The 144,179-nt window shown below is 50.6% G+C and overlaps 1 protein-coding gene across 3 annotated transcripts; it reads right to left on the minus strand.

Moving 5' to 3' along the window:
• Window positions 1-13,306: 13,306 nt before the first annotated feature.
• WNT10A (Wnt family member 10A) lies at window positions 13,307-119,456 on the minus strand. Of its 3 annotated transcripts, none has more exons than XM_029605032.1 (4): window positions 118,924-119,456; window positions 83,956-84,218; window positions 63,595-63,968; window positions 13,307-14,688 (listed from the first exon to the last, which is right to left on the minus strand). In XM_029605032.1, the coding sequence occupies exons 1-4, from the start codon at window positions 118,980-118,982 to the stop codon at window positions 14,221-14,223; spliced, it is 1,164 nt and encodes a 387-aa protein (XP_029460892.1). In that variant the 5' UTR covers window positions 118,983-119,456; the 3' UTR covers window positions 13,307-14,220. The 3 variants fall into 3 exon arrangements, with proteins under 3 accessions (XP_029460892.1, XP_029460893.1, XP_029460891.1); XM_029605033.1 differs by lacking the exon at window positions 118,924-119,456 and adding an exon at window positions 87,623-87,713; XM_029605031.1 differs by lacking the exon at window positions 118,924-119,456 and adding an exon at window positions 87,407-87,559.
• Between the last annotated feature and the right edge of the window lie 24,723 nt (window positions 119,457-144,179).

Genomic DNA, 144,179 nt, shown 5'->3' on the forward strand with positions numbered 1-144,179 from the left:
GGATCTTACCTTCCTTCCGGAGGCCGCTGCGAAGCCAGGGCCTCTCCTGTGCACCATCCGGGACTTGCTCCAGGGCCTGGGAGGCCTAGCGGTTCCTGAGGCCTGCCTGTGGCTTGCTTGCCGGCGTTTGGACTTCCTGTTTGGCGACGCCCTTCTCCTAGGGGCCGGCCCGCAGTTCTCTACCCCACTTATAGGGCCAGCGAGGGGTGGTCCTGGCAAACTCCTCCCAGGGAGTTGCCTACAACCTCCAGTATATAAGGACTTTCTTGTCACTTGCAACTTGCCTTTGTATCGGGCTCTACAGTTGTCTGTGACCTTGCTGATCCAGGTTCTCCGTGATCGCCTATGCCTTGATGGGTCCCTGTCCAGTGTCTCTGCCTTGATGTGTTCCTGATGTCCTGATCCAGTTCCGCTTGTTCTGCCCTACGTCCTGTCTGGCTCCTGAGCCTTCTGGCCTGTTGGGCCCTGGAGTGGCCAACAGGTGGGATTCTTCCCTGCGCTCTGGAGCTTCCCTGCCTGCCAGCAGAAGGGGCTTCGGATGTCAGTATCCCAGCATCGGAGTTCCTGCTCGCCTGGATCTTCCCTGTGCTCTCCTGTTCTCAACGTGGTCCGCGACCAGCCTTCCTGGGCTGTGTAGGGCGCGTATGGGACGGGGTGGTCCGCGACTCAGTCCCGTGGGTGGGCTGAGTAGGGCGCCCTCAGGGACAGTGCCCGTGTCTCCTTCCAGCCCTCCTCTCGATGTCTGCACCTGCCTTGTCTACGATGTCTTCAGTGTAAAGGACTCTGTCTGCCCTCGCCTCTGTCCGGCCTGCTGCCCATTGCCGTTCCCAGCAGCAGGTCCGAAAGGGCCGGGAACAGTCGGAGGACCGTTCATCAGTCAACTTCCCAGTGTTGGCTACCATGGGCATGCAGGTCCGGCTGAGGGTCGGACTCCCTGCTTTTGTATCCGCCTGGCTCCCCATGCCTGCTCAGCTCACCTCCCACGGTGTGGCTTTGGGCTCCTCCTTGAGTCCTGCCGTGGCCCAAGGGCTCACCACCCGCCCGAGACGACCGCGCCTGCACGCGCTCGTAACAATAACCGATTCACATTTACCTGTTCTAGACCCCTCATGACCTTAAAGACCTCTATCATATCCCCCCTCAGTCGTCTCTTCTCCAAGCTGAAAAGCCCTAACCTCTTCAGCCTTTCTTCATAGGGGAGCTGTTCCATCCCCTTTATCATTTTGGTTGCCCTTCTCTGTACCTTCTCCATCGCAATTACATCTTTTTTGAGATGCGGCGACCAGAATTGTACACAGTATTCAAGGTGCGGTCTCACCATGGAGCGATACAGAGGCATTATGACATTTTCCGTTTTATTCACCATTCCCTTTCTAATAATTCCCAACATTCTGTTTGCTTTTTTGACTGCCGCAGCACACTGAGCCGACGATTTCAATGTGTTATCCACTATGACGCCTAGATCTCTTTCTTGGGTTGTAGCACCTAATATGGATCCCAACATTGTGTAATTATAGCATGGGTTATTTTTCCCTATATGCATCACCTTGCACTTATCCACATTAAATTTCATCTGCCATTTGGATGCCCAATTTTCCAGTCTCACAAGGTCTTCCTGCAATTTATCACAATCTGCTTGTGATTTAACTACTCTGAACAATTTTGTCATCTGCAAATTTGATTATCTCACTCGTTGTATTTCTTTCCAGATCATTTATAAATATATTGAACAGTAAGGGTCCCAATACAGATCCCTGAGGCACTCCACTGTCCACTCCCTTCCACTGAGAAAATTGCCCATTTAATCCTACTCTCTGTTTCCTGTCTTTTAACCAGTTTGCAATCCACAAAAGGACATCGCCTCCTATCCCATGACTTTTTACTTTTCCTAGAAGCCTCTCATGAGGAACTTTATCAAACACCTTCTGAAAATCCAAGTACACTACATCTACCGGTTCACCTTTATCCACATGTTTATTAACTCCTTCAAAAAAGTGAAGCAGATTTGTTAGGCAAGACTTGCCCTGGGTAAAGCCATGCTGGCTTGGTTCCATTAAACCATGTCTTTCTATATGTTCTGTGATTTTGATGTTTATAACACTTTCCACTATTTTTCCTGGCACTGAAGTATAAGTACTCTGCGTATAAGAGCAAACTTGTATCTAAAACAATGCGTGTAGCGACAAAAGGGGAAATCATAGCATATAACAGAATCTAGGGATCACAGAATATTAACACAAGGGGAACTTTCCTTTGAACATGCTACCAGAATAAGTAAGAAATAAGGAGAAGGATGGGCAGGATATGCGTCACCTTAATAAGAAAACCAGCGAAAGACAACAACAGCAGGAGGAGGAGCACCCTCCAACTCTGAACCTGGCGCCAAGTCAAACTCCACCCCTCACTGCCGTGGGGTACTTCCCCCTTCTCCAGACAAATGCTGAGGATGCTGGCAAGAGGGAATTTTGCCAGCTGCTCCTTGGGCTGAATTGATAATTTTGTGTCCTTGCTGATGTATGTCCAGAAACTGCTGGGGCCGATGAGTTTCAGCCCTCTCACGCAGAGCACTTTCACCTCCGGTACCCCAGGAAACCTCCGTCCTCTCACGCAGAGCACTTTCACCTCCGATACCCCAGGAAACCTCCGTCCTCTCACGCAGAGCACTTTCACCTCCGATACCCCAGAAACCTCCGTCCTCTCACGCAGAGCACTTTCACCTCCGGTACCCCAGGAACCTCCGTCCTCTCACGCAGAGCACTTTCACCTCCGATACCCCAGAAACCTCCGTCCTCTCACGCAGAGCACTTTCACCTCCGGTACCCCAGAAACGTCCGTCCTCTCACGCAGAGCACTTTCACCTCCGGTACCCCGGAAACCTCCGTCCTCTCACGCAGAGCACTTTCACCTCCGGTACCCCAGGAACCTCCGTCCTCTCACGCAGAGCACTTTCACCTCCGGTACCCCAGGAACCTCCGTCCTCTCACGCAGAGCACTTTCACCTCCGGTACCCCAGGAACCTCCGTCCTCTCACGCAGAGCACTTTCACCTCCGGTACCCCAGAAACCTCCGTCCTCTCACGCAGAGCACTTTCACCTCCGGTACCCCAGAAACCTCCGTCCTCTCACGCAGAGCACTTTCACCTCCGGTACCCCAGAAACGTCCGTCCTCTCACGCAGAGCACTTTCACCTCCGGTACCCCAGAAACCTCCGTCCTCTCACGCAGAGCACTTTCACCTCCGGTACCCCAGAAACCTCCGTCCTCTCACGCAGAGCACTTTCACCTCCGGTACCCCAGGAACGTCCATCCTCTCACGCAGAGCACTTTCACCTCCGATACCCCAGAAACGTCCGTCCTCTCACGCAGAGCACTTTCACCTCCGATACCCCAGAAACGTCCGTCCTCTCACGCAGAGCACTTTCACCTCCGATACCCCAGGAACGTCCGTCCTCTCACGCAGAGCACTTTCACCTCCGGTACCCCAGGAACCTCCGTCCTCTCACGCAGAGCACTTTCACCTCCGGTACCCCAGGAACCTCCGTCCTCTCACGCAGAGCACTTTCACCTCCGGTACCCCAGGAAACCTCCCTCCTCTCACGCAGAGCACTTTCACCTCCGGTACCCCAGGAACCTCCGTCCTCTCACGCAGAGCACTTTCACCTCCGATACCCCAGAAACTTTCACCTCCGGTACCCCAGGAACCTCCGTCCTCTCACGCAGAGCACTTTCACCTCCGGTACCCCAGAAACCTCCGTCCTCTCACGCAGAGCACTTTCACCTCCGGTACCCCAGAAACCGTCCGTCCTCTCACGCAGAGAACTTTCACCTCCGGTACCCCAGAAACGTCCGTCCTCTCACGCAGAGCACTTTCACCTCCGGTACCCCAGAAACGTCCGTCCTCTCACGCAGAGCACTTTCACCTCCGGTACCCCAGAAACCTCCGTCCTCTCACGCAGAGAACTTTCACCTCCGGTACCCCAGAAACGTCCGTCCTCTCACGCAGAGCACTTTCACCTCCGGTACCCCAGAAACGTCCGTCCTCTCACGCAGAGCACTTTCACCTCCGGTACCCCAGAAACCTCCGTCCTCTCACGCAGAGCACTTTCACCTCTGATACCCCAGAAACGTCCGTCCTCTCACGCAGAGCACTTTCACCTCCGGTACCCCAGAAACCTCCGTCCTCTCACGCAGAGCACTTTCACCTCCGGATACCCCAGAAACTTCCCTTCTCTCATGCAGGAGGTTCCCCGTCTTCTGAGCTCCATTCTTTTATAGAAGGGAAGGCCTAAACCCATTACTCCATAAAAGTGGTTACTAAACTTTTCTTTCGGAGAAAAAATACTCCACTTTAGGTAAATGTATCATCTCTAGTTGTTAATCTTAAAAATAGTTTCCAAATTATGCCTTAAAGAAATGTCGTCTTCAAGAAGAGTCACATTAAGAGCTTGAAACTTGACATATTTCAATCCTGAATCCTTTGGGGGTGGGAACATTTGGAAAATTTTCTGAGATTTAACTTCCCAGATACAAAAGTGAAATCTGCAGCTCCCCCTGAAAACAGCTTGCAAAGTTATTGCCTTCGGCAGCTGCAGCCAGCTCCGTCCTTTCCTCCTGGACCTGCGGCTCGACACTAAGCCTAAGGCTTCAGCAGATCCTTCCAGGTTTCACCCAGTGGGCTCCTCCTTTCTTTCCGCCAGCTGAACTGGATTCCTGGCAGCAGCACCAGCCTTCATTTGCAGCCACCCAATTATTTTTCCCTCGTTTTAATAGTTCACCCACCCCCCCCTCCCCCTGTTGCTAGTCTGGTTGTTAAGGCCGGGATTCGTGCACCAGGCCTCCCTCAAGAATCCTGTATAATGGGCCCTCAATTCAGCCACCGTGTTTTACCCTCAACAATGACCTCCCCCACCCTAAGAGCTGCGAGGGCTGCCTCTGCAGCATCCCTAGCCTAGGCTGGCCCAGGTTGGGAAAGAACCAGGGACCCTCTGCATGACAGTCCACAGTCCTGGCCCCAGACTCCAACCCCACACCAACCTCACCTTCGACACATCAAGCCAGCAATCCTCATGATCAAAACAAATCAGATAAGCCCGATCTACTCGTCAGAGAGAGGATGACCTACGTCCACAGCCTTACTCAGGGTGGAGGATCTGGTCTTCATCGGAGGAGGAGAAGGAGACAACCATCGCCCACTCCTCAGAGCCCTCCGACAGCAGCCTGAGCAGACCTCCCTTGGTGACCCGTCTGTCCATTGACCCAGATTGCACGGGATCAATTTTCATCTTCCCTGTCATCTCTCTCTCTAAACCCCCTCCCCCATGTATACAGCTTTGTACTGTCTCTTCCTTTTTTTTTTACACTGAAGGAGCAAAACTTATAATTTCTAGAAGACGGGAGGGAGGCTCAGAAGGCACGGAAGGAAACGCTTTTCCATCGAGAGAGTTGTGGACACCTGGGACGGACTCCCAGCCGAGACGATAGGAGTCAAACCAGAGGCAGAATCCGAGCACTCGCGGGGCAGACACAAAGAGACCTTCGTGGCGGAGGGAGGAGAGCACAGATCAGAGCTGTGCCCGCACGGTGAGCGGGCTCAAATGGGCAGGCTGGGGGCACCCACACACGCCCTGATCGGGAAGCTCATCTCTTACCCATGGTGAGGCCAAGGCTGGTCCCAATCCCAGCAGCCTCGGGCCACTCCAACAAACAGGCCTGCCCTGGTCAGCGCCATCTTGTCAGCCCCCCCCCCCCCCCCCCCCCCCAAATAAGGCCTTTAAAACCGAAAAAATATGACAAAGCTGCAAAGCAGAAGGCACAGGTTTGTCAAGAGCTGTAATTACACGGAAATGTTTGTGTAAGAGAGGAACTCATAATAATAACTTTCCCATGCTCTTGGAGGTTTTCTGGCCTCCCCGGGCCGTGGCCTCAGGGGAAGCTGCACCTATTTCTGGTCCCGGGCGCGGGGCAGCAGGCCGACCCCCAGATGTGTCAGCAGACCTCTGGCACTGCCCCGCGGTTTCTCTCGGTCGCCGAGCGGCAGAGTTTGGCTTTTCTCTGCCCGCTGGCCTGGGAGGAGCAGGTGAGCCCAGCACTCGCCTTCGTTGTGTTGAATGTGTGCAAGACACAGAAAAGGGGTGAGACCACCAGCAGGGACTCCCTTCTCGACCCTTAATTCTGCACCCAGGCCCCCTCCCTGGCGCCGCGGAGGGGCTACACAACGCTCCAGGAGCCGAGTCCTTCGGGAGCCCAGATCTTCGGGCAGGCTCCTTCCCAGGTTTTTGGGACCTGCTTAGATGATTACGAAGCTCGGGGATAAAACACGGTAGGAGGGCTGGATTAAGTGTGGGGGTGTTGCCTGCTCCTCTGCCCGGGGATGGTAGAGAATCACTGGGGTGACCCGCACAGAGCCGCAGTCACAGCCCAGGGCAGTACTGGTGTATGAATGCAAAGAAAGCACTGGGATTAACCTGCAGGGAGCGGCCCTTATAACTCTTAACATAGCTGGACGCTGCACTGGGCTTCCAAAACGCCGGGGTAACTTGTACGAAGTGACCAAGGTTACAACCTAAAGATGAGCAGGCATCGGGAGCCCGGATGTTAGTGGCCCCAGCGGTCTTACTAATTTTGTTGGCGGTGTGGGATTATTACAAAACTTGGTAGTAAGACATGGAGTGGGGCCCCGGTGGTGTTCGATTAAATTATTGGCCTTGCAAGAATCCAAGAGGAAAGCGATGAGGCCCACAATGGCCTAGCAGCGGAGGAGGGCAGGGGCCGGCGCTGTGACAGGTGTTGGGGCAGGGCCGGCGCTGTGACGGGTGTTGGGCAGGGGCGGGCGCTGTGACGGGTGTTGGGCAGGGGCCGGCACTGTGAGGGGTGTTGGGCAGAGGCCGGTACTGTGAGGGGTGTTGGGCAGGGGCCGGCACTGTGAGGGGTGTTGGGCAGGGGCCGGCGCTGTGACGGGTGTTGGGCAGGGGCCAGCGCTGTGACGGGTGTTGGGCAGGGGCGGGCGCTGTGACGGGTGTTGGGCAGGGGCCGGCACTGTGAGGGGTGTTGGGCAGGGGCGGGCGCTGTGACGGGTGTTGGGCAGGGGCCGGCACTGTGAGGGGTGTTGGGCAGAGGCCGGCACTGTGACGGGTGTTGGGCAGGGGCGGGCGCTGTGACGGGTGTTGGGCAGGGGCCGGCGCTGTGAGGGGTGTTGGGCAGGGGCCGGCGCTGTGACGGGTGTTGGGCAGGGGCCGGCGCTGTGACGGGTGTTGGGCAGGGGCCGGCGCTGTGACGGGTGTTGGGCAGGGGCCGGCGCTGTGACGGGTGTTGGGCAGGGGCCGGCGCTGTGAGGGGTGTTGGGCAGGGGCCGGTACTGTGAGGGGTGTTGGGCAGGGGCCGGCACTGTGACGGGTGTTGGGCAGGGGCCGGCTCTGTGACGGGTGTTGGGCAGGGGCCGGCACTGTGAGGGGTGTTGGGCAGAGGCCGGTACTGTGAGGGGTGTTGGGCAGGGGCCGGCACTGTGACGGGTGTTGGGCAGGGGCCGGCTCTGTGACGGGTGTTGGGCGTGCATGGGACAGATTTGGAGGGCGGTGCTAGGAAACGTGCTGAGCGAGGGGCGAGCTGGTATCGCTTGCGTGTGGGAATTCGTACGCCCCGCTCTCCAGCGGGCAGACTGGATGGGCCAATTGCTATTTACCCGCTGTCATAGTAGCAGTCGGCCCACTTATCCTACCTGCACCACTGAGGATACATCTCGGCTGCCTGCCACAGTGTGTGTGACCGCCCACAAGTTTTCTCCTTACCCAGGTCCTCCTGTGTACGCCACCAGCTTGAACCACACAAGAGTCCCACCTGGTGCCCTCCAGCACCCGCCTTTCCCCTGCCTAAGCCCAGGGCTCTGTATTTAATTATTATAACCACACTCATTATCGATCGTGAAGAGGGAAGCCTCAGCCAGTCCAAGTCCTGCAGCCTCTCGCACAAGGCAATTACTTACTGTGCAAAGGTCTTGGCCTCTCTGTACTCATCACGCACACTGAGGTTAGGGTTCCTGGGTTTTCAGGAAAACAGAGACACAGGCTCACGGAGCACGACTCACACGCAAGCCCTGAAATGCAGCGGGAAGTCTGCCAGGCTCTAGCTTCACCCTCCTGGTTCTAGATGCTTCCTCCGCTGCTCTACTCAGCTCTTTATTCTGTGTCCCTACCCTCACAAGTCCATGCTCACCGCACATTTACTTAACCAAAATGTTATTGCTTTCAACAAATATTGCAAGCCTTGTGTCCTCAGAGAACTTCAGTGCATCGCCAGCTCCATCAATGTCCGATGCGGGATTGTACGATTCGTCTCCACTGTCCTCCATGGGTCTGCTCCTGCTAACCTCTCTGACCTCCTGCTGCAGCCTCAACACTTTGCTGGAGCCTGGGGAAAAGAGCTTTCTCCTTCCGTGCTTCCTTCTCTCTGCCCTCAGGAGAATCTCCTCTATCTGTATCCACCTAAATCTGTCCTTCTCTCCTCCATTCCCCCCCCCCCCCCAGTAACCTCTGAACCCTTCATCCAGGGGCGGCTCTATAATGAGGCAGCCTCTCTCAGAACGCTGCTGTGGCACCCGCCTCGCACTGACTGCCCCTGCCACAGGGTAAAAACCGGAAATTGTCCGGATTGTCAGGTCCTGCTCTGCCTGTAGATGGCTGCGTGCATGTGAGCAGGGTCGGGGAAATCGGGTAATCGCCCGGGGCACCAACCAATAGGGGCGCTAGTTGCCTCTCTCCAGATTGGATGGCCAAAGAGGAAGCAGGCTGTGGGTCCACCCAGCGGAGTCCAAGCTGCCGGCGGCTGAAGATGTCAGGCACGACACAGGGCCGCTGGTGGAAGCCAAACCACAGGCGGCTGAAGACGCATGGTGTGACTGCAGTGAATTAAATCAGTGATCATCGGGGAGACCAGGAAGTGTGTGTGAGAGCTTGTATGTGTGTGTGGGGGACGGGAGGGACGGGGGACGGACAGCATTGGGAGCTTGAGTGTGGGAGAGCATGTTAGAGTAAGAATTTGCCTGTATGTATGGGAGAACATGTGATAGTAGAAACATATGTGTGTGGGAAAGCATGAGAGAGTGAGCTTCCATGTATGTATGGGAAAGCATGTGAGAGGGAGAGCTTGCGTGTGCATGGGAAAGCATGTGAGACTGAGAGCTTGTGTGTGTGTACGGGAGAGCATGTGAGAGTGAGAGCTTGTATGTGTGTGTAGGAGAGCATGTGAACGTTTTTGTGTGTGTGCGGGAGATCATGTGTATGTAAGAGAGCATATGAGTGAGAGCTTGCTTATGTGAATGAAAGAACTTGTAAGAATGCAAGCTTATGTGTGTGGGAAAGCTTGAGAGAGTGAGAGCTTGTGTGTGTGTGTGTGAGAGAGAGATCATGTGTGAGAGCTTGTGTGTGTGAGAGATCTCTTTCTGTTACTTCACTCTTCTTTCTTTTCTTCTCTTCCTCCCTCCCCCTGCACACACAATGCCTCTCTCTCACAATCTGTCTCATACACCCACACAAGCTCTCACTCACCCTGGATAAAGGAATTAGAAGACCAAAAAGGGGAAAGTGGAAAAAAGAGACCAGGACCAACTGATTGGAAAAATGAGATTACATTACACAGGTTAAAAAAAATGTTGGGTTTTTAGCAATTGTGCTGTGCCAACTTTGGGAATGTGAATGATTGTATTTTGCTTTTTCTTTAAAGTTCCACTTGGGCTTTCTATTTTGGTTTTATGTTGTTTCTAATTTGTTTTCCCTTATTTCTGTATTGGGTAAGGATTAGTCTGTGTTCTGCCTGTGTGTGAGCGAGGTGTGGTTTCTCTGCAGAGATTTGTAGCAGGCCAGGCTGTTCTGTTTAGCCAATAGTTGGTGTATTAGTGTTTCCAGGCTTGGTGTAATAAGTGCATTGCTGCATTTTCCTAGGTAAGGTTGCTGCTGTTTGAATTACTGCTGTGATTTTATGGTAGGGCAAGGTTCTAGATATCTTTTATTTCGCAGGTGTTTGTGTGACTTCACAAAATATTTAGCAGTGGAGGGAGCTTGTTTTGCTGAGATGACATCAAAATTGAAAAAACAATTATATATATATATATATATATATTATTATTTACTTAAATATTTTACATTTTCAATTGTAATGTGAGCCGTCCTAATTCTGCTCTGCATCTATTCTTATGATTATGGGTATTTCTGTTTTATTGTAGTCATGATGATCTCTGCCTTTCTGGAGAGAGGATTCATGAAAGAATACATGAATAGGGATTTTATTAAATGATTGGATCTGATGTTTCTGTTATATGTTCTTTGCTTATTACATGATATTCTACTTGTGTATTTCTAAACCAATAAATATAAAATAAGTTAATATACGTTAATAAGGATTTTTTTTACTGTTGGTAAATGCTTGAAATAAGTGAGTTAAAAATGTTTTAAGTTCAGTCATGTTGCATAACAGCTGTTGCAGACTACTTAGAAATCCATTGTCAGATGCACTCTTAAGTATTATTTATCGATAAGAGTACAACTAGTACTGCCCACCCATGTTAATCTTAAGCCCAGCAAAAAAAAAATCATTTCTGGTTTCTGCACTGGTAAGAGAAAGAGATAGAGAGCCTGCATATGTGTATGAGAAAGAGAGCAAGGCCTGCATGTTTGTGTGAAAGTCTGCATTTGAATATGAGAAAGCACACCTACGTGTGTGTGTGTGTGAGAGAGAGAGCCTTTATATGTAAGAGAGAGAGTCTTCATGTGTATGAGCAAGAGAGAAAGCGAGCTTGCATATGTGTGTGAAAGCCTGCACGTGTATGAGAGAGAAAGCGAGCTTGCATATATGTGTGTGTGAAAGCCTGCATGTGTTTGGGAAAGAGAGAAAGCGAGCATGCATGTGTGTGTGAAAGCCTGCATGTGTTTGGGAAAGAGAGAAAGCGAGCATGCATATGTGTGTGTGAAAGCCTGCATCTGTATGAGAGACAAAGTGAGCTTGCACATGTGTGTGAAAGATTGCATGTATATGAGAAAGAAAGTAGCTTGCATATATGTGTGTGAAAGCCTGCATGTGTATGAGAAAAGAAAGTGAGCTTGCATATGTCTAACTGAAAGCCTGCATCTGTATGAGAGAGAAAGCAAGCTTGCATATATGTGTGTAAAAGCCTGCATCTGTATGAGAGAAAGCGAGCTTGCATATATGTGTGTGAAAGCCTGCATGTATATGAGAGAGAAAGTAGCTTGCATATATGTGTGTGAACGCCTGCATGTGTATGAGAAAAGAAAGTGAGCTTGCATATGTCTAACTGAAAGCCTCAATCTGTATGAGAGAGAAAGCAAGCTTGCATATATGTGTGTAAAAGCCTGCATCTGTATGAGAGAAAGCGAGCTTGCATATATGTGTGTGAAAGCCTGCATGTATATGAGAGAGAAAGTAGCTTGCATATATGTGTGTGAACGCCTGCATGTGTATGAGAAAAGAAAGCGAGCTTGCATGTGAGTGTGAAAGCCTGCAAGTGTATGAGAAAGACAGAAAGTAGCTTGCATATATGTGTGTGAAAGCCTGCATGTATATGAGAAAGAGAGACAGTAGCTTGCATATATGTGTGTGAAAGCCTGCATGTGTATGAGAAAGAAAGCGAGCTTGCATATATGTGTGTGAAAGCCTGCATGTATATGAGAGAGAAAGCGAGCTTGCATATATGTGTGTGAAAGCCTGCATGTATATGAGAGAAAGTAGCTTGCATATGTGTGTGAAAGCCTGTATGTGTATGAGAGAGAGAAAGCGAGCTTGCATGTGAGTGTGAAAGCCTGCATGTGTATGAGAGAAAGCGAGCTTGCATATGTGTGTGAAAGCCTGTATGTGTATGAGAAAGAGAGAAAGCGAGCTTGCATATATGTGTGTGAAAGCCTGCATGTGTATGAGAAAGAAAGTGAGCTTGCATAGAAACATAGAAATGACGGCAGAAGTGAGTGTGAAAGCCTGCATGTGTATGAGAGAGAGAGAAAGCGAGTTTGCATATATGTGTGTGAAAGCCTGTATGTGTATGAGAGAGAGAAAGCGAGCTTGCATGTGAGTGTGAAAGCCTACATGTGTATGAGAGAGAGAAAGCGAGTTTGCATATATGTGTGTGAAAGCCTGTATGTGTATGAGAAAGAGAGAAAGCAAGCCTGCATGTGTATGAGAGAGAAAGCGAGCTTGCATAGAAACATAGAAATGACGGCAGAAGTGAGTGTGAAAGCCTGCATGTGTATAAGAGAGAAAGTGAGCTTGCATATGTGTGTGTGAAAGCCTGCATGTGTATAAGACAGAATTAGTGTGTGTGAGAGAGAATGAAGTGTGTGCAGCTCCCCCCAATCCACAAAAAACTCAGAGTGCCTGGAAATCAAGAGTTCCCAGGTGTGGACAGCAGGGCCTTTTTTATCCTTATTAGTTTTAATTATTGGGTGTTATTTGATGTGTCTGCTGTTTTAAATTATTTTATTGGTGCTTGGGAAATAAAAAAAATGTATATGATTTTCATTAATAGAAGTTATTCTATTTATCAGTAGTTTTAAAATATTCTTTTATTAGTATGGTTTTACTATTATAACTGATGCTTTATGTTTCTTGATTTTATTTGTTTTATGAGGAATGGTGGTTCTGTTTTTCCATTGTTACACACAGAGTCTGGCTTCTTGGGGGTTTCCATTTCAGTTTTTGTCTAATTTGTGCTCCTCTATTCTGTATTTGGTGAAGGTCTGTCTCTGCTCCGTGCGTGTGACCATCGTGTAGTGCCTGCCGTCTCAGCCCTCTCCTCAGGCAGCAGATTGCCATGAGCCACCCCTGCCTTCATCCAACCCCTACACTGCATCCTGACTTCTTCCTGTTTCCTATAGGGAGAGAGCCCGGTTCTGTTCAGGCAGCGCAGAGCTTTGCGATGTCATTGAACAGAGCTGGAGCTGCCTTACCATTGCTCGAGTCTGAGCATTTTTACGGCTGGCGTACCACGGGTTAATGCTTGGGGTCACCAGAGAATTCTGTCCCCCTACCTGGAAAAATCACCTCTAACGTTTAATGCTGTACCGACTCACACAGAAACTCATAGCAGAAGCGCTTATCATGTGCACATCTCTGCATCACTGCTTCATGAGATGTCTGGTTGCGTGCATCCACTGCTTGGTACGTTTTCCTGGATCCGACGTAAAAGCGCGGCCGTGAGGCATCGTTGGCGGGTCTGGCCTGCTGCCTCGGAGGTCGCACTTGTAGCAGGTTTGCTGGAATTTCAGCTGCCTTAACTCATTCCTGAGGAGCACCAACACACCTTTCTTCTCTTTGGTTTTTATTCACAATCAATAAAATAACTTACTGTGCAACAATAAGCAGACACACAATAGTTCTAGATATGTCCATCGCTTGTCTCCTTTCCCCCCCCCCCACATCAAACAACAATCTCATTTATGTTTAATTTATTTGCTTTTATAAAGTTCATTTTTTTTTTCCCAGTCTTGCATTTTTGTCCCCTGGAAAGCTGCATTAAGCATGGGACGGGGGACGAGTCTCTGTCCTCCTGGAGGGGCCCCCGGAGGTGGTGGCCCTTGGCTCATTTCTCCTGGGGCAGTGGAGGTTGCTTTGCTCCGCCCGGAGCTCCCGGTGTTAGCTCCCAGCAGCCTGCGCCCAACCTTGTGTCTGTCCGTCTGTCGGTCACACACCCACACACCCCTCCCTTTAATACTGTCACAGACAACCCAGGAACCACCGGGGCATGGAGGGTGGTTCTGAACGCAGCCCGCTGCCTCGCCACCACCCTGACGACACAGGGCCTCGCTCGTCTCAGGACAAGGCCCCACGTTTGGTGCCGAGGGGGGCACGGAGCGGGCAAGACACAATGCCTCCGAGGAGATGGCACCCGAGGCTGGCAAAAGCTGCCTTCGCTTTCCTCTTCCTGCTTCCTCCCCCAGGTGTGGCTTTCCGGTGCCTTTTATCTGCCCAGCTAGCTCTCTCCATGCCAGCCACGGGTCGGATCACATTCCCTTCCCTTCCTTTTCTTCCTCCGCTCCTGCTTTGGGTTCCCTCTCTCTCTCTCTCTCTGCTCCCCGAAACCCTCTTATTAACGTTTTGGCCTCTTCCCTCCCGGTTTTCCCTGACCCGGCCCGCCCGTTGGCTTGCAGCCTGGGACCCGCCTGGGTGCACCCCCTCAGCACACGCGTCCACACGCACACGCACACGCACTCTCCCGACCGTCCCCGCTACTTGCACACGCTCACCCACTCGGTGCGCCTGCACTCCTCGCACACCACGTAGCAGCACCAGTGGAACTTGCAGTTGCAGCGCTCGCTGCGGCTCTGCCGCAGGATGTTGTGGCCCCTGCCGCAGCACAGGCTCTCGCAGTTGTCCAGGCCGGGGCTGGTCTTGTTGCAGATGCGGCCCTGGGTGCCGGAGGAGTCCACCTGCAGCTCCCGCTCGCAGAAGTCGGGCGACTTCTCGAAGTAGACCAGGTCGCCGCTGCTGGCCCGGCGCCGGTGCGGGACGTGGGGCGGCTCCAGCTGCCCCGTGTTCCTGTTGTGGGCTCTGATGAGCGTGGCCCCGTGGAAGCGGTCCTTCAGCAGGGAGCCCACCACCCGGAACTCGGGGGTCACCTGCCAGCAGGTCTTCAGCTGGCAGCTGCCGGACGTGCCGTGGCACTTGCACTTTGTCCTCATGTTCTCCATCACCACCTGCGAAAGGAGAGCAGAGGAGCAGGTCAATGCTTTCGGCCACGCAGCGACCAAGCCCGTCACCCACCCCTCTCCACCTGCGTACGTTATCTCTGGAGCAGCCGCTTCGCCCAGCCCCTGCCCCCTCGGTCACCTCATCTATTTATCCTATTTCCACAAGCAAGCAACCGTCCTGTAATTGTCCTTAAAATCGTTCTCTCTCTCTTCCTCCAACCGGTCTCCCACTAGGACTTTTATCTGCCCGTTTAGGCTCCCTCTGTCTCTCGCACTGACTGCCCCACTGCAGATACGAGGAACCCGCAGATTCCTTAATCACGCCTAACAGTCCTCGGGCATCCACTCCTGCAAATCCTCTGCACCCTGGGAGGAAAGCTGAGAACTGCCGGATGCTAAATAAACACTGGAAGAGCACCGCAGCTCCCATCAAGAGAGCGCTCGGCTATCCCATCCAGGAACTTACTCCTCCGTTCACTGGCCTGACAGGGAGAGCAGAGACCCTGCCTGGTGTACGGGGCAAGGTCACCGCAATGACTTCTTAAAACTGTTCATTTATTTGTTAAGAAACAGAGAGCAAAGCTGAGAATATCCCAATGACCTTGCATCGCTCCATGGGGTGTGGTCCTGCTCACCGCATCTCAAGAGAGATGGAGCAGAATTAGAAAAAGGTGCAGAGGAGGGCGACCAGGATGATAAAAGGGTGGGAGCTTGGAAGGAGACGGCCGAGAGGGCACATGAGAGACGTTTATAACATTACGAGTGGGGTGGGACAGATAAATAGGGAATAATGGCACCAGGACTGAGGACACTCCTTTGAAACTGGCAGAAGATTTAACACACATTTTTTTTCTTCAATCAATGCCAAATTAAGCCGTGGAACTTGTTGCAGGAGGATGTGGTGAGGGCGAGCAGCATGACTGGGTAAGTAGAGCGATTAGCCAGGTAGGCACGGGCAGCACCACTTCTTATGGAAGGGGACAGCTCTCCCCAGTACCATCTGCTGAGCACCACTGCCAGGTGCTGGGCGGAGTGGGCGTTGGTCGGACCAGGTATGATCTTATCTGTCCCTTAGTCACTCATGCTACCCGTCTGTCTCTCCATCCAGAGCCTGAGCGAGCAGGAGTCTGTTTATGGGAGCTGCTACACTGCAAGCATGTGTGAGGGAGGTAGGACCTTACTGCCCGTACCGGTTGTTAAGCAATTACAAAGAAAATACTATTAAGTCATGCATTTACCACATAATTAGTTTCCATCAATTAACAGCCCAACTGTTTGTGTAAGAAAGGAATGTATTCTCATACTCTGAGATTTCCACGCTTCCTGCTTCATTCTAGACAATTGTACTGGCAGTATCAACACCTTCTGTCACCACTTGATGCAAACACTTCATATCTAAGTAGTGTCAGGAAACTAAACCCACCCAAAGTAATGCCAGATGTGAGAGAGAAGAGTTGTAAAAATTCCCCTATGCACCATCCACAAAAAAAAGACACGCCTTCATCTCAGCTCTTCCCAATCTCTACCATCTGTACCACAGATACAGCAAAGACGCTTATTGTTCCCAGCCCTTCCCAATCTCTCCCATTGTACCACAGATACAGCAAAGACGCTCCTTGTTCCCAGCCCTTCCCAATCTCTCCCATTGTATCACAGATACAGCAAAGACGCTCCTTGTTCCCAGCCCTTCCCAATCTTTCCCATTATACCATAGATACAGCAAAGACGCTTCTTGTTCCCATCCCTTCCCAATCTTTCCCATTGTACCACAGATACAGCAAAGACGCTCCTTGTTTCCAGCCCTTCCCAATCTCTCCCATTGTACCACAGATACAACAAAGACGCTCCTTGTTCCCAACTCTTCCCAATCTTTCCCATTGTACCATAGATACAGCAAAGACATGCCGTCATCTCTGTTCTTCCCAATCTCTACCATCTGTTACCACAGATACAGCAAAGACGCTTATTGTTCCCAGCCCTTCCCAATCTCTCCCATTGTACCATAGATACAGCAAAGATGCTCCTTGTTCTCAGCCCTTCCCAATCTCTCCCATTGTACCATAGATACAGCAAAGATGCTCCTTGTTCCTAGCCCTTCCCAATCTTTCCCATTGTACCATAGATATAGCAAAGACGCTCCTTGTTCCTAGCCCTTCCCAATCTTTCCCATTGTACCATAGATACAGCAAAGACGCTCCTTGTTCCCAGCCCTTCCCAATCTCTCCCATGTACCATAGATACAGCAAAGATGCTCCTTGTTCTCAGCCCTTCCCAATCTTTCCCATTGTACCACAGATACAGCAAAGACGCTCCTTGTTCCCAGCCCTTCCCAATCTCTACCATTGTACCACAGATACAGCAAGACGCTCCTTGTTCCCAGAACGTCCCAATCTCTCCCATTGTACCATAGATACAGCAAAGACGCTCCTTGTTCCCAGCCCTTCCCAATCTCTCCCATTGTACCACAGATACAACAAAGATGCTCCTTGTTCCCAGAACTTCCCAATCTCTACCATTGTACCACAGCTACAGCAAAGACACTCCTCGTTCCCAGTCCTTCCCGATCTCTCCCACTGTACCGGAGATACAGCAAAGACGTTCCTTGTTTCTAGCCCTTTCCAGTCTCTTCCAGAATGCCATGCAAAGCAAAGAGACATGGGGTCCCCCACCTTTCCCCCAGTACAGCTTACATAGCAAAGACACAACTCATCCCCTGCACTTTGCAATTCCCCACAGCACAACACACTCAGCAGACACACCTCATTCCAACCCATCCCAGGCTCCTTCAGCTCACAATGTACATCAAAGGCACACTTCGGTCAGTCCTTCCCAATCTTCCCCCAGGCACCTCATTCCCTGCCCATTCCCATCTCTTCCAGCACACCATACATGGCAAATATACTCTTAACTCCCAGTCGTTCCATATCTCCTCCAAGTCATAGAAAATCATAGGAATACAATATTATAGTGTCCCAACTGCAGAATTCCTGCAGGAGTACAAGCTTTGGGTAGCTTCTTTTGCAAGGAGAAGGTATTTATGACTGTGGTAATCTCCTTAGTATTATCAACCTTGGATTACTGTAGCACCCGTTACAGGGTTACCAGTGAAGCAAATACTTAGTTTAAAGCTCATGCAGAATTATGCAGCAAACTTCATGTTAGAGTAATCAAGAAGATGAAGGGCCTTGGCCTTGTTGTTGAAATCACACTGGCTGACAGTGAAGGCGAGGGTGAGATTTAAGATCTTTGTATTGAGCTTCCCTGCAATGGGGGGGAAATGGTGCTTCACATCTGAAGGAAGCCTTGAGATGATACCGTCCCCCAGCAGGACTGCGGCTCATCTCAGCATTTTCTACCAACCAAAACGGTGTGGCGGGTAGGGTTTAGGAAAAACGCCCTCAAATGCTGCATCCACACCTCTGGAGCTGCTCTTGAATCAACCTCAATTTAGGATGGAAATCGGTTTAAACTGAAAATGAAGGTGTCTAGCTATATGGAGCTGGCTGAGAAAGGAAATCAGGACAGAAACACATTGTTTAGAAAAAAATTAATGAAGTTTTTCGATCCCATCCATGTGATGGAGATTATTTGTCTGCTAGAAGTCTCTCTAGTCTGTCTTGTTTGTGTACATGAATGCTGATCTAGTAAGACTTGTATTGTACTCGTTTCCTTAGCGATAGTTATGGTTCCTTGTAAACCGGGGTGATATGTATACTATACAGGAACCCCGGTATATAAATTCTTTAAATAAATAAATAAATAAAATGTGAATTATGCTATGGTTTGATTATTTTGGAAGCCACTGTGGATAGATTTTTTTTTTTTTAATCTTTATAAGGGTAACAGCAAAGGAGACCACATCTCAAGAAGGATAGGATCAGGATGGAAGTGGTGCAGAAAAGGGAACAGAAGGTGGTATGGGGTCTGCGCCAGAAAGACCTGGAGGACCTGAATATTTACCCTGAAGGGGCGATGGGATACGCGGTCTTTCAGAAACCGGAAAGGAATGAACGGTGCACGGAAATCAAATCTTTTCCATTGTGAAACCGGGTGTCACAATCTGAAGCTCCGAGGGGGGAAGACTCAGGAGCAACGTCTGGAAATATTTCTTTATGGAAAGGGTGGTGGATGCGTGGAGCGCCCTCCTGGCAGAGGTGGTGAAATGAGGACGGGGCTGGCATTCACCCAGAGCGTCCCCAATGGATGAAAGATGGAAGTGAAGGAATAGGGTAGCTGAAGCTTCCTTGTGTGCGTGAGGTAACCTGCCCTAATACGAGACGCCTGGCTCTGGCTGGGCAATCCAGAGGGACCATTCTGATCTTTGTGACATCTCCTATGTCCTCCGTCTCCTACCACTGACTGAGGTCAGAGAGGGGGAGGGGTGGCATGGAAGGGGTCTCCTAAGGGACCGCGTTTAACAGAATGCACGAGCCCGCAGCGGTAAAAGGAGAGTCGGGGCCTGACTCCTTGCATTGCACTGAAGACTGGCCCTAAGGCTTGCTGAGTGGATTTCTGGTTGGAGGGAGCGTGAGCGTTGCAGGCTGGAAGATCTACTTTCAGAGCTGGGAATGGAAACTCATCTGGGCAGAGGTGCAGATGACAGATAGGGGAGCCCCACAGAGCTAAAGAACCCCCCCTGGGGGGGAGCGAACGTTTGCAGGGACGGTGCCTTTTGTGCACCCTGTCCTGTGTTTTGCATTGCTGCATGGGTTGCACTGTTCTCTCCAGGGTGGCAGCCAGGAGGACCCCCAAACAGTCTGTAACTATTGCCCCCATCAGGAAAGAGCCCTAGGGAACGCCCCACTCATCCCAAATGTGTCCCCGGCTACAAGTGCCAGATAAGTGCAAATAAATGGCACTGAGATGCAAGATATTACAGCTGTTTAACTCGAGGGGCAGCTTCCACAGCTCTTCCCCGTTCTTTCAGTGTTTTGCAAGGCCCCCTCAATGTGTCTGTCCCGTCACAGATTTTTGTGTCCTTTCTAAACAGGCACCATTTCCCCTCGAGTCCCAACATTTCAGAGCTTCCTATGCTCTTCCGAGGTGTGAACTGCAGCCGGAAATCTTCTGTAACCCCTGGGAATTAAAGGCCCCGAGTTTGCCGGGGGAGTGGGGTTTCCTCCTTCCCATCAGGTACCGGAGCTGCCGCAGAAGGACAGAACTACCTGAGGAGAGCGGAGGGGCCCCCAGGAGCCGTCCACTGGGGTCCGGCCGGGTTCCTGGTCCCAGCCCGGGCTAGGATGGATGTGAAGGGCTTTACTTACAAAAATGGATGAATCGCCTTCCGGCTTTTGCAATAAAATCTTTCAAGGCGATGCCCAAATTTGCAAACAAAATGCTACAATAAATTCATAAAAACCAAAGTTAACAAAAAAATAATAAAACGCCCCCGCACAGCAACAGGACCGCCCCTTAGTGGGACTCTGCGGGGTGTCTAAGGAAACAATTGTTTTAGGATTTGGCTTTGAACTGTGCTGTACAGGGAGGTGTTTAGGTTTTCCCATGACTAAGTGGGTAGGACGGGGAAGGTATGGGAGGGGATTCTGGCCTGCTGAGAAAAGGAAGAGATGGGTTTGTAATAAGCATAAGGGGACGGGTAGGCGGTGAGGTGGATACAGATGTGCCTAAAAGAGTTTAATACCAAATCTGAGTAAGAAGATTATTACTATTCAAGACATGATTTTGCATTTTCCAGCCGATTTACAGGATAACTTTCAGACAACTCCAGGCAGCCCCATAGATGCGGGTATATGGCTGCACGGAGTTCTACTATAGCATTTTATAAGTTGCATGTATCGGATAGAAGCAGATTTTAAAATACACGTATGTCTGGTTACATGCGAACAGAACAGACAATAAAACAGAGGTCCATGGTGCGACCTCATCCTGAGTACTGTGTGCAGTTCTGGTCACCGCATCTCAAGAAAGATAGAGCAGAATTAGAAAAAGTACAGAGAAGGGCAACCAAAATGATAAAGGGGATGGAAGAATTCCCCTATGTGGAAAGGCTAAAGAGGTTAGGACTCTTCAGCTTGGGGAAGAGACGGCTGAGGGGAGATTATTTATTTTCAGCTTTTTGGCACTTCACAGCAGATTACATTCAGCTATGGTAGGGATTTCCCAGCCCCAGAGGGCTCACAATCTAAAATTATCACTGAGGCAACAGAGAATGAAGTTATTTGCCCAAGGGATTCGAACGCTGGTTCATGGCCTGCTGCTCTTACTCCTCCACTCCACGGAGGCCTATAAAATCATGAGTGGGGCTGGAACGAGTAAACGTGAAATCGGTCGTTTACTCTTTCAAAAAGTACAAAGTCTAGGGAACACGCAATGAAGTCGATAGGCAGCGCATGTGAACAAGCAGCAGAAAAGACTTGTACTCAATGCATAATTAAACTCTGACAAAGCACGGGCGGGGATTTCATTCTCAGATCCCTGTGCACTCTTTACCCCCAGGCACGAGTGTCACAGAGAAATGCACTTCGGGGCCTGAAAGCAGTGCGGAAAGTGCGATAGCTTTACCCTCACGAGCGTGCACGCTAACGATCCCCACTCTCTGAGCTCTGCTGCTTAATTAGTACCACGCCAGGTTTCTGTTTTGCAAAACCGTCCGGGTTAATAGTTTCTATGTAGCATATGAGCCAGCTGGGCCCGGCAAGTCCTGCCAGCACCGCCTCATCCAGCGGCCCCCTCCGTAACTGCCACCGGGACTGGGGTTGGGCTTCATCAGGCGGTGCTTGTAGACTGGGACAATCCTGGCCGTAGATACTCATCTAACCCATGCTGGGTCATTTCTCCTGAGGGTCAGCCCCCCCCCACCAACCAGCACAGCACCTCGTCTTGAGATGATTGCCCGCAGAGTGAACGCAAAGACCGTTCCTTGCACACATCGGCCTTGACCTTCCAGTCGTCAACAGCCCAAGGAAAATGCAATGAAACCTCCCCAACGCGGGCTCGTCAAGGTACAGTGAGATCATGGACCGCGGCAAAGCGATAGCGCCTAACAGTGGCGGGGGCACACCCAACCGATCCTGTGCTGCTGTCTGCAGGGCAGATCCTGGTGGTTATCAACCTCCCCACGCCCCGCAGCCTCAACCCTCGAGAGTCCTCCTTCAGCGCTCAGGCCCCTGCCCTGTGGAATTCTCTCCCTCCCGACCTCTAGGCACAAACTCTTTAAAATTCAGCGTGGTTTTTCAATCACAATTAACATCATAAGAGGCAGGATTTTGTCCTTAGCTTCAGGCATACTGTACTTCAACGAACGTCACTAGAGGCAGCAATTTTTTGTCCCTCTGCTGAGGTAAGAGGATTATTTTGGTTTGATTGCTTTGTTCCTGTGCTGTACTGAAATGTTATTTTGTTTGGATGATACGTGTTTGATTGTACCATAGCCTGGATAACACGTGCCACAGGCGGGATATACAGTTTTAAGAAATGAAATGAAACGAGGTTGGCACAGCACTCCTAAAGGAGAACAGACCACATGGTGACCTCAAAGGAGCAGACCACGTCAGTGAGTCTCTTGCGGGGAGGGTAATGTTATAAGAGCCCACCTGAATTTCCTGGCAAAATGCACGCGATGGTTGCACCAATTTTCAAAGTGGACTTATGCACAGAAGAAAATGATCCTGCCAAATCTACCTGCAAACAATTGCACCTGTTATGTGTGTGGGAAAATATTCCAGGAACATTCGCAGGCATCCTTTGGAGAATGCAAGGGTAGGCGCACACGTGCAACCTCTCCCCAGCTCTGCTCGGTCTGGGGGAGAAGGAAAAGGCGCACGGGGCAGGCCTGTCTCACCTCTGAAAGTCGCTCTCATATTGCTGGGCCCTGTGCTAAACCAGCTAAACTACCCTCGCTCCAGCTGTAAACCTTGGAGCCTCAGCACAAAGCTCCAGCCTGCACCCCTACCGTGCAGCGCTCAGGCCATAAAGTGCAATTGGTTTTGGTGCAGATTATACATTTTGATGATGTTGTTTTGCTCTTGGCCCGCAGATAAAAATCTAAACAAAGAAAGAAAAAAGCCCCGACTCCCTTCAGATCGACGGCAAAGCTTCAGGCTATGATAACCTGTGCCAGGGAACCCAGAGCCACAATGAGTATGCATGAGATGCATTTGTGCATAATGAATCTCCAAAGCATGCGTATTTCTCTCATGCACATTCCCTGTGGATCTCCTGAGAACCCAATGGGCTGTGGGGGTTCCCGGGACAGCTCTTAGGAAACTGGGTGAGAATATATGCAGAGGTCTTGAAACAATCTGGACATTGTGTCCATGTACAGCTGCCAGCTCCAGGTCACTCCTGATAATGGGGGTGTATTGCCATTTCAAAACCTGGTACAGGAACCCCTTTGATTCCCCACTAATATCAATGTCCTTAGTACACAGGAATCTATTTTGGAGTAGGAAGTGATTTGGCATATTCCTGATTTCTGGAGCATGTCTTGCCAGGTTCTCCTGCAGAAGTCATATAGACCCCTAGCAACAAGGTTAGTGCTTCCATTACGCAAACTAGACAGTCGCCTAGACCACCAACATTTTGGCGCCTACAAAATCCCACCCGCCAATGTCAGAGGAGTGCTATACAAGAGTGAATACTGCCAGAGAAAGGAGCCACTGCCACTGGTAGGATAGAGCACTGTGCCGGAACTGGAGAAGGGGGTGAATGGCCAAGATGGCAGCACTCTTGCACCAGTCCTGCCTAGTGATCCTAGAGCGGACAGTCAGTGAGGAGAGGAAGAGCTGCAGACTCGGATGTAGGAGTTTATAAGCTCTCTCCAAGGGGGCCAGGGAGGGAAAGCAAAGCAGAAGCTTTCTACCCCCATATTACTTCCTAGTGTTGAGGATGCGAGCAGAGGAGCAGGAGTTTCCCAAGTGGTAGCTGAGGAAATATTCAAGGAAGAGCAGGACCTGGTCCGTAAAACAAGAGAGTTCCAAGACCCAGGTGTCCAGGAGGGAGCTGGAAACCTGCAGGGTGGCCGACTGTAAGCCTAAGAGAGAAAGAGGAGACACGGACCTTTCCAGCCGGTGGCGCCCGATGTCCGCAAGGTGGTACTCATCGGGAGAAGTTATGCCGAGGTACTAAAGAGCAGGGAAGGAGTCTACCTGCGGAGGTGCAGAGGAAGAGTTGTGAAGAAATAGGACTTTCAGCTCCCAGGCTATCTGAGGAGGACAACAGAAACCCTGTAAGCCAGGCAGCAGAGGGTTTCTAAGCGTTGGATGTACAGATTCCGCAGCTAAAAAATGCACTGTACGTCCAATGTTTCATACTGAAGATCTTAATCTGCAGTAAAAGACTATTTGGAACAACATTCACCTGTGAAAAGAGGGCTTTTTCTGGCTTCCAGAAGTTGTACCTTTAGGGCTCAGTCTCCCCCCTCTTAGTGAGGACGTGTAATGGGAGTTACCCTGATAAAGACCTCATGCCAGCCGCTCGCCATCAATCAATTGCACTGCTCTCTGTGGGGCCAGTTGAACAAGGTGCACTGAAGCTGCCATGGGTTTGTGCATGGATGTTCGTGCATTTTCCCGCGCACGTACATCCATGGGGATGTAATAAGGGTTTTGTGCGCAGGAAAGAGCCTGTACGAATGCACTTATTGATCCGCGGGTTTTCCTGCGCGAGTGCATGCTGACGGCATGCAAAGGAGACGATTAGCTAATCAGAGGCAATGCAGGGAGCCGCGTTAATGCTGGTGTGGGTTTTTTAATGCCATGGTCAGGGCACGCGTTAAGTGACAGTGCCAACTCGGGGGGGGGGTCTATGTCGGTGTCCGAGCGTCCTGAAGACCACCCAGCTGACAGCCTGTCTCGGTGTCCGAGTGGCCCGCTGAGCTAGGCTGCTTTCCTGGGCGCCCGATCGTATAGATTTACAACCCAGTAAGCACTAGCTCAGCGCCTGAGCAGCGAGATTCGCTAGGCGCCTTTCTGGGCATCATAGCGTCCATATTCGCTCCCAATTGAGCACCTATCTCGCAGCTATGCCGGTGTGAATTAGCATCCCTGAAAATATTTGCCCTGTTTTCTACAGCACACTTATTGGAAATATTAAAAATCCTTTCCAGGGTCATACTTTCACTTAACAGGGAGACCCGTTCGCTCGCTCGCATTTATGCGTGGATTATCAGCATGGGTTTTGAGCGCGGATGCGGCCGCTTATTACATGGTTAAGTACGCGCATTTTTCCATATGTGCACGGATTTCTGCGTGCAAATCATTTGCATAATTTATGTTTTTTCCATGCCATGGAAGCGGCAGCTTCGGCCGCTCGCAGTGATCAAAACCCGCGCACAAAATGAGCGCCAGTTTTGCCACGGGTCTCATTACATCGGCCCCTGTGTGCTTTAAGCTCTGACAGCAGCTCTTTCTACAAAGGATATCCCTGACATCCTCAGCACTGACCGCACCAGACTTCACGAGGGCCACGGTGCACGTCATCAAGTTCTAGTACTTACCACCCACATTGAAAATGTTTTTTGGAAGAACCTGGAGACGGCATAGTGCTACTGCGTCTCACTGTGGCACAATGACCGGCTTCTAAAGCTGTCAAAAAGTACTTCCAAGTACTGAAGCACTCCTCTGTAACAGATGGTTGAGAGTCTACCTTGGGCAGGGGATAAGGGCTTGGAGGAGGCAGATCAATGGACGTCCACAGGGCTCAGTGTCAGTCCTAAATCTGTTCAGCTTATGTACAAATGATCTGCCAACAACTTCATCCTGCAAGTTCAACTTGACTTTTGCTGAATCACCCGAGATTCATCTCTTCATTCTTTGGACCCGACCCTGATGGCCCACGCCAAGTCCTGTCAAAAGAACCCTCCCCAGTGTATTTTGACTCTATAACACCAACGCCGAAACAGAACTTGAAAGTACATGAGTGACCAGAGACCAAACCATGATCCTTGCCCAAATTATTTTGCACAAATCTTTCTTTGTATAAAACTTTTGACGGTTCAGGAACCCCTAAAGAAAACAGTAGCAAAGGTCAAATCCTAAAATGAGCTGCTAGACGGCCTGCTTCTTCAACATGGGGAGCTGTCGTTACAGCATTCTGGACCTCAGCTCTCACCCTATTTGTACTCAGCAGCAAAGTACTGCACTCCTGTCTGGCAAATGTCTTCACATACCCATCTGGTTGGCAACCAGCTGAACACAGCCGTGCATGTTATAACTGGAACCCTCCGAGAAATGTCCTTCCCCTGCCTTTCTGTTCTTGCAAATATCACTGATGATACCTGCGAGCTGGCTGAAACCCTCCATGCTGCACCTCGCGTACTGCTCTACACCTAAGGGTCACCGGTCCTCAGGATGCCCCTTATGGAACAATCTATCCAACCAGAATCTGCCTGTAGATATCCTTTGGCTCAAGGAATGGGAATCAAGCAAGTTTCTTGTGTCAAACATCAACTTGCTGGCTTTGAATTAACAGGAGCAAGACAGGACAGGCAAAGGCCAATGCACAGCCAAAGTTCACTGCTGGGGCCTCAGACTCAACCCACTGAAACCCACAAACTACATCTCGTGTTATAGAGAGGGTTCCCTGTACACAGTAAGAGGTGGCGTCACAACTCTGAACTCAGCTAACGAGGAGGCCATTGCTTGGCTTAGCAGATTTGCATTCGCTAGAGATAATAAAAATACTAACAAAATAACCAATTTATAACTTTCCATCCTACGTCCATATCATCCAGCTTGTTTGCCAGTCTTCCATGTGATACAGTGGCTCCCCGTGGACAACAGAACACAATACAAGATTCTTACAACGATCCACAAACCTCTTTACAATGACTCAATTCTTTGGTTCAACGCTCTACTGTGTATTTATAAACTGGGTAGGGTCCCAAGGTTGACGAACCAAAATCTGCTGGAGATGCCATCTTGAATCAAGCAGAGAATGGGCCTTTTGTGGAACTCTCTTCCTGAGCCTGGATGGACCATTTTGGTCTTTTCTGCCGTCATTACTATGTTACTCTTCGTTCCAAAAGCATTAAAAAGGCAATAAAAGCTCATCACGGGGATTTTCTAGTCATCTGGAGCTATGTGCATGCTCTTCATGTTCAAGGTCTGGCTGTTTTTCTTTGGTTTCTTTCTGAATATTTTATATTGTAATGTCTGTTTTAAATATCTTTTTATCCACATATGCATGTCAAGTTTGGAATCCGCCCAGAACAAGTCTGTATGTGTGCGGAATACAAATATTTTTAAATGAAATAAATCAATCGCTGAACACTGCTGCCAGGCCTTACTGAAGTTCATCTCCCCTATCAGCACTCATCGCCCCATTAAAGGACTCCCTCAGGTTTGTCTGACAGGATCTTCCCTTGTTGGCTCCCAGGCTGTTCACGTTTCTTTACCAAAGGGCGGGCGGGAAGGCCAGGCCCTCTGCGCACCACTAAAAGGCGTGAATAAATAGAGTCGGGAGGAAGAGGGGGGGGGGGGTGGCACCCTCGCCTGCTTTTATGGTTAGGATGGGGTAACCCGCACGGGCAGACTGGATGCGCCGTTCTGATCTTTAGCTGCTGACGTTCGCTTGCGCCAAGGCACGCACGTTGTCTGGGATCCTGGAATCCCGCGCTGCCCTTTCCTCCACGCCTTTGCCCGCGTTCGCCCTTTTCCTGCTTTTCTGTGGCCGCAGAATGGGGGAGGATGAAATCCCTAGCCCCTCTGATCCCCTCCCCCCCAAAAAAATTAAGCAAGTTGCCAGACCAGGCCCTCCAAGCTCCCCTACACGCTGAGGTGGTCACTGGGACTGGAAACAATCCCAGATCCCGCTTACCTCTTCCACAGGGGTCCTGGTTAGTAAGATGGATAGAAGGGATGCCCACTCATCTCCTGCCCTTCCGACATCCCTTAGAAATGGCGCGGGTCAGCCCTGAGATTGGCGCCATAGTAAAGTCAAAATGGCACCAATCTCAAGGCCTAGCAGCGCCATTTTGTTCTACAGTCATAGCCCACCCTATGGTACTGGTCTCACAGCCAACTGGCACCAATTGTAAGGGACTCGGAGGGGGGGGGGGGGCAGGAGACAAGTGGGTACCCCTCCTGTCCCTTTTACTAGCCAGGACCCCCAAAGAAAGGGCCCCGGCACTTTCTTCAGGGGGGGTGGAGGAGGCCCCATTTAATGTTGCAGGGTTTTTGGTGCACCAACGACTTTGCCCCTGTGCAGATCCAGTGCCGATGCTCTTCCTGCAGTGTATTGCAGTGCGAGAGGGGGGTGCCGCTTCCCAGAACGGTGCCAGTGGGTGCAGACGAGTCCACGAGGAGCTGAGGAGAGGAGGTGCTCGTTGATTTCTTACATGGAAGAGACACACGCACACCCCTCCAACCCCCAGGTATGCAAACCCGGCTCATTCCAAATCATTTCCTATTCATTTCGGGAGGGTTTCATTCTCGCCTCGTTTCTCTTTGAGATTGGCTGACAGGACCTTTCGCTCTGCTCTGACCGCTCCTGCTCCTTGCCAATGCCGTCCTCTCCCCAGCAGATGCTGACGCCTTAGGTGATCACAGAACAGCGTCGGCCAGGTAGATTAGGGAAAACCGCTGCCGTGCCTGGGAGCGAGGAACAAGAAGCAGACCTGATGATTGGGATCTGCCATGATTAGGGACCCAGACTGGCCACTGCCAGAGACGGGATGCTGGACTCAAGGGACCTTGGGCTGATTCAGCATAGAAACTCTTATGTTCTTATAATTAAACTGTTCAAGACCACACACACACACACACAATCCCACCACAGAACAGGGACAGCAGTGCAGGCTTCACACACCCTCACACTCACTCACACACACACTGCCTCACCATAGAACAAGGCCAGCACCAGCGGCGCAAGCTTCTCTCCCTTAAATTGTGAGGATATATTGCTTCTCAGAACTGATTGCATAAACTGATGCCCAACACTGAGCAGAGTGAAAATTAAGCATTTTTGAGACTGTTTTTCATATTTGTGCAGGTTTTTGACCTCTAAAACCACATTTAAATCGGCATCTATTGTTAGCCTATGCTAGTGCAGCATGCTAAGATGGCTACCGTTAGCGAGTGAGTTAGAAAGGAAGAAGCTCCCCAGAGTTCCTGTCATGGATGGATGTGAGGAAGGAATTATTCAAAATGTGGTGAGAAAGAAAAGTCATCCTCACATCAAACATGCATAGGTGAATTGCAGAGAAAAACATGGAGACACTTTTAAAAAGGACACATTAGGAGTCACCACCCAGGAAAAGGATCTAGGCCTCATTTTGGATAAACCGTGGAAATCTTCTGCTCAGTTTCTTGGCAACAGCCAAGAAAGCAACAGCATGCTCGGGATTATTAGGAAAGGAATGGAGAATAAAACAGAGAATATCATAATGCCTCTGTATCACTCCATGGTGCATCCTCATCTTGTGTTCATATATCATACACAAACAGAATGCTGGGGATTATTAGGAAAGGAATGGAGAATAAAAAAGAGAATATCATAATGTCTCGGTATCACTCCATGGTGCATCCTCATCTTGTGTTCATATATCATACACAAACAGAATGCTGGGGATTATTAGGAAAGGAATGGAGAATAAAACAGAGAATATCATAATGTCTCTGTATCACTCCATGGTGCATCCTCATCTTGTGTTCATATATCATACACAAACAGAATGCTGGGGATTATTAGGAAAGGAATGGAGAATAAAACAGAGAATATCATAATGTCTCTGTATCACTCCATGGTGCATCCTCATCTTGTGTTCATATATCATACACAAACAGAATGCTGGGGATTATTAGGAAAGGAATGGAGAATAAAACAGAGAATATCATAATGTCTCTGTATCACTCCATGGTGCATCCTCATCTTGTGTTCATATATCATACACAAACAGAATGCTGGGGATTATTAGGAAAGGAATGGAGAATAAAACAGAGAATATCATAATGCCTCTGTATCACTCCATGGTGCATCCTCATCTTGTGTTCATATATCATACACAAACAGAATGCTGGGGATTATTAGGAAAGGAATGGAGAATGAAACAGAGAATATCATAATGTCTCTGTATCACTCCATGGTGCATCCTCATCTTGTGTTCATATATCATACACAAACAGAATGCTGGGGATTATTAGGGAAGGAATGGAGAATAAAACAGAGAATATCATAATGTCTCTGTATCACTCCATGGTGCATCCTCATCTTGTGTTCATATATCATACACAAACAGAATGCTGGGGATTATTAGGAAAGGAATGGAGAATAAAACAGAGAATATCATAATGCCTCTGTATCACTCCATGGTGAGACCTCATCTTGTGTTCATATATCATACACAAACAGAATGCTGGGGATTATTAGGAAAGGAATGGAGAATAAAACAGAGAATATCATAATGCCTCTGTATCACTCCATGGTGCATCCTCATCTTGTGTTCATATATCATACACAAACAGAATGCTGGGGATTATTAGGAAAGGAATGGAGAATGAAACAGAGAATATCATAATGCCTCTGTATCACTCCATGGTGCATCCTCATCTTGTGTTCATATATCATACACAAACAGAATGCTGGGGATTATTAGGAAAGGAATGGAGAATAAAACAGAGAATATCCTAATGCCTCTGTATCACTGCATGGTGCATCCTCATCTTGTGTTCATATATCATACACACACAGAATGCTGGGGATTATTAGGAAAGGAATGGAGAATAAAACAGAGAATATCATAATGTCTCTGTATCACTCCATGGTGCATCCTCATCTTGTGTTCATATATCATACACAAACAGAATGCTGGGGATTATTAGGAAAGGAATGGAGAATAAAACAGAGAATATCATAATATCTCTGTATCACTCCATGGTGCATCCTCATCTTGTGTTCATATATCATACACAAACAGAATGCTGGGGATTATTAGGAAAGGAATGGAGAATAAAACAGAGAATATCATAATGTCTCTGTATCTCTCCATGGTGTGACCTCATCTTGTGTTCATATATCATACACAAACAGAATGCTGGGGATTATTAGGAAAGGAATGGAGAATAAAACAGAGAATATCATAATGTCTCTGTATCACTCCATGGTGCATCCTCATCTTGTGTTCATATATCATACACACACAGAATGCACGGGATTATTAGGAAAGGAATGCAGAATAAAACAGAGAATATCATAATGTCTCTGTATCACTCCATGGTGCATCCTCATCTTGTGTTCATATATCAGACACAAACAGAATGCTGGGGATTATTAGGAAAGGAATGGAGAATAAAACAGAGAATATCATAATGTCTCTGTATCTCTCCATGGTGTGACCTCATCTTGTGTTCATATATCATACACAAACAGAATGCTGGGGATTATTAGGAAAGGAATGGAGAATAAAACAGAGAATATCATAATGTCTCTGTATCACTCCATGGTGCATCCTCATCTTGTGTTCATATATCATACACAAACAGAATGCACGGGATTATTAGGAAAGGAATGGAGAATAAAACAGAGAATATCATAATGTCTCTGTATCACTCCATGGTGCATCCTCATCTTGTGTTCATATATCAGACACAAACAGAATGCTGGGGATTATTAGGAAAGGAATGGAGAATAAAACAGAGAATATCATAATGCCTCTGTATCACTCCATGGTGAGACCTCATCTTGTGTTCATATATCATACACAAACAGAATGCTGGGGATTATTAGGAAAGGAATGGAGAATAAAACAGAGAATATCATAATGTCTCTGTATCACTCCATGGTGCGACCACATCTTGTGTTCATATCTCATACACAAACAGAATGCACGGGATTATTAGGAAAGGAATGGAGAATAAAACAGAGAATATCATAATGCCTCTGTATCGCTCCATGGTGCATCCTCATCTTGTGTTCATATATCATACACAAACAGAATGCTGGGGATTATTAGGAAAGGAATGGAGAATAAAACAGAGAATATCATAATGTCTCTGTATCACTCCATGGTGCATCCTCATCTTGTGTTCATATATCATACACAAACAGAATGCTGGGGATTATTAGGAAAGGAATGGAGAATAAAACAGAGAATATCATAATGTCTCTGTATCACTCCATGGTGCATCCTCATCTTGTGTTCATATATCATACACAAACAGAATGCTGGGGATTATTAGGAAAGGAATGGAGAATAAAACAGAGAATATCATAATGTCTCTGTATCTCTCCATGGTGCATCCTCATCTTGTGTTCATATATCATACACAAACAGAATGCTGGGGATTATTAGGAAAGGAATGGAGAATAAAACAGAGAATATCATAATGTCTCTGTATCACTCCATGGTGCATCCTCATCTTGTGTTCATATATCATACACAAACAGAATGCTGGGGATTATTAGGAAAGGAATGGAGAATAAAACAGAGAATATCATAATGTCTCTGTATCTCTCCATGGTGCATCCTCATCTTGTGTTCATATATCATACACAAACAGAATGCTGGGGATTATTAGGAAAGGAATGGAGAATAAAACAGAGAATATCATAATGTCTCTGTATCTCTCCATGGTGCATCCTCATCTTGTGTTCATATATCATACACAAACAGAATGCTGGGGATTATTAGGAAAGGAATGGAGAATAAAACAGAGAATATCATAATGTCTCTGTATCACTCCATGGTGCGACCTCATCTTGTGTTCATATATCATACACAAACAGAATGCATGGGATTATTAGGAAAGGAATGGAGAATAAAACAGAGAATATCATAATGTCTCTGTATCTCTCCATGGTGCATCCTCATCTTGTGTTCATATATCATACACAAACAGAATGCTGGGGATTATTAGGAAAGGAATGGAGAATAAAACAGAGAATATCATAATGTCTCTGTATCACTCCATGGTGCATCCTCATCTTGTGTTCATATATCATACACAAACAGAATGCTGGGGATTATTAGGAAAGGAATGGAGAATAAAACAGAGAATATCATAATGCCTCTCTATCTCTCCATGGTGCAACCTCATCTTAGAGTATTGTGTGCAGCTATGGTCACCACATCTCAAGAAAGATAGAGCAGAATTAGAAAAGGTACAGAGAAGGGCGACCAAAATGATAAAGGGGATGGAACAGCTCCCCTATGAGGAAAGGCTAAAGAGGTTAGGACTCTTCAGCTTGCAGACGAGACGGCTGAGGGGAGATATGAGAGAGGCCTATAAAATAATGAGTGGCGTGGAAAGAGTAACATCAATGGCTTGTTTACTCTTTCAAATAGTACAAAGATCAGGGGTCACACAATGAAGTTACTAAGTGATACATTTAAAACTAATAAGACAAAATATTTTTTTTACTCAGTGCATAATTAAGTTCTGGAATTCATTGCCGGAGGATGTGGTAAACGAAGTTAGTGGAGTTAGGTTTAAAAAAAGTTTGGACAATTTCTTGGAGGAAAGGTCCCTAGACTGCGTAAGCAGCATGGGATCTGTCGACTATTTGGGATGCTGCCAAGTTTTTGTTTTATGATTTTGTTTTAACTGTATTGTGAATGAATTTTATGTTCTGTAATTCTAAGTAAAATTGTTTACATCGCTTTAGGCGAATCCTACTTGGCTTGGAAAGAGATTTATAAATGCTATGAAATAAATAAAAAATAAAATACTTGTGATCTATTTTAACCACTGTTAGAAACAGGAAATTGGGCTTGGTAGAGCCTTAGTCTGAGCTAGTAAGGCAGTTCTTATGTAGCAGGAGTGTGCAAAGATTGCTATGTGCTCTTCAAGAGTCAAGCCCCTAGGTTGGAATACTCTATCCATGTGATATATTCCTTCACACAGATATACAAGCCTACAAAGGCTTCATTTTCTTTCACGACTGCTAGTTGAACCCTATAGACTGGTACAACTGTTCCTTTGTTACTTGCACACTCTCAACTCTGATACCAAATTAATTTTGTTCTATAGACTGGCACACCTATGTTACCTGCACAGACCCCTCTGACACCAGATTAATGTTGCTCTATAGACTGGTACACCTGTCCCTCTGTTACCTGCACAGTCCCCTCTGACACCAGATTAGTTTTGCTCTATAGACTGGTACACCTGTCCCTCTGTTACCTGCAGAGTCCCCCTCTGACACTAGATTAATGTTGCTCTATAGACTGGTACACCTGTCCCTCTGTTACCTGCAGAGTCCCCCTCTGACACTAGATTAATGTTGCTCTATAGACTGGTACACCTGTCCCTCTGTTACCTGCACAATCCCCCTCTGACACTAGATTAATGTTGCTCTATAGACTGGTACACCTGTCCCTCTGTTACCTGCACAATCCCCCTCTGACACTAGATTAATGTTGCTCTATAGACTGGTACACCTGTCCCTCTGTTACCTGCACAGACCCCTCTGACACCAGATTAATGTTGCTCTATAGACTGGTACACCTGTCCCTCTGTTACCTGCAGAGTCCCCCTCTGACACTAGATTAATGTTGCTCTATAGACTGGTACACCTGTCCCTCTGTTACCTGCAGAGTCCCCCTCTGACACTAGATTAATGTTGCTCTATAGACTGGTACACCTGTCCTTCTGTTACCTGCACAATCCCCCTCTGACACTAGATTAATGTTGCTCTATAGACTGGTACACCTGTCCCTCTGTTACCTGCACAATCCCCCTCTGACACTAGATTAATGTTGCTCTATAGACTGGTACACCTGTCCCTCTGTTACCTGCACAGACCCCTCTGACACCAGATTAATGTTGCTCTATAGACTGGTACACCTGTCCCTCTGTTACCTGCACAGACCCCTCTGACACCAGATTAATGTTGCTCTATAGACTGGTACACCTGTCCCTCTGTTACCTGCACAATCCCCCTCTGACACCAGATTAATGTTGCTCTATAGACTGGTACACCTGTCCCTCTGTTACCTGCACAGACCCCTCTGACACCAGATTAATGTTGCTCTATAGACTGGTACACCTGTCCCTCTGTTACCTGCACAGTCCCCTCTGACACCAGATTAATGTTGCTCTATAGACTGGTACACCTGTCCCTCTGTTACCTGCACAGTCCCCTCTGACACCAGATTAATGTCGCCCTATAGACTGGTACACCTGTCCCTCTGTTACCTGCACAATCCCCCTCTGACACTAGATTAATGTTGCTCTATAGACTGGTACACCTGTCCCTCTGTTACCTGCACAGTCCCCCTCTGACACTAGATTAATGTTGCTCTATAGACTGGTACACCTGTCCCTCTGTTACCTGCACAATCCCCCTCTGACACTAGATTAATGTTGCTCTATAGACTGGTACACCTGTCCCTCTGTTACCTGCACAGTCCCCCTCTGACACTAGATTAATGTTGCTCTATAGACTGGTACACCTGTCCCTCTGTTACCTGCACAATCCCCCTCTGACACTAGATTAATGTTGCTCTATAGACTGGTACACCTGTCCCTCTGTTACCTGCACAATCCCCCTCTGACACTAGATTAATGTTGCTCTATAGACTGGTACACCTGTCCCTCTGTTACCTGCACAGTCCCCTCTGACACCAGATTAGTTTTGCTCTATAGACTGGTACACCTGTCCCTCTGTTACCTGCACAGTCCCCTCTGACACCAGATTAGTTTTGCTCTATAGACTGGTACACCTGTCCCTCTGTTACCTGCATACGCCTCTGTCTGTTGTTTCTGGGTAATTTCCCTCTGAACATTCATGCACGGTGCATGGGTACAAAACTACCTTCCACACTTTGCTGCTTCCTGGTTCAGTACAGATCACCCCTCAGTAATCCTGCTTCACGTTTGGCACTGCCCCAGGTTTACCCGTGTCCTCGGTTTTCCACGCTCTGATCCACATGTGCAGAAGCGGCCTTTAATTAGTCCCTTTCTTAGATGACATTCCTCTTTCCCTTCCCTCCGTCCTCCCCTCTCTGCTGTCACCAGCAATTTCTTAGAAATCCGTCAGCTGATCTGGAAGCTGACAGGGGCGGTTACAGACGCCAAAGGAATGACCGCCGCTCCAAGCTGCTAAACCAAACCCCAAAGCAAATGAAGATCTGCCTGCCCCCCCCCCCCCCCCCCCCAGCTCCACTCCGCCGTTCCCCGGGGGGAGACCCAGGCTGCAGCTCGGAGGCCTAGCCGGCTCCTGGAAGCCGCTGCCCGTGCTCCCGTTTCCCCGTGTCAGGGACCACTGCCAGCTGGAAGGAAGAGGCCACAGGCCAGACACTCAGCTGGGATGTATTAGGCTGCTATTAACTCTCCCCTCAGAGGCTGCGAAGATTGTCCTTGTGAGCTGAAAGCGCATTCTCCCGGATCTCCTGCTCCAGACGGCCCTGCCCCAGTGTTCACCATTGATAGAAATAATCTCCGAGCCCGGGGCACGCCATTAGCACTGAAGGGCAGGGACCGGCAGCTGGGGAGCCGTCTCTCCCCCTTGAATGACAGGAGACTTTCCGAATGCTGGGAGTGAAATTCAAAAAAAGCCCAAGTTAAGCGCAGGGAATTCTTCAATGCGGGAAAATGAAGGCTGTGCAGAGACCGAGCGGGCCATGCAGCATTGCTTCAAGTACAAATGGGCCTGTGGGTCTTTATCTGTTGTCACAGCCTCTTTCTAAATTAGTGCAGATGAGAGATGCCAGACAGACTCGCCTGGAAAGTGAAATTCTGCATTTACCCACAAAACACACACATCTCACACACACACACCCCACACCACACAGCAACAGCACAGAACAGCAGCAATGCAAGCTTCACTCACAGTATACACACACACACACACACACACACACACTGCCCCAGCACAGACAGGTACAGCAAAGGCACTGGCAGTGCAGGTTTCTGTTAAGGGTTGGCTCAGTGCGCTGCGGCAGTCAACAAAGCAAACAGAATGCTGGGGATTATTAGGAAGGGAATGGTGAATAAAACGGAAAATGTCATAATGCCTCTGTATCGCTCCATGGTGAGACCGCACCTTGAATACTGTGTACAGTTCTGGTCGCCACATCTCAAAAAAGATATAATTGCGATGGAGAAGGTACAGAGAAGGGCAACCAAAATGATAAAGGGGATGGAACAGCTCCCCTATGAGGAAAGGCTGAAGAGGTTAGGGCTGTTCAGCTTGGAGATGAGACGGCTGAGGGGGGATATGATAGAGGTGTTTAAGATCATGAGAGGTCTAGAACGGGTAGATGTGAATCGGTTATTTACTCTTTCGGATAGTAGAAAGACTAGGGGGCACTCCTTGAAGTTAGCATGGGGCACATTTAAAACTAATCGGAGAAAGTTCTTTTTTACTCAACGCACAATAAAGCTCTGGAATTTGTTGCCAGAGGATGTGGTTAGTGCAGTTAGTGTAGCTGGGTTCAAGAAAGGTTTGGATAAGTTCTTGGAGGAGAAGTCCATTACCTGCTATTAATCAAGTTTACTTAGGGAATAGCCACTGCTATTAATTGCATCAGTAGCATGGGATCTTCTTAGTGATTGGGTAATTGCCAGGTTCTTGTGGCCTGGTTTGGCCTCTGTTGGAAACAGGATGCTGGGCTTGATGGACCCTCGGTCTGACCCAGTATGGCATGTTCTTATGTTCTTATGGAAAGTTGATGAGCGAAGGTAAAACACTTTTCCCCAAGGAAATTGCTTTGAAAATTATGCTCCTGATTAGCACATCTGGGAGAACGCATTCAGCTCAGGGGAATTTCAATATCAGGTGAAAATACGCGCAGAGGGGCCGGCGCGCCTGAACCTGTGTCTACACTTCGGAGCGGCGCTGCTCTGGGCGGGGAATGGAACTACGTGCGCAGGTTAGCAGGTGTCAGTGCCTGCGGGCTCTTCTGGAGAGATGGTTTTAAAAGGGAACGTGCCTGTGTGATTTCCCTCGGGAAAGCTGGGGCACAGCTACAACATGACCTCTGACCTTACACCGGCATTTATTTAAACTTAGCCCGATGGGCCCTAGGGTCCGGCATCGCTCAGGTCAATCAGTTACTGTGGAGGTCCCGTTAGGAGTGGTGCCAGAGTGCTGGGGCTTTATGTGTGAGCAGGTCGTCAAACAGGCTGCCCGCCACAGGAAAGAGGTCCCGGCTTTTCTGAAGAGCAGTTGCACTGGGGCAATGGAGAATTCAATGGGGAACTCCTTAGGCAGAGCCTTGCCGGCTGCTTCCTCCTGCTCTCTCTGAGTGTGCCCAGAAACGTCCAGTGGGGTTCTGTATTCAGGTGAATAGTGGGACATTTCATCATCACTTTACCATCAGCCACCAACGTACCACAAACCACGTGCACTATCCGAGTGGAGTCCTCCCAGAACAAACCGGGACTTGTAAAATGGTCTTAGAATAATTGTTTGGGTTGCACGAGTTGCACTCAGAAGAGCTGTAAGGGGAATTCATTTTCTTCCCACATCCTGAATGTCCCAAAAAAGACCTTGTTTCCTCTCCATAGGCCTAAAAACGGTGATCTAGCTGTATGGGTCTATGCACCAAAACCTGCGCTAAAAGGTTTTCGGCCCGTGTGCGCTAAATCATCACTTAGTGTACATAATACACAATAAATTCTGGAGCTCACACCAAAAAGTAACTTCAAGCACATCTGAACGCTATTAGCGTGCACGCGAACTTGTAAACTTGAACGTCTAGGAGCTCACAGCTTCTGTACGCAAATAGCACATGCACGCTAACCGGAGCTTCAAATAGCACATGCACGCTAACCGGAGCTTCAAATAGCACATGCACGCTAAACGGAGCTTCAAATAGCACATGCACGCTAACCAGAGCTTCAAATAGCACATGCACGCCATACTGAGCTTCAAATAGCACATGCACGCCATACTGAGCTTCAAATAGCACATGCACGCTAACAGGAGCTTCAAATAGCACATGCACGCTAAACGGAGCTTCAAATAGCACATGCACGCTAACCGGAGCTTCAAATAGCACATGCACGCTATAATGAGCTTCAAACAGCACATGCACGCTATACTGAGCTTCAAATAGCACATGCACGCTATACTGAGCTTCAAATAGCACATGCACGCTATACTGAGCTTCAAATAGCACATGCATGCTAAACGGAGCTTCAAATAGCACATGCATGCTATACTCAGCTTCAAATAGCACATGCACGCTAAACGGAGCTTCAAATAGGGAGGAGGAATAGCCTAGTGGTTAGAGCAGTGGACTATGAACCAGGAGACCAAGGTTCAAGTCCCGCTGTCGCTCCTTGTGACCTTGGGCAAGTCACTTTACCCTTCATTGCCTCAGGTACAAAAACTTAGATTGTAAGCCCTCTGGGGATAGAGAAATACCTACAGTACCTGAATATAAACCGGTGTGATGTCTCAATTGAGATGAATGTCGGTATATAAAAATAATTAATAAATAAATAAATAAAATAGCACATGCACGCTATACTGAGCTTCAAATAGCACATGCACGCTATACTGAGCTTCAAATAGCACATGCACGCTAAACGGAGCTTCAAATAGCACATGCACGCTATACGGAGCTTCAAATAGCACATGCACGCTATACTGAGCTTCAAATAGCACATGCACGCTAAACTGAGCTTCAAATAGCACATGCACGCTAAACTGAGCTTCAAATAGCACATGCACGCTTAACTGAACTTCAAAAAGCACATGCACGCTATACTGAGCTTCAAATAGCACATGCACGCTATACTGAGCTTCAAATAGCACATGCACGCTATACTGAGCTTCAAATAGCACATGCACGCTAAACTGAGCTTCAAATAGCACATGCAAACTAAACTGCGCTTCAAAGGTTAGCCTGGCGCATAGGGCTGTGGAAAGAAGTCAGGAGGAGGTGAACGAAGAGACTGCCAGGAGAGGGAAAAGCAGACCAAAAGCAAGGGCCTCAGAGGAGGAGGACTGGCAGCCAGGGAGGGAAACCTGCCAGCCCCGAGTCAGAAGGACAGTGGCACACGACCCTGCAAAGGCACAGCTGACAGCTCTTCCTACTGAAGCCCCAGAGCGCCTGCACTGCTCTCTGGGCGGATTAACCTGTGGAATGACAGCAATGGACATAGCCATAGGCCAACCAAGCACCTTCAGGCAACCAAAAACGCTTCAGTGTGCCCCATATCCCCTGAAGTTACTCTCCCGCCTTTCAGCACAATCAAGGCATTCAGTTGGAAGTTGTGGCACGGAGTTTCATTGACTTACTTAAGCCTTGTGCCTTACGGACTCTGCAATGGACAGCAAGGCTTGCAACACATTTGTCATTTTCTTATTTAGATAAATGTGGAATTTTTTGGAAGAGCCCAAGTGTCTACTGGTGTGACTTCTGTTTGCCATCCTCCTCACCCTCTCTGAACCTCTTCTCTGCCACATAATTCCCAGTGGAGACGTCGGTGTGAGTCACTGTACCTGTGTGTGTGTGTGTGTGTGTGTGTGTAAATGCATCAGTGTGTTTGAGTGGAGACGTCTCTGTGTGTCACTGTATCTGTGTGCACATCTGTATCACTGTATCAGTATATTTGTGAGTGGAGACATCGGTGTGAGTCACTGTACCTGTACCTGTGTGTGTGTCTGTGTGTGTGTGTCTGTGTCACTGCGTCACTGCGTCAGTGTGTTTGAGTGGAGATGTTTCAGTGTCACTATATCTGTGTGTAAGTCTGTGTGAGTCACTGTACCTGTGTGTGTGTCTGTGTGTGTAAATGAGTCAGCGTGTTTGAGTGGAGGCATCTCCGTGTGTCGCTATATCTGTGTGCACATCTGTATCACTATCAGTATATTTGTGAGTGGAAACGTGTGTCACTGTATCTGTGTGAGTCGCTGTATCAGCGTATATGTCTGTGTGTATAAATGCATCAGTGTGTTTGAGTGGAGACATCTCCATGTGTCACTGTATCTGTGTGCACATCTGTATCACTGCAGTATTTGTGAGTGGACGGGTGTCACTGTATCTATGTGTACTTGTGTGAGTCACTGCGTCAGTGTGATTGCGAGAGGAGATGTCTGCGCATGTCACTCTTTATGCGTGTTTCTGCTTGTATGTCAGTGTGTATCACTGTGTTAAGAGTGTTTGTGAGTGAAGATGGCGGTATGTGTCAGTTTCTGTGTGTAATTCTGTGTTGTCTTGCCTGTTAACTTTTAGAAAAAGACTTAAAACCTGGCTCTTTCACCAAGCCTTCACCGACCCACCAGACAATCACTAGTTGTCCTTCACGCTTACCCGTTATGATGATTATACTCACGAATGGACTCTGACTCTCCCAGGTTAAAGCACCATTAAGCTTTAACCCGTACACCCTATGGCATCACTTCATATTTATTTCCTGCCTTATCTTCTTTCCAGCTTGTTGCAAGCTTCCAAGTTCTCTTCCCTGTTGATTGTAACTTTGACTCATTCCTACTTACTGTTTATCTTTCGTTTACTTGAATAGTTACCCCAGTTTTATTCTTGTTAATTGTAAACCGATCCGATATGGTTATTTACTATGAAGGTCGGTATATAAAACTGTTAAATAAATAAATAAATAATTCTGTGTGTGTGTTTCTGTGTCTGTGTTGTCACTGCGTCAGTATGTTTTTGAGTGGAGACATTTGCATATGTTGCTGTTCATGCATGTTTCTGCGTGTATGTCTGCGTGTGTCACTGTTTATGTGTTTCTGCTTGTATGTCAGTATATGTTACTATGTTAGTGTGTTTATGAATGTACATCTGTGTGTGTCGCTGTTTATGTGTGTTTCTGCTTGTATGTCGGTGTGTGTCACTATGTTAGTGTGTTTGTGAGTGTAGACTTCTGTGTGTGTAGATCTGTGTGTCACTGTTTATGCTTGTTTCTGCATGTACATCTGTGTATAGGTCTGTGTGTGTCACTGTTTATGCATGTTTCTGCGTGTACATCTGCATGTGTCACTCTTTATGAGTGTACATCTGCATGTGCCGCTGTTTAGGCATGTGTCTGCGTGTAGTCTGCGTGTGTCACTTTTTAAGTGTGTACATCTGCGTGTGTCACCGTTTGTGTGTCACTGTTTCTACATATATGTCGGCATGTGTCACCGTTTGTGTGTGTTCTTGCTTGTGTGTCGGTGTCTGTCACTATGTTAGTGTGTTTGTGAGTGTAGACATCTGTGTCACTGTTTCTGCATGTACATCTGTGTGTGTAGGTCTGTGTGTCACTTTTTGTGTGTGTTTCTGCTTGTACATCTTTGTCGCTGTTTCTGTATGTACATCTGTGTGTATAGGTCTGCGTGTCACTGCTTATGCATGTACATCTGCATGTGTCACTATTTATGAGTGTACGTCTGCGTGTGTCACTGTTTAGGCATGTTTCTGCGTGTATGTCTGCGTGCGTCCCTTTTTATGCATGTACATCTGTGTGTCACCGTTTGTGCGTCACTGTTTCTACTTATACATCGACCTGTGTCACCGTTTGTGCGTGTTCTTGCTTGTGTGCCGGTGCGTGTCACTATGTTAGTGTGTACGTCTGTGTGTCACTGTTTCTGTGTGTACATCCACGTGTCACTGTATATGCATGTTATGTTTCTGTGAGTACGTCTGCGTATGTCACTGTTTATGCGTGTTTCTGTGAGTATGTCCGCGTGTGTCACTGTTTATGCGTGTTTGTGAGTACGTCCGCGTGTGTCACTGTTTATGCGTGTTTCTGTGAGTACGTCCGCGTGTGTCACTGTTTATGCGTGTTTCAGTGTGTACGTCTGCGTATGTTACTGTTTCTGTGTGTACGTCCGCGTGTGTCACTGTTTATGCGTGTTTCAGTGTGTACGTCTGCGTGTCACTGTTTATGTGAGTACGTCTGCGTGTGTCACTGTTTATGTGTGTTTCAGTGTGTACGTCTGCGTATGTTACTGTTTCTGTGTGTACGTCCGCGTGTGTCACTGTTTATGCGTGTTTCAGTGTGTACGTCTGCGTATGTTACTGTTTCTGTGTGTACGTCTGTGTGTGTCACTGTTTATGCGTGTTTCAGTGTGTACGTCTGCGTGTGTCACTGTTTATGTGAGTACGTCTGCGTGTGTCACTGTTTATGTGTGTTCTTCCTTGTGTGTCGGCGTGAGTTATTGATCTCTGTGCGGCTCCCTTTCGACCTCTCTCGTCCCTTGATATTACACTGGGGGTAGGAGCAGCAAAGCTCTTTCTACCTTTCCGCCCTGTTTGAAGTGCGGCGGCCTCAGCTGCCTTGAAACATCTGTTTCCAAACAGCCAGCAGTCAGTAATTAGTCGTATGGCAGGCCCAGGCAGGGCGAGAGCGGAGGCCGGGCAAGAAACGGCACGCAGGGCCCACTTAAGCCAGCACATTCCTGCACTCACACAATACCAGCGGGATCTGCTTGTTTTTCTTTGCATGAAAGATACAGTTTCAAACATTAGCCGTGTGTGTGTGTGTGTGTGTGTGTGTGAGTGTGTGCGCGCACAGCAGCTCTCCCTTCTCCTCCCGATGCCTCACCTTTCTGCTTCCTCTCTCTGTGGGACCTCGCTTGCATGACCAAAGGTTTGCTTTAGTTTTGGGGACAGGGGACAGTGGGGGCTGTAGTTAAAGTGATGGTGATGGGGGTATTTTCACTGGGGCGTGGGGGAGAAGGAAAGAGGGGTGTGCTGCTGGCTACACTTAAGGTGGAGCGTGCAGTCTGTTTTTCACACTGTCCACAACGAGTAAGTAGTCAGTCACGCAAAGCTTTGCTCACAATTGGCCTACGGAAGAATTAATTGCCGTATTTTTTTGCATTGAGAACTCTGTTAGTTTTTGGCCTTCGCTGGATGTCAGGGACAGCAGTGCCCATCCAGTACCCGTTTTCCTGAGATACAGACCTGGTTTTCCACAATCTAGTCTTTATTTAATAATAATTCAATGTGTTGACCAGGAAAACCAAACTAGGACAGATATCTTGTTTTCAACTGGCCCTGGAGACAGTGCAGGGCAGCTCCTCCGTGAAAGCCACAGAAACCATTATCACACTTTGAAAGGGCGGCCTTCTCCTGCGTCCCCTCCTGCCAGGGAGGTCAGACTGGAGGACGGAAGAGCAGGCCAGCAGCAGTGTGGACACAGGAAGCACATCCTTCCAGTCCCTGCGGATGCAACTCCTCGCACGCCTCGCCAGCACCACGGGGTGGGGACAGGGAGCACACTCCTCGCACGCCTCGCCAGCACCACGGGGTGAGGACAGGGAGCACACTCCTCGCACGCCTCGCCAGCACCACGGGGTGGGGACAGGGAGCACACTCCTCGCACGCCTCGCCAGCACCACGGGGTGGGGACAGGGAGCACACTCCTCGCACGCCTCGCCAGCACCACAGGGTGGGGACAGGGAGCACACTCCTCGCACGCCTCGCCAGCACCACGGGGTAGGGACAGGATCACACTCCTCGCACGCCTCGCCAGCACCACGGGGTAGGGACAGGATCACACTCCTCGCACGCCTCGCCAGCACCACGGGGTAGGGACAGGAGCACACTCCTGGCACGCCTCGCCAGCACCACGGGGTGAGGACAGGGAGCACACTCCTCGCACGCCTCGCCAGCACCACAGGGTGGGGACAGGGAGCACACTCCTCGCACGCCTCGCCAGCACCACGGGATAGGGACAGGATCACACTCCTCGCACGCCTCGCCAGCACCACGGGGTAGGGACTGGAGCACACTCCTGGCACGCCTCGCCAGCACCACGGGGTAGGGACAGGGAGCACACTCCTCACACGCCTCGCCAGCACCACAGGGTGGGGACAGGGAGCACACTCCTCGCACGCCTCGCCAGCACCACAGGGTGGGGACAGGGAGCACACTCCTCGCACGCCTCGCCAGCACCACGGGGTGGGGACAGGGAGCACACTCCTCGCACGCCTCGCCAGCACCACGGGGTGGGGACAGGAGCGCACTCCTCGCACGCCTCGCCAGCACCACGGGGAGGGGACAGGGAGCTCACTCCTCGCACGCCTCGTCAGCACCACGGGGTGGGGACAGGATCACACTCCTTGCATGCCTCGCCAGCACCACGGGGAGGGGACAGGGAGCACACTCCTCGCACGCCTCGCCAGCAACATGGGGTGGGGACAGGATCACACTCCTCGCACGCCTCGCCAGCACCACGGGGTAGGGACAGGAGCGCACGCCTCGCCAGCACCACGGGGTAGGGAGAGGAGCACACTCCTCGCACGCCTCGCCAGCACCACGGGGTAGGGACAGGAGCGCACGCCTCGCCAGCACCACGGGGTAGGGACAGGAGCACACTCCTCGCACGCCTCGCCAGCACCACGGGGTAGGGACAGGAGCACACTCCTCGCACGCCTCGCCAGCACCACGGGGTGGGGACAGGGAGCACACTCCTAGCACGCCTCGCCAGCACCTCAGGGTGGGGACAGGGAGCACACTCCTCGCACGCCTCGTCAGCACCACGGGATAGGGACAGGATCACACTCCTCGCACGCCTCGCCAGCACCACAGGGTGGGGACAGGGAGCACACTCCTCGCACGCCTCGCCAGCACCACAGGGTGGGGACAGGAGCGCACTCCTCGCACGCACCACAGGGTGGGGACAGGAGCGCACTCCTCGCACGCCTCGTCAGCACCACGGGGTGGGGACAGGATCACACTCCTCGCACGCCTCGCCAGCACCACGGGGAGGGGACAGGGAGCACACTCCTCGCACGCCTCGCCAGCACCACAGGGTGGGGACAGGAGCGCACTCCTCGCACACCTCGCCAGCACCACGGGGTGGGGACAGGGAGCACACTCCTCGCCAGCTCCACGGGGTGGGGAAAGGGAGCTCACTCCTCGCACGCCTCGCCAGCACCACGGGGTGGGGACAGGGAGCTCACTCCTCGCACGCCTCGCCAGCACCACGGGGTGAGGACAGGGAGCACACTCCTCGTACGCCTCGCCAGCACCACGGGGTGAGGACAGGGAGCACACTCCTCGCCAGCTCCACGGGGTGGGGAAAGGGAGCTCACTCCTCGCCAGCACCACGGGGTGGGGACAGGGAGCTCACTCCTCGCACGCCTCGCCAGCACCACGGGGTGGGGACAGGGAGCACACTCCTCGCACGCCTCGCCAGCACCACGGGGTGGGGACAGGGAGCGCACTCTCACCCAGAGCTAGCCTTGCTGGTCTGGCAGAGGGGGTCTCCAAAGGAAAGGCAGGGAACCCTGAGAAGGAGGCCGATGGAGATGAATTGAACGGGGTTTGGGAAGTCCAAGGTTACCTGAGGGAGAGGGGGGAGATGGAGAAGGACAATGTAAGGAGCAGACAGGAGGGGGGGCAAAATGTAATGGATGAGCAGTCTGTGCACTGTGGGAGCCTGGGAGTAACTTCAGAGGGGGGGTCCATCCCTGAAAGGCTAACGTACCCTGGAAAATGGCTTTGAACATTGCTTGCCCAAGGTCACACAGAGTGTCAGGGGCAGAGGAGAGCTCTGAACTCGTGCCCCATGACTCCTGCTGGATCACAGGCAGCCCCGTGAGCCCTCTCCTCCTCCCTTTACCTCTCCCCGCTGCTGTTTCCTAAGACGCGTTCAGTATTGCCCCCGCTGGCCCTTGGAGGTAACCCCTCGTGTGTACACATGGGAAGCAGAACGGACACCTTGCTTTAGGAAATCTCAGAGGACTGGATCCCGACACATGCACCTTTCCAAACCTGCGGAGCATGCAGCCCGGGCTCTCATACCGCTCTGAGCCGATGCGTGTCGCGGGACGGCTCCTCCAACCTCCGAGAATTCCCACAGCCTCTCCCACCTCCCCCTTTCAGCTGCGGCATCGTCGTATCAATCCCACGGGCATGGGAGTAATGCAGCTCGCAGGGACAGGCTCCTTGGCAGGGGGGAAGCTGATAATATATTTGCCCTCTGTATAAGCCCCACCCTGAGGGCCATGCCCAGAGCATTTTGTAAGGACATTGAGAGGTTGGAAGCGGGTGGCAGACGGGCTCCCAAAACGGCAACCGTGCCTACAAAAAGAGAGGCTTAAGGAATGCAAACCATGCTGCTTGGTTGGGAGAAGAGGAAGGTGGAGGTGCGGGAGAATATGGTAAAAACACCCAAATAGTTTGCAGATTTCACTAAAGTACAATTTAGATTGGGGGCGCCCTGGGGAGAGGGAAACGCCCGCAGTCCCCGAACGCAATCCGCTTCAAAGTGCCGAAAGGCGGAATACAAATAAATAAATAAAGTGCAGAACATTTTATTTCTCTATGGAAAGTGACACCAAGAATTGGAGGTCGGGCTATGGAACTGAAGGGAGAGAGGCTCACAGACAACATGAGGAAATGCTTCATTACTGATGATGGTGGCGGCGGAGGTCCCCAGCACGGTGTCAAAAGGTAGGCCCGCTTGGGACAGATGCAGAGGGCACAGCTGGGGGAGAGTTAGGGTACAAGAACTGGAGGACTCTGCTGCTGGTTTCCACATGGAGACATCTACCTGGAGGAGCAGCGAGAGCTCGTACGGCACCATCAAGCTCCCCAAAACCGCCGGCAGGTTCAATCAACAGGAAGCTACAGCAAGAGTTTGGGATCTTCTCAGATATTCCTGGGGGGAGGCGGCGGGCTGACTAAGTGCATACACTTAGTGTAGCTGGGTTCAAAAAAGGATTGGATAAGTTCTTGGAGGAGAAGTCCATTACCTGCTATTAAGTTCACTTAGAGAATAGCCACTGCCATTAGCAATGGTTACATGGAATAGACTTAGTTTTTGGGTACTTGCCAGGTTCTTGTGGCCTGGTTTTGGCCACTGTTGGAAACAGGATGCTGGGCTTGATGGACCCTTGGTCTGACCCAGTATGGCATTTTCTTATGCTCAGTTAAGGATAAAAGAAGGCGGCATGATCTCCTGCAGGTGGTCAAGCTTGTACGGCTGACAACTGAGAGATCTCCTTAGCACAAAGGGTGATGTTAAGAATAAAGAAGTAGAGGACAGATAGAACAGCATAGACAGAGGCAGCTGGGCAGACTGCTTATCTACTGATGTGCACAGGCACTAGAGTATGGCAAATTCAGAGCATTACCAAATAAATATCGCACTGTGGCGGGCTTACTCCAGAAAGCAGGGGTTCTCCATACACAGCAAGACAAATCAGCCACACAAGTGGGTGAAGTCATCTGACTGCACAGAGAAGGAAAAAAAAGCTTTCTGAGAGCACAGAAAGGATGATGAGGTCATTCTGAGCAAGCAGTCGCCATCACACGAGTCTCCTCGCTCTTTCTGACTAGCTAACCTTCAACTCTACTGGGAGAAGCATGGGATCATGCAGCCAATTTCTCCTGTCGTCTACGGAGAACAACTTTGCTATTTCTGTGGACAAGCATGACAGGTACCAGCCACACATGTGGTGGCTCCCAAGCCGAGGAATGCATGAAAATAATTTCTACTTTACAGAAGAAGTCTTGAGGGAAGAGTTGAAAGGAATCAGTTAAAGCCCATCCAAACGCGAAGCACGTTGGAGGCAGTAATGAGAAGTAAAGGCATTGATGGAAGACCCAGCGGCAACCTAACCGACGTCTTCCATGGAGGCAGAGCGAAGATGTGTTAAGGAAGTTGCCAGAGCTCTGGCTTAATGAGGTTTCACTTTATCTTGGCGATGGAGGTCGGAATTATTATGGCGGTAAGAGAAACAATCAGATATCCAAACCGAGAGCGTTCTCTTTGCAACGGAAGATCCCTATTTGACTGGGTTGCAAAGACTCTGTGTAGGAGTTTGTTCTTTCTAAATGGAACAGCAAAGCTCTTTTGCAATCCACTTATTAAGAGCCTGCTCATCCTTATCGGTGTGAAGTCTGGGAAAAAAAATGTTGGCAAGACTATGGATTGGTTTAAATGAGATACGTTTTGGTAGAAATTTAATCTGTTATGGAAAATTTGAGTACAGGGAGAATATGAAAGATAAGAAGGCTTGTAGCTCGCTTAATCTCCGGAGATGTAAGAATAAAGCTTTCAAAGAAAGGAAGTTCAGTTCTGCTCTGGCCAAAGGTCCAAATGGTGAAATCATGAGCTGAGTCGGAACTACCTTTAGCTCCCAGGATCAAAGGTTTAAGATGATTTAGGCCTTTCATGAATCTGGCGCCTATAGGTTGATGAGAAAGAGGAAGACCCGTGGTATGCCGCTACATTGCTGAAATGAACGCTGACAGCCTTCACTCCTGACTGTCAAAGGTTTAACGGGTATTGAAGTAGCAAGAGAACAGGACATGTAAAGACGTCTTGTTGTAGAGTAATGCTCTAGACAGGGAACCTTTGTCATTGGAAGTTATAGGATCTTCTAGGGGCTAATTATTCAGTCACTGGCCGGACTGCAAAGTGAGCCAGATAAACTTATCCTGCTAACTTTGGAGAGATATTCAGGAGTGCAGCCACACTACTGAATATAGACCAGAGGTAGCCAGCTAACTTAACTCCTCTCAGGAGCTATCTTGGAAACCCTCCTACATTATCTGGCTACATTTTACCCAGATAATGAGATATTCAGCTAAAATTTAGCTAGATAAGTGCCAAAAATATAGAAAAGTCAGCATTTAACTAAGCCCTTTTGAATTCAGTTAACTTTTTAGTCCTCACCCCCTCTTCTGGAGGAGCATTCCAGGAATCGACCACTCTCTCCATGAACAAATATTTCCTGATGTTGGCTCTGAGTCGCCCCAGCCTGGCATTTCATTTCATGATCCCTAGTTCTACTGTTTCCTTTCCAACAGAAACGTTTCAAAGTTTGTGCATCATTAAAACCTTTTAAGTATCTGAAAACCTGTATTATACAGTATTTCCCCTGCATCTCCTCTCCTCAAAAATCATTTGATGAGACCCCCCACCATTTTGGTCGCCCTTCTCTGGACCACCTCCATCCTGTCTCTGTCCCTTTTGAGATTCGGTCTCCAGAAATGAACACAGGACTCCAGGTGAGGCCTCACCAAAGACCTGTACAAGGGGATTATCACCTCCTTTTCCCTGCTGTTATTCCTCTCTCTGTACAGCCCAGCATTCTTCTGTCTTTAGCTATCGCCTTGTCACATTGCTTCACCACCTTCAGATCATTAGACACAATCACACCAAGGTCCCTCTCCCAGTCTGTGCGCATCAGTCTTTCACCGCCCATCACACACAGCTCTTTTGGATTTCTGCACCCCAGATGCAAGACTCTGCACTTCTTAGCATTGAATCCCAGCTGCCAAATCCTCGACCACTATTCTGTTGTAGATCTTAATATTATCTGCAAATAGACTTTAACTTCTATTCCTTCTGCAATGTCGTTTACAAAGATATTGCAAGAACAGGTCCCAACATGGATCCCTGTGGCACTCCACTTAACACCCTTCTCTCTTCAGAGTAGGTTCCATTTACTATTACGCATTGTCTCCTGTCCTTCAACCAGTTTGTAATCCATGCCACCACCTTGGCGCTCTCTCCCAAGCTTCTCATTTAATTCATGAGCCTCCTATGCAGAACCATATCCAAAGCTTTGCTGAAATCCAAGTAAATCTCATCAAGCGCTCTTCTTTGATCCAATTCTCTAGTCACCAAATCAAAAAAATTAATCATATTTGTCTAACAGGACCTTCCCCTGGTGAATCCATGCTGCTTCATATCCAGCAGTCCTCCTGTTTGTAGATAGTTCCCTCTCCTTTCCTTCAGCAGAGTCTCCATTACTTTTCCCACCACCGAAGTGATGCTAACCTACCTGTAGTTTCCCACCTCCTCTCTGCTCCCACTCTTGTGAAGCGGGACCACCACCGCTCTTCTCCAATCACTCGGCACCACTCCCGTTTCCAGGGATCTATTGAACAAGTTCTTCAGCGGAGCCGCCAGCACATCTCTGAGCTCGCTTCATATCCTGGGATATACTACATACAGCCCTTCAGTTTTCCATGTTTTTCCCACACATTCTCTTATGTAAACACAGTTGCATCTATCCCATCCCCATCTACTGTCTTGTCAACCAGCAATGGTAACCCCCATGTGAGAGAATGGGCGAGAGTATTGAATATTCGCACCTTGTGAAACAGCAGTTGGAGTTGCTGGTTCCACTGCCATGAGCTGGGCTCCTGGCAAGGCGTGCATCAGAGGCGACATGGACCATTGCTGCCTTGTGACCCAACATCTTTGTTCAGACAATGTCAAAATATTATTTGTCAAAACTGTTGCTGAACGAAGAGGAAGAAAATGTGTTGTATCAAGCTGGTCTCCTAGAGAGGGTAATTTTTAATAGCGTGCATACAGCACATACGCCTGGATTTTATAAATGGGAGTTGCACAGTTTATAAATACCATGTATCACTACCTGTGAGGGTTTCAGTTCATGTACATTTTTTAATATCGGGATCTGCATAGTTTAAATAGCCATTTTATAACAGTACATACATATATTTTGCGTTAAATAACTGTAACGTGTGCACATCACAACGCTCAGTATATACATGGAGGTAGGTACTTTATAAAGCTGGCTGATGTAGGCACTTATCTTGCGTATGAAAATATTTATGGGCAGACTTCCATGCACCAGTTTGCCAAGGCGTCCACCAATTGACCCAGGCCCTCCGGCAATTCATCTACAGCCTCTCACCACTTGCTCTAGACCCGCTATCCAAAAACTGTAAGCCAAAAAGAAGTCCGATTTAATTTCCATGACTTAATTAGCAGCTGTGAAAGCATGTGCAGGTGTTTGAGGATGTATAAAATACAGAAATGAGCGCCTACTTCCAAACCCCTCCACGGAAGGCCCTCTTGGTGCGTGCATACTTTTCCATGCAGCAATGACGGCACGAGCATCATCCTGCCCTTCTGAAAACGTGCTTACCACGCACAAAGTCCACTTCGGCACCTATATGCTGATCTTAATCGTGCGACCCCCGCGATTTTCATTCACCCCATAGTCTATCACGAGAGCTTTTATGCTGTATTTTGGAAAATCAATGATGAATCCTAGGGACTGAAGGGTTCTCACTGTATGAAGATTGGAAGAATGAGCTTGTAGAAGGGTTTGGTCTGATATAAGCCACCCATCTAGGAAGGGAAAAACAAATACACTGCCTAGCCTTAGATGCGCAGTGACTACTGCAAGGCATTTTGTGAGTTTGAGTGAACAAAAGAGAGCTTGATATTGATAATGATCATTCTGCATGGTAAACCAGAGACTCTGGCCTATCATTTCTGTGCATGTACATATGCTTGAGATCTACGGTAGGGATCCAGTCTCTCATCTCCAACTGAGGAAGGATGATACGTAAAGGGAGTTGTATCTTGAACGTTTCTTTTTTCAGATGCTTATTGAATTTCCTTATAGGTTGATCTGGTGAGATGCTTTCTGTATTCTTCAGCTGCGTGTGAGAAGATAAGAAATGCTGCTTGAATCTGCTGGAAGTTCTTGAGTCATATCCAGCAGTTTCTGTAAGCAAGAATACATACACTGCGCCGTGCACAGCTTTTCTAGAACTTCACATATACTGCGCCGTGCACGGCTGTTCTAGAACTTTACATATACTGCGCCGTGCACGGCTGTTCTAGAACTTCACATATACTGCGCCGTGCATGGCTGTTCTAGAACTCCACATAATACTGCGCCGTGCACGGCTGTTCTAGAACTCCACATAATACTGCGCCGTGCACGGCTGTTCTAGAACTCCACATAATACTGCACCGTGCACGGCTGTTCTAGAACTTTGCATTGCTAATTAGAACATTTCCTTTGCTGCCTCTCCTAAAAGGCAAGGACTTTCCACAGAGAAGTATTGGAATGAGTTTTAGATCTTCTTGCCTTTTTTAAAGCGGATTCTACCACTACCGATGGCTGGCATAGTTGGACCTCTTGATGGCCTGCGCAAGACTGAACCTTATAAAAACACAGAAACACGATGGAATGAGACCATATGGTACATCTAGTCTGGCCATCCACACCAACTGTTCAGCTCTGCAATCCCTACCACTCCCTCCGAGATGCCCTGTGCTTGCCCCATACTTTCTTGAATTACAGTACAGACCTTGTCTCTACCATTTCCTTTGGCAGATTGTTCCATGCATCCAGCCTTTCTGAAAATAAATAATTCCTTAGATTACTCCCAAGTCTATCTCCTTTCAGCTTCAGTCCATGACCTCTCCTTTCCATTGAAAGAGGCTCACCTCCTGTGCATTGATACCTTGGAGGTAAATGTCTCTATCGCATCTCTCCTATCCTGCCGTTCCTCTACAGTATACATAATTAGATATTTAAGTCTGTCCCCATATGCTTTATAATGAAAAACACAAACCATTTTAGTTTGCGTTCCATCCAGTTTATATCCTTTTGAAGGTGTAGCCTCCAGAATTGTAGTGGGGTAAAATCATGTTGCAGATGTGGACCCTTAGGCCGAGAGGGGGCTGAAGCAAACTGAAGGAAGGAGCCCTGCAGGTCTCCACAATGAGCAGGCGGAGCTGGCTGAAGCAGAGGCTCAACTAGAGCTTCGTCAATACTAGCCCACGTTCCTCTTAGGGCCGACTGGTCTTAGGCGTGGGCCTCTGTGGAAGTGAAAATCCATTGCGATGGTCATTGCAGGCCAACAAGGAGCAGGAAGCGGAGTCAGGATAAGTAGCAGTCAGGACAGGCAATTATCAAACAGGGCCAGGTTTGGTAGGTAGCCTTCTTGCAGTGTCATGATTCAGGCAGTTATCTTGGCAGGTGTAGTTCAGTCAGAGATGGAAGCAGGCAGTGGTCAGGAGCAGGCGGAGGACAAGCAGCATTGAGGTCCAATCTGAGGTCAAGCCAGAAGCCCAAGCCAGAAGTCCAATTTGATAAGACGAGGAAGGACAAGGGACCACAGCAAGAAGACGAAACACTGAAGATAGACGAAGAAGACTGACCATGAAAAAAAGAACTCAGAAGACAAATCAGACTGCCACAAAACCTGGAACAGAACTCAGGAACCACATACAACAGAACAAGAACCAAGAATAAGGAACAGAAAACAGGAACCAGATGTGCAGAGGTAAAACACTATTCCAAGGGAGTCGCCCTATTGCCGAGGCAAGGAGGTATTGCAGTGGGAAGCCTTTTATAGGGTGGTGGTCCTGATTTCATCGGGAGGCACTGTAGGTGATTTTCCCCACGGGCCCTTTAAGTTAGTGCAGGGCGGGTGCGTGCGAACCTAGGGGCTGTCCTGCTGGAGCCAGTGGCATCTCTCTCCGGCAGGGCATCGGGCTTAGTCAGGTGCAGCAGTCGGCCTCATCTTTGTCATGGGGGCTTCCTGGACATGGAGAATTCCTGGCATCAGGTTGGGGCTGGAGGTAAAAATGGGGCCTGTAGAATGAGACCATGGGCCACCAAGCATAACATATCTTCTAACTTCTGCTAACTATTCCTCTCCCTATGCATCTAAACATCTTTCTGGCTTTTGCCGTCACCCTACCCGCTTTTTTGGCCACCTTGATATCATCATTTGCAATTACCCCCAGATCCTGCTATACTGTACCATTCTCGTGGGTTTTTCCAGGCCAAATGCATGACACGACAATTTTTTAAATCTTAGCTGCCAGACTCTAGATCATTCATCAAGCTTCACTAGATTCCTTCTCATACCTTCCTGGGTGTCTACTCTGTTACAGATTTTGGTATCATCCGCAAAAAAGACAAACCTTTCCCAACAGTCCTTCCACAATATCACTTATGAAAATGTCAAAAAGAACAGGTCTAAGAACTGATCCTTGGTGCCTACCACTCATAATGCCCCTGTCCTCAGAGAGAACTCAATTTACCATTACCCTTTGTTGACTCCTACTCAACCAATTTCTAACCCAGTCAGTCACTTTAGGGTCCATACAAAAGGGACTCAGTTTATTTGTAAGTCGTCTATGTTAAACCATGACAAAGGTCTTACTGAAATCCGGTACACTATATCTAGGGCTCTCCCTTGGTTCAGCTCTCTGGTCACTTAATCAAAGAAATTGATCAGATGTATCTGACAAGACCTACCTGTGATAAAATCATGCTGCCTCAGATCTTGTAATCCATTGGATTGCAGAAATTGCATTATCCTCTGTTTTATGTAGTTAGTTAAAAGTTCTTATATTCTACCATATTTAATACAATTGTTCTAGTTGGACCACAAAGTAAAAAAAAATTACAATAAAATCACAAACTACATAAAAAAACAGCTCGAATCAGATGGTTCGTAAGGCACAATAAACTGCGAGAAAAAGACGCATATACAAACCAGAATAAATCGAATCAGCATCAAAAGCTCATGAAAAAAAGGCTTTAACCAGCTTTTCAAATTTCTTAGAATCAGATAATTGTCACGGGGTAAGGATAACAAACTGCAAAGACTAGGACCAATAAGTTAAAAAAAAAAAAAAAAAGCAGAGCCATGGAAGACCTTAAGACCTAAAGGGCCAACGCAATCATTTCAGAGTTAATCCTCTGTGGAACAGGAGCCAAAGCAACTCCTAGAGTCCCTTACTGCACAGCCAAATTGTGTACAAGTTGTAAAACCTGAAAAGGCAGACTTGGAAGTGGTCAAGGAAGGACAACATGAAAGATTGCAATACGCGGTTTGAAAATTCTCCTTTGGTAAAAGATTACTAAGGTGGGACTTGGGGAAATCCACATCTTATCCCTGGGATAAGCAGCTTGGAATCTCTCTACCGCTTGGGATCCTGCCAGGTAACTGTGACCTGGATTGGCCACAGGATGCTGGGCTTGATGGGTCTTCGGTCTGACCCAGTATGGCCTGTTCTTATGTTCTGCAAAGCAGAGGTGGAGAAGAAGAGCGGAACACACAGTAATGAACATCCAATAAGTGAGGCGCAGCGCTAAAAGCGTGAAGGATCACGCTCACAGCAAGCGGCTTTAGGGTTTCCCCCCGTTCCCATATTGTGTGCTGTTCTTGTGGGGTCCCCGTTACAACCATTTTTCAATGCTTCGCTCGTTGACTCTGTGGGCGACACCGTGCTACGTCGTGATGCTGTTACATTCCTTTGTTTTTAGTATGGTCCAATGTGTTTACCAGGGTTTCGTTTTATCATGTTTATTTCTCATGCCTTTGATTTAGTGCCTTCAGACGCCAAGGTTTTTAGCGTCTACTTTGTTACCTCTTCCTTAATTTGGTATGTTTATAGTTTGTAGCCTGTTTTTCGGTTTTCATCTGTTTTGTTTCAATTTATTCTAATTTCTATCCTTTTACAGTTTGGGCTTCTGTTGCTCCCGATGCAGCCGGAGTGGCGAAATACGGTCCGTGTCGGGGGACCGAAATCTGCTCACCTTTTCACAACTGGATAATAAAAAAAATGGAATTGCTTGGCAATATAGGAGTGATCGAATCTGTTACTCAACTTTTGGATCCTTCTCGCTTTCAGCGCTGCACCATCTTATGTTCTAACATATCTAAGACGGTGCAAAAGCCTATAAGGTGAATTTTCAAACCCGTATGCGCATAAGGTAATAGGTAGCCACTGCTTGCATATTCCGTATTTGACAAACGTCCATAATACACACATTATTTCACTCTCACACACACACGTGTAATAAAGGGGGAGGCCTAGGGTGGTCCTGGGCAGGGATAACAGTCGCACGCGACGGTTGCTATTTTAAAAGACACTCACACACGTTTTCTAACGTGCTCACGTAGTTTTACACCTGCTAACTATCTGGCACAAGTGACATTAAACATGCGTGAACTGGAGGGACTTCAGGCTGAAGAACCAGGAAGGTTTCAAAGACCTGGAGAAGGACTGGGCAAACAGCCATTAAACTGGCAATTTCACGCGCATGTGTCTCTCTTAAAATACATCAATTTAGGCAGGTAAATCCTGACTCATGCAAGTAAGTCATACTTTATTTTCGCATGTAAAACAAATGTACATATATTTTAAAAGGGACTGACTGGTATTCACGTGTTGCTCTACACACAAACACATGTTGTGGGGTAATGACACGCATATGTGATATGTGCATGCTATAAAATAGTATGGTAAGGCTACACACTGCAGCATACACGTGTACTTGTGGCCTCTTGTAGTTTTGCCATAGTATTTTATAACATATTCACATTTGTGATACAGATTTTTCTTCCATTTGCATCCATTTGATACCCAGTTTTATTGAGACTGGAAGGGTTGCCAATGGGATCTGCCACATCCTTGTCTGAGGTTCCTGTTATAGTCTATATTTTGGTGCTGATGCAACTTGCTTCAGAGGTTTAATAAACTTTAATAAACCAAAGACGATGTCGACGTTCCACCTTTTGGAATAGAGGGAAAGGAACCTCCTTGGCCATCTTTTAGATGAAAGCAAGATATGCTGTGTCCTATGGAGAAATATAAGATTATTCAGGGCCTTCCTGTGAATCAGAGGTTAATGCAGTATGTTCCTAACTCCGCTCTCTCCCTAGATGAGGGTGAGTCACGAGACTTAGGCTGTGATATGTCTTCTCTAGCCTGAAAAGGTGGAATAGTAGACGGGCATCAACAGCTCTAAAATGGGAGACACCTGCTCCGAGGCAGAAAGAGGTGGCATATCAGAAAAATACATTTTAACAAATCTAACCCATCTCTTCCGGACCATGCAAGAAAAACAGTGGAAAAACTGTCTGATTCGGGAATCGAAATCGGGATGGCAGAGCTTTGGTCCTCTTTCGATGTTTTTCTGCACTGAAAATGGATTTTCCATGCCGAGAGGTCCTCTGCGCAGAAGACAGCACCATGGCTTTGCTTGTGGATGGGGCCAATTTGTCTTTGGTGCCACGGCCGTGCCAAAGAGGATTCTCTCTGCACCGATGAAGGCACCATCGGTACAGTGGAGAGACTTTTCAGGCTCAGGACAGAAATGAGCCTTTTTGAATTCAAGCAACAGCCTTTGCGCCGACGAAAGCTTCATGTAATGACTGAAGTGGAAGCAGAGGCGATTTTGGAAACTCCTTCGAGGTCAAACCCCTTGACCTTGTGGCCCTCGGTGACATGCGTACACAGGCCACACAGTTGGGGACATCGTGGGAAGGACTGAGACACTGGACACATTGGTCAGCCAGATGTGAGAGGGTCATTTTAGAAGATCAAAGGAGACCGTACACATTTTTTAAAAAAGGATTTTTTTAGGAGACTCATGAATGAAAAACAAAAGAATAATTATAAGAAAAAGAAAAAAAAAACCCTGAGAGGAAAAATGACTACCAATGGCTTAGTTTACTGAGAGCAAAAACACGTCCTTTCGAACTAACGGAGGAGACTTGCGCCATGGCAGCTCTGAAAGAGCTTTTTCCTTCTTGGCACCATCAAATGACATCACTGACTTGTATGGCCGATATTTGTCCTGCTTGTCCATGGTCAATATTGCACGTTACTAGCAAATCTAGGACTAAACTTCCTTCCTATATGCAGATGACATATAATTCTATATCCCATTCGAAAAAACATTTGAAAAAAACTGCGTCATCCCTGAAGGTCATACAACAAAAACTTGCTCAACTGAAACAAACTCTAAACCCCCAAAAAACTGAAATAGTTTTGTTCTGTCCCCAGCAGTGGGCACATGTTTGTATCTGTATATATTGTAGTTTAACTGTGTTTAGTGCAGTCTTTCCTTCTCAGGATTCTTAATACTGAAACACTATTTGTAACCCATGATAAAAGTCTGTGAGCCTTTGCCTTTAAGAGGAGCCTTTGCCCTTAAGAGAAGCTCCCTCCCCCCTCCACTTTCTCTCACTATCAGAAGAGCTTGAATGCCCCTCAATCTAACTTGAGTCTTCCTAGGTGCCTTATAGACTCAAGGGACTGCCCTTCATGCTCCCCCTGTGTCACATGGTTCTTAGGCTTGCTGCCATTGGACCCTGTCCCCTGCTTCCTGCTTGTGGGGGCGTTTTTCTTTAGCAGCTCCCGAAGGGAGTTCAGTCTTGCTCCACGCTTGCTTCTGAGCCAGCAGCGCTCTGTAAAACCCTGTGAAACGATCGGGTTTTTAACCTTCTCTCTTACTGCCTTCGTCCGAAGACTAAATCAGCCTCATATCCCTCAAGCTCCCTACCTCTACCATAAACCAACTCCTACAACACAAGAGACTCCCTTCCCCCTTCTCCTGCCTCGTCTCCAGTTACCAAAGATCTTTGCCTAGGAGCTCACGTTTGAAATGCAACAATTGTAAGTATAATTTACCTGTACAATAAATAACTTCAAACTTACAGAATCTTTGTCTTGAGGACTGATTGGAGAGAAAGTTTTGCTGCCTGAATAGGAAAAAGCACAGATGTTTACCTGATTCAGAACAAGTTTGGTTAAGGAAAGACAACACGATAATCAAACCTCCAACCCTAGACCTAGGAATCACTAATATTACTCCCTCAGATCAAATACGTGACTTAGGAATACAGGTCGACGAGAACTTCACTATGAAAAAGCATATAAACAAATTAATCAAACAAGGTGCTCCGAGCTAAGAATATTACATTAACTAAAACCCTTGTTAACCACTCAAGACTTCTGCACCGTCTTACAAACACATATTTTCAAACAGGCTACTGCCACTCTCTTCTATTAAGCCTACCATTGAGTCTACTAAAGTCACTACAGCTACTTCAAAATGCCTCCACAAGATTCTTACTAGGAACAAGGAAATTTGACCACATCTCCCCCTCGCTGATTGCACTGCACAGGCTTCCTGTGCAATCCAGAATTCACTATAACATTTTAACTCTGATTTTCAATATCATCAACAACAACATTAGCCAGAGTTTTTTTTAGGAGTGACAATTCAAAACACCACACCACAAGGAGACCTAAGATCACAAAACAAAGGACTTCTAATGGTACCCTCCACTTGGAACACACTCCTAACGCAAATAAGAGGCCGAATGTTTTCCATAGCCGTCCCCAAGTTGTGGAACTCCCTTCCAGAGTCAATACGTCAAATAACAGATAGAAAGAACTTCAAGCATTAACTGAAAACATGGCTCTTTAGAAAAGCAGCCGACTTAACATAAAGGACCAATAATCTGATAACAACCACATCAGTACCAGAGATAATGTTAAAAGAGTGGGCATTAAGTACTGAATGATGTGATGTAAATTAATATTCATAGAACAAGCAATAAGTAATTAATGATATGATATACATTTATGTTAATGGAGCTAGCAATGATAATGAATGGTGTGATGAACATTGTTAGTAGGATTACTACCTGTATCCCCGTTAGGTCGACCATGAAAATGCACGACTATGAACTAGAATATACAGTAGATTGTGTAATTTCCTAAAAGGATTATGAACGAGAAGATGTATAGAATGCAGTGTCGAAATACATGGTAATCGCTACCACACAGTATGTGATCACTGACCATGAATATGTATGTGGATCTTGTAAATCGTTGTGATCTATGTTTGGAACAACGGTATATAAACACCTAAATAAATAAATAAATATATTGTGCTTAATCAACAGCATTACCTTAGGAATACTATAGTATAACAATCCACATCCAGAACATTACCAGAGGAATACCGCACGACAGCGTGCCACATCCAAAGCATTACCAGAGGAATACCACACGACAGCATGCCACACCCAGAAAATTACCAAAGGAATATAATACTAGTGTGTCACACCCAGAGCATTCCCATAGGAATATAATACTACAGTGTGCCACACACAGCATTCCCATAGGGATAGTTACTGCACTACAGTTTGTCACACCCAGAGCATTCCCATATGGATACTGCACTAGTGTGCCACACAAGGCATTCCCAAAGGAATATGAAACTACAGTGTGTCACACCCAGAGCATTCCATAGGGATAGTTACTACACTACAGTGTGTCACACCCAGAGCATTCCCATAGGAATACCACACTACAGTGTGCCACACCCAAAGCACTCCCATAGGGATACCACACTACAGTGTGCCACACCCAGAGCACTCCAATAGGGATACCACACTACATGTGCCACACACAGCATTCCCAAAGGAATATGAAACTACAGTGTGTCAGACCCATGGCATTCCCATAGGGATATAATACAACAGTGTGTCACACACAGCATTCCCAAAAGAATATAAAACTACAGTGTGTCACACCCAGAGCATTCCCATAGGGATAGTTACGGCACTACAATGTGCCACACCCAGAGCATTCCCATAGGAATAGTTACTGCACAACAATGTGCCACACCCAGAGCATTCCCATAGGGATAGTTACTGCACTACAGTGTGCCACACCCAGCGCATTCCCATAGGGATAGTTACTGCACTACAGTGTGCCACACCCAGCGCATTCCCATAGAGATAGTTACTGCACAACAATGTGCCACACCCAGAGCATTCCCATAGGGATAGTTACTGCACTACAGTGTGCCACACCCAGCGCATTCCCATAGGGATAGTTACTGCACTACAGTGTGCCACACCCAGAGCATTCCCATAGAGATAGTTACTGCACTACAGTGTGCCACACCCAGCGCATTCCCATAGGGATAGTTACTGCACTACAGTGCGCCACACCCAGAGCATTCCCACAGGGATAGTTACTGCACTACAGTGTGCCACACCCAGCGCATTCCCACAGGGATAGTTACTGCACTACAGTGTGCCACACCCAGCGCATTCCCATAGAGATAGTTACTGCACAACAATGTGCCACACCCAGAGCATTCCCATAGGAATAGTTACTGCACAACAATGTGCCACACCCAGAGCATTCCCATAGGAATAGTTACTGCACTACAGTGTGCCACACCCAGAGCATTCCCATAGAGATAGTTACTGCACTACAGTGTGCCACACCCAGCGCATTCCCATAGGGATAGTTACTGCACTACAGTGTGCCACACCCAGCGCATTCCCATAGGGATAGTTACTGCACAACAATGTGCCACACCCAGAGCATTCCCATAGGGATAGTTACTGCACAACAATGTGCCACACCCAGAGCATTCCCATAGGGATAGTTACTGCACTACAGTGTGCCACACCCAGCGCATTCCCATAGGGATAGTTACTGCACTACAGTGTGCCACACCCAGAGCATTCCCATAGGGATAGTTACTGCACTACAGTGTGCCACACCCAGCGCATTCCCATAGGGATAGTTACTGCACTACAGTGCGTCACACCCAGCGCATTCCCATAGGGATAGTTACTGCACTACAGTGCGCCACACCCAGCGCATTCCCATAGGGATAGTTACTGCACTACAGTGCGCCACACCCAGCGCATTCCCATAGGGATAGTTACTGCACTACAGTGTGCCACACCCAGCGCATTCCAATAGGGATAGTTACTGCACTACAGTGTGCCACACCCAGAGCATTCCCATAGGGATAGTTACTGCACTACAGTGCGTCACACCCAGAGCATTCCCATAGAGATAGTTACTGCACTACAGTGTGCCACACCCAGCGCATTCCCATAGGGATAGTTACTGCACTACAGTGTGCCACACCCAGAGCATTCCCACAGGGATAGTTACTGCACTACAGTGTGCCACACCCAGAGCATTCCCACAGGGATAGTTACTGCACTACAGTGTGCCACACCCAGAGCATTCCCATATGGATACTGCACTACAGTGCATCACACCCAGAGCATTCCCATAGGGATAGTTACTGCACAACAATGTGCCACACCCAGAGCATTCCCATAGGGATAGTTACTGCACTACAGTGTGCCACACCCAGAGCATTCCCATAGGGATAGTTACTGCACTACAGTGTGCCACACCCAGAGCATTCCCATAGGGATAGTTACTGCACTATAGTGTGCCACACCCAGTGCATTCCCATAGGGATAGTTACTGCACAACAATGTGCCACACCCAGAGCATTCCCATAGGGATAGTTACTGCACTACAGTGTGCCACACCCAGCGCATTCCCATAGGGATAGTTACTGCACTACAGTGTGCCACACCCAGCGCATTCCCATAGGGATAGTTACTGCACTACAGTGTGCCTCACCCAGCGCATTCCCATAGAGACAGTTACTGCACTACAGTGTGCCACACCCAGCGCATTCCCATAGGGATAGTTACTGCACTACAGTGTGCCACACCCAGAGCATTCCCATAGGGATAGTTACTGCACTACAGTGTGCCACACCCAGAGCATTCCCATAGGGATAGTTACTGCACTACAGTGCGCCACACCCAGAGCATTCCCATAGGGATAGTTACTGCACTACAGTGTGCCACACCCAGAGCATTCCCATAGGGATAGTTACTGCACTACAGTGCGCCACACCCAGAGCATTCCCATAGGGATAGTTACTGCACAACAATGTGCCACACCCAGAGCATTCCCATAGGGATAGTTACTGCACTACAGTGTGCCACACCCAGCGCATTCCCACAGGGATAGTTACTGCACTACAGTGTGCCACACCCAGCATTCCCACAGGGATAGTTACTGCACTACAGTGTGCCACACCCAGCATTCCCAAAGGAAGATGAAACTACAGTGTGCCACACCCAGAGCATTCCCATTTTTGTGCATGGAAGTTGCAAACTGCATACACAAAACTGGAAAACAAAATGAAAATAAAACAGATTTGGTTAACGATTATTTTTCCTTCCATTTTGAAACCACACTAAAAAAAAAAAACAGCCTACTTCACTGCATTTTTTAAAACAAACGCGCATCTCTAAGAGTTACGCCATCAGCAGCAGAAGATGATGTGTAAATTCATGAGCAGTACCACAGGAATACAAATCCTTAGCACCCTAAATAGAGTACTTCAGGTTTGCTGCTCCCTACTAGTGCACAGCCAGACAAGAGCTGGAAAACCTGCAGCCAACTGGACATTGTGTGGCCAAGCAAGCCAGGAGGTATGGACGAGACAGCCGGATGTCCTGGGGGCAGATCGAGATAGCACAACTTATGCAGTTATCTTAATGGGATAAGTGCCTAGATAGAGCCTCATCCAGGTGAGATAAGCCACTGGCAGGGTTTAACTTATCCGGCTAAGCAGCAGCTTGCACGCGGATGTTCTGCGGCACACCTGTGAATATCGGGCCTATGGTTACTAGCACGGGAACGGAAACGTTTTTCTCACCTGCCTGCCCACTCTGTTATTGTGCAGTCTCATTCTGGCATGAATATCCCGGAACGTTTCCCTGGAATCCAGAAAACTCTTGGAAAAGCGCTCTCCATACTCCACGTCAGGGCTGCAGCCGCCCCACTCCCAGGAGTCCTGCGGGCCGGGGACCTCGGCTGGCACCTGCTCCATCACGCCGTGCACCATGCCCTTGCCCCGGTTCATGGCTTCCAGCTGAAGTCGGTGCAGCTTCACCCGGAAGGCCTCTTCATCCCCTCTCCTCGTCTCGTCACAGCCACAAGCACTCAGCTTGCCCATGGAGCAGGCGTTGGAGACGGCGTGGACCACTCCTGCTGCAGCGATCGCGTAGGCAAAGGCGCTCTCACGGAAACCTGTAAGAGATGAAAGGAGGCTGAGATACAGCTCTGCCAGGCCTAGCAAGTCTCCCTCGTTAAAAAGCCATCCACTCACTCCTCTCATCCCTGACCTCACACATTGCAGTGGAGTCTCACTCACTCCTCTCATCCCTGACCTCACACACTGCAGTGGAGTCTCACTCACTCCTCCCATCCCTGACCTCACACACTGCAGTGGAGTCTCACTCACTCCTCCCATCCCTGACCTCACACACTGCAGTGGAGTCTCACTCACTCCTCCCATCCCTGACCTCACACACTGCAGTGGAGTCTCACTCACTCCTCCCATCCCTGAGCTCACACACTGCAGTGGAGTCTCACTCACTCCTCCCATCCCTGACCTCACACATTGCAGTGGAGTCTCACTCACTCCTCTCATCCCTGACCTCACACACTGCAGTGGAGTCTCACTCACTCCTCCCATCCCTGAGCTCACACACTGCAGTGGAGTCTCACTCACTCCTCCCATCCCTGACCTCACACATTGCGGTGGAGTCTCACTCACTCCTCCCATCCCTGACCTCACACAGTGCGGTGGAGTCTCACTCACTCCTCCCATCCCTGACCTCACACACTGCGGTGGAGTCTCACTCACTCCTCCCATCCCTGACCTCACACACTGCGGTGGAGTCTCACTCACTCCTCCCATCCCTGACCTCACACACTGCAGTGGAGTCTCACTCACTCCTCCCATCCCTGACCTCACACACTGCAGTGGAGTCTCACTCACTCCTCCCATCCCTGACCGCACACAGTGCAGTGGAGTCTCACTCACTCCTCCCATCCCTGACCTCTCACACTGCAGTGGAGTCTCACTCACTCCTCCCATCCCTGACTCACACATTGCAGTGGAGTCTCACTCACTCCTCCCATCCCTGACCTCACATACTGCAGTGGAGTCTCACTCACTCCTCCCATCCCTGACCTCACACACTGCAGTGGAGTCTCACTCACTCCTCCCATCCCTGACCTCACACACTGCAGTGGAGTCTCACTCACTCCTCCCATCCCTGACCTCACACACTGCAATGGAGTCTCACTCACTCCTCCCATCCCTGTCCTCACACACTGCAGTGGAGTCTCACTCACTCCTCCCATCCCTGACCTCACACATTGCAGTGGAGTCTCACTCACTCCTCCCATCCCTGACCTCACACACTGCAGTGGAGTCTCACTCACTCCTCCCATCCCTGACCTCACACATTGCAGTGGAGTCTCACTCACTCCTCCCATCCCTGACCTCACACACTGCAGTGGAGTCTCACTCACTCCTCCCATCCCTGACCTCACACACTGCAGTGGAGTCTCACTCACTCCTCCCATCCCTGACCTCACACACTGCAGTGGAGTCTCACTCACTCCTCCCATCCCTGACCTCACACACTGCAGTGGAGTCTCACTCACTCCTCCCATCCCTGTCCTCACACACTGCAGTGGAGTCTCACTCACTCCTCCCATCCCTGACCTCACACATTGCAGTGGAGTCTCACTCACTCCTCCCATCCCTGACCTCACACACTGCCGTGGAGTCTCACTCACTCCTCCCATCCCTGACCTCACACATTGCAGTGGAGTCTCACTCACTCCTCCCATCCCTGACCTCACACACTGCAGTGGAGTCTCACTCACTCCTCCCATCCCTGACCTCACACACTGCAGTGGAGTCTCACTCACTCCTCCCATCCCTGTCCTCACACACTGCAGTGGAGTCTCACTCACTCCTCCCATCCCTGACCTCACACATTGCAGTGGAGTCTCACTCACTCCTCCCATCCCTGACCTCACACACTGCAGTGGAGTCTCACTCACTCCTCCCATCCCTGACCTCACACATTGCAGTGGAGTCTCACTCACTCCTCCCATCCCTGACCTCACACACTGCAGTGGAGTCTCACTCACTCCTCCCATCCCTGACCTCACACACTGCAGTGGAGTCTCACTCACTCCTCCCATCCCTGACCTTTCATGCCGTTCTGGAGTCTCACTCACTCCTCCCATCCATGACCTTTCATGCCGTTCTGGAGTCTCACTGATTTCAGAATTACTCAACTCCAAATTCTCATTCTAATGTAATCCATTTTCCAGAAAACACACAGGGCCAAACCCCCAAACCCCACAGAGCACAATTATAGAAAAGAAACTTCTGTGGCATAAAATGTAAACAAACTGAACAAGCAATAGCACCGAAATCCAGAGCTTAAAGCGCGAAGAGCAGGATGTCCACCATCACAGCACCGTTCTCATGCGCTACTGAGAAATTACTCCTATAACCCCCTAAAATAAACAGCGGAAGATTTAACACCTCCCCCCCCCCCCTTCAGTCACGGCCATGCATCGGCTTTCTCTCCCTAAATAAGGGCCGCACGGGGCCAGTTGCTGGTGCAGACGTTCGGCAGCAGAGCTACGGAGGACCACACACACACACACTCTCACTCACACAGACAGACACACACACACACACATATACACACACATACTCTCACATACACACACACACATATACACACACACACAGACACTCACACACACAGACACTCACACACACAGACACACACTCACACTCACACACATTCACACTCACACACACTCACACACATACACATACACACACTCCTAACAAAGCTGAATCCCTCTTCCTTGCACCATTGTCTCATCCACGCATTGAGACTCTGGAGCTCTGCCTGCCTCTGGGGACCTGCGCGTGGAACAGGGAGCATTTCAGAGAATGCCACCCTGGAGGTTCTGGATTTAAGCTTTCTACCTAAGAGCCTAAATTTGGCTTCCAGATAAAAGCAGCTTACATGATGAGTGAGGACTGGGAAGAAGAGGGTATGGGAAAGTGAGAGAAGAGAAGTAAGAAGGAGCTGCAGAATGAAGGAATTGGTAAGTAAATTTTAAGCAGAAACAGAAGGGGAGCCAACGGAGTGATTTAGACCTGCTGGTGTATGACTGGAGGAGCCACATGCTCCTCGCTATTTCCATTACAGTTCCAGTCTCGGTTCAGTCCCTACTTCCCCACCATGAAAAGCAGATTCATAATTCTCACGCGCCTTTCCTTGAAGGCATGGGGGCAAGCGGCGCGACTCTCACCACACGCGCAGCTCGCATTGTACATAAATCTTGAGATTTGTTTTGGGAGGGGTTTTTTTGTTTTTAATGTTTTCTACCCTCAGCAGTCTTTGCCGCCCCCATTCCTGTTTGAGCAGCTCAGGTAACCCCTCTGCCCTGGCGCACCGGCGCACCTTCAGACCTGACCAGGCGGTGCCACACCACTGCCTGGATGCTCGGATCCGGGCCAGCACCCGGACTCTGCGCTCTCAGGCCCCGGCAGCAACACGAAACAGCAGCTGTGGCTCTTACGCTCGCAGAAACTCCTTTCCGAGGACCTGCGCAAGCGCGCACGCGCCCCCGGAGCGCGCTAATTAATGGGCAGCGTGCAGGGCATGGAGATTGCCAAGCCCCCATCTTCTGCGGCTCGCACATTACATACGGCATCCCCCCCCCCATCTTAGGAGTCCTTCCAGCCTCCGTCCCGAGCCCCGGGCTGAGCGAGATGGGAGCGCGTGAACGCGACTCACTAAGGTTAACTGCCCGAGCCGGCTGCATGCAGCACACCGACTTCTCCCAGTCCACGGTGACAGGTTCACGAGTGTCCCAGTCCCTCACCCCCACCCTTTGATTTAAACTTTGGAGGAGAGGCTGGTGGGGCTTCCGGTGTCGATCCTTCCGCACGGCTGCACTGCCTGCTCTCCGTGGAGGCTGGCGGGACCCACAACATCTTTCTCATCGTAGGGAGGTGAAAAGGTTGGGGAAACGCTTCGGAAACCCTTGCTGGCCCCCCCAGAGCTAAAGGGTCACTTTCTCCGAGACGCTGCTTGGCTGAAAGTCTAACGCACAAAAACATCCGTAAATGCAGACATCTGAGCAGCTTCCAAAATACTTCAGTGGAAACAAACAGCTTGCGGTGCCCCAGTTTCCGGAGGGAGACTGCGGTCCTGCCCTGGGTTTCTGAACCCGTCCCCCTACCCCTGAGCCATTCAAGCACGCACGGCGCAGGCGCCAGATGTGAGAAGCAGGACCGCAGGTCCCACAATGCACTGGAATATAAAGCTCCCTGCAGAAACCGACTCACTAAACTTGGCAAGAAAACAAAAACGGAGGATGCAACCTGTGCTGGGACCCCATTACGTCTCCTCGCTGAGGGCCAGCGCCTCTGAAAGTCCTTCTGCAGGCAGGAATCTCGCACTGCTCCCGGGGCTGCGGCTGTGTGAAGGCCCCGATGCAGGCACAAAGCGCACGGCATCTCCTGCAGAGCCCCCCCCCATGGATGGATTAAGGGTTCCCCTTGGGGCCCTGGTGTTACCCTGACCATGGGCCCCCCCCCCCTTCTGAGCCGGTACAGGTCGTCCTCTGACCCTGGGATCCACCCCCGGCCCCTGTCCCCATCCCTCCGCAGCTCCGCGCTCGCACGCAGGGAAGGTTGCAGGATCTCCGCACCGAGAGCCACGGAGGCGTGAGGGGCCCTCCTGTGCGGCCCCCAGCTGGCAGAACTTATATTCCTTGCCTGGGCTGAGGCAGGAGCCTGCAGGGACAAATGATCTGCAGCTTCCAGGCCTGGCTCCAGCAGCTTTCCCCCCCTGTCTTTCCCCTGGCAACTCCTGCTTACAGTACGCAGCACGTGGAGCCGTCTCAGGCAGGATGTGGTTCACCTTCAAACACTCGTGCAAGAATTGTGGAAGGGAAAAACCAACAACAACAACATCAAAATTATTATTAGAAGGGATAATTCCTTCCCAATTGAGCTGTAACGACACCAGGAGGCTTCCGATGACAGATAAACCGAGGCACTGAAAGCAGAATAGTTTATAAAAGCCTTTAAAATGTGTTTGTGCAGGTGTCTTTCAGCATCTGGAGGCCCAATGCTGTTTGGTAAATGCTTGTGCAATGTCAGGTGTCCATTCCCCCTCAAAGGAAGTGCAGTCAGCAAATGTTAAACACGGCTCTCCTGGGCTACAATGCGGAAGGTCCCTGGTCCGATCCCCCCTGGCGAGCCGGGGCTGGGAGTGCTGCAGAGGTGGTGTTCCTAGCCCCGCTGGGAGGGAGGGGAGAGGGAGTCGTGGGCATCGATAAAGGTGACACCTAGTGGCCATATCTAAAGCACATGATGCATGGCTACCAACATCAGGGCTGTGGCTAGGAACAGTGAGAAGAAGGGAGTGAGGATCTATTAACATCGGGGCAAAATGAAGACTCAGAAACCAGACCCCAGCCCTGGTCCCAACTGAGCTGGAAGAAAAAGGAGAAAGGAGGAACATCTGGGTCAACCCCACATCCTCAAACAAGTGTTAAATAACCAAAGGCTGACCAAAAGAGGACCCAAACTCAGCAAATACACAGCCCCAAATCGACAGTGAGAATCCCTACGCCTAGCTTTGATAAAGCTGCAAACATAACACAACATAACACAAATTGTACCCAACAGTGTACAATTGATAACCATGATACACAATAGGCCCAAGTGTGTACACCTGATAACCATGGTACAGAACACACCCAACAGTATATACTGTACCTAATAACCCTGACACAATGTACACCTGATAACCATGGTACAGAACACACCCAACAGTATATACTGTACCTAATAACCCTGACACAATGTACACCTGATAACCACGATACAGAACACACCCAACAGTATATACTGTACCTAATAACCCTGACACAATGTACACCTGATAACCACGATACAGAACACACCCAACAGTATATACTGTACCTAATAACCTTGACACAATGTACACCTGATAACCATGGTACAGAACACACCCAACAGCATATACTGTACCTAATAACCCTGACACAATGTACACCTGATAACCACGGTACAGAACACACCCAACAGCATATACTGTACCTAATAACCCTGACACAATGTACACCTGATAAACATGGTACAGAACACACCCAACAGTATATACTGTACCTAATAACCCTGACATAATGTACCCCTGATAACCACGGTACAGAACACACCCAACAGTATATACTGTACCTAATAACCCTGACACAATGTACACCTGATAACCACAATACAGAACACACCCAACAGCATATACTGTACCTAATAACCCTGACACAATGTACACCTGATAACCACAATACAGAACACACCCAACAGTATATACTGTACCTAATAACCCTGACACAATGTACACCTGATAACCACGGTACAGAACACACCCAACAGCATATACTGTACCTAATAACCCTGACACAATGTACACCTGATAACCACGATACAGAACACACCCAACAGCATATACTGTACCTAATAACCCTGACACAATGTACACCTGATAAACATTGTACAGAACACACCCAACAGCATATACTGTACCTAATAACCCTGACACAATGTACACCTGATAAACATTGTACAGAACACACCCAACAGCATATACTGTACCTAATAATCCTGACACAATGTACACCTGATAAACATTGTACAGAACACACCCAACAGCATATACTGTACCTAATAATCCTGACACAATGTACACCTGATAAACATTGTACAGAACACACCCAACAGCATATACTGTACCTAATAACCCTGACACAATGTACACCTGATAACCACGATACAGAACACACCCAACAGTATATATTGGATAATCATGATCCGGTATATACCTAACTGACAGAATAATAATTTAGCAGAGTATATGAGAGCAGAAAAGAACTATACAAGATCCCTTGTTTAATTCATACACAGCACCCTTCCCTGATATCTTACAACCAACAACCTCCTGCATGACCCTGCTGGACTCTTTATAGTTGTAGCTTTAGTCACATGATTGCATATGTAACAATTGTCAATAATAATCACATCAAACATCATATTACGTTTCTAAAAGCAGCGGTCAGGACCCTATTCTTATTGTTGATTCTACATAGTCTCATTTCCGTTGATTCCCATTAGTCCTATGCAGCTTGCCAGACAAACCCAGCGGTGGTCCACCTGCCAGGCAGACCTGGTCAAGCCCTTAATTTGCAGCCTGCTAGACCAATTGGGAATGTACCCTTTTTATTTTCACTCTTGTTCTCAAGTTGTAGCCTGCTGGTACCAGCCCGATCCACCCCCCCATGGCTTGTGGTGTCACTAGGTCATGCTTCTATCTTCACTGTTTTGCACTAATACTATGACATCTTGAAGTCTGTTACTGATTTAACCTCCACCACCTTCTCCAGAATTGCTTCCATGTATCCACCACCACCAGCAAGAATATTTCCTGACATTGCTTCTGAGTCTTCTCCTTTGGAGCCTAACATGATGCCTTGTTCTAATCTAGAGCTTCCTATACATTCAGGTACATTGCTACCTTTTAGGTATGTAAACATCTATCATATCTCCCCTATGTCCCCTCTTGACCAGGGTATGCATGTTTAGTTCATTTAAAGGTTTAGGCATAAACGTTTGCATGCATATTAATGCCCTCTTGTGCATACTAAAAACAGTGAGCTATGGAGGAAGACATTACCATGCATATTAAAGGTATCCTACAAGACATTAGGATGAGCACCCTAAAATTGTGTCCACACATGCAAATGAAAGAACCTCATATATAAATGAGGGTAGCCTGTGTTTGGTAAACAATGTGGCTATGCTTGCCTGCCACACCATTTATCAAGTGCTCGCTAACTGCACGCTATTTAATACTTGCCTCATACTGGTGTTCATAAGTTAACATGATCCGGTTACTTTCCGGGGGCCCTTTCTGTGTGCTTTGAGGCACTGGCAGATTCTGTGGTGCTGCCGCCATTGCGGTACCTACATGGCAAGGTGATCATAGAGGTGGGAATGGGTAGATGCCGATGTCTTTCTGTCAGGGTGGCCAGAGTCCCCTTGCAGGTTTCCTCCTGTCCCCAAACAGGGCTTCTCTGATCGTTCTATAAATCGCACTCATCTCGAGCGCTCTGCTCTCCCTTTCCCTCCTCTCCTGGAGTGTACTAGCTCTCCCCCTTCTTCCATCTGCATGGATATGGAACGCCTACGTGCCAGGCCAGCAGGAGGAGTCAGGAGGTAAAGAGAACTGAGCGCGCTCAGATTTAGTGCGTTCCTGTTACTTAGCGTGTCCCCAAGAAGCAGCACGTTCCCATTGCTGAGCCAGTGCACTTTCGGGTTTGCATGCGTGAGAACAGCGGGAGTTGCCGCCTAACTCTCTTTCCTTCCCATCCTGACCACGCTCCCCGGCTCTTTCAGTTTCTTCCTTCTGCTCCTCTTTCCCAGATCCTGGGCACTTTCTGAATGCTCTTACTTTTTCGGCTACCTGCTTTGAAAACCCTAGCAGTCTCGTTTTCCTCTTACGCTTAATAACAATAGCACATTCTATACCTGACAGAAAGTGTACACCTGACAGAAAACTTAGACCTGACAACCACGGCACAGTGTACACCTGACAGAAAACTTAGACCTGACAACCACGGCACAGTGTACACCTGATGAAAAAGTGCACACCTCACAACCATGGCACAGTGTATGCCTGACAGAAAGTGCACACCTGAGAACAAGGGCACAGTGTATGCCTGTACTCATTCCTCTTTCCGAAGACGGGACCCCTGTGGTCTTCATATAGAACAGCACCATTGGATAATTGGCATCACAATCTACAAAGAATCTAGTTTCCTCCAGGGCCCTCATGACTACCTAGAACGCTGTTCTACAGTCATAAAAAAAACCATACCAGCTGTGGCAGAAGCCCCAGCGTGTCCTTGTTCCCGGCTGCTGAGAACCACCCGAGCCCACCTGGCATCTGGAGGGCTGCCCAGCTCCATGCTACAGCACACCTGAAAGGCACCCGACCTATACGTTTATCTGCCTCTCCTGGGAGTTCTCGCACTGAACTGGACTTGCTACTTATTTGTCGAGCCCTGCTATTCCCTAGTCCAGCCACGGGACCAGCTCTGCCCTGGCCGCCTGCCCTGAGGAAGCCGCCGTCTATCTTTCAAATCTCTGCGGTGAAGGGAGCCCTGTGCCTGTCACCTGTGAATTCTAGCCTTGAAATAAACCCTGCTTTGATCCGCACATAACCTTTAACTTCAACTAAATCTTGCTTGGAACCTGACGGTATCAGTGAAAGAAATAGATGAAATCTGAAGAAAGATGGAGCAAAATTTAACTAGGATTGAGTCAAATCCAACCATGATAAAGCCACAAACTCAACCACAGTGCAACCAAACCCCTTCGTTATGAAGTCCAAATTCAACCGCAAAAGCACCCAAAACTCAACCATATCGACTCGCTTTCTGATTCTGGACAGACGCGGTGAAAGCAAGCGGCACCGCTCCACGATAAAATATTTGTGCCGCTCTAGGCCAAGGGTTACACCATTATCATCCACGGGAACATTTTACAGCTCAGATAATCGTGTAGAAAAGTTTACACCGGATCCACACGCACAAACCCAGGGTATAAGTATGCACAAATGCAATTTTGCAGGTATTTTTACGCATACCAGAAAGAGACGTCCTGGGGACGGGGAGTGCACACGATTTATGTTTTCGATTTGCAAAATACTGCACGTAAACACCCGAGCACAGGTACATCTTCTCCCTAGCACGTGTAACATGCACACAGGTCAGCACTGGCTTCTTGCACACCTGCACGTTGTCAGAGCGGATTTCTGCTGCGTATAAATGCCCTTTGAAAATTCCAGCTAAAGTCTGCGGACTCTGCGGGCTGTTTGAGAGTTGCACTCCCCGTGCAAGAGCAGGACCGAGCTGCACGGGGATGGAAGCAGTCTCCCGATGACATGAGGCTGACCGGAGCCGTCTGTGCACATCGTACCCTCAGGTCGAGAGCTCGCCCCTCCGTCTCTCCCCAACATCAGCCTTTTCTAAATTAAACTGTAGGTGAACCCAGACTGGAAACCATCCAGAGGGTTAGCTTCAGCCCACAGATCAGAACTTGCCTTCCGAGGACTTGCTGCTGTTCCCCTTCAACAGAGGAATTCAGAGACTGCCCACAGGAAGCCGAAGCAATAAGGGCAGGGGCCAGGAGGATTTGGGTGGCTTTCTCGTGCAATGTCACCTTTGTTTGCTCGGTCTAAGGATGGCGCCTCATGGCATCGGTGGAAGAGGTGGCTGGGTGCGGCGGACACGCTGTAACCGAATGTCTCCCACAGAATTTACTGCCACGCCGCTCGTCTCTAAGTCACCCGAGGCCTGACACGGGCGCCTCCCGACGCAGCACATGCGAGTCACGGTCCGCGTCCGGGACTCTGTCGGAAGCCTCTTGGCTTCCTTGGAAAATAAAGACCGTTTACGCTTGAACCTGCTGGCAGGCTGAATTCTCTAACTCGCTGCTGAAAGAATTACCCAAGCAAGCTCCCGTCGACAGGCGAGGCGTTTCTAGAGGCTGCGAGGCCAATCCCAAGCGGGCTGGGAAGAATTTAGGGGGCAGGGAGCTCCACGACCCCCGTGAGAACGTGCAGTTTTAACCTTGGTGGCCCTGGCAGCAGCCACGTGGGAGAAGGACGGGGCTGCAGGCAGGCGTGGAAGATTAACCGGGCCTGCCCCTGCCGCTTCCGCCCTGGCCCAGGCTGCTCCCGTGCGGGGAGGGGGAGGAGGTCTCTCCCCCCACTCTCACTCTCCAGGCAGCCTCTGCACCTCTATAAACTGACGTTTGAAGCGACCACGGGGCAATTCCAGCTCCTTCTCAGAAAGAGCAGACAATAAAATCACAATCAACAGCACATCACATCACATCACATCACATCACAGCACAGCACAGCACATCACGCTCAGCGGTGATCCTTAGTAAATAACGTAAACAAGAATAACACAGGGATCCATCCCTTCCCATCCAGCTCTCATCAGGGACCCATCCAACGCAGCTTACCCCTCCCATCCAGCTCTCATCAGGGATCCATCCAACGCAGCTCACCCCTTCCCATCCAGCTCTCATCAGGGATCCATCCAACACAGCTCACCCCTCCCATCCAGCTCTCATCAGGGATCCATCCAACGCAGCTTACCCCTCCCATCCAGCTCTCATCAGGGATCCATCCAACGCAGCTTACCCCTCCCATCCAGCTCTCATCAGGGATCCATCCAACGCAGCTTACCCCTTCCCATCCAGCTCTCATCAGGGATCCATCCAATGCAGCTTACCCCTTCCCATCCAGCTCTCATCAGGGATCCATCTAACGCAGCTTTCCCATCCAGCTCTCATCAGGGATCCATCCAATTCAGCTTACCCCTTCCCATCCAGCTCTCATCAGGGATCCATCTAACGCAGCTTTCCCATCCAGCTCTCATCAGGGATCCATCCTACACCGTCTCTCTGCTTACCCCTTCCCATCTAGCTCTCATCAGGGATCCATCCTACACCGTCTCTCTGCTTACTCCTTCCCATCTAGCTCTCATCAGGAATCCATCCTCCACCGTATCTCTGCTTACTCCTTCCCATCCAGCTCTCATCAGGAATCCATCCTACACCGTCTCTCTGCTTATTCCTTCCGATCCAGCTCTCATCAGGGATCCATCCTACACCATCTCTCTGCTTACCCCTTCCCATCCAGCTCTCATCAGGGATCCATCCAATGCAGCTTACCCCTTCCCATCCAGCTCTCATCAGGGATCCATCCAACGCAGCTTACCCCTTCCCATCCAGCTCTCATCAGGGATCCATCCAACACAGCTTACCCCTTCCCATCCAGCTCTCATCAGGGATCCATCCAACACAGCTTACCCCTTCCCATCCAGCTCTCATCAAGGATCCATCCAACACAGCTTACCCCTTCCCATCCAGCTCTCATCAGGGATCCATCCAACACAGCTCACCACTTCCCATCCAGCTCTCATCAGGGATCCATCCTCCACCGTCTCTCTGCTTACTCCTTCCCATCCAGCTCTCATCAGGAATCCATCCTACACCGTCTCTCTGCTTATTCCTTCCCATCCAGCTCTCATCAGGGATCCATCCTACACCGTCTCTCTGCTTACTCCTTCCCATCCAGCTCTCATCAGGGATCCATCCTAAACACTGTCCCAATATTTCTACCCATCCAGTTCTAATCAGGGATCTATCCTACACAGTCTCTCTGCTTATTCCTTCATATCCAGCTCTCATCAGGGAACCATAATGTGGTCTCTCCCCATGTTTCTGCTCATCTAGTTCTCATCAGGGATCCATCTTACACAGCCATTCCCCATATGCCTGCTGGCCAGCTTTTATCAGGGATCCAATCTACATAGTCTTGCACCATACATCTGCCTGTCTAGCTCTCATCAGGAAACCATCCCACACAGCCTCACTTCTTACTCTCTCCCATCCAGGTCTCATCAGGAACTATTGAATGCAACCCCTTTCCTTACTGCTTTCAAACACTGTGGAATACTCTTTGGTGCAAGTTAGAAACATATTACTTTTTCTCCAGCTATCCCAAGTATCATGTTAAGAGAGTTCTGATCTTATTTACCTCCCCGATAAGTCTTAATTCTCCATCAAATAATGAATATATAGCTGCACAATATTTAGACTTGCTCTCCTCCTGCCTGCCACCATCATGTTTTACAGTCTCATTGTTATATATTCTCCAGTTCACTGACATCCTTTACAGAAATTCATGCAAACTGCTCACCATCACACTCCATTAAAGGATGCAATAAATATGCATCCATTATCAGAAGCAATTATTCACTCAGGGGCCGATGCAATAAAGTGCGCCCAGACTAGCGCACAGGTTTATGTGTGGTTTTATGCGCATTTTGGACGTGCTAGACTAGCACCCAATGCAATAAAGAAAGTAGCGCATCAAAAATGTGGACCCAAACAAATGCGTAGAAAATAGCGCTCATCGCATGTAAATTCCATGCAGATGAGGAAATCGCCGGGCTTTTTAATGCAGCAAATTTAACTCCAGTCCAGGCACTGGCTTAAGTCACACCTTGAGTCAAGGGCTCACGAGAAACTAAAAAAAAAAATACATCGGGCACCTAGAATTGTAATGGGCAGGCAAATAAATTGTTTTTTTCCCACTTCAAGCCGATTTTTCTCCTTGCTATTGTGCATGTATAAAAATAAAGGTATAATGAAATGGCTTGATGTAAAAAAAAAAAAAAAAATGATAGACGTACACTTTACTCACAAAACATTGACACGGAATAGCAAGGGGCAGGACGGACCTGAAGCGGGATAAAACGGATGTGCACCCACTGCAGATCTGGCGCCCCATGCATTTCAGTGCCAGGGACGTGCAATTTCCCCCTAGCGCACACTTTTTAATGCAGCGCCTCATTTTCATACCGCACGGGGCACCCTGGGAACGTGGCTGTGCATGCGTTAGGAAGACGAGTGCCCGCTTTAACGCGCCCTCAAGGTCAGGCCACTGGCTTGTAAAAAGGCAGCATTCCCCTGGAATTAATTAATACTTTTCCTCTTTGGAAATGTTCGTGGTTAGCGCTCCTATTTTTTAAATTTCACGAAAAATAAATTTCGATTGTATTTGTCACAGTAATAACCTGTTGGCAGGTTAATTAATAACAGTAAATACGCTATCTGGATTCATTCTTTTTTTCTTTTTTTTAACACAGACCTTCAACTACCAGTTGCTGCCCTGTAGTGCTTAAAGAAAATTGTATCTGGCAGACACCAGGGCTAGTGTCCAAATGTCCAGGAAGCACACGGCAACAGCAACTGCGAATCAGGCAACCTTTAACCCTCCCATTACTGCCCCTCCCATGGGTCTCCTCATGTTTCCAAAAATATCACATTAGCTCGCAGGGGATGGTTTCTGATTGGTCCATGCTCTATATTGTCACAGCCAGTATAGCCCAATCAACTCGTGTGACAGGCTTCAGCGGGTCAGGGGAATGGCAGAGGGGGTAGCACAGGGACATTGGCAGAAGGAAGTATAGGAGAGTGTGGTATCCTGAGGAATATCCCCCTGCATGGCGAGTAGATTATCCCTAAACATCATAGCATATATCTCCCAATTTGTCTCAATCTCCTAACAACACCCGCAACTCCAACCACACAAGTAGTACACATTCCAACGACCTCAATCAAACTTCACACCACACAGCCACACACACAACCTTCGAATACACACTCACAAACATTGAGACTACTTCTGCTCTAGAAATCGAGTCTATACTTAAAAAAATCAATCCAGCACTGCGCCCCTTTGACATAATGCCCACAAAATCTCTACTGACGATCCCTACTACTATAGGAAAACCTATAGCCAATATACTCAACAAATCTATAATATCTGGCATAGTTCCTTCCCAGTTCAAATATGCTATAATAAAACCAAACCTGGATTCTTCTGATCCGACGAACTATTGCCCAGTATCGAACCTCCCACTCCTCTCCAAAATAATAGAGAGAATCATGAACAAACAACTCACTGAATACATTGATGAGCATCAATTACTCTTCCCTGCCCAATATGGATTTAGAAAGTATCACAGCACGGAAACGCTTCTTCTCTCCCTATCAGAATCGCTCCTAAAAGCTCTCGATACCGGCCACTCCTACATTCTCGCTCTTCTAGATATATCTGCAGCATTTGATACGGTCAATCACAACATCCTCATCACCCACCTCACCGAAATTGGCATCACTGGCACAGCTCTATTTTGGTTCCAATCATACCTGAGCAATAGGATCTATAATGTAAAAATGGAACAACGTGAATCTAAACCAAGAAGGCTTGCACAAGGAGTGCCCCAAGGATCATCACTCTCTTCAACTCTTTTTAATATCTATCTTATACCTCTCTGTCGACTATTATCGAAACTGGGCTTTCAACATTTCGTCTACGCAGATGATGTGCAGATCCTCATTCCCATAAACAACTCTCTTCCTAATGCCCTGAATACCTGAAATGCTGCCCTCACTGATAAACTTCCTAGCCATCAACACCAACAAAACAGAGCTACTCATCATCTCACCTCCAAACAACTCCACAATGAATACAAATCTCCCATCACAAGTCTGCCCGTCCACTGTACAACAAGTCCGCAGCCTTGGCATCATCATCGATAACCATTTTACGTTAAAAAAAATTCATCACTGCCACTGTTAAAAATGGTTTCTTCAAGCTCCACACCCTAAAACGAATCAAACCTATTCTACACCCAAAGGACTTCCGCACCGTCCTACAATCTACAATACTATCAAAGATCGACTACTGCAACTCTCTAATGTTAGGATTACCAAAAAATACATTACAACCATTACAAATGTTACAAAATGCAGCTGCCCGCATTCTCACCAATACACACCGCCACGATCACATCACTCCCGCCCTTCAGTCCCTACATTGGCTACCCGTTGCATCCAGGATTATATACAAAACCATTACGTTAATACACAAGGCCTTACATAACCAAAACATGCAATGGTTCTCCGAAAACTTGTATTTCAATAAGACCATTCGACCAACAAGAACACAGCACTAGGCCAAACTGCGGATACCCTCCCCTCAACTCACCAAACATGTATCTACAAAGGAACGCTCATTCATCATAGCAGGATCCACTATATGGAACAGTATGTCCACTGACCTGCGCCAGGAACCTTGCCACAGAAAATGTAAACAAAACCTAAAAACCTGGCTGTTCAAAAAAGCCTACCCATGACTGACAGGGCCCTTTTACCTGCAGTATACATAACACTCTTCCCTTCCCTTTCTGTCCCGTCCTATTCAGCACTTATTCCCTAGAAAAATCTATCTACTGTAAATGCCCAAATGTATATCAATTTTGGTGCCTCCACCAAACGCTTCTGTAACCACTATTATGTGTAGTTAATGATTTATTTATTTAAAAAAAAAAAAAAAAAGGTTCTAGTTCCAAAATGACTGTAAATCCGGTTGCATGTATCCTTTTGTTTTGTTTAATACTGGTTTTTAACATTCTTATTGTAAAGCCTGTTGCTGCATTACTGTTTAATGTAAACCGAGGTGATGTTCTGAACGTGCCGCGGTAATATAGAAAAATCTCTAAATAAATAAATAAACAAACAGCTAATTTTAATGTTTTTGCAGGACCTGCCTGGTGGGCTCTGGGGCTCCAGCAGCTTATTCAACACAAGGGAGACTTTACTGAGGCGCTCAATACCCCCCACAGAGCAAACAGCCCCTCATTACTTAATGCCCCTCCGCCCTGCCTCCTGCAGAGGGACAGCCTGCCCATAACTCACCTTGACTCCTGGCTGGCCAAGAGTGAACACAATATTGTCAGCAAATAAACTTGTCATGGACCCCATCATGATAGCCCCAGTCACCCAATCTAGGTCTCCTCTCTGCCAGAAGCAAAGGGGACAGAGGAAACCCCCGGCACCACGCACCTCTGAATAACTCCCACTAATCCTGAAGCGAGCTTCGCTCAGGGAGCGCACCCCCTGAATCCAAGCAAAGAACATGAAAACGCCAACGAACCCACTCAGAGGCCTCCTCTGCAACAACAGGACGGGTGTCCGCTCTTTTGGGGCAAAGCGGATCCAATCGAGTGACTTTCTGGGGAATAAACCCGGAGGGGACTTCATGAAATAGATCCTGACTGATGACTCCCCCAAGCCACTGGCAAGAACTTTAGCTAAATAATTGGAGATCTAAACTGAAGAGAGAAATGGGCTTTAGGAGGTTTATCAATAACAGCCACATCAGCAAGGGTCAGAGGGGAGGGACAGGCTGAGGTAACTTACAGTTACAAACCTTCACCAAATCTCTTACTAAACTGTCACTAAATATTTTACTCATTACTAAGGCTCTCTCCTCTCCTGCCTAATAGGCCCATTTCAAAGCACATCAGGAGAATAACAATGAAGAGGAGGAAGGTCCTGTGTCGCCACCAGGGGGAGAATGGCCTGCAGTCATAGGCAGAGTGCACTCTCCCCGTCCCACAATTCACTCCTCCTCCTCTTCCAGCCCTCAATAGCAGTGGGGTCCCAGGAGACCCACCTGGAAACCGCGCCTACCAAAAATGCAATAGCAATGAAGCATAGGAAAAGAAAATAAAAGAATAAAGCCAAGAAACTTGTGAAAAATCTGTGAAGGGGCACTCATCACCAGTGTGGTTTCAGCTTGCAACTCTTACAGTGTCTTATGCCGCTGAGACTTTAATCATGGCCCCCGGAAAATTCGGATCAAATTTTTCAAGATTTGTTTTTTGGTTTTTTTTTTACTTTTGCATGAATGTCCTGAAAACAGTATTGAGGAGTTTTACTTAACAATTCAGAAGCAGTGACACAAACGGCACCATTAACGCCGTTTCACGTTTGACGACAGCAGCCATCGCAAAATCCTGTCAGAGTGCGCATCCCTGGAACGGCACAGCAGTGTCCCCCCCCCACCCCCCCTGCATACGGACTTGTTTATGGGTATCCAGCAGGCATCTGAACAGCTCACAAGGGCCTCCCGGGTCACCGCCGTCCTGCACGCGAGGTAAGGGCCTGCCTGGCCGCGCCGGGTGGACACCACATCGATGAGTGCTTCTTGCCAGATTCTGCACAGGTTTGCTCTTCACCTTTCTTTTCCAGGGTCAATTTCTGTTACCCAGGAAGGCGAGTCAGGACTGGCAGCGCCTGCAGGTGCTCGAGGGCCCGCCTGTCGGACTTTTACTGCTAAATCTTTTCCGCGGGCACTCATCTTACGGCGCCATTTTGTGCGCTGCTGGCCTTACGCTCTCCTTTAGCTGCCGAGACACCCGTCCTCGCGTCTCAAACATGGCAGAGCCTGAGCCCATGGCATCGGAAACACGGGCCTTGTTGTTTGAGACGTTTTCACTCTGACTTTTTTTTTTTTACACACAGACCTGTCATTTTTGTTTTTTACTTACTGTTTGAATAAGAAACGCTGAAACTCCACTGACCTCTCCTTCTGCAAGGCATTACTCCTGGCCCTTACTTGCCCCTATAGAATTGCATGCATGGAGCGCACACACAGCACAAGCCTGAACACATGAAACCCGCCTGCTTGCAGGCAGGAACAAATTCGGAGGCCTGTGATGAATACCCATGCGAAAATCATATTACAGGATAATTTCAGGTTCACTGAAAGTTGCATAATTACACCTTGGAGACGTGAAATCCCCAGCCTGGCTCTAGAACCTTCTGGCTCACCCCCCCCCCCCCCCCCGACACCCATCAAGAAATATCCTGCTGAGAAAAGGGGGAACCTTCTACGCCTGCGAGGGACTGACGCCTTCGGCACCCTGTGCTGTCCCCAGGGGCGGTGGGCGACACTGGCTGCCTGCGCCAGGGGGGGTGTGTGTGGAGGCACCGTGACCTCTTGTTACCCTGCAGAAGGAAGCCAACAGAAGCAGCGCGGCAGGGATTCTTGGCAGCGGGGAGACGGAGCCTCCGGTGGCGTATTCCAGGGAAGGGTGTGTTCATTCTTTATTAGGGACAAACATTCTTTACAGGCTGAGTGTCTGTCTGCGCAGGACCAAACTCATCCAGTTATTTTCCACAAACCTGCTGTGCCCGAGTTAAGACAGCTCCTGCCTGCATTTCATCAGGGAGGGGAGGGGAGGGGAGGGGGGGTGGGCTGCCTAGCCTGTACCCCATGGGCTGAGGCCATCACTTCTGGTCTCTGCCCGGTCTTGCACGGGAGCCGTCCCCTCCAGCCCAGTGATCTTCCCCGGGCCTCGCTCACTGCCGCAGCATGACAGGTTACAATGTATTTTTGGGAACAGACCCCTGAAGCCAGCAGCAGGAAGCTGCATAGTTTTCGGAGTAAGATTTCCCGCCGGGCCAGGCCCTCCTGATGAATGCGTGGGACACCCTATGGTGCTGAGCTGGGACACAGGCGTTCAGATAACCTCGCACGCGCTGGGCTGGAAGCTCCAGAAAACCCGCGCCGGCCAAAGATCTGCCCGCAAAAAGAGTGAGGGTCAGGGGGACTCTGGCCCTGCAGGGCTGAGAGAGCGCGGGCAGCATTTCCGAGGCGCCTGAATTAAATACGGCTGTGCCCTCGGCTTCCCTGATGCCTTACCTATAATCCATTTCCTGGAAGGCAGGCGTGTTCGGGAGACAGCTCGGGGCCCCTGATTTCATAATGCGGCCCAGCCCCTCTGGACCTATCCATCCCACCGCGGGGCGAGAGGTAGCCATGGGCCACCGCCGCCAGGGCATAAGGAGAGCGCGCGGGCGGGCAGCCAGGAGAAGCAGCAAGGCGCGACTGCTGGCAATAGCGCAGGCGACAGCGGCAGAGCTGCCTCCCGACCCGGTACGAGGAGGACCTGCTTCCAGAACTCACATTGCAATGCATTCTGGTACTTGTAGTCCTTCCTTCAAACACCTGAAGGAGTCAGGAATCTTCCTCCTGGCACTGGGTCACTTGCCGGTCCTGCCTGTGGTAAGTGATGCGGTTGTGCATGAAGGTTGCACCGCCAGAGGGACCTGCGTAAGATCGAGCTGCCCATTCTCACGGAGGGCCTGAGCACTGTGCGTTGGGGGGGGAGGGGGGGTGGTATTTAAGGGCTGTGGTGCTCGAGTGGTGCAGGTAGGAGATGCCTGGTCTGAACCCCGTGTTATGGGTGCAGGGGAGGAACGTTTAAGGGCCGAGTGTTTGAGGGGAGGGGGGTAGGTCAGGCTAAGACCTGTGTTTGAGGGGTGCAGAGTGGGGGGGGAGAGGAGTTTGAGAGGAGCACATTAGGAGCGAGGTGTCTGAGTCCCGTTTTTCGAGGAGTGAAGGCTCTGAAAGGGATGTTTCAGGGCCCGGTGCTTGGTTAATGCTGGTCGGGGGGGGGGGGGGGGTGGATTAAGTCAGCCGTGCCTGTGAAGGGCACTATCTGAGCCTGGTGTTGCGGGTGCGGAGAGGGGTAGAGTTGTCCGAGCCCTGTCGGGGAGGGGCTTCTGGAGTCCTAGGATTGCAGGGGGTAAGATCAGGCGTAGGTCACGTTGAGCCCTGATTTTGGAAGTGCGGAAGGGCGGGGGGGGCCTTACCTCTGCGGAAGAGCACGCTCTCGTAGGGAATCTTGTTCTTTGTTTCCAGGCTGGAGCAGTTCCAGCGGTGCTCCCGGAACTGGTGCTGGCACTCGTGGATGGCGATCTGGATGCCCTGGATGGCCGAGGCCGTCACGTCCGGGTTCCGCATGCAGACCTCCAGCTGCCGCCGGGTCAGGCCGGGCAGGGTCAGGCAGACGGTGTTGGCATTCAGCACCGGGTCTGATGGGATCTTCAAACCCAGGATTTCATTTGAGACCGATCTGAAAAAGAAACCAAATTACTGAAGTCAGGACCCGCATCAGCCGAATCTTGCATGTGATAACCAGAGAGCACTAAGCCCCACCGCAGCCTGGAGCTGTGAGTACACAGCAGGGAAACCTGAAGACCCGAGTTCCAGTCCTACCTCTTCCTTTGCTCGCTGTGCTGACAGGGCAGGCTGGGGGGGGGGGGGTCAGCACGCAGCATGGAAGCCTAGAGACCCGGGTTCCAATCCCGCCACCTTCTCAGCCTTGATATACGAGCACTGAGCACAGAAACCTGCACCTCTGACTGAGAATATAAAAGTCTGACTGAACAGTCGCCTTCTTAAGAAACCAAACACTATGGAAGAAAGTGTCAGAAGTGCCAAACTGTAATGAATGCCGCATTAAGAGCAGGTCAGAAGAGAAGGCAGCTGTCTGCTTACACGGGTAACCCCAAATTGATCGTTCCCTCACGCTTACAGACTTTACTGAAAGCTAACTGTAGTTTGGGAAGTTTGTGATTTATTTATTTGTATGGGGTTTTTTTATACCGAAGTATTGGTTTCGGCCTTCACTCCGGTTTACAATTGTAACAACGATTTACATTAAAAATATAACATCAGAGGAACAACGAACAGCATTAGGACATCAGGGGAACATTAGAGAAACAATTAATTTCATGCGACACTGGTTATATCCAAAGGAAAGCAGAACTCCAGCAGAGACTCGGGTAACCGTGTTTCTCCCTCCCTCATCCTGGTAAGCAGGGACTGGGGCAGGGCCTCAGGGTAGCCAGGGGTGCAGTGAGGACACCTTATCCCTGGCCCACTCTCCCGGTCCACAAACGGCACCGCGCTCCCCGGGAAGGGATACGTCCCCCCAGCCCGCCGCCTCCCGGATCAGCGCGAGAGGCGAGACCACCTCCCCGGGACCGGGGCTCCCGTTAGCAGCGCACTGTCCATCTCCACGTCACGTGGCTCCAGGGCCCAGGACCTGCTCCTGTTCCAGGAACGCCGCGCCACGTCACTGCCTTCTGTCAGAGTGGGATAATACCAGAGCTGTCTGCCTGGAAGAGCAGGAATCAGTAAGTAAAGAGCCCCGAGGAATGAGGGGAGCGTGGACACAGAATGGAGAGAACGTGGCAGGCACATAAAATGGACAGAGATGGATGTCTCCTGGTTAAACAGAAAGAGGAGCGGGATGGTCCAGCACAGGCACAGAGGGGGGCAGCGTTCAGATGGTTTGGGCAGCCAAGTTCAGGACTAAAATGGAGAAAGGGCAGGTTTTACATTTTTTTCCCCACTGCCCTGAAGGTCTCAGATTCGTCCGGTTCACTGTTTAGCTGGATAAACGTAGGTGCTCGGGGGACGTGCTGCCTAACTTCTCTGGCTCAGTCTGCTCGTGTCAGAGAGGAGTCCTAAAGTTACCTGGATGTGTTTATCTGGCTATGGTCTGAGGAGCAGGATTTATTCTGCTAAGCCTGGCTGGATACATTGTTTCCTCGCTGAATACTGACCCAAAGATTCTATAGAATGCATCCTGTCAGATATCCAGGATAGGATAAATGTTACAGGGTGGATATAGCAGGAGGTACACAGGACAGATAAGAACAGTAGAATAAAAGTTACAGGATACAGTAAAACATACATAATAGGATGGATGATACTGTATGATACCAGATCGAGGATGGGACGCTGTACGACAGATACAGTATAATGTAGGATAGGGAAAGAGAAAAAGAAGATACCGTACATTAATAGATGATGCAGGGTATAGATAAATACTGTAGGACCAATGAAATAAAAAAAAAAAAACAGTTTCAAAATTCTACGGCTACCGAGAAACTCACAGAAACATAAATAAAGTCATATATAGTAACATAGTATTGATGACAGAAAAAGACCAAACGGTGCATCCAGGCTGCCCAGCAAGTATCTTACGGAAGTAACTGCCGCTCCGTGCAGGTTACCCCCATGCCTTCTGTTAAGGGTAGTAACTGCCGCTCCGTGCAGGTTACCCCATGCCTTCTGTTAAGGGTAGTAACTGCCGCTCCGTGCAGGTTACCCCCATGTTTCTGTTAAGGATAATAAGTGCCGCTCCATGCAGGTTACCCCCATGCCTTCTGTTAAGGGTAGTAACTGCCACTCCATGCAGGTTACCCCCATGCCTTCTGTTAAGGGTAGTAACTGCCGCTCCATGCAGGTTACCCTCATGCCTTCTGTTAAGGGTAGTAACTGCCGCTCCATGCAGGTTACCCCCATGCCTTCTTTTAGGCTCCATGCAGGTTACCCCCATGCATTCTGTTAAGGGTAGTAACTGCCGCTCCATGCAGGTTACCCCCATGCCTTCTGTTAAGGGTAGTAACTGCCGCTCCATGCAGGTTACCCTCATGCCTTCTGTTAAGGGTAGTAACTGCCGCTCCATGCAGGTTACCCCCATGCCTTCTTTTAGGCTCCATGCAGGTTACCCCATGCCTTCTGTTAAGGGCAGTAACTGCCGCTCCGTGCAGGTTACCCCCATGTTTCTGTTAAGGGCAGTAACTGCCGCTCCGTGCAGGTTACCCCATGCACCCTTTTCTTCACTAACTCATTGTACAAAAATATTAAAAAAGTATTTATTCATATATCAAGACGTGGAGAAATGTGGAAAAGAGGATTTACATTCAGACAACATTCAACAAGGCACAAGGCTTAACCATTAAGCCTTGTGCTCACCTTTAATGCAACTCCAACATTACTCTCTGCATCAATGGCAGGGGATGGCAGGAAATTTGAATCAAACAGTTACCAACAAGGGCCCTGAACTTGGTGGTTGGTGAAACAGATAAGTATGGGAAAATAAGTGTGGGAGCTTTCTGGGCAGAATGGATGGGCCGATTGGTCTTTTTCTGCCGTCATTTCTATGTTTCTATGACATGACATATGCAAACAATAAAGATAACTAAATACAAAGAACTCAAACTCAATCCTATGTATCAAAGCACAAAAACATTTAAATACTGACAAACACCTGAAAAACATGCATCTACCATAGCTGAATGAGGACCCAAAAAAGCAACTGTACAAACTCTACCAACAGAAAAATACACACAAATATCACGCATTCAAGAAAGAAAAAGAGGGAAAAATGTAAAATAGAAAGGGAGAAGAAAAAAGCGTTTTTCCAAAGCAGATAAAAAAGGAGACAGTTTAAGCTGAATAAGAAACCTTGGTAGTGCTCCATCATCAGTCACCCAGGTGGCCTGTGGTAGAAACGGGGGATTTACTCTCAGAGCAGCCCATAGGGGCTTCATCGGGGCAGTCCTGGGCTGAGCCAGCATTCAGACAGGACACGGAGCAATGTCACAAACCCAAAGCCCCTCCCCCCCGCACTGACCCAGGCACCGCCGCGCCAAGCGGCTCCCCAGCCCGCGACAAACCCACCAGCAGCACCGTCGGCGGGCAGCGCCCAGCGCCATCGCGTAAGAAGGGGGAGGCGGCCAGAGACGCGCGCACGTCACAAGCACGTGGCTGTGAAAGGCGCGCAGCCTCTGCGCCTCCCCCGCGCTGCACGGGAGGGTTCCTGACTCTGAGCCAATCGGAAGGCGGCCGTTTCCCCGAACCAATCAGGAGAGGCGGTGGGCGCGAGGCCGGAGACCCTGCCTCCTGTCGCGGAGGTGCGAGCTCCGCTGACCCGGGTAGGGGTTACAGGGCAGGGAGCTGGCGCCCAGCGTGCACCCGGTCCCTGCGTCGGCTGCCTCTGCCCGTTAATGCACGGCGGGGCCTGCCTGTGGTCAGGGGCAGAGGCTGCACCAGCTCCTCCTGGGACCTGCCTGCAAAGCCCTCGTCCTGAGCCCGAGCTTTGCCCAGGAACCTTCTGCTTGGTGGGATAGAAAAACAAGAGACTGCGGAGAGAAGGGACGCGTGTGTGTGCGCGCGCTGCTGGATAAGGGACCCTGAGGACGCACACCGGCCAGAGCGCCTGCTTTGCGGGTTTTTTTTTTCGCGCACAGAGCTTGATCCAGACTTCAAACCTACAGTGACAAAGTAGATAATGGCAGGAAAAGGCCGATCGGTCTATCCACACTGCCAAGGGTACAGCCCAGCAAGTCCAGTTTTGCAATCTTCCATTTAATTCCAATCGCCCGGGTCACTAAGCGTGCAAAATCCCTTTTTGGTTTACCTCCCCCCATCCCATGGCCAACCACAAGCTCCTGCAGTAATGGCCTTTCTGGACATTGCCTGGCCACCCCCAGCCCCTTGCACTTCTCACTGTCCCGGCAGCTTGCCAGACAGACCAGGCACCTCTCTTCCTGCTAACTCGCTCCTCTCTCTCTCTGCTTCTTCCATGCTTCCTTGAAATCCGTTTCCATTTCAGCCATTGCTGGGCGTCCCACGATGCCACCGCGTTTTCCATGAAACAATATTTCCCGACATTGCGCCCCAGTCTATTCCCCCCCAATCTCATCTTTTCTCTAGGCCAGGGCTTCCCAAACTTTTAGCCAATGTGACCCCATTTTAGCAGTTGAAAATTCACAGGACCCCAGAGGACGAGCAAACCTAATTAGCGGGGGGGTGTCGTTCGCCTCCAACAATCCCCCACTCACCATCCCTGCACTCCAAACCCATCCCCTCTCTCCCTCTCTCAACCTCCATCCCCCTCATCCTCTGCCCCTCCAACCCATCCCCTCTCTCAACCTCCATCCCCCTCATCCTCTGCCCCTCCAACCCATCCCCTCTCTCAACCTCCATCCCCCTCAACCTCTGCCCCTCCAGCTGATCCCCTCTCTCAACCTCCTTCCCCCTCAACCTCTGCCCCTCCAGCTGATCCCCTCTCTCAACCTCCTTCCCCCCTCAACCTCTGCCCCTCCAGCTGATCCCCTCTCTCAACCTCCATCCCCCTCAACCTCTGCCCCTCCAGCTGATCCCCTCTTTCATCCCCCAATTCCTCTCCCCTTCCTAGCCCAGCCGCTCGCTCACCCACTCCAGCTTTTTACATCCTCCCCACTGAGCCTCCCTCACCTCCAAGCCATTGTGGTAGCCCCTAAATGATGATCTGTCATCCCCTTCCTCTCTCTTTTCTCACATAACCCCTCCCCCTCTCCAGATGATACTCTCACCCCTAGCTCCTCTCTTGCATTCCCCCCTCTCACCTTCCACAGCCAATCCCTCTCCCACTGATCCAACCCTCAAACCCTTCCTGTATCTGATCCCTCCCTGCAAACATCCCCCCATCCACACATCAGGATCAGCAGCAACATTTCCCTTTGGGCCTCAGGTGATAAGTGGATGATAACTCGTGGGAAGAGAGGGCAGGCTGATGGCAGGGGCTACACTTTTCTCTTAGGTAAGCTCAGTGATGGGAGAGGATAAAGAAGAAGTGACAGCCTGCGCACGCTCTGCCCGCTCTTCCCCAGTGCCTGACGATGATCTGCAGCTGACGGCAGCAGCGTCAGTGATGAAAGTCAGCACGGGATCTGGGAGCCAGCGAACGCCACAGGCCCTGCCGTGGCCCCCAGTCCCTCCTCGCACGTGGCTTCCTGTGAACGTGGAGAAACCCGAGCAAGGGTGGGACCATTGCAGGACCTGAGAGTGAGTGCACGCCAGCTCAAAGATCCCCTGCTGATTTCCACTGCTGCTGCCGCTGGTATCAGGAGAGGGCTGCCCTTTCAGGCATTTGTGACCCCGGCTGGAGGTTTTGTGACCCCCATTTGGGGTCCCCACCCACAGTTTGTGAAGCTCGGCTCTAGGGTACGCACAGTTAGATCTCTGGAGCAGACCTGGACCATTTCGGCAGCCGTTCTCTGGACCTCCTGCGCGCTGTCTGTATCCTTTCAGGGACGTGGTCTCCAGGACTGGACACGAAACTCCAGGGAAGGTCTCACCGGTGACCTGTACCACGGCAATATCACTTCCCTTTGTTTCTGCGTCTGCGCCCCCAGCATCCTGTCAGCTCTGGCCGCCACTTTGTCAGGGTGATTTGCCACCATGAAGTCCCTGATTACCATCATCCCAATGCCCTCCTTCCTGTTCTGTGGTCATGCACATCTCTCACCTCGCCCCCTCCCGCATTTCTCCCTCTGATATCCTCATTCAAAATCCATAACTGCGCAGCTTAATACAGAAATTTAGCTGCCAAGCAGTCGACCACTCCTTAATGTGGTTTTTTTTTCTCATTTTTTCTACACCCTCAGGCGGCAGATCTTACTGAGAAGGTTTTCCTAACTTCTGCACAATATCACTCACAAAGGCATTGAACAGGACCCTCCATTCCTCCTCCAGTACAAACTCTTATTTATCCCCGGTCCTGTCCACCTCCTCAGGTCAGAGCCTAGGCCGGCGAGCGGCTGTATTTGTGCCTCTGCAGAGTCTGTGGCTCAGGTGCCACTGACAGAGGAGCCCACAGTCCCTCCTCCTCCTCCTCCGGGGAATAAGGACAGAGAAGGTTGTGGTCAGTGCCTCCGCCGTGTCCCTGGCCCCTCTCCCTAACATTTCTCCTTCTTCCCTCATAGCCCTACACTCCTTCCCTTCACTGCCGCTCGGCCCTTTGCGTTTCTTCCGCTTAACCTCCCCTCCTTCCCTGTGCTCTGCTCTCCGGGATCTCGTTTATGTTTTGAACGCTGATTATTTATTTATTTTTTCAGTCCCTTCTTTTTCCAGCCACTCGCTTTGACAACCACACCGACCTCTTTCTTTTTCCTCCTTAGCATAAAGGTTTCTTGCCTGCCCTACGGCTGTTTCCGACGGAGCCCACTCCCCCCTACAGCCTCCCGTCCTGCCGCTGGCCCCCGCTTGACCAGGGCTGGGATTTTTCGATGTGCAGGACCTCTCTCTCCCACTAGTACTGTCTGAGGCCGCCCCACCACCTCCTTCATACGTAAGAATCGGGTCCTGGTGCTGCCCCCTCCCCTCACCATTTGTGGAAGGAGAAGCCCCAGGATTTCAAGTCCACCTTTTTGGATCAGGTCTGTGTCCAGTTCCTCAGGTTCTGGACATAACCCACCGCTCCGCTCCCCTTCCGCCACAATCCTCCCGTTTCCGAATCTTTGAGATTAGTGTTCCCATAACGAGCTCCTCCTCCACCTTTCTTTAGGGATCCCTTTCCTTGCTGGACGGGTTATTTTGGGTTTGTTTTTTTTAATTTATGCACTTTCCATTTATAATTACAAGAAAACATCTTGCGCAGAAAAGGCGAACAAAGAATTAAATTGAACCTCACAACCAAAGAGATGACGAGAGAGGCCATCGTGGCTTACAGTTCCAAAAAGTCCACAAGAAGAGAATCCCAATCGGGAAATAACGAGGAAACAAAGCAGCGGCAATGAACGGAGATTTCGGTCGTCGGGGGCCACTCAGCCGACTACGGAGGGAGGCAGGCAGAGAGGTTCCACTTCCCTCTGAATTTATCTCTAAGAAACGAAGAAAATTCAGAGGGAAGATAAAAGCGTAGGGCCCTTGAGTTTCACGAGACCTTTACACGGGAAACCCCAAAAGAAAGAAAGCCCCCGTTTGCAACACTCTAGGTCCCATCAGCAAAAACCGCCACCCCCTCCTCAGGGCACACCCCGACCCTAAAATACAAAAAAAAGAGCCCAGAGCTATGTTCAGATGTACAACAAAACCAACATGGCGGCCGCCTCCACAAGGGCAACCATCCAACGTCTCCAGAAGCCCAGGCACGGCCATACTCTATGGCATCAAAGGCTGCACTCACGAACCATCCTGCCCCCCCAATAAGGGGCAAACAGCAAGACCTGGAGAAAGTGAATCTCGTCTGCTCCGAAACCCCTATTACCTCCACAAGATATTTCCTAGACGTATCCTTAGCTGAAAGACGCAACCACCCCCCCCAGCAAAGTCAACAAATCAAAGGTTTTTCCCACGAATAACATTTTCCAGATTTTCTAATTTATTCTTTCTTTTATCAAACATTCCTGAGTAGGCCTCACTCCTTGGACTTCAATCTTTGGTGTAAGATATCATTGGAAGCTTCTAAAGATATTATTCTGTTTTCGCTTTCGTTAACTTTCACCACCAAAGGATTAAGTTGTATAGAAAACAGAAACTGAGGCCCCCAAGCTTTTCAATAGCCTTCCACATTGTTTCAGGTGTAATCTGTTTAGGTCTTACCAACAGCGGTTGCATGAACATTTGTTGAGGTAGAGCAGCCGGAGTAGAAATCAACTCTTCCTTCCGCTGAAAGCTTCCCTCCGTCGGCGAGCCAGCAGACCCCCACAACGGAGTCCTCACCGGCACCTGCTCCATCTCTCCCGAGAAGCACTCACCCTGCACGGAGTCACAGGGCGACGGCGTCACCAGCCCACGCCGCCCCGTCCCAGTCTCTTAAGGCGGGCAGGTTAGCTGGTGGCGTCCTCATGATAGGGGAAAATGAACTGGACATGCCCGAAGGCGAGGCGTGCGCCATCCTCTCCAGCCTCCTCCTCCAAGGGCCGCTCCCGATCGCACCCCGCGCACAACGTGTGCATCCATCGGGCCAGCCAAGGAGGGGATCCACCGAGGCAGCAGGGTAAGTCCTTCGTTTTCGACCTGAATGCGGCATTTCAACGAGTTGATTTAGAAAAAGAAACGGACGGAGCTGCAAGCAGTGCAGTCGCCGTCTTAGATTCCCCCTTGCTGAGCGGTTTTTAGCCTGCTTTGGCCAAATCCCCTTCATGAGAGTCATTGAATCGTGTCTGTGATCGCAACGATATCGAGGTTTTTGTCTGGCGTGAGGGCTTGCAGGCATGGGATTTTATTGCCTAGAGAGACTGTGAACGCGCGCTCATAAACCTCCCGCTACATCTCCTTGCCTCGTCCATGCACCCTATAGCCTCATACCTGCTCCTCCTGTCTGCTCTGTTGCTCGGCGGTAGCCTCATGAGGTCCCCATTTTATATTTTTCTTCTATTAGCCAGGATTTTTGCTGGGGGTGACTGCTAGAATCAACCATTTGGCCCCCTCCTCTAGTTTAAATTCCTGCCAGTGCTTGATTTGAGTTTCTCACCTAGGATCCTTTTCCCTCCCATCGCTAGAGTAAAAGCCTTTTATTGTTCCTTAGGTGGCCCTGGCCCTCAGTGTATCTGGAACCTGCTTCTTCACCCCAAGGTTTGAGCCAGAAGACAGCACGAGACGGAATTATTTTTTCTTTTCCTGACAATGCATCTAAGAAACAAAGGGCAGTTATTTTACCCTTTCGAATAAAACTAAAAGAAGAGGACTCTGCATAAAACTTAACAACGAGCAGATTCCAAAGAAACCAGAGAACGGGCTTTTTCGCTCAGCACACCGTCGAGCTAGGGACTCTGCTGCCAGGGGGACGTGATCGAGGCCACCAGCGTAAAAGAGGTTTAGACCAGTCCATAAAACATTATTAACCAGTTAGACTAGAGAAAGCCAGGGGAAACGGATCTGCCTTATGGAATCTGCCAGGTATCTGGATCCTCCGCCGATGGAGAGCGCGAGGAGCTTAGTCTGACCCAGCATGGCCTTTCTTATGCTCTTAAAAGCTGCACAACCATTTTTCCCTTATCGAATCCTGCCAGACCAGTCCCTGCACACGAGAACTCCCCTTCTCCACAGCTGCCAGAGACGGCGCATGCACCCTTTTCTCTGCGGCATCGCGTCCGGATATAAAGGGAGGTGTGGTCCCAGGCAGTCACCGGCTCCCAGGGTCGGGGTTAGGCCTTAGCCTGGCTCCTGGGGCAGCAGAGTCCTTAGGGATAGTTTCCCCCCTGGTTGGAAACCTACTCCCAGAGTAAAGAAATAAAACTTTCTCTCTCTGGTTCAGCCTTCCCCCTTGGGAATGATTCCAGGACCCCTAGGATCTGGTAGGGGGTTCCCCAGGTCCTCTGGGGTCGTGTGAATCTTTTTGAGACGGGGGACGTTGGAATTTCTCCTCCCCCCCCCCCCCCCCCTCTCTGGTGTTCCTTTGGCTTTTTCGCTTTGCTTCTGGCAAAGCTTATTTTAAAAAAAAAGAGAGAGAGAGAACATGAAGGCAAGGCACTGCAGCGTCCGGCCTTCAAACGCCGCCAGCAGGGCCGTCCCGAAAGTGGTGACTAAGACCGGGCTTCCAGCTGCAACAATTTCTTACTTGGCATGCGATTAGGGAAATGTTTTCTAGTTCGGTCAGCCTGCCCGGCGGAAGACGTAAACCGTGAGCAGCTCGCGCTGCATGGAGCCCTCTCCCCCCGGCTGCAGCAGCAGCAGCGAAAAAATTAAATGGGGGGGAAAAAAAATCTCTCTTTGGTTTTATTTGCTTAGCAACCACGAAGAGAGGCCACAGGTGTGCGGGGGCCTGCGTCCCGAGGAGGCTCCCAGTGGTGGTGGTGGGCTCCCTCTGCCCTGCTTGTGACGGAGGAGACCTTAATGGAGGAGACGACCGGGGGGGGGAGGCAGGAGAGGGCACACCTTAGCATGGCTGAAGGGCTAAAAGCCTCCAGATCCCACCTGCTCTTGTTTTGTCAGCTCCTCCTTTCTCTCCTTACCTGTAGGGAAGATGGACCTCTAAACCCCGACCAGCGTTCAACGTTGCCCCGTTGCATTCTCGAGGGGACTCGGCGACGGCGCCACTTGGGCCAATTTTTCTCCAGAATCCGTGCTCTTCATGAATCGGGCGTTTCATGCTGGGAGAAAAGCCTGGGATAGAACTGGTTCCGGCTTTACCTGGCCCATTTCATGGCTTTGAATATAGACCCCTCCACCTCCCAGTAGCAACCTAGAGCCAATACCAAAACCGTAGGCTCATTTCCTCCCAATCTCACCCAGGAATCATTAAGAGGGTCCTTCTGAAGGGAAGACTCCGACTGGTCAAACCCTGGGGACCCTTTGGAGGAAGAATCATCAGTCACGAGACTGCCCAGCAGAGAGGAACTCTCAGCTCTGATCGCCAACGTAGTGGCCGCCCTTAAAACTCCAAGTTCCGAAGGGGAAAACCAAAATAAAAGAGTTTCTGATTCTATAAAGAATCCAAAGCCGCATCCCCCACCGGCCTTTCCACTGCACCCAGCTCTGAAGAGCATTGTTTTGTCTAAATGGGATTCCCCCAAAGGGAAATTGAAAGGCTTAAGAGCAACGTTTATCCTTTATCACTGGATGATAGGAATAATCCTTGAAGAGTTCCTAGAGTCCATTAACTCACAAAATGACCATCCCAGTCCAAAGCAGGATGGCTATCGGGGATCCTCAAGACAGGGAACCTGAGGCTGTTTTGAAGTGATCTCCTCAGTTAGCAGCATGGGCTCCTATGAGGGCCACTAGCACGGCCAGTAGTATGCAAGGTTCAGCGTCTCCCCGAAAATGAAAATTCAGCAAGGACTGAGCCCGGGGTGACTTTCCTAACTGATGCTTTGTATGTCCTCATTCAGATGCCATCACAGGCGGTAGCATCCAGGCTGGCAGATAGCAGGCTTCTTCGGCTCCGTAATTGGTCGGCAGATGCCGTTATGCAAGACTTGCATTTGCAGACTCCCTTATAAAGGAGGCCTGCTTTCCAGGTAGGTGTTGGGAAAACTGCTCAGAGATCTAAGTGAATCTAAACCTCAGCAACTCCTGGAAGACGGGCCCCAATTGGACGCACAAGCATCAGTGCCTCCATGATTTCCAGAAATTTAAATTAAGCAAATATAATCCTCCACAAGCTGGAGAAGGCAAGACCTATTCCTCTAGAAGAGCTAGAATGAGTCTTAGATATTATTTAAAGAGGGTCTGCTCTAGAACTCGTGACCCCAGTTTCCGAGGCCTTTATTGCTTCTCTCTGCTCCTTTTGGTTCAAGAGAGAGGCAGTACGGGACACATTGTCAAGGCTACATAAACTTCAGGCTACAGTCCCTGTCTCATCTGGGGGACAGGGACAAGGAGCATAGACAGTTTACTTTGTGGTCCCAAAGAAGGATGGTGCATTTCACCCTGTTCTGGATCTAAAAGAATTCAACAGGTGTCTCCAGGTTCCTCACTTTTGAATGGAGACACTTCATCCCGTCATTGTGTCCATGAGGAAAGGAAAGTTCTTAACATCCCTGAATCTACCCCAATAAGACATACCCCCAAAATCGGTTCTGATTCTGTGTCTTAATCACTTTCAATACCAGGCCCTTCCCTTTGGTCTTGCAACCAAACCACCCCATGGAGCTTCACCAAGGTAATGATAGTAGCAGCACACCACAAGCAGGGTATATGGGTATTTGATTAGCCTACTGGGGCCAGGTTCTTTCAGGAATGCCAGCAAGCCTTGAACATAATTCAGTTCAATTAGAATGGGAGGTATATTATACAAAGAGCAGTCTGTACTTTACTCTGTCTCTGGAGGTTTTAGGGGCTCTCTTCTATATAGCAGTAGATGAGTTATCCTTGCCACAAAAAGAATGACCAAACAGATATTCCAGGTATAGGCACCCAGAGTGTGGGACTATCTTCATCTCTTAGGGCTGATGACAGCCACCTTAGATCTAGTCCTGTGGGCCAAAGCGCATATGTGGCCATTGCAGGAATCCCTCCAAGTCGCAAGATTATGAGTCTCATCTCCCATTTCCCCAGACAGTGAAAAGCAGTATGATGGCTGGAGCCTCCAACCTGCTGAAGGGCATGGTCCTAGAGTCTCCCTCATGGATCCCTATAACCACAGATGCCAGCACAGTCATCCGGGAGGGGCCCATTGCCTGGGCCTGATGGCACATGGCCAGTGGTAAGAAAGAGTATTGACGTGGTCAATATATAAACTGGAAACAAAAGCCATCAGGTGAGCCCTTCATTTCTTCCTACTATTAATAACAGGAAGGGTAGTCCATGTCTTGTCGGACAACACCATGGGGGTAGCATACCTGGACAAGCAAGGGGATACCCGCAGTCAAGCATTAACAGCAGAAGTAAGCATGCTGTTCAGATGGGCAGAACTGAACTTACATCTCCTATGCATGTTTTACATTGTGGAAATCGTTATGTTCAAGACGACTCCCTCAGTAGGAACAATATTGACTCAAGAGAATGGGAACTCAGTCAGAGAGCAGTGCAGATGATAATACACAAGTGGGGACTGCCAGCAATGAACTTGATGACGGCTTGAGCAAATGCCAAAACAGACAGGATTTTCAGCCGATGGAAGGAACCAGGCTCCAGTGGGATAGATGTCTTAAGAAGGCCTTAGCCTTGTTCCCGCCATGGCCCTTGATAGGAAAAACACTGCAAAGAATAGAAGACCATCTTCCTTGGTAATTTTGGTAGCTACAGTCAGGCCAAGAAGGCCACAGTATGCAGATCTGATAAGGCTGTTAGTGGGAGGCCCAGTTCATCTCCCCAGAACATGAAGGTTGTTAAGACAAGCCCCAATACCAATGGAAGTCCCATCTCCATTCTGTCCTCCGGCCTGGCCCTTGACAGTCACACCTGTATAAGAAGGGCTACTCTCCCATTGTCATCTTGACTATGTTGAAGGCTCAAAAGTCATCCACAACTTTCATATTCAGCATCTGTCCAAGAGTCACTGTTAAACTCACACGGTCTCACTCTAGAGGGCAGGTGTTACGTGCATTTTGGACTTCATCATAAAAGATCTGGACAAAGATTTATCACTTAGCTTCCTGAAAGTATAACTGGCAGCTATATCTTGCTATAGAGGACCAATTAAGAGCCTACAAGTAGCCACACATCTGAACGTAGCCCTCTTCAAGTGCAAAACATATCCAGCTGCCCTTTAGATCCTTGTTCCCACAGTGGGACCTCACACTAGTTCTCAGACCTTTAATTGCCCCTCCCTTGGTGCCAAAAAGGCAATCATCTCTAAAGGACCTATCCTTAAACGTTGACTTTCCTGGTGGCCATTTGTTCTGCTAAGCAAAACTTGGATATACAGGCTCTGTCTTGTAGCAACCCATATTTTGGTTTTTCCTTCACCTGACCCAGTCACCTTCTGACCACTTCCCTCATCTCTACCGCCCAAATTTATTTCTGACCTTTAAGGACAAGACGTCATGAAATGGGATATCTGGTAGATGTGCAGCGCATGTTCATAAGGCACCAAAAGATTGCAAACCACTTTCATAAGACAAATAGGCTTTTTATACTATATGAAGGCCAGCGAAAAGAGCATTTCTTGAAAACTGCTTACTTGGAAGATGATCTTCCTAGTCACTATTTGTTCAGCTTGGAGAATATTGGAATTCCAAGCACTTTCTTGTAGATAGGGTCCAGATTCATATGGTTCCGTGCTTCCTAGTGAAAGTTGTTTCAGGATGTCATTTAAGCCAGTCAGTTTCCTTCCTGCATTTAGCAAATTCTAAAAACTAGGCACTGCTTTGACCTTGGGACGTGAGAAGACGTTTTATTAGGTATCTCAAGGTCATTAGCACTTTCAGGAGATCTGATCCTCTTTTTGTCCTGTTTAACAGAGTATGGAAAGGTGAGGCAGCCTCTAGAGCTATGCTGGATTACAAAGGACATTACTGGAGCTTATGTGGACTCTGGCACTCCCTCGCCCAAGCAGGCAGAGGCTACTTCCTAGGTCCTGTTGTGGTTGGTCTCTCTTTTGGAGACGTGTAAGGCAGCATCCTGGTTTCCATTGCTTATCTTTCCTAAGCATTACCATCTGGATGTCAGGCTTAGAGATAAAGCTTCCTTGGCTTCAGCAGTTTTGCAAGGGGCTCAGGCAGCATCCTGTCCTATTAGGAAGAACTTGGGTACACCCTGTTAGTCTGGATGAAGAGAGAAGTGAAATGACTTCTTATCTGATAATTTCCTTTCCTTGAAGACAGTCAGACCAGTCCAGGAGCCTCCCTAAGCTAATGGTTTTCTTCACGCAATGCATTGCACTCTATCAGGCCGATACAGTAAAACCCGCGGGAGAGCCGGCGCTCCGAGGCGAGCGCCCGCTCTCCCAGCGCGCGCACAGGCCACTCTCCTGTGCTCGCGATTTAGTATGCAAACGAGGGCCCGCGGTAAAAAGAGGCGCTAGGGACACGAGCGCGTCCCTAGCGCCTCTTTTTTGACAGGAGCGGCGGTTGTCAGCGAGTTTGACAGCCGACGCTCAATTTTGCCGGCGTCGGTTCTCAAACCTGCTGACAGCCACAGGTTCGGAAAATGGATGCCAACATAATTGAGCGTCTGTCTTCCAACCTGTGGGCCGCGGGCCAATTTAAAAATTTTTTTTAATTATTTTACTTTTTTTTTTATTTAAATTGTTTTTTTTAATTTTGGGGCCTCCGACTTAATATCGCTATTACTGCTTTTCTGTGCTGGACCCGCTGCTGCCGGTAGGAGGGAGCGCTGTGCTGGAGTCGCTGCTGCCGGTAGCTGTAGGAGGGAGCGCTGTGCTGGAGTCACTGCTGGTAGGAGGGAGCGCTGTGCTGGAGTCACTGCTGCCGGTAGGAGGGAGCCCTGTGCTGGAGCCGCTGCTGCCGGTAGGAGGGAGCACTGTGCTGGAGTCGCTGCTGCAGGTAGGAGGGAGCGCTGTGCTGGAGCCGCTGCTTCCGGTAGGAGGGAGCGCTGTGCTGGAGCCGCTGCTTCCGGTAGGAGGGAGCGCTGTGCTGGAGTCGCTGCTGCCGGTAGGAGGGAGCGCTGTGCTGGAGACGCTGCTGCCGGTAGGAGGGAGCGCTGTGCTGGAGTCGCAGGTAGGAGAGAGCGCTGTCCTGGAGTCGCTGCTGCAGGTAGGAGGGAGTGCTGGAGTCACTGCTGCCGGTAGGAGGGAGCGCTGTCCTGGAGTCGCTGCTGCCGGTAGGAGGGAGCGCTTTGCTGGAGCAGCTGCTGCCGGTAGGAGGGAGCGCTTTGCTGGAGCAGCTGCTGCCAATAGGAGGGAGCGCTGTGCTGGAGACGCTGCTGCCGGTAGGAGGGAGCGCTGTGCTGGAGTCGCTGCTGCCGGTAGGAGGGAGCGCTGTGCTGGAGCCGCTGCTGCCGGTAGGAGGGAGCGCTGTGCTGGAGTCGCTGCTGCCGGTAGGAGGGAGCGCTGTGCTGGAGACGCTGCTGCCGGTAGGAGGGAGCGCTGTGCTGGAGTCGCTGCTGCCGGTAGCAGGGAGCGCTGTGCTGGAGTCGCTGCTGCCGGTAGGAGGGAGCGCTGTGCTGGAGTCACTGCTGGTAGGAGGGAGCGCTGTGCTGGAGTCGCTGCTGCCGGTAGGAGGGAGCGCTGTGCTGGAGTCACTGCTGGTAGGAGGGAGCGCTGTGCTGGAGACGCTGCTGCTGGTAGGAGGGAGCGCTGTGCTGGAGTCACTGCTGGTAGGAGGGAGCGCTGTGCTGGAGACGCTGCTGCCGGTAGGAGGGAGCGCTGTGCTGGAGCCGCTGCTGCTGGTAGGAGGGAGCGCTGTGCTGGAGTCACTGCTGGTAGGAGGGAGCGCTGTGCTGGAGACGCTGCTGCCGGTAGGAGGGAGCGCTGTGCTGGAGTCGCTGCTGCTGGTAGGAGGGAGCGCTGTGCTGGAGCTGTTGCCAGCAGGTAAGTCGTGGGAGGAGGGGTGAAGGCACCAAGTACTCTTGCACCGGCCCTGCCTAGAAATTATCCATTCATGATGTTGTACGTGAGCTTTGGAGGCCGCACAGTGTCTTTGAATCAAGTAGTCAAGCCACACAGTATGAAAGTAAATGCTCTGACCCAAAAGACAGGGATGAACACCTCAAAATCCTGACTAAATCCTTAAAACCAAAAAGCCCTAACTCCAAGATCATCTCCAAGAAGATTGCTTGTTCATTTAAAACTTCCGAGACACCTATACTGCAATACAAGGAGAAGAAAACTGCAGGGTGAGTTCCTCTTGTACTTACGCACAACCTAGAGCTGAAAAAAAACGAGAAAAATCTTCAAAGGGCCTACAGGCACTACTCCTGGAGGAGGAAGCGCAGAGTGAAATACTCCCAGCTCTGTCCCGTGCCAGCCCTCCAGCAACCACCTCATCTGAAGCAAAAACGAGTTAAAAAAAAAAAAAGCAATCTCCTGACAGAAACTCGGATCCCTGCAATGAGGAACTGCGTACGCTACGCCGGGACACATCTCACAACCCCAAAGCATTCAGCATACGGGGATCCTACTCCTGCGCCTCCTCTCCACAAGCTACGCCGGGACACATCTCACACAACCCCAAAACATTCAGCATACGGGGATCCTACTCCTGCGTCTCCTCTCCACAAGCTACGCCGGGACACATCTCACACAACCCCAAAGCATTCAGCATACGGGGATCCTACTCCTGCGCCTCCTCTCCACAAGCTACGCCGGGACACATCTCACACAACCCCAAAACATTCAGCATACGGGGATCCTACTCCTGCGTCTCCTCTCCACAAGCTACGCCGGGACACATCTCACACAACCCCAAAACATTCAGCATACGGGGATCCTACTCCTGCGCCTCCTCTCCACAAGCTACGCCGGGACACATCTCACACAACCCCAGAGCATTCAGCATACGGGGATCCTACTCCTGCGCCTCCTCTCCACAAGCTACGCCGGGACATCTCACACAACCCCAAAGCATTCAGCATACGGGGATCCTACTCCTGCGCCTCCTCTCCACAAGCTACGCCGGGACACATCTCACAACCCCAAAACATTCAGCATACGGGGATCCTACTCCTGTGCCTCCTCTCCACAAGCTACGCCGGGACACATCTCACACAACCCCAAAGCATTCAGCATACGGGGATCCTACTCCTGCGCCTCCTCTCCACAAGCTACGCCGGGACATCTCACACAACCCCAAAGCATTCAGCATACGGGGATCCTACTCCGCCTCCTCTCCGCAAGCTACGCCGGGACACATCTCACACAACCCCAAAGCATTCAGCATACGGGGATCCTACTCCTGCGCCTCCTCTCCACAAGCTACGCCGGGACACATCACACAACCCCAAAACATTCAGCATACGGGGATCCTACTCCTGCGCCTCCTCTCCGCAAGCTACGCCGGGACACATCTCACACAACCCCAAAGCATTCAGCATACGGGGATCCTACTCCTGCGCCTCCTCTCCGCAAGCTACGCCGGGACACATCTCACAACCCCAAAGCATTCAGCATACGGGGATCCTACTCCTGCGCCTCCTCTCCACAAGCTACGCCGGGACACATCTCACAGAACCCCAAAGCATTCAGCATACGGGGATCCTACTCCTGCGCCTCCTCTCCGCAAGCTACGCCGGGACACATCTCACAGAACCCCAAAGCATTCAGCATACGGGGATCCTACTCCTGCGCCTCCTCTCCACAAGCTACGCCGGGACACATCTCACAACCCCAAAACATTCAGCATACGGGGATCCTACTCCTGCGCCTCCTCTCCACAAGCTACGCCGGGACACATCTCACACAACCCCAAAGCATTCAGCATACGGGGATCCTACTCCTGCACCTCCTCTCCGCAAGCTACGCCGGGACACATCTCACAACCCCAAAGCATTCAGCATACGGGGATCCTACTCCTGCGCCTCCTCTCCGCAAGCTACGCCGGGACACATCTCACAACCCCAAAGCATTCAGCATACGGGGATCCTACTGCGCCTCCTCTCCACAAGCTACGCCGGGACACATCTCACAGAACCCCAAAGCATTCAGCATACGGGGATCCTACTCCTGCGCCTCCTCTCCGCAAGCTACGCCGGGACACATCTCACAACCCCAAAGCATTCAGCATACGGGGATCCTACTCCTGCGCCTCCTCTCCACAAGCTACGCCGGGACACATCTCACAGAACCCCAAAGCATTCAGCATACGGGGATCCTACTCCTGCGCCTCCTCTCCACAAGCTACGCCGGGACACATCTCACAACCCCAAAACATTCAGCATACGGGGATCCTACTCCTGCTCCTCCTCTCCACAAGCTACGCCGGGACACATCTCACACAACCCCAAAGCATTCAGCATACGGGGATCCTACTCCTGCACCTCCTCTCCGCAAGCTACGCCGGGACACATCTCACAGAACCCCAAAGCATTCAGCATACGGGGATCCTACTCCTGCGCCTCCTCTCCACAAGCTACGCCGGGACACATCTCACACAACCCCAAAACATTCAGCATACGGGGATCCTACTCCTGCGCCTCCTCTCCGCAAGCTACGCCGGGACACATCTCACAGAACCCCAAAGCATTCAGCATACGGGGATCCTACTCCTGCGCCTCCTCTCCACAAGCTACGCCGGGACACATCTCACACAACCCCAAAGCATTCAGCATACGGGGATCCTACTCCTGCGCCTCCTCTCCGCAAGCTACGCCGGGACACATCTCACAGAACCCCAAAGCATTCAGCATACGGGGATCCTACTCCTGCACCTCCTCTCCGCAAGCTACGCCGGGACACATCTCACAGAACCCCAAAGCATTCAGCATACGGGGATCCTACTCCTGCGCCTCCTCTCCACAAGCTACGCCGGGACACATCTCACACAACCCCAAAACATTCAGCATACGGGGATCCTACTCCTGCGCCTCCTCTCCGCAAGCTACGCCGGGACACATCTCACAACCCCAAAGCATTCAGCATACGGGGATCCTACTCCTGCACCTCCTCTCCGCAAGCTACGCCGGGACACATCTCACACAACCCCAAAGCATTCAGCATACGGGGATCCTACTCCTGCACCTCCTCTCCGCAAGCTACGCCGGGACACATCTCACACAACCCCAAAGCATTCAGCATACGGGGATCCTACTCCTGCACCTCCTCTCCGCAAGCTACGCCGGGACACATCTCACAGAACCCCAAAGCATTCAGCATACGGGGATCCTACTCCTGCGCCTCCTCTCCACAAGCTACGCCGGGACACATCTCACACAACCCCAAAACATTCAGCATACGGGGATCCTACTCCTGCGCCTCCTCTCCGCAAGCTACGCCGGGACACATCTCACAGAACCCCAAAGCATTCAGCATACGGGGATCCTACTCCTGCGCCTCCTCTCCGCAAGCTACGCCGGGACACATCTCACACAACCCCAAAGCATTCAGCATACGGGGATCCTACTCCTGCGCCTCCTCTCCACAAGCTACGCCGGGACACATCTCACACAACCCCAAAACATTCAGCATACGGGGATCCTACTCCTGCGCCTCCTCTCCACAAGCTACGCCGGGACACATCTCACACAACCCCAAAGCATTCAGCATACGGGGATCCTACTCCTGCGCCTCCTCTCCGCAAGCTACGCCGGGACACATCTCACACAACCCCAAAGCATTCAGCATACGGGGATCCTACTCCTGCGCCTCCTCTCCACAAGCTACGCCGGGACACATCTCACACAACCCCAGAGCATTCAGCATACGGGGATCCTACTCCTGCGCCTCCTCTCCACAAGCTACGCCGGGACACATCTCACACAACCCCAAAGCATTCAGCATACGGGGATCCTACTCCTGCGCCTCCTCTCCACAAGCTACGCCGGGACATCTCACGCAACCCCAAAGCATTCAGCATACGGGGATCCTACTCCTGCGCCTCCTCTCCGCAAGCTACGCCGGGACACATCTCACGCAACCCCAAAGCATTCAGCATACGGGGATCCTACTCCTGCGCCTCCTCTCCACAAGCTACGCCGGGACACATCTCTCACAACCCCAAAGCATTCAGCATACGGGGATCCTACTCCTGCGCCTCCTCTCCACAAGCTACGCCGGGACACATCTCACACAACCCCAAAGCATTCAGCATACGGGGATCCTACTCCTGCGCCTCCTCTCCACAAGCTACGCCGGGACACATCTCACACAACCCCAAAACATTCAGCATACGGGGATCCTACTCCTGCGCTTCCTCTCCACAAGCTACGCCGGGACACATCTCACACAACCCCAAAGCATTCAGCATACGGGGATCCTACTCCTGCGCCTCCTCTCCACAAGCTACGCCGGGACACATCTCTCACAACCCCAAAGCATTCAGCATACGGGGATCCTACTCCTGCGCCTCCTCTCCACAAGCTACGCCGAGACACATCTCACACAACCCCAAAACATTCAGCATACGGGGATCCTACTCCTGCGCCTCCTCTCCGCAAGCTACGCCGGGACACATCTCACAACCCCAAAACATTCAGCATACGGGGATCCTACTCCTGCGACTCCTCTCCACAAGCTACGCCGGGACACATCTCACACAACCCCAAAGCATTCAGCATACGGGGATCCTACTCCTGCGCCTCCTCTCCACAAGCTACGCCGGGACATCTCACACAACCCCAAAGCATTCAGCATACGGGGATCCTACTCCTGCGCCTCCTCTCCACAAGCTACGCCGGGACACATCTCACACAACCCCAAAGCATTCAGCATACGGGGATCCTACTCCTGCGCCTCCTCTCCACAAGCTACGCCGGGACACATCTCACAACCCCAAAACATTCAGCATACGGGGATCCTACTCCTGCGCCTCCTCTCCACAAGCTACGCCGGGACACATCTCACACAACCCCAAAGCATTCAGCATACGGGGATCCTACTCCTGCGCCTCCTCTCCGCAAGCTACGCCGGGACATCTCACACAACCCCAGAGCATTCATCATACGGGGATCCTACTCCTGCGCCTCCTCTCCGCAAGCTACGCCGGGACACATCTCACACAACCCCAGAGCATTCAGCATACGGGGATCCTACTCCTGCGCCTCCTCTCCACAAGCTACGCCGGGACATCTCACACAACCCCAAAGCATTCAGCATACGGGGATCCTACTCCTGCGCCTCCTCTCCACAAGCTACGCTGGGACACATCTCACACAACCCCAAAGCATTCAGCATACGGGGATCCTACTCCTGCGCCTCCTCTCCACAAGCTACGCCGGGACACATCTCACACAACCCCAAAACATTCAGCATACGGGGATCCTACTCCTGCGCCTCCTCTCCACAAGCTACGCCGGGACATCTCACACAACCCCAAAACATTCAGCATACGGGGATCCTACTCCTGCGCCTCCTCTCCACAAGCTACGCCGGGACACATCTCACACAACCCCAAAGCATTCAGCATACGGGGATCCTACTCCTGCGCCTCCTCTCCACAAGCTACGCCGGGACACATCTCACACAACCCCAAAACATTCAGCATACGGGGATCCTACTCCTGCGCCTCCTCTCCACAAGCTACGCCGAGACACATCTCACACAACCCCAAAACATTCAGCATACGGGGATCCTACTCCTGCGCCTCCTCTCCGCAAGCTACGCCGGGACACATCTCACAACCCCAAAACATTCAGCATACGGGGATCCTACTCCTGCGACTCCTCTCCACAAGCTACGCCGGGACACATCTCACACAACCCCAAAGCATTCAGCATACGGGGATCCTACTCCTGCGCCTCCTCTCCACAAGCTACGCCGGGACATCTCACACAACCCCAAAGCATTCAGCATACGGGGATCCTACTCCTGCGCCTCCTCTCCACAAGCTACGCCGGGACACATCTCACACAACCCCAAAACATTCAGCATACGGGGATCCTACTCCTGCACCTCCTCTCCACAAGCTACGCCGGGACACATCTCACACAACCCCAAAACATTCAGCATACGGGGATCCTACTCCTGCGCCTCCTCTCCACAAGCTACGCCGGGACACATCTCACACAACCCCAAAGCATTCAGCATACGGGGATCCTACTCCTGCACCTCCTCTCCACAAGCTACGCCGGGACACATCTCACACAACCCCAGAGCATTCAGCATACGGGGATCCTACTCCTGCGCCTCCTCTCCGCAAGCTACGCCAGGACACATCTCACACAACCCCAAAACATTCAGCATACGGGGATCCTACTCCTGCACCTCCTCTCCACAAGCTACGCCGGGACACATCTCACACAACCCCAAAGCATTCAGCATACGGGGATCCTACTCCTGCGCCTCCTCTCCGCAAGCTACGCCAGGACACATCTCACACAACCCCAAAACATTCAGCATACGGGGATCCTACTCCTGCACCTCCTCTCCACAAGCTACGCCGGGACACATCTCACACAACCCCAAAACATTCAGCATACGGGGATCCTACTCCTGCGCCTCCTCTCCACAAGCTACGCCGGGACACATCTCACACAACCCCAAAACATTCAGCATACGGGGATCCTACTCCTGCGCCTCCTCTCCACAAGCTACGCCGGGACACATCTCACACAACCCCAAAGCATTCAGCATACGGGGATCCTACTCCTGCGCCTCCTCTCCGCAAGCTACGCCGGGACACATCTGTCACAACCCCAAAGCATTCAGCATACGGGGATCCTACTCCTGCGCCTCCTCTCCACAAGCTACGCCGGGACACATCTCACACAACCCCAAAGCATTCAGCATACGGGGATCCTACTCCTGCGCCTCCTCTCCACAAGCTACGCCGGGACACATCTCACACAACCCCAAAACATTCAGCATACGGGGATCCTACTCCTGCGCCTCCTCTCCACAAGCTACGCCGGGACACATCTCACACAACCCCAAAACATTCAGCATACGGGGATCCTACTCCTGCGCCTCCTCTCCACAAGCTACGCCGGGACACATCTCACACAACCCCAAAGCATTCAGCATACGGGGATCCTACTCCTGCGCCTCCTCTCCACAAGCTACGCCGGGACACATCTCTCACAACCCCAAAACATTCAGCATACGGGGATCCTACTCCTGTGCCTCCTCTCCACAAGCTACGCCGGGACACATCTCACACAACCCCAAAACATTCAGCATACGGGGATCCTACTCCTGCGCCTCCTCTCCGCAAGCTACGCCGGGACACATCTCACACAACCCCAGAGCATTCAGCATACGGGGATCCTACTCCTGCGCCTCCTCTCCACAAGCTACGCCGGGACACATCTCACACAACCCCAAAACATTCAGCATACGGGGATCCTACTCCTGCGCCTCCTCTCCGCAAGCTACGCCGGGACACATCTCACACAACCCCAGAGCATTCAGCATACGGGGATCCTACTCCTGCGCCTCCTCTCCGCAAGCTACGCCGGGACACATCTCACACAACCCCAAAGCATTCAGCATACGGGGATCCTACTCCTGCGCCTCCTCTCCGCAAGCTACGCCGGGACACATCTCACACAACCCCAAAACATTCAGCATACGGGGATCCTACTCCTGCGCCTCCTCTCCACAAGCTACGCCGGGACACATCTCACACAACTCCAAAACATTCAGCATACGGGGATCCTACTCCTGTGCCTCCTCTCCACAAGCTATGCCGGGACACATCTCACACAACCCCAAAGCATTCAGCATACGGGGATCCTACTCCTGCGCCTCCTCTCCACAAGCTACGCCGGGACACATCTCACAACCCCAAAGCATTCAGCATACGGGGATCCTACTCCTGCGCCTCCTCTCCGCAAGCTACGCCGGGACACATCTCACACAACCCCAAAACATTCAGCATACGGGGATCCTACTCCTGCGCCTCCTCTCCACAAGCTACGCCGGGACACATCTCACACAACCCCAAAGCATTCAGCATACGGGGATCCTACTCCTGCGCCTCCTCTCCACAAGCTACGCCGGGACACATCTCACACAACCCCAAAACATTCAGCATACGGGGATCCTACTCCTGCGCCTCCTCTCCACAAGCTATGCCGGGACACATCTCACACAACCCCAAAGCATTCAGCATACGGGGATCCTACTCCTGCGCCTCCTCTCCACAAGCTACGCCGGGACACATCTCTCACAACCCCAAAGCATTCATCAGCATACGGGGATCCTACTCCTGCGCCTCCTCTCCACAAGCTACGCCGGGACACATCTCTCACAACCCCAAAACATTCAGCATACGGGGATCCTACTCCTACGCCTCCTCTCCACAAGCTACGCCGGGACACATCTCACACAACCCCAAAACATTCAGCATACGGGGATCCTACTCCTGCGCCTCCTCTCCGCAAGCTACGCCGGGACACATCTCACACAACCCCAGAGCATTCAGCATACGGGGATCCTACTCCTGCGCCTCCTCTCCGCAAGCTACGCCGGGACACATCTCACACAACCCCAAAACATTCAGCATACGGGGATCCTACTCCTGCGCCTCCTCTCCACAAGCTACGCCGGGACACATCTCACACAACTCCAAAACATTCAGCATACGGGGATCCTACTCCTGCGCCTCCTCTCCGCAAGCTACGCCGGGACACATCTCACACAACCCCAAAACATTCAGCATACGGGGATCCTACTCCTGCGCCTCCTCTCCACAAGCTACGCCGGGACACATCTCACACAACCCCAAAGCATTCAGCATACGGGGATCCTACTCCTGCGCCTCCTCTCCACAAGCTACGCAGGGACACATCTCACACAACCCCAGAGCATTCAGCATACGGGGATCCTACTCCTGCGCCTCCTCTCCACAAGCTACGCCGGGACACATCTCACACAACCCCAAAACATTCAGCATACGGGGATCCTACTCCTGCGCCTCCTCTCTACAAGCTCACGCCGGGACACATCTCACACAACCCCAAAGCATTCAGCATACGGGGATCCTACTCCTGCGCCTCCTCTCCACAAGCTACGCCGGGACATCTCACAACCCCAAAGCATTCAGCATACGGGGATCCTACTCCTGCGCCTCCTCTCCACAAGCTACGCCGGGACACATCTCACAACCCCAAAACATTCAGCATACGGGGATCCTACTCCTGCGCACTCCTCTCCGCAAGCTACGCCGGGGACACTCTCACACAACCCCAAAGCCATTCAGCATACGGGGATCCTACTCCCTGCGCCTCCTCTCCGCAAGCTACGCTTTTCTGCTTTTTCTGCTTTTTCTGCTTTTTCTGCTTTTTTTTCTGCTTTTTCTGCTTTTTTCTGCACTATTGCTTTTTTCTGCTTTTTCTGCTTTTTCTGCTTTTTCTGCTTTTTCTGCTTTTCTGCTTTTTCTGCTTTTTTCTGCACTATTGCTTTTTTCTGCTTTTTCTGCACTATTGTTCAAATTGTAAAGTTTTATTATTATTACACCCCTGTTTCTTGTGAACCAGCATGATGGGACTATCGTCCTGAATGTTGGTATATAAAAAAACTTAAATAAAATAAATAAATAAATAAAGCTACGCCGGGACACATCTCACACAACCCCAAAGCATTCAGCATACGGGGATCCTACTCCTGCGCCTCCTCTCCGCAAGCTACGCCGGGACACATCTCACACAACCCCAAAACATTCAGCATACGGGGATCCTACTCCTGCGCCTCCTCTCCTCAAGCTACGCCGGCACACATCTCACACAACCCCAAAACATTCAGCATACGGGGATCCTACTCCTGCGCCTCCTCTCCACAAGCTACGCCGGGACACATCTCACACAACCCCAAAGCATTCAGCATACGGGGATCCTACTCCTGCGCCTCCTCTCCACAAGCTACGCCGGGACACATCTCACACAACCCCAAAGCATTCAGCATACGGGGATCCTACTCCTGCGCCTCCTCTCCGCAAGCTACGCCGGGACACATCTCTCACAACCCCAAAGCATTCAGCATACGGGGATCCTACTCCTGCGCCTCCTCTCCACAAGCTACGCCGGCACACATCTCACACAACCCCAAAACATTCAGCATACGGGGATCCTACTCCTGCGCCTCCTCTCCACAAGCTACGCCGGGACACATCTCACACAACCCCAAAGCATTCAGCATACGGGGATCCTACTCCTGCGCCTCCTCTCCACAAGCTACGCCGGGACACATCTCACACAACCCCAAAGCATTCAGCATACGGGGATCCTACTCCTGCGCCTCCTCTCCGCAAGCTACGCCGGGACACATCTCACACAACCCCAGAGCATTCAGCATACGGGGATCCTACTCCTGCGCCTCCTCTCCACAAGCTACGCCGGGACACATCTCACAACCCCAAAGCATTCAGCATACGGGGATCCTACTCCTGCGCCTCCTCTCCACAAGCTACGCCGGGACACATCTCACAACCCCAAAACATTCAGCATACGGGGATCCTACTCCTGCACCTCCTCTCCACAAGCTACGCCGGGACACATCTCACAACCCCAAAGCATTCAGCATACGGGGATCCTACTCCTGCGCCTCCTCTCCACAAGCTACGCCGGGACACATCTCACACAACCCCAAAGCATTCAGCATACGGGGATCCTACTCCTGCGCCTCCTCTCCACAAGCTACGCCGGGACACATCTCACACAACCCCAAAGCATTCAGCATACGGGGATCCTACTCCTGCGCCTCCTCTCCACAAGCTACGCCGGGACACATCTCACAACCCCAAAGCATTCAGCATACGGGGATCCTACTCCTGCGCCTCCTCTCCACAAGCTACGCCGGGACACATCTCACACAACCCCAAAGCATTCAGCATACGGGGATCCTACTCCTGCGCCTCCTCTCCACAAGCTACGCCGGGACACATCTCACACAACCCCAAAGCATTCAGCATACGGGGATCCTACTCCTGCGCCTCCTCTCCGCAAGCTACGCCGGGATACATCTCACACAACCCCAAAGCATTCAGCATACGGGGATCCTACTCCTGCGCCTCCTCTCCACAAGCTACGCCGGGACACATCTCACACAACCCCAAAGCATTCAGCATACGGGGATCCTACTCCTGCGCCTCCTCTCCGCAAGCTACGCAGGGACACATCTCACACAACCCCAGAGCATTCAGCATACGGGGATCCTACTCCTGCGCCTCCTCTCCACAAGCTACGCAGGGACACATCTCACACAACCCCAGAGCATTCAGCATACGGGGATCCTACTCCTGCGCCTCCTCTCCACAAGCTACGCCGAGACACATCTCACAACCCCAAAGCATTCAGCATACGGGGATCCTACTCCTGCGCCTCCTCTCCACAAGCTACGCCGGGACACATCTCACACAACCCCAAAGCATTCAGCATACGGGGATCCTACTCCTGCGCCTCCTCTCCACAAGCTACGCCGGGACACATCTCACACAACCCCAGAGCATTCAGCATACGGGGATCCTACTCCTGCGCCTCCTCTCCGCAAGCTACGCCGGGACACATCTCACACAACCCCAGAGCATTCAGCATACGGGGATCCTACTCCTGCGCCTCCTCTCCACAAGCTACGCCGGGACACATCTCACACAACCCCAAAACATTCAGCATACGGGGATCCTACTCCTGCGCCTCCTCTCCACAAGCTACGCCGGGACACATCTCACACAACCCCAGAGCATTCAGCATACGGGGATCCTACTCCTGCGCCTCCTCTCCACAAGCTACGCCGGGACACATCACACAACCCCAAAACATTCAGCATACGGGGATCCTACTCCTGCGCCTCCTCTCCACAAGCTACGCCGGGACACATCTCACACAACCCCAAAACATTCAGCATACGGGGATCCTACTCCTGCGCCTCCTCTCCACAAGCTACGCCGGGACACATCTTACACAACCCCAGAGCATTCAGCATACGGGGATCCTACTCCTGCGCCTCCTCTCCACAAGCTACGCCGAGACACATCTCACAACCCCAAAGCATTCAGCATACGGGGATCCTACTCCTGCACCTCCTCTGGAGGGCATCTTACTGCATGCGGCACGCGTGACGCAGCACGTGTGACGCGGCGCGCTACCGTGGCGTTAAAGGGCAAGAGTGGATTCACCCAGACACAAGATCAAACCCCACAGGGAAGGGCAAGGCGACACCTCCACTGCCTCAATGGCCTTATGAGTGGGAGACTGCCAGGAAGATTCGGGTCAGTCCAGGGACGTAAGGCTTTTCACACTCTGCACCTGACAAGAAAGGACTCGACGACCTGGGCTTCTTTACTCACAGGCCGATACTGAACGGTGCGTCCGGCCGAGCGCAACGTTCAGCCCCCGTTTGGCCACGCTTTTTCAACGCGCTATTTTTACCCCCATACAGTAAGGGGTAATAGCGCGTGGAAAACGCGTGGCCAACCCCCCCGAAACGAATAGCGCTCTTTACATGCAAATGTATGTTGATGAGCCTATTAGCTATTCACCCGCAATACAGAAAGCAAAATGTGCGGCCAGAAATTAACTTTCGGCAGGTGTTAACCATTGACGGCATCCGGTAAGTGCACAGAAAAGCAGAAAAAGCTGCTTTCCTGTGCACCCTCCGACTTCATATCTTAGCGATATTAAGTCGGAGGCCCCAAAATTAAAAAAAAAAAAAATCTTCTTAAAAAAAAAAATTCTGCCCGCGGGTTGGAAGATGGACGCTCATTTTTGCCGGCATCCGTTTTCCGAGCCCGTGGCTGTCAGCGGGTCCGAGAACCGACGCCGGTAGAATTTAGCTTCAGCTGTCAAACCCGCTGACAGCCCCCGCTCCTGTCAAAAAGGAGGCGCTAGGGACGCGCTAGTGATCCTGGCGCCTCCTTATTAGCGCGGGCCTGACTTTAAATAAAGAATCGCGCGCCCAGGAGAGTGGCCTGGGCGCGCGTGGAGCGCCGGCTCTCCCTCGGACTTTATTGAATGGGCCTGAATGAGCCATAAAATGATACCGCCGGCCACCAATCCCCTTTCTCCCTCCTACCCCCATGGGAAGTCATTTTATGATTCACCGATAATCCCTGGTAACTGGGCATCTTTTGCTCATTCCCTTCTGACCTGAGGAAGAGAGGTACTGGCTCTGGAGAGCTCGCCAGGAAATGTCATAAGCTAGTCCAATAAAAAGCTATGCCCTTAATACCATTCACGCTTTTATTTCTTAACCTTTATTCCCAGCCTCTTTGGCTAATTCCTCTGCTGATCCAAGGGCAGATATCGCACCCGGGGGACACTGGAAACCACAGTGAGGTAGACGATGGCACACGGCACCGCACCGATTGGACTGGACTGGCTTGTGATCTCTCGGATCTTAGCCAATCAGGTCTAGGAGCGTGTGACGTCATCGCTGACTCTCTTCCAAAATTGAGTCTGCTCTTTGGGGGGGGGGGGGTGGAGATGTAAAAATGCCGAGTCGGTAGTGAAGTATTTAACTGGAATGTCGCCCCGTGGCCACCCGTGGCATCCTCCCACTATCTCCAGTCCGAAGCGCGGCGGGCTGGGGCCTGGAAAGTCCTCCCTGAGAGAAAGAGGGCGTAGGGAGAGAGATGGAAACTCCTTACCAGGTTACCTGAGCTCACTCAGCGACATCAAATCCTTCAGAAAGGGACTCAAAACATGGATGTGCAATCAAAGGTTCAAAGACGGCGTTGGTTAATTTGCTCCTGCACATAAACACTCTGCGTTATGCACGTACTAAACCTCTAGACTGAGAACCCTTCTCGCTTATCCACAGGCTCCTAAATTAGTTACCCTTGTTTGATCAGTTGTTCTGCGTCTCACCGCTCTCCCTGATGAGTTCCTTCCCTTCAGTTCCAGCTTTACCCCCAGTAAGAGAAATGTTAAACTCTCCCAGCGTTTGGTGAAGTTCACAAGTCTTTCACAAGTAGTGTTACTCACTACCCGATTGTGCACTGTGATACCTTGCCCGGTGCTATTGCTTAACAATCTGTTTTCAGGTGATCTGTTCTAATATCTTTCACGGTTCTGCCGTTGTTAAATGTAATAAGTTGCTATCCTGTAAACCGGAGTGAAGGCAGCGAGCTACGCTTCGGTATAGAAAAGCTAATAAATAAATAAATACAGATGGAGAGGTGGGGAGGGGAGGTGGGGAGAAAGAGAAGAGGCACGGAGGTAAAGTCATTAAGCTGCAGTGAGCACGTGGATGGTGAACAATGGAGGGGAGGGAGAGAGTGAGGATGGAGAGGGAAAGGAGATGATGAGTAGGGAGAGGAGAGAGGCATGGGGACAGGGAGCTAGGACGGGCTGGGGTGGACCTGGGGCACAGGTCCGTAAGTTCCTGCCCTCTGGGCTCTCAGCCCCAGGACCCAGCTGCACCGCCTGCCTCGGCTGCCGCAGGTGCTCCCTCGCGCTCTCAGCCCCAGGACCCAGCTGCACCGCCTGCCTCGGCTGCCGCAGGGCTCCCTCGCGCTCTCAGCCCCAGGACCCAGCTGCATCGGCTGCCGCAGGGCTCCCTTACGCTCTCAGCCCCAGGACCCAGCTGCACCGCCTGCCTCAGCTGCCGCAGGTGCTCCCTCGCCCTCTCAGCCCCAGGACCCAGCTGCATCGGCTGCCGCAGGGCTCCCTCGCGCTCTCGGCCCCAGGACCCAGCTGCACCGGCTGCCGCAGGGCTCCCTCACGCTCTCGGCCCCAGGACCCAGCTGCACCGGCTGCCGCAGGTGCTCCCTCACCCTCTCGGCCCCAGGACCCAGCTGCACTGCCTGCCTCGGCTGCTGCAGGGCTCCCTCGCGCTCTCAGCCCCAGGACCCAGCTGCACCGCCTGCCTCGGCTGCTGCAGGTGCTCCCTCGCCCTCTCGGCCCCAGGACCCAGCTGCACCGCCTGCCTCGGCTGCCGCAGGGCTCCCTCGCGCTCTCAGCCCCAGGACCCAGCTGCACTGCCTGCCTCGGCTGCCGCAGGTGCTCCTTCACCCTCTCGGCCCCAGGACCCAGCTGCATCGGCTGCCGCAGGGCTCTCTCACCCTCTCGGCCCCAGGACCCAGCTGCACCGCCTGCCTCGGCTGCCGCAGGTGCTCCCTCACCCTCTCGGCCCCAGGACCCAGCTGCACCGCCTGCCTCGGCTGCCGCAGGGCTCCCTCACCCTCTCGGCCCCAGGACCCAGCTGCACCGCCTGCCTCGGCTGCCGCAGGTGCTCCCCTCACCCTCTCGGCCCCAGGACCCAGCTGCACCGCCTGCCTCGGCTGCCGCAGGGCTCCCTCACCCTCTCGGCCCCAGGACCCAGCTGCACCGCCTGCCTCGGCTGCCGCAGGTGCTCCCTCACCCTCTCAGCCCCAGGACCCAGCTGCCTCGGCTGCCGCAGGGCTCCCTCGCCCTCTCAGTTCAGCCCCAGGTCCCAGCTGCACCGCCTGCCTCGGCTGCCGCAGGTGCTCCCTCGCCCTCTCAGCCCCAGGACCCAGCTGCAAACCGCCTGCCTCGGCTGCAGCAGGTGCTCCCTCACCCTCTCAGCCCCAGGACCCAGCTGCACCGCCTGCCTCAGCTGCCGCAGGTGCTCCCTCGCCCTCTCAGCCCCAGGACCCAGCTGCACCGCCTGCCTCGGCTGCCGCAGGGCTCCCTCACCCTCTCGGCCCCAGGACCCAGCTGCACCGCCTGCCTCGGCTTGCCGCAGGGCTCCCTCACGCCTTCAGTAAGGAGGCCGCCTGGCAGGCTGCGCACCTGCCCCACCACCTGCACAAGTGCCAGGTGCCCGAGTTACTTTCATTCCAGCATCAGCTCCTTAACGTACGCACAGACGCTCGCACCCTCAAGAATGATGCTGCGAAGGATGCGTCAGCCCTGACCGCGTGCGGCTTTCAAACTTACCCCTGTGCATGCCTGCAAACCCCCCCCCCCCCCCCGCCCCCTCCCCTGGAAATGCCCTCTTCCCTGCACCCTTTCCCCCTAGCCACGAGGTCTGATTTGCCATCCTCCCCGTACATCGCGCGCACAACCCCCTACCATCTCCCCATCTATCCCTACCTTACTGCCTCTCCCCCAGCCTCGCCTGTCCTTCAGTGGTTACCTCCCTATCTATCCCCGCATGCACGTCCCTCACAAGCTCACGTCTCCCCATCTCTCCTCACTCACAGGCTGTCTTGCTCGTTCCCTCCATGTCCCTCACATGTTGTTCCCCCCTCCCCATGTCCTCCGTATATTGCAGGTCTCCCTCTCGTACTGCCTGTAACCCGCCCTTCTATATCCTTGTTCTCAACCCTCAGCTCCTCTCTCCTGTGGCCTCTCTGACCACATCATTGTACTGGTGGCCTAGAGCTTTCCTGTTGTGTTTATTATTTGCCCTCTGCAGCTGCAGATGTACAGTGCTGTGTAACACGGAGACACTATATAAAATAAAGCATCAATGTACGTCAGTATTTGTCTCTGCGCAGAAGCTTACATATGTGTGTGTTTACAATGTGGAGAGGAACATGCTCTGACCAGGGAGAGGATGCACACTCACGCACACATCTGCATACTCAGAAACACACCAACACACTTTGATACATACTGACACGCGTTCACACACACACACACAAGCACAGAAAAAACTCTCACAAACACTGACACACATCTCTACATAAAGGAATTTGTGATAACTACACAGCACATTCGCAGAAGGGACTTGAGTAATATCAAGCTCCTGGGCTACAACATCTCTTTGTGGTACAATGAAAGTATTGCAACCAGATTTTCTCAGGACCCATACGGCTAACAGGACACACGCGGAGCAGCAGATACCACCCTTAACAGAAAGCATGGGGGTAACCTGCGTGGAGCGGCAGTAACTACCTTTAACAGAAGGCATGGGAATAACCCACATGGAGCAGCAGTTACTACCCTTAACAGAAGGCATGGGGGTAACTTGCATGGAGCGGCAATTACTACCCTTAACAGAAGGCATGGGGGTAACCTGCATGGAGCGGCAGTTACTGCTCTTAACAGAAGGCATGGGGGTAACCTGCACAGAGCGGCAGTTACTGCCCTTAACAGAAATATGGGGGTAACCTGCAAGGAGCGGCAGTTTCTACCCTTAACAGAAGGCATGGGGGTAACCTGCATGGAGCGGCAGTTACTACCCTTAACAGAAATATGGGGGTAACCTGCACGGAGCAGCAGTTACTGCCCTTAACAGAAGGCATGGGGGTAACCTGCATGGAGCGGCAGCTACTGCCCTTAACAGAAGGCATGGGGGTAATGTGCATGGAGCGGCAGTTACTACCCTTAACAGAAGGCATGGGGGTAACCTGCACGGAGCGGCAGTTACTACACTTAACAGAAATATGGGGGTAACCTGCACGGAGCAGCAGTTACTGCCCTTAACAGAAGGCATGGGGGTAACCTGCATGGAGCGGCAGCTACTGCCCTTAACAGAAGGCATGGGGGTAATGTGCATGGAGCGGCAGTTACTGCCCTTAACAGAAGGCATGGGGGTAATGTGCATGGAGCGGCAGTTACTACCTTTAAAAGAAGGTATGGAGGTAACCTGCATGGAGCGGCAGTTACTACCTTTAACAGAAACATGGGGGTAACCTTAACAGAGCGGCAGTTACTGCCCTTAACAGAAGGCATTGGGGTCACTGAATGGAGTGGCAGTTACTACCCTTAACATCCAAGAACTTATCCAATCCATTTTTAAACCCAGCTACACTAACTGCACTAACCACATCCCCTGGCAACATGGAGCAGCAGTTACTGCCCTTAACAGAAGGCATGGGGGTAACCTGCACGGAGCGGCAGTTACTACACTTAACAGAAGGCATGGGGGTAACCTGCACGGAGCTGCGTTTAGTACCATAAGCAGCTTGCTGGGCAGATTGGATGGAGCACTGGGTCTTTATCTGCCCTCAGGACTATGTAGTATTCAGTTGTTCACTGATGCACAGGACTGGCTGACACCCTGGGCATTTCAGTATCTCAGGGAAGGCTCCGAGCTCTGGCCGAAGATTTTCCTTGACAGGTGAAGGACCCAGCTGCTCCTTCCATCCCGCATGGAAGCGCTGCCGGACTCGGCACGCCTGAGAGCTGGACGGGTCTGTGAGTCAAGGAGAGAGAGAGAGAGCAGCACCCAAGGGACCCTTCTCCAGCCTTGTGCCCTCCCCTGCTGGAGTCTCGCTTAGGGTTAGCAGCACATCCCAGACCCTGCCCCAGGTGACCCCTGCTGGGCTGGCCAGGGCGGACGGCTTATGTGCCAGTTCCCTCCTAGCCAGGTGTTCAGTTATGCAAGGCGCGAGCTCGCCCGGTCCATCAGGTGGCAGAGCAGATCTTACCTGTGCGTGGCAAGCATTAGCCCAGCTGCGGCGATGAGTAGCCAGTGTAAGAGCAGCATGCTCCTGCCCTGAGGGGGGGTGGGGGAGCCCGGCAGCTCCTCTTCCGGCAGCAGGGGGAATGCCTGGGGGGCTGGCAGGTCCTCAGGTTTTGTAGTTTGCCACCCCTGACAGCTCGGGAAGCTGAACCATTCTCCGTCGTCTCCGGCAAGCAGCCTCCGCCAGCCGCCCGGGTCCTGCCTTCAGGGCTTCAGGTGCTGCCCGCCGCTGAGCTGAAGAAATCCATGCAGGTGTGGGCTCCGCTACCTCCCCAGGCTGTCACCTGCCCCACCCTGGGGGCAGTGTAATTTCCAGCTCCTCCGCCTGTGCTTCTGCCCCTGGGGAGGGGGTGGGTGGGTCGGGCTCTGGGCGCTCTTCGAGCAGCTGCCTGCAGTTAGACAGAGCACAGTCTGAGCCCTGCGTCCCCTGCACCTAACAGATCCCTCTCTGCCCCCACCTCCTGCAGGCAGAGCCACTGGACTGATTTCTCTGGCTACCTCCCCTGCCCTAATTACACCCCCCCCCCCCCCCCCCACCGCAGGCACCCGCTGCCAGAGTCCTCGCCTGCCTTCCCCTCACTGATGTCACTTGAGAATCAGGAAACGAGGGGGGGGGAAACAAAATCTATCCCTGCAGATCCCTGTAGGAAGCAGCTCTGGGGACAGCAGGAATGACTGGGAGTTCCCCGGGAGAAGAGTCATCAAGATGAGGATCCCAGGAAATGGTGCACAAAGAGCACCCATTACTCACCCAGCACAGCAGGCGCTCTCTGGGCAAGCAGAGTCAGAACAGGTTCAGACATGAGGCTATCCAGGCAGCACCATCTCGCCCGCCCTCCATCCCAAAGGGGAAACACACTCACTGCCCCCCCTGACAGAATGTTTGACTGCATATACGTGTTTATAAGTGTATGTACGTACGCCTGGATCCAAGGCGCAGGGAGATAAAGTGAATCACCCAGGGTCACACAGAGAGTCAGTGGCAGAGCTGGGATTAGAACTGATATACAGGGAGATAAAGTGACTCATCCCAGGGTCACACAGAGAGTCAGTGACAGAGCTGGGATTAGAAGTGAGGCACAGGGAGATAAAGTGACTCATCCCAAGGTCACACAGAGAGTCAGTGACAGAGCTGGGATTAGAGCTGAGCGACAGGGGGATAAAGTGACTCACCCCAGGGTCACAGAGAGTCAGTGACAGAGCTGGGATTAGAAATGAGGCAGAGGGAGATAAAGTGACTCACTCCCACGTCACACAGAGTCAGTGACAGAGCTGGGATTAGACCTGAGGCACAGGGAGTGACCAGGGTCACACAGAGAGTCAGTGACGGAGCTGGGATTAGAACTGAGGCACAGGAAGATAAAGTGACTCACCCCAGGGTCACAAAAAGAGTCAGTGGCAGAGCTGGGATTAGAACTGAGGCAGAGGGAGATAAAGTGACTCATCCCAGGGTCACACAGAGAGTCAGTGGCAGAGCTGGGATTAGAACTGAGGCACAGGGAGATAAAGTGACTCACCCCAGCATCACACAGAGAGTCAGTGACAGAGCTGGGATTAGAGCTGAGGCACAGGGGGATAAAGTGACTCATCCCAGGGTCACACAGAGAGTCAGTGGCAGAGCTGGAATTAGAACTGAGGCACAGGGAGATAAAGTAAGGGAGATAAACCAGTAAGATGCTTACGTTCTTCTCAATTGAATCTGCTAGAAGTTCCTTCTGTTCAACAAGCTCACTTATATAGCACTCGTGAGACCTCTTTTTCCATTGCTGCGCCAACACAATGGAATCTCATTCCATTTGAGCTCAGGTCTTTGGATGATGTAAAAAAGTTCAGACAGTCATTGAAAGAGCACCTTCTCCAGCGTGCATACAACATACTCTAGAGTGCTGCCAGCAGAAGAAATAACTTTACAGATGTGAGGATTCTGTTACATATTTTGGGTGATTGATCATTCATTTTATTTACATGAGATTGTCTATTTCTGTTTCTGTGAAACATATGCAATTCGTGTGTTATTGTATTTGTTATTTTTATGTTTTTATTATGTATGTTAATGTTGTAAATTGCCTAGGCCTCCCTGTGGTAGGCGATCAATAAATTTTAATAAATGAAAATGAAATAAAAGTGACTCATTCACTCATTCCCAGGCAGAGGGAGATAAAGTGACTCATCCCAGGGTCACAAAGAGAGTCAGTGACAGAGCTAGGATTAGAGCTGAGGCACAGGGGGATAAAGTGACTCATCCCAAGGTCACACAGAGAGTCAGTGGCAGAGCAGGGATTAGAACTGAGGCTCAGGGAGATAAAGTGACTCATCCCAAGGTCACACAGAGAGTCAGTGGCAGAGCTGGGATTAGAACTGAGGCACAGGGAGATAAAGTGACTCACCACAGGGTCACACAGAGAGTCAGTGGCAGAGCTGGGATTAGAAGTGAGGCACAGGGAGATAAAGTGACTCATCTCAGGGTCACACAGAGAGTCAGTGGCAGAGCTGGGAATAGAACTGAGGCACAGGGAGATAAAGTGACTCACCCAAGCATCACACAGAGAGTCAGTGACAGAGCTGGGATTAGAGCTGAGGCAGAGAGAGATAAAGTGACTCATCCAAAGGTCACACAGAGAGTCAGTGACAGAGCTAGGATTAGAGCTGAGGCACAGGGGGATAAAGTGACTCATCACAGGGTCACACAGAGAGTCAGTGGCAGAGCTGGGATTAGAACTGAGGCACAGGGAGATAAAGTGACTCACCCCAGCATCACACAGAGAGTCAGTGACAGAGCTGGGATTAGAAATGAGGCACTGGGAGATAAAGTGACTCACCCCAGGGTCACAGAGAGTCAGTGACAGAGCTGGGATTAGAACTGAGGCACAGGGAGATAAAGTGACTCATCCCAAGGGCACCCAGAGAGTCAGTGACAGAGCTGGGATTAGAGCTGAAGCACAGGGGGATAAAGTGACTCATCCCAGGGTCACACAGAGAGTGGCAGAGCTGGGATTAGAACTGAGGCACAGGGGATAAAGTGACTCACCCCAGGGTCACAGAGAGTCAGTGACAGAGCTGGGATTAGAACTGAGGCACTGGGAGATAAAGTGACTCACCCCAGGGTCACAGAGAGTCAGTGACAGAGCTGGGATTAGAACTGAGGCACAGGGAGATAAAGTGACTCATCCCAAGGGCACCCAGAGAGTCAGTGACAGAGCTGGGATTAGAGCTGAAGCACAGGGGGATAAAGTGACTCATCCCAAGGTCACAGAGAGTCAGTGACAGAGCTGGGATTAGAGCTGAAGCACAGGGGGATAAAGTGACTCACCCCAAGGTCACAGAGAGTCAGTGACAGAGCTGGGATTAGAAATGAGGCACAGGGAGATAAAGTGACTCACCCCAGGGTCACACAGAGAATCAGTGGCAGAGCTGGGATTAGAACTAAGGCACAGGGAGATAAAGTGACTCATCCCAAGGTCACACAGAGAGTCAGTGACAGAGTTGGGATTAGAAATGAGGCACAGGGAGATAAAGTGACTCACCCCAGCATCACACAGAGAGTCAGTGACAGAGCTGGGATTAGAGCTGAGGCACAGGGGGATAAAGTGACTCACCCCAGGGTCACAGATAGTCAGTGGCAGAGCTGGGATTAGAAGTGAGGCACAGGGAGATAAAGTGACTCATCCCAAGGTCACTCAGAGAGTCAGTGACAGAGCTGGGATTAGAGCTGAGGCACAGGGGGATAAAGTGACTCACCCCAGGGTCGCAGAGAGTCAGTGACAGAGCTGGGATTAGAGCTGGGGCACAGGGGGATAAAGGACTCATCCCAGGGTCACACAGAGAGTCAGTGGCAGAGCTGGGATTAGAAATGAGACACAGGGAGATAAAGTGACTCATCCCAAGGTCACAGAGAGAGTCAGTGACAGAGCTGGGATTAGAGCTGAGGCACAGGGGGATAAAGTGACTCACCCCAGCATCACACAGAGAGTCAGTGACAGAGCTGGGATTAGAGCTGGGGCACAGGGGGATAAAGGACTCATCCCAGGGTCACACAGAGAGTCAGTGGCAGAGCTGGGATTAGAACTGTGGCATAGGGAAATAAAGTGACTCACCCCAGCATCACACAGAGAGTCAGTGACAGAGCTGGGATTAGAGCTGAGGCAGAGGGAGATAAAGTGACTCATCCCAGGTTCACACAGAGAGTCAGTGGCAGAGCTGGGATTAGAACTGAGGCACAGGGAGATAAAGTGACTCACCCCAGCATCACACAAAGAGTCAGTGACAGAGCTGGGATAAAAGCTGAGGCACAGGGGGATAAAGTGACTCACCCCAGGGTCACAGAGAGTCAGTGACAGAGCTAGGATTAGAAATGAGGCACAGGGAGATAAAGTGACTCACCCCAGGGTCACAGAGAGTCAGTGACAGAGCTGGGATTAGAGCTGAGGCACAGGGGGATAAAGTGACTCACCCCAGGGTCACACAGAGAGTCAGTGGCAGAGCTGGGATTAGAACTGAGGCAGAGGGAGATAAAGTGACTCACCCCAGCATCACACAGAGAGTCAGTGACAGAGCTGGGATTAGAGCTGAGGCAGAGGGAGATAAAGTGACTCATCCCAAGGTCACAGAGAGAGTCAGTGACAGAGCTGGGATTAGAGCTGAGGCACAGGGGGATAAAGTGACTCACCCCAGCATCACACAGAGAGTCAGTGACAGAGCTGGGATTAGAGCTGGGGCACAGGGGGATAAAGGACTCATCCCAGGGTCACACAGAGAGTAAGTGGCAGAGCTGGGATTAGAACTGAGGCATAGGGAAATAAAGTGACTCACCCCAACATCACACAGAAAGTCAGTGACAGAGCTGGGATTAGAGCTGAGACACACGGGGATAAAGTGACTCACCCCAGGGTCACACAGAGAGTCAGTGGCAGAGCTGGGATTAGAACTGAGGCAGAGGGAGATAAAGTGACTCACCCCAGCATCACACAGAGAGTCAGTGGCAGAGCTGGGATTAGAACTGAGGCACAGGGAGATAAAGTGACTCACCCCAGCATCACACAGAGAGTCAGTGGCAGAGCTGGGATTAGAACTGAGGCACAGGGGGATAAAGTGACTCACCCCAGGGTCACAGAGAGTCAGTGACAGAGCTGGGATTAGAAATGAGGAACAGGGAGATAAAGTGACTCATCCCAGGGTCACACAGAGAGTCAGTGACAGTGCTGGGATTAGAGCTGAGGCACAGGGAAATAAAGTGACTCACCTCAGGGTCACACAGAGAGTCAGTGACAGAGCTGGGATTAGAACTGAGGCACAGGAGATAAAGCGACCCTGTGACCTTGGGGTCTGTTCCTTTATCTTCCTGTGCCTCGTTTCTAGTCTCTGCTCTGCCACTAATGCCCTGTGTGAGCTTGAGGTGAGTCAGTGCCAGAGATGGGATTAGAACTGAGGCACATTCAGATAGTGATTTGTTCCAGAGTCAGATAGAGAATCTGGTGGAACGGGGATTAGAGTTTAAGAGCTCAAGATCACTTAGTCAGTGCCCCTAGCTCTGAAGCTTAAACTTCAGGTCCCCCTCACAAGTCCTGACTCCTGCCTGGTAGCTCCCTGAGAGCTTGGTGCTGGCCCTGGACACGAGTTTCTTCCATGACCGCAGGCGATCCTCGGGGCTGGGAGTTGCTTTGGCACAAAGGGGCTGCTGGTGTTTGCTGAGGGCAGCAGCATATACAGGAGGGTTGGATGTTATTATTGTTTAAAATTCTTATAATCCTGCCCTGCAGTCCAAAGAGCAATCAAAGCTCAGGGTGTGCTGTGGGCAGAGGCTGAGGTGGGTGACAGCAGCTCAGGGAACGATCCCTACTTGTGTGCAGCGGGGACACCGAAAGGGAGAGGGGAGCGGTGATTTCACTGCTTTATTTAGTGGGGGGGGGGGGGGGGGGCATCTGATCATCAACCTCCTGCTTAGCAAAGGTCATCTACCACTATTCATCCCTTCTATAACCTCTGAGGGACTGTGCAACCAGACGTAAGCGACAGTCCCTGCTCCAGAGAGCTTACAATCTAATCGAGACGTTGGCAATTTCCTTTATTGAGAAAATGGCTACAATTCATAAGGCTGCAGGTGAGGTAATGAGGGGGTTAAGCTTTGAAAGCAGCCCCTGGACTGCACATGCATGCGGCCGGAGAGGGAGGGCGAGAGCAGGGAGCCAGAAGAGAAGGTTCCAGATGGGCAGAGGGAAGGCAGAGGAGCAGGAAGTGACGGGGAGAAGAAGATGAGCGGAGTTTGGGCAGCATCGTTCAGCAGGCGCTGGTTTGGGGCCTCTGCTGCTTTCCTCCTGCTCCTTTTCCTCCTCCAGCTCGGTGTCCCCTCCCCCCCTCCCATGACACTGCAGTGCTGCGAGCTTCCAGCCACTGCTTAGAGGTCAGCGCAGCGAGCCAGGGTTCAAATCCCACCCTCTCGGACTGTGAGCCCCCCTGGGGAGAGGGACATCCCTGCAGCACCTGAATGGGCTCCGCTGTGAAGCGGCTGCCCAGTGCCTGCAAAGAGGAGCGGCTCCCTGTGTCCCACGGAGCCGGCACCAGGCAGGGAGAGGCTTCCGTCCCGGGCGCTGCAGGGAAGGCTCGGAGAGCCCGGGAGCCTGGCAGCGCTTCAGTGCCAGGGCAGGGTCACAGGTCATTCACAGAAAAGCGAACCTATAAAAGCTGGAGAATGCCTGAGGCCTGGGGAGGAGGGTGAAGGGGGCAGCGAGCGGGGAGTCTGCCCGTCCATCGCTCCCAGCTCAGCCTCCGGGACACTGCATTTGCATTCACACAGAACCGTGCAGGCTCCCGCCCTGCAGGACTCAGCTTCAAAGCCCCCGCAGACTGCACAGCTTGCCCCCTAAGCTCAAATGCAGGGGCAGAGCAGGCACCCGGCAGCATCCCTGCAGTAACTGTGAGAATGGCAGAGGCTGCAGGGCAATAACTGGGGCGCCTGCCATGTGCTAGAAGGAAGATCAGGAAATGAGCCCCCTCTGCTGGCAAGAGGCAAGAACTGCACGGCACTGCCCTGCCGAGTCCCTGAATTCGGGCTCTCAGCATTACTACAGAAATACACCGAGCATGAAACCATATTCATCCTGCACATGCTATTTACTAAAAAGAGGAAATTCCTACAACTCACTGCCTGACTTCAGTACTGCCTGACTTTCTGAGATACAGGTCTCCATCCATCTTTAATATGGAATATAGTGCTGGTAAAAGGTATCAGGATGACACCACACTCAACTCAGTTTCCCTATTTCTCCACTGAAGAGGTACAGCACAGGCAACACCAGTGAAAGCTTCCTTCCTACACACTGCCCTGATCCCTCCAGTCCTAGAGGTGACGGGCTCTGTATCCCTGCACCCATCCCCTGATCCCTCCAATCCTAGAGGTGACAGGCTCTGTATCCCTGCGCCCATTCCCTGAGCCCTCCAGTCCTAGAAGTGACAGGCTCTGTATCCCTGTGCCCTTCCCCTGAGCCCTCCAGTCCTAGAGGTGACAGGCTCTGTATCCCTGCTCCCATCCCCTGATCCCTCCAGTCCTAGAGGTGACAGGCTCTGTATCCCTGTGCCTATTCCCCTGATCCCTCCAGTCCTAGAGGTGACAGGCTCTGTATCCCTGTGCCTATTCCCCTGATCCCTCCAGTCCTAGAGGTGACAGGCTCTGTATCCCTGCTTCCATCCCCTGATCCCTCCAGTCCTAGAGGTGACGGGCTCTGTATCCCTGCTCCCATCCCCTGAGCCCTCCAGTCCTAGAGGTGACAGGCTCTGTATCCCTGCTCCCATCCCCTGAAACCTCCAGTCCTAGAGGTGACAGGCTCTGTATCCCTGTGCCTATTCCCCTGATCCCTCCAGTCCTAGAGGTGACAGGCTCTGTATCCCTGTGCCCATCCCCTGATCCCTCCAGTCCTAGAGGTGACAGGCGCTGTATCCCTGCACCCATCCCCTGATCCCTCCAGTCCTAGAGGTGACAGGCTCTGTATCCCTGTGCCCATCCTCTGAGCCCTCCAATCCTAGAGGTGACAGGCTCTGTATCCCTGTGCCCATCCCCTGATGCCTCCAGTCCTAGAGGTGACAGGCGCTGTATCCCTGCACCCATCCCCTGATCCCTCCAGTCCTAGAGGTGACAGGCTCTGTATCCCTGTGCCCATCCTCTGAGCCCTCCAATCCTAGAGGTGACAGGCTCTGTATCCCTGCGCCCATCCCCTGATCCCTCCAGTCCTAGAGGTGACAGGCTCTGTATCCCTGTGCCCATCCTCTGATCCCTCCAGTCCTAGAGGTGAAAGGCTCTGTATCCCTGCACCTATCCCCTGAGCCCTCCAGTCCTAGAGGTGACAGGCTCTGTATCCCTGTGCCCATCCCCTGATCCCTCCAGTCCTAGAGGTGACAGGCTCTGTATCCCTGTGCCCATCCTCTGATCCCTCCAGTCCTAGAGGTGACAGGCTCTGTATCCCTGTGCCCATCCCCTGATCCCTCCAGTCCTAGAGGTGACAGGCTCTGTATCCCTGTGCCTATTCCCCTGATCCCTCCAGTCCTAGAGGTGACAGGCTCTGTATCCCTGTGCCCATCCCCTGATCCCTCCAGTCCTAGAGGTGACAGGCTCTGTATCCCTGTGCCCGTCCCCTGAGCCCTCCACTTCTAGAGGTGACAGGCTCTGTATCCCTGCGCCCATCGCCTGAGCCCTCCAGTCCTAGAGGTGAAAGGCTCTGTATCCCTGCGCCCATCCCCTGAGTCCTCCAGTCCTAGAGGTGACAGGCTCTGTATCCCTGTACCCATCCCCTGAGCCCTCCAGTCCTAGAGGTGACAGGCTCTGTATCCCTGCGCCCATCCCCTGAGCCCTCCAGTCCTAGAGGTGACAGGCTCTGTATCCCTGTACCCATCCCCTGAGCCCTCCAGTCCTGGAGGTGACAGATCTGTATCCATGCACCCATCCCCTGAGCCCTCCAGTCCTAGAGGTGACAGCTCTGTATCCCTGTGCCCATCCCCTGAGCACTTCAGTCCTAGAGGTGACAGGCTCTGTATCCATGCACCCATCCCCTGATCCCTCCAGTCCTAGAGGTGACAGGCTCTGTATCACTGTGCCAATCCCCTGAGCCCTCCAGTCCTAGAGGAGACAGGCTCTGTATCCCTGCACCCATCCCCTGAGCCCTCCAGTCCTAGAGGTGACAGGCTCTGTATCACTGTGCCAATCCCCTGAGCCCTCCAGTCCTAGAGGTGACAGGCTCTGTATCCCTGCACCTATCCCCTGAGCCCTCCAGTCCTAGAGGTGACAGGCTCTGTATCCCTGCACCCATCCCCTGAGCCCTCCAGTCCTAGAGGTGACAGACTCTGTATCACTGTGCCAATCCCCTGAGCCCTCCAGTCCTAGAGGTGACAGGCTCTGTATCCCTGCGCCCATCCCCTGATCCCTCCAGTCCTAGAGGTGACAGGCTCTGTATCCCTGCGCCCATCCCCTGATCCCTCCAGTTCTAGAGGTGACAGGCTCTGTATCCCTGTGCCCATCCCCTGAGCCCTAAGGTCCTAGAGATGACAGGCTCTGTATCCCTGTGCCCATCCCCTGAGCCCTCCAGTTCTAGAGGTGACAGGCTCTGTATCCCTGCCCCCATCCCTTGATCTCTGCAGTCCTAGAGGTGACAGGCTCTGTATCCCTGTGCCCATCCCCTGAGCCCTCCAGTTCTAGAGGTGACAGGCTCTGTATCCCTGCGCCCATCCCCTGATCCCTCCAGTCCTAGAGGTGACAGGCTCTGTATCACTGCTCCTGTCCCCTGATCCCTCCAGTCCTAGAGGTGACAGGCTCTGTATCTCTGCCCCCATCCCCTGAGCCCTCCAGTTCTAGAGGTGACAGGCTCTGTATCCCTGTGCCCATCCCCTGATCCCTCTAATCCTAGAGGTGACAGGCTATGTATCCCTGCACCCATCCCCTGATCCCTCCAGTCTTAGAGGTGACAGGCTCTGTATCCCTGCGTCCATCCCTGAACCCTCCAGTCCTAGAGGTGACAGGCTCTGTATCCCTGTGCCCATCCCCTGATCCCTCCAGTCCTAGAGGTGACAGGCTCTGTATCCCTGTGCCTATTCCCCTGATCCCTCCAGTCCTAGAGGTGACAGGCTCTGTATCCCTGTGCCCATCCCCTGATCCCTCCAGTCCTAGAGGTGACAGGCTCTGTATCCCTGTGCCCGTCCCCTGAGCCCTCCACTTCTAGAGGTGACAGGCTCTGTATCCCTGCGCCCATCGCCTGAGCCCTCCAGTCCTAGAGGTGAAAGGCTCTGTATCCCTGCGCCCATCCCCTGAGTCCTCCAGTCCTAGAGGTGACAGGCTCTGTATCCCTGTACCCATCCCCTGAGCCCTCCAGTCCTAGAGGTGACAGGCTCTGTATCCCTGCGCCCATCCCCTGAGCCCTCCAGTCCTAGAGGTGACAGGCTCTGTATCCCTGTACCCATCCCCTGAGCCCTCCAGTCCTGGAGGTGACAGATCTGTATCCATGCACCCATCCCCTGAGCCCTCCAGTCCTAGAGGTGACAGCTCTGTATCCCTGTGCCCATCCCCTGAGCACTTCAGTCCTAGAGGTGACAGGCTCTGTATCCATGCACCCATCCCCTGATCCCTCCAGTCCTAGAGGTGACAGGCTCTGTATCACTGTGCCAATCCCCTGAGCCCTCCAGTCCTAGAGGTGACAGGCTCTGTATCCCTGCACCCATCCCCTGAGCCCTCCAGTCCTAGAGGTGACAGGCTCTGTATCCCTGCACCTATCCCCTGAGCCCTCCAGTCCTAGAGGTGACGGGCTCTGTATCCCTGCTCCCATCCCCTGATCCCTCCAGTCCTAGAGGTGACAGGCTCTGTATACCTGCTCCCATCCCCTGAGCCCTCCAGTCCTAGAGGTGACAGGCTCTGTATCCCTGCTCCCATCCCCTGATCCCTCCAGTCCTAGAGGTGACAGGCTCTGTATCCCTGCGCCCATCCCCTGATCCCTCCAGTCCTAGAGGTGACAGGCTCTGTATCCCTGTGCCCATCCCTTGATCCCTCCAGTCCTAGAGGTGACAGGCTCTGTATTCCTGCTCCCATCCTCTGAGCTCTCAGTCCTAGAGGTGACAGGCTCTGTATCCCTGCGTCCATCCCCTGAGCCCTCCAGTCCTAGAGGTGACAGGCTCTGTATCCATGCGCCCATCCCCTGAGCCCTCCAGTCATAGAGGTGACAGGCTCTGTATCCCTGAGCCCATCCCCTGATCCCTCCAGTCCTAGAGGTGACAGGCTCTGTATCCCTGCTCCCATCCCCTGATCCCTCCAGTCCTAGAGGTGACGGGCTCTGTATCCCTGCTCCCATCCCCTGATCCCTCCAGTCCTAGAGGTGACAGGCTCTGTATCCCTGCCCCCATCCCCTGATCCCTCCAGTCCTAGAGGTGACAGGCTCTGTATCCCTGCCCCCATCCCCTGATCCCTCCAGTCCTAGAGGTGACAGGCTCTGTATCCCTGCTCCCATCCCCTGATCCCTCCAGTCCTAGAGGTGACAGGCTCTGTATCCCTGCCCCCATCCCCTGATCCCTCCAGTCCTAGAGGTGACAGGCTCTGCATCCCTGTGGCCATCCCCTGATCCCTCCAGTCCTAGAGGTGACAGGCTCTGTATCCCTGTGCCCATCCCCTGATCCCTCCAGTCCTAGAGGTGACAGGCTCTGTATCCCTGCTCCCATCCCCTGATCCCTCCAGTCCTAGAGGTGACAGGCTCTGTATCCCTGTGCCCATTCTCTGATCCCTCCAGTCCTAGAGGTGACAGGTGCTGTATCCCTGCGCCCATCCCCTGATCCCTCCAGTCCTAGAGGTGACAGGCTCTGTATCCCTGCTCCCATCCCCTGATCCCTCCAGTCCTAGAGGTGACAGGCTCTGTATCTCTGCTCCCATCCCCTGATCCCTCCAGTCCTAGAGGTGACAGGCTCTGTATCCCTGTGCCCATCCCCTGAGCCCTAAGGTCCTAGAGATGACAGGCTCTGTATCCCTGTGCCCATCCCCTGATCCCTCCAGTCCTAGAGGTGACAGGCTCTGTATCCCTGTCCCCATCCCTTGAGCCCTCCAGTCCTAGAGGTGACAGGCGCTGTATCCCTGCACCCATCCCCTGATCCCTCCAGTCCTAGAGGTGACAGGCTCTGTATCCCAGCACCCATCCCCTGATCCCTCCAGTCCTAGAGGTGACAGGCTCTGTATCCCTGCACCCATCCCCTGATCCCTCCAGTCCTAGAGGTGACAGGCTCTGTATCCCTGCACCCATCCCCTGATACCTCCAGTCCTAGAGGTGACAGGCTCTGTATCCCTGCTCCCATCCCCTGATCCCTCCAGTCCTAGAGGTGACAGGCTCTGTATCCCTGTGCCCATCCCCTGAGCCCTCCAGTCCAAGAAGTGACAGGCTCTGTACCCCTGTACTCATCCCCTGATCCCTCCAGTCCTAGAGGTGACAGGCTCTGTATCCCTGCACCCATCCCCTGATCCCTCCAGTCCTAGAGGTGACAGGCTCTGTATCCCTGCACCCATCCCCTGATCCCTCCAGTCCTAGAGGTGACAGGCTCTGTATCCCTGCACCCATCCCCTGATCCCTCCAGTCCTAGAGGTGACAGGCTCTGTATCCCTGCACCCATCCCCTGATACCTCCAGTCCTAGAGGTGACAGGCTCTGTATCCCTGCTCCCATCCCCTGATCCCTCCAGTCCTAGAGGTGACAGGCTCTGAATCCCTGTGCCCATCCCCTGAGCCCTCCAGTCCAAGAAGTGACAGGCTCTGTACCCCTGTACTCATCCCCTGATCCCTCCAGTCCTAGAGGTGACAGGCTCTGTATCCCTGCGCCCATCCCCTGATCCCTCCAGTCCTAGGGGTGACAGGCTCTGTATCCCTGCTCCCATCCCCTGATCCCTCCAGTCCTAGAGGTGACAGGCTCTGTATCCCTGCTCCCATCCCCTGATCCCTCCAGTCCTAGGGGTGACAGGCTCTGTATCCCTGCTCCCATCCCCTGATCCCTCCAGTCCTAGAGGTGACAGGCTCTGTATTCCTGCGCCCATCCCCTGAGCCCTCCAGTCCTAGAGGTGACAGGCTCTGTATCCCTGCACCCATCCCCTGATCCCTCCAGTCCTAGAGGTGACAGGCTCTGTATCCCTGCTCCCATCCCCTGATCCCTCCAGTCCTAGAGGTGACAGGCTCTGTATCCCTGTGCCCATCCCCTGATCTCTCCAGTCCTAGAGGTGACAGGCTCTGTATCCCTGTGTCCATCCTCTGATCCCTCCAGTCCTAGAGGTGACAGGCTCTGTATCCCTGCTCCCATCCCCTGATCCCTCCAGTCCTAGAGGTGACAGGCTCTGTATCCCTGCTCCCATCCCCTGATCCCTCCAGTCCTAGAGGTGACAGGCTCTGTATCCCTGCGCCCATCCACTGATCCCTCCAGTCCTAGAGGTGACAGGCTCTGTATCCCTGCTCCCATCCCCTGATCCCTCCAGTCCTAGAGGTGACAGGCTCTGTATCCCTGCTCCCATCCCCTGATCCCTCCAGTCCTAGAGGTGACAGGCTTTGTATCCCTGTGCCCATCCTCTGATCCCTCCAGTCCTAGAGGGGACAGGCTCTGTATCCCTGTGCTCATCCCCTTAGCTTTCCAGTCCTAGAGGTGACAGGCTCTGTATACCTGTGCCCATCCCCTGATCCCTCCAGTCCTAGAGTTGATAGGCTCTGTGTCTCTGCACCTTTCTCTTCATCCCTCTTTCTCATCATAGTTTTTTTTCCATTGAATTGTAGCATCTCTCAAAACAGTTTGATTTCTGTTTAATGAAAGGAGAAACACAGAGAGAAATTGTCTTCATTCAGTTAAAAGTGCGGGGCAGGTGAATAATATGCGAGGATCATGAGGAGGGATGACAGCCAGGGCTTTTGTGCAGCACAGACGTGCTGCAGCCTCTCTATTATTACTTTCATATCCTTTCTTGCTCTTATTCCTAGGTCTCCTTTCTCTTTTTCCTCTGATATATTGTAATCTTTATGTTTCACACATTTGTGAGGGAACAGGTGTGTGCATGGTAACTGTGACCACTCATTTAAAAAATCTCCTTTTCCTCACTTTGCTCTTCAGCTGTCCGTGCTGTGTTCGTGCTCTGTGTGTGTGTGTGTATGTGTGTGTGTTCGTGCTCTGTGTGTGTGTGCTTGTGTGAGTGAGTGTGTGTGTGTGTGTGTGTGTGAGTGTGTGTATGTGTGTGTGTGTATGTCAGTGTGGCGCTTGCATGGGGCTCTGATGATCAGTAGTTCCTGATTTATTAAATTTCATCCTAAAGCTGGAGGAGGAATCTTCAGAAAGGTTAAGCACTGATTATCCCCTCAGGTAGAGGGAAGCTGCTGTTCACACCTGGACTGCCAGCTGGATCATCTGGAGCTGACCTTCTGCACATTCAGCCCAGGAACTGCTGCAGCCCGTCCAGCACCCACCGCACGTAGCATTGACCCCACTATCTGTGGGAAGCAGGGTTCTTGCAGGCACTTTTCTCTGGCCTTTTTTCTCTTCTCTTAGTTATAGAAAATGTCCATCTCTGGCAGAAGATTAGCTCTTTCAGAATATCTCTGGCCACCGACTTGCAGTATTTTCCTTTCTTTTCATGCCTATTCTTTCTATCTGGCTGGCTCTTAAATCCAGAGAGAGAAGAAAATGGAGAGCAATCTCACTGGAGACCCTGTTTATGCTGATTTAGGTTACACATTTGATAAAAACCTTAACATTTTGAAAATGTCCGGGTCCAGATGGATACCTAGTGACATTTTATAAGAAATGCAGGGAAAATCTCTAAAGAATGTTTAATATTTCATTTAAGTACATTTTAACAACAGTGGCAATTATACCTAAGCTAACAGAGGAAGATCTGATGCTAATTCTTATAGGCCAATACAGGCTTGTTGTACCAGCTAAAATGAGCAGTGAGACAAGAAGGTGTAGGGGCTACTTTAGCTCAGGCAGATCAATCAGGATTTATTCCCACTCGGAATACAATTCAGAATCTAAAAAAGATTTTCAGTATTTTTCTGGTTTCATCCAAAATCGAAGCAATGGTGAAACCGAACATTGAAGAGCATTTTATTCACTGGAAAGGGATATCATATTCCGGAAATGAGGATGGTCAGACTTTGGTGAGGCTTTTCTCTGTTGGATTCCATCACCGAAAACTTGTGGAAATAAACGGATATTACGCTGAACCTTTCTAATTGTATAGGCACACCAGAGAAGTTTTATTAGCAGTTCTGCTGGGAATAAACATTCCCACACCAGAATTAGACCTACCGTAACATCTCATTATGTGGATTATATTTTATCACACTGAAATGACACATGTTAAAATACTAATGACATTCTGAATGCCCTGGTGGGATTTGGTGAATGTGTGGGGGTTTTATTTAAATTGGGATGAATCTACCAATAGAAAAACCTATGGTGGACACAGCCCATAAATATCTCTTACAGGAAACCTTACCTAAGTGTTGTAGGGTTAAGGTCATAAAATCTAAAGTGATGGAAATTAAAAAGTGTAACTTAGAAAGAGTTTCTTTCTTTATTTAAAAAATGTATGTGCCGCATCATCTAAAATTCTGAGCGGCTTACAATAAAAACATTCATAATCATCACAACTTACAAAAACACACGTAATAAAACGTCATACGAAAAAGTAAATCATATTCAAAACAAACGTAGCTTAACTCTTAAGAGAGAAGCTTAAAATTAAAAAACTGAAGAACAACTGACATCTGCCCTTACAATAAAATAAAAATACTTTAAAAAATATCCCAATTCAAACAGGTGAGTTTTAAGCTGTTGGTTACAGAGTGTAAAAGGTAGTTTGTTCTACAGCTCAGCTCTCGCTACAGATAATAATTTATCTCAAGAATCTGTCAGCGGTACAATTTAATGGTTAGGAATATCTAGGAGACTTGTCCTTCAGATCTTAAGTTTCTAACTGGGCGAGGGATCTTTAACGGAGCGTTAACACTGACACAAGCATCACCACTTAGGGCATTGTGCATTGAAACTAAGATCTTGTATTGACTTCTAAATCATGCAGACCATAGAGAAAGACTTGGTTTAATGGAACACAGTCAACATGCATTTACCCAAGGGAAGTCTTGCCTAAGAAATCTGCTTCATTTTTTTTGAAGGGGTTAATAAACATGTGGATAAAGGTGAACCGGAAGATGTAGTGAAACATAGAAACATAGAAACATAGAAATGACGGCAGAAGAAGACCAAATGGCCCATCCAGTCTGCCCAGCAAGCTTCCCTCATTTCTTCTCCCATACTTATCTGTTTCTCTTAGCTCTTGGTTCTAATTCCCTTCCACCCCCCGCCATTAATGTAGAGAGCGGTGGAGGAGCTGCATCCAAGTGAAATATCTAGCTTGATTAGTTAGAGGTAGTAGGAGTAGTAACCGCCGCAATAAGCAAGCTACACCCATGCTTATTTGTTTTTACCCAGATTATGTTATACAGCCCTTATTGGTTGTTTATCTTCTCCCCTGCCGTTGAAGCAGGGAGCTATGCTGGATATGCGTGAGGTATCAGTTTTTTTCTTCTCCCCTGCCGTTGAAGCAGAGAGCTATGCTGGATATGCATCGAAAGTGAAGTATCAGGCACATTTGGTTTGGGGTAGTAACCGCCGTGACAAGCCAGCTACTCCCCGCTTTGTGAGTGTGAATCCTTTTTTCTTCTCCCCTGCCGTTGAAGTTATGCTGGATATGCGTGAAGTATCAGTTTTTCTTTTCCCCTGCCGTTGAAGCAGAGAGCTATGCTGGAAATTCGTGATGTATCAGTCTTTCTCCGATGCCGTTGAAGTAGAGAGCCATGCTGGATATGCGTCGAGAGTGAAGTATCAGGTACATTTGGTTTGGGGTAGTAACCGCCGTAACAAGCCAGCTACTCCCCGCTTTGTGAGTGCGAACCCTTTTTTCTTCTCCCCTGCCGTTTAAGCAGAGAGCTCTGCTGGATGTGTGAAGTAACAGTTTTTCTTTTCCCCTGCTGTTGAAGCAGAGAACTATGCTGGATATGCATTTTCAGAAGGCATTTGACAAAGTCCCTCATGAGAGGCTTCTATGAAAACTACAAAGTCATGGGATAGGAGGCGATGTCCTTTCGTGGATTGCAAACTGGTTAAAAGACAGGAAACAGAGAGTAGGATTAAATGGACAATTTTCTCTGTGGAAAAGGGTAAACAGTGGAGTGCCTCAGGGATCTGTTCTTGGACCGGTGCTTTTCAATATATATATAAATGATCTGGAAAGGAATACGACGAGTGAGGTTATCAAATTTGCGGATGATACAAAATTATTCAGAGTAGTTAAATCACAAGTGGATTGTGATACATTACAGGAGGACCTTGCAAGATTGAAAGATTGAGCATCCAAATGGCAGATGAAATTTAATGTGGACAAGTGCAAGGTGTTGCATATAGGGAAAATTAACCCTTGCTGTAGTTACACGATGTTAGGTTCCATATTAGGAGCTACCACCCAGGAAAAAGATCTAGACATCATAGTAGATAATACTTTAAAATCGTCGGCTCAGTGTGCTGCGGCAGTCAAAAAAGCAAATAGAATGTTAGGAATTGTTAGGAAGGGAATGGTTAATAGAACGGAAAATGTCATAATGCCTCTGTTTCGCTCCATGGTGAGACCGCACCTTGAATACTGTGTACAATTCTGGTCGCCACATCTCAAAAAAGATATAATTGCGATGGAGAAGGTACAGAGAAGGGCGACCAAAATGATAAAGGGGATGGAACGGCTCCCCTATGAGGAAAGGCTGAAGAGGTTCGGACTTTTCAGCTTGGAGAAGAGACGGCTGAGGGGGGATATGATAGAGGTCTTTAAGATCATGAGAAGTCTTGAACAAGTAGATGTGACTCGGTTATTTTCACTTTCGAATAATAGAAGGACTAGGGGGCATTTCATGAAGTTAGCAAGTAGCACATTTAAGACTAATCAGAGAAAATTCTTTCTCACTCAACGCACAATAAAGCTCTGGAATTTGTTGCCAGAGGATGTGGTTAGTGCAGTTAGTATAGCTGGGTTCAAAAAAGGTTTGGATAAGTTCTTGGAGGAGAAGTCCATTAATGGCTATTAATTAAGTTGACTTAGGGAATAGCCACTGCTATTAATTGCTTCAGTAGCATGGGATCTTCTTAGTGTTTGGGTAATTGCCAGGTTCTTATGGCCTGGATTGGCCACTGTTGGATACAGGATGCTGGGCTTGATGGACCCTTGGTCTGACCCAGCATGGCAATTTCTTATGTTCTTATGATCAAACCTTGAAGTACCTGTTAGGATCCTTGCGGCAGAATTCTGAATCATCTGCAGGGATCGTAAAATGCATTTTGGCAATCCCAATAATAGGGAATTACAATAATCCAGATTCGAGAATAATAAAACCATACACAACTGGTAATGATGTTGGGATGCCAATATGTCTTCTCAGCAGCCCCACTCTGAATAGTGGACGAGGTGACTGAAAGCATTGTGGGGCAGGAAAATGCAGAAGATTAGACTGGAAATGGTAAAGTGAAGTTAGCATGCAATAAAGGTGGTCTGGCCTTACTTTCAGGCCGATACAGTACAGTGCGCTCTGATGGAGCACTGTTGATGAAGCTCACTGTTAACCTGCCCTTGGACGCGTGTTTTCCCTTACCCCTTATTCAGTAAGGGGAGGAAAACGCGCGTCCAACCCGTGGCACCTAATAGCGCCCTCAACATGCAAATGCATGTTGAGGGCGCTATTAGGTATTCTCGCGCAATTCAGAAAACAAAATGTGCAGCCAAGCTGCACATTTTACTTTCAGAAATTAGCACCTACCCAAAGGTAGGCATTAGTTTCTGCCGGCACAGGGAAAGTGCACTGAAAAGCAGTAAAAACTGCTTTTCTGTGCACCCTCCGACTTAATATCATGGCGATATTAAGTCGGAGGTCCCGAAGTGTAAAAAAAGTTAGAAAAAAAGAAAAAAAAATTTAAAATGGGCTGGCGGCTGTCGGGCCGAAAACTGGACGCTCAATTTTGCCGGCGTCCGGTTTCCAAACCCATGGCTGTCAGCGGGCTCGAGAACCAACGCCGGCAAAATTGAGCATCGGCTGTCAAACCCGCTGACAGCCGCCGCTCCGGGCTAAAAGGAGGCGCTAGGGACGCGCTAGTGTCCCTAGTGCCTCCTTTTGCCCGATTCTACCGCACCACCTAATTTGCATACTGAATCGCGCTCACCGGCGAGTGGCCTGTGCGCGCGCCGGGAGAGCGGGCGTTCGTCTGCTCTCCCGCGGACTTTACTGAATCGGCCTGCCAGAAAGGAAACAAATACCACACTGAATGCAAGTCTGGCATAACACAGGATGGTGTGGAAGCACAGCTTGTAAACAGAGCTCATGCCGTGGTGTTGGTGCTGCAGAACCAGTCGCCTAGTGGTTGGAGCAGCAGACAGCAAGCCCGGGTTCAAATCCTTGGGACCTTGCGCAGGTCACTTTACCCTCCATTGCCTCAGGTACCTTGAAGAACCAAAAAGTAGAAAATACACGTTGTTGTTTTTTTTAAATGTCGTTAAACTAGAATGATTGATGTAATCTGGGGTTTTTCGAATCTTTTTTCCATGGGAACAGCACTCTTTGTAACCCAGTGGCACCTCTGCGGCGTCCCTGAATGTGGCATCCCCCTACCCGCACTGTTCAGTATGTACCTGACCTCTGCAACTCCTAATCCCCCTGGGCTTGAAATCAGGATCAAGCCGACACTCACCTCCACGATTCCTTACAGAAAAATCCCCATCCAGCTCCACCAAAATAAACTAAGCCTCAACCCTCAAAAGACAGAGGTGCTGTGGATTAGCAGAAAATATCCAGATCATCCTCTCCCGAAAGTGATGCTTGCAGGAACAACTCTTACTCTCACCTCGATTCCCGACTCACAACCGGAGCCCGAGTACACGAAATAACTGAAACTGCTTCCTCCCCCCTCCGACAGGTCCAGCGCCTCCATCTGTCTGCTGGACAACTGCTGCCTTCATCACCCGCTACTCGTGCCACCGTCATCTCCCGCTGGCCCAAACCACCGCCGTCTACAGCTTGCACAGAAAGCCGCTGGCCGCCCCGATAGCCGCAGTGCAAAGGTTTGACTGCATCACCCCAGTCTTAAAGAAGCTCACGCTGGCTCCCATCATACCAAAGTCAAGATCCTGACCCCCGAGCGACGAGTGCCTCAAAGGCCTGACTTGGACCCACTTCAAGCAGCACCGTCACCCTGCTGTGAGGATCTCTGTCGCAAGCCCATCTTAGCCCTCCGCCCCCGAGAGGCACGCACGTCGCCTCGCCGGCAGCAGGCACTGAACCCTTCCCTTGCATCAGGCTGGCCTCTGACCCTCCTCTCCTTCAGAAAGCTATGAGCACTTGGCTCTTTGAGGTAGTACTGGTGCCAGCCATTCACTGCGATCATTGGCAAACGCCGTTACCTCTTAAATCTTTGCTCACACCCTGACAGCTGTCAGATCTAAGGGCTACCACAAAAAGCCCCATTTTACCTGCACAGGAGCTATTAAGGAGAAGTATTCAGCAAGTCACTTGACGCCCACCGCCGGGAGGCAGGATACTCCATTCTGGAGTATTTGGGGGGAGGGGGAGAGTTAGATAATGCAGACTGAATTAATCTTGGCCATTCTCCTGTTGCACTGTATCTGATTATTATTTAACAAAATGTCATTCTCTTTGAACTCTTTTGGTGGAATAGTGGGTCATAAATGAACGATGGTGATGAGAGAGATGATTTAGGAGAACCTGGGCTGGGGGCATGATCAGGAAAGGGATGTGGCCTCTCTCTGAAGCCTCATTCTCTGCTTCTGCGTAATCCCCTGGCTGCAGTACAGGTCTCTAGGCGGCTCCCTGGAAACTGAAAAGCAGGGGGACTCGCTCAGGGCCGCTGTACCTGAGGTCTCTGCTGCTGTAACAGGAGCGATGTCGGGGGGCAGAGCACAGAGTAAGTGGCTCCATTCACCCCACTGTAAGGATGGCCCAGTCTGTGGGTCACCTCACAGATACAGGGCTCTTCTCCGGCAGTATTTTTGGGTCTGTGGTGCAAGCCTAACAATCAGTTTAGTAGCCCTCCTCTGATCTACTTTCATCCTCTCATTGTTCTTATACAGGTAAGAACATAAGAACATAGGAACATAAGAAATTGCCATACTGGGTCAGACCAAGAGTCCATCAAGCCCAGCATTCTGTTTCCAACAGAGGCCAAACCAGGCCACAACAACCTGGCAATTACCCAAAAACTAAGTCTATTCCATGTTACCATTGCTGGTAATAGCAGTGGCTATTCTCTAAGTGAACTTAATGGCAGGTAATGGACTTCTCCTCCAAGAACTTATCCAAACCTTTTTTAAACCAAGCTATACTAACTGCACTAACCACATCCTCTGGCAACAAATTCCAGAGTTTAATTGTGCATTGAGTAAAAAAGAACTTTCTCCGATTAGTCTTAATTGTGCTACTTGCTAACTTCATGGAGTGCCCCCTAGTCCTTCTATTATAAGAAAGTGTAAATAACCGAGTCACATCTACCCGTTCTAGACCTCTCATGATTTTAAACACCTCTGTCATATCCCCCCTCAGCCGTCTCTTCTCCAAGCTGAAAAGTCCTAACCTCTTTAGTCTTTCCTCATAGGGGAGCTGTTCCATCCCCTTTATCATTTTGGTTGCCCTTCTCTGTACCTTCTCCATCGCAATTATATCTTTTTTGAGATGCGGCGACCAGAATTGTACACAGTATTCAAGGTGCGGTCTCACCATGGAGCGATACAGAGGCATTATGACATTTTCCGTTTTATTCACCATTCCCTTTCTAATAATTCCCAACATTTTGTTTGCTTTTTTGACTGCCGCAGCACACTGAACCGACGATTTCAATGTGTTATCCACTATGACACCTAGATCTCTTTCTTGGGTTGTAGCACCTAATATGGAACCCAACATTGTGTAACTATAGCATGGGTTATTTTTCCCTATATGCATCACCTTGCACTTATCCACATTAAATTTCATCTGTCATTTGGATGCCCAATTTTCCAGTCTCACAAGGTCTTCCTGCAATTTATCACAGTCTGCTTGTGATTTAACTACTCTGAACAATTTTGTGTCATCTGCAAATTTGATTACCTCACTCGTCGTATTTCTTTCCAGATCATTTATAAATATATTGAAAAGTAAGGGTCCCAATACAGATCCCTGAGGCACTCCACTGCCCACTCCCTTCCACTGAGAAAATTGCCCATTTAATCCTACTCTCTGTTTCCTGTCTTTTAGCCAGTTTGCAATCCACGAAAGGACATCGCCACCTATCCCATGACTTTTTACTTTTCCTAGAAGCCTCTCATGAGGAACTTTGTCAAACGCCTTCTGAAAATCCAAGTATACTATATCTACCGGTTCACCTTTATCCACATGTTTATTAACTCCTTCAAAAAAGTGAAGCAGATTTGTGAGGCAAGACTTGCCCTGGGTAAAGCCATGCTGACTTTGTTCCATTAAACCATGTCTTTCTATATGTTCTGTGATTTTGATGTTTAGAATAATTAATTTCCACTATTTTTCCTGGCACTAAAGTCAAACTGGTCTGTAGTTTCCCGGTTCGCCCCTGGAGCCCTTTTTAAATATTGGGGATACATTTGCTCTCCTCCAGTCTTCAGGTACAATGGATGATTTTAATGATAGGTTACAAATTTTTACTAATAGGTCTGAAATTTCATTTTTTAGTTCCTTCAGAACTCTGGGGTGTATACCATCCGGTCCAGGTGATTTACTACCCTTAAGTTTGTCAGTCAGGTCTACCACATCTTCTAGGTTCACCGTGATTTGATTCAGTCCATCTGAATCATTACCCATGAAAACCTTCTCCATTACGGGTACCTCCCCAACATCCTCTTCAGTAAACACCGAAGCAAAGAAATCATTTAATCTTTCCACGATGGCCTTATCTTCTCTAAGTGCCCCTTTAACCCCTCGATCATCTAATGGTCCAACTGACTCCCTCACAGGCTTTCTGCTTCTGATATATTTTAAAAAGTTTTTACTGTGAGTTTTTGCCTCTACAGCCAACTTCTTTTCAAATTCTCTCTTAGCCTGTCTTATCAATATCTTACATTTAACTTGCCAATGTTTATGCTTTATCCTATTTTCTTCTGTTGGATCCTTCTTCCAGTTTTTGAATGAAGATCTTTTGGCTAAAATACCTTCTTTCACCTCCCCTTTTAACCATGCCGGTAATCGTTTTGCCTTCTTTCCACCTTTCTTAATGTGTGGAATACATCTGGACTGTGCTTCTAGAGTAGTATTTTTTAACAATGACGACACCTCTTGCACATTTTTTACTTTTGTAGCTGCTCCTTTCAGTTTTTTTCTAACAATTTTTCTCATTTTATCAAAGTTTCCCTTTTGAAAGTTTAGCACGAGAGCAGAGGATTTGCTTACTGTCCCCCTTCCAGTTATTAATTCAAATTTGACCATATTATGATCACTATTGCCAAGCGGCCCCACCACCGTTACCTCTCTCACCTAATCCTGGCCTCCACTGAGAATTAGATCTAAAATTGCTCCCTCTCTCGTCGGTTCCTGAACCAATTGCTCCATAAAGCTATCATTTATTCCATCCAGGAACGTTATCTCTCTAGCGTGACCCGATGATACATTTACCCAGTCAATATTGGGGTAATTGAAGTCTCCCATTATTACTGCACTACCAATTTGGTTAGCTTCCCTAATTTCTCTTAGCATTTCACTGTCCGTCTCACCATCTTGACCAGGTGGATGGTAGTATACCCCTATCACTGTAGTCTTCCCCGATACACAAGGGATTTCTACCCATAAAAATTCAATTTTGTATTTAGTCTCATGCAGGATGTTTATCCTGTTGGACTCTATGCCATCCCGGACATAAAGCGCCACACCTCCTCCCGACTGCTCCTCTCTGTCATTGCGATATAATTTGTACCCCGGTATAGCACTGTCCCATTGGTTGTCCTCCTTCCACCAGGTCTCTGAGATGCCAATTAAGTCTATGTCAGCCTCCAGAACTGAACACAGTGCTCAGCCTGGATCTCACTCATGATGACCGATATAAGGCAGATATTACCTCCTGTGTTCTGCTCATCGACTTATGCACCCAAACACCCTGTGAACGTTCCCCCGTTGCATCCTTATTTAACCTTGATTTACACGCGGCCTTTCGTGAGTGCTCAGCCACTTGGAAGCGGGTGACGTGCGGTTACGTTCCCTGGTCCCCGGAGGGCTCACATTCTAACTATGCAGCCGAGGCAATGGAAGGGGAAGCGACTGGCCCGAGGTCACGCGGCGCGGCCGCGGGAGCTGAACCCTGCGGCGCGCAGCTCTCGGCTCTCTGACCTCTGCGGGTTTCCAGTCCCAGAGACCCCCCCCCGGGCCACGTGCTCACTGCAGCGCCCGCTCTCTTCCCGTCTTTTCTGCTTCTCGTTAACCTGCCTTGACAGCGACCAGATGCTGCAAAGGAACATTAGCAAAGGCACTGCTGTGGTTACTTCAGTTCTGTCATCAGAAGAGAGCTCTTCTGTGGGGTTTCGTTTCCACCGGCACAGATAATGACCCCAAATTACGGCTGTGCAGTGCCTCGCTCTAAAGTCTTTGCAGATGTGCCCAGAGCCTCCCAAGGTGTCTGGGGTGGGGGGCAGGGGGACCCACTAGATGCTCTTACATTTCACCCTCTGATGCCCCTCCAGGTCAGAGAAAGCAGGAGCTCCATCCCAGGTTTCCCAAACTCTGGGATTCCTCAGTGGCAACAGCTGGAAAATCCAGACAGCCTTGCCTGTTCCCTAAGACCTGGAGCCAAGATCGGGCTCCATTACTGTCTGTGGGTCCCAGTGATGCAGCAACCCGGAGACGGATGTCACAGCTTGTTTCAGTACAGATAGGCTGGAGGGATGGGGCTGAGGAACACAGACAAGGGCAGAGCTGGGATTAGAACTGAGGCACAGGGGGATAAAGTGACTCACCCCAGGGTCACACAGAGAGTCAGTGACAGAGCTGGGATTAGAACTGAGGCACAGAGAGATAAAATGACTCACCCCAGGGTCACACAGAGAGTCAGTGACAGAGCTGGGATTAGAACTGAGGCACAGGGAGATAAAGTGACTCACCCCAGGGTCACACAGAGAGTCAGTGACAGAGCTGGGATTAGAG

This window comes from Rhinatrema bivittatum, chromosome 6 (genome assembly GCF_901001135.1).
Source record: "Rhinatrema bivittatum chromosome 6, aRhiBiv1.1, whole genome shotgun sequence".
NCBI lineage: Eukaryota > Metazoa > Chordata > Amphibia > Gymnophiona > Rhinatrematidae > Rhinatrema > Rhinatrema bivittatum.

Bases quoted from the DNA above. Each gene is read 5' to 3' on its own strand.
- WNT10A (XM_029605031.1), bottom strand. From the start codon at position 87,519: ATGCTGGCTCAGCCCAGGACTGCCCCGATGAAGCCCCTATGGGCTGCT. The intron at 63,969-83,955 runs GTAAGGCCCCCC...CATCTCTTACAG, and splicing joins GAGCGTGCTCTTCCGCAGAG to GTTTCCGTGAGAGCGCCTTT. The intron at 14,689-63,594 runs GTGAGAAAAACG...CTCCTTTCGCAG, and splicing joins ATAACAGAGTGGGCAGGCAG to GTGGTGATGGAGAACATGAG.